Below are 144,179 nucleotides of genomic sequence, written 5' to 3' on the forward strand. Positions count from 1 at the left end.
TCTGCAGCTCACAGCAAAATACAACTACCTCTCTATAAGCTACGTTTCTCACACCCCTGTGAAACTTATATTGCAGTCATTCTCACTGAAGTCAATGGGAGTTTTGAATGTAAAATTACATTAAATATAGTCTCATTCATATCCAAATATCACTGCAGCTGATGTTTAGGGGTTTTTTTTACTATTGATATCAATAGGAGTAGAATTAATCCCCTAATGGAGCAGCATTGGATGAACTGGATGATCCAAGATGTGCATTTTATTCTTCATATTTACATACCATTAACATATGCATCTGTGTCATAGGCACCAGAATAAACTTTGAAACCTAAAGCTATGGGGAAATTAACTTTTAAAGCAGAAATTAGGTAATTATCCTACCTAATTGGACTTGTATATATTTCCATAAAATACATCTGCTATGTAAAATTTTGAGTGTGGAAGGAAGATTAGGTTTAGTCAATTAGTGTGGACAGCACAGAGGAACAGATTATATAATAAGGAACAAAGGGAGTGGATTAATGGTAAAATCTGTCAGTTGCAGAGTTTTCAGAGTTTTTTTGATTTAAGCAGATTCAAAATTATGACAACAAAGAGGTCTTTTGTGCTTTGTTTCCTTTGGGATTTTATTTGCTTTGCATCTTATGTTAAAAAAAATGCAGAAAAACAGAAGATGAAAAAATATCACATATAAGTATATGAAGTATATGAACATTAAAAACAGTTGGACCTTTGAAAGTGTTGTGGATGTTAAAGTTCACGCATCAGAAGACAAATTTTAAAATATACTAAGGGCACCTTTTAGGCTTTTACTGAGGTCATTAAAGTCACTACTTTTAGAAGCACTTGAGACATAGAAAATTCATATTTTTCAGTAATTACTTCACAGTAGAATCTCACTATTTCACATTGTTAATCCAACCCGCCCTTTATTTTGCACATACAAAGCAGAGTTCTCAAACCACATTTTCAACAAGAATGCATATACTGTGCTCACAGCTTATTAAGAATTCATTCCAATTTCCAAAACATATTTTGGAACATTTGCTGACATACTACATAATATTTTTGTTATTAAACTACCCTTTATTGAAATCTCATGCCACAGCTGTGATGGAGTGAAGAAACTTCTGTCCTCCACTGAAGAACTCTTCAGGGTTGTGGTCATCCTAGTGTGACTGGCATCCCAAGGGAGCCAACTGAGATCATTCAATTAGGGTGAATGGAAAAGGAATGGGACAAATTATCCCCAAAGATGCTGAATGTTCCAATACTTAGATTTATGAAGCTAGCACACAACAACTTCTATGATACTTTAATGGTTACCAAGAAGCCAACAATACTGTTTCCTGAAAGCAACCCAGCCTTATGGTTCCACCCAGATACCTAAGTCAAATATGATGAGGATCACTGAAAATCTTATTAATCATATAAAGAAGTTCTAGCAATCCAAAAAAATTGGACACTTTACTTCCCAGTTTAATTAATATTTCAGATTGTACCCCAAAAGATGCTTATAGCACATTCTTATTAACTAAAATTTAATTTAAAAAAAGAGAACATTGATTAGAAGGTCAATATATATATGACCACGAGTACAATTCTGAGATGGGATTTATAGTAGAGATGGTTTGTAGTTGCAAAGAGTTCTTCAAGAATTAGTTCATAGGTGATAGTCCCACTGTCCTTATTCAGGGTGAATCCAGTTTAGGACAGATCTCAGCCACGGGACTCAAACTTCCCCTGATGAAGCTTAAGCAGATTGGAGTTAAAAGGATCAGGATCCCATGGATTTTCATACAATTTTCCAGTAGCCTCTTGATCATTCAGTCCTGGGTGGACAATAAGCTTTTGATGTAACCTTCTGTTTCCCAAACATAATGGTAATTAATGGCAAGGATTAGCAGAATGTAATGTATCCATTTCTCAATTTATCACAAATTTTAAAGAGGCACATAGACAATGAAATTATTTTGCCTAAAATGAATCTAATGTTAATAGTCCCTTTTGATCTCTGTATCAACAGCTATAGTAATAGGCAGTAACTGACTATTTACATCTAAAAAGATATAAGTAAACACATACAATTAGTATCACCTCTAATTACCTACCAATATAGGTTTGAATTTCAAAGTTGTAGCCTCTGTCACCTTTTTGCCATCCTTGTCACTCCCCCTTGTTCTGAGGGCACTGCACTGACAGTAATTGCCAGAAGCAGTAACTTTAAGATGAATTATTGAAGTCAATGGGACTTCAGCATATTCTTAATGTTAACTTGGGATCTGTGGAAAACCACAATGTTCTGTTCAGCCTCCTACCACAGCTGCATATAGCTAACCTTCCGCTGTGGCTCAGGGAAAGCTTGAGATAGAGAACGCTGTAGTTTCTCATACTCTCCATACTATATCTTTCAGGGATTTCCCTACACAGGGGAATCCTCAGCTGTCCAGCAGTTACACACTGCTACATTTGTGTAACGGAGCTGTAGCAAGAAACAGATTCTGCCCTTCAGTAATTGTATGTGAAAGCTGACATTATTAGCCCCTTCCCTAAATTAGTAGAGGCTTGTGACTGTAAGGTCTGTGAATCCCAGAGCCTGGCTCTCGGGAAAGCAGGTAGATTAAGGTTTTCAAATTACAGCATCTGCCTCATTCTTAGAACTGAACAAATATCTTTTTATATAAAAATAAAAGTACCTGTGCTACTATAAATTCTTTACATTCCACTCTTGTGAAACCTTGAACCATTTTACAGTGTGCTCATGAAGAGTACCAGAAAATTCAAATAAGCACCACAGAGAAATTCATATAAGCATCTCACTCTGGGCATCTCTCCCATTCAGCAATGTATGTGCTCTGTGCACCACAAGGAGAAAAAATTGCAGTTTTTATTTTTCTATGTGTTGCAGTATAGCTATAGCTAATATTTGTAAATGATTCTGTTTAATGATTTTCACAGTAGGACAAGTGGTCTGACTAAACAGCAACAGGAGAAAAGCATTTTCAAAATGTAAATTAGTATAAGGTTATATAGGGGTGGATAAATCTGAAGAGCTTTGGTGGTGGTATTCAGTGATGATTATTTTGAACCATTAAGGTTTGCAGCTTTGAACCCTGATCCTGCAAACACTTGACATGCAGCTCAACTTTATTTGACATGCCTAGTTCCACTGCTATAAAGACTATCCATAATTCTTTGTAGGAAAGGGGCTTTGAACTAGAAACACACTGGAAAAAAAAAACCCCAAAGCAAATCTCAAGACATTTTTGGACCTAAAGATGGTTCAATTTATTTCTAGACTTTATATTGGGTGAATGCTAAGATCACTTTTTTTTCCTGAAACACTTTCATTTGCATACCAGTTTATCCCCAAATCCAGAAAAATATGGTTTTGAACAATTTTATTTAAAATATTGGAATTTGTTATAAAAAGACCAAACATGGTTTAAAAGTTTTATTGAGTAACAATGACTTAAAAGGAAATCCTTAAAAGTGTAGTGCTGTCATATAAGCCAATGGCATATTAGAAATACCTAAGATGGCTAAAGTATGTAGTTATATTGGGAAAGTTTCTTATGAATCTTCAGTTGTTAGAATGGTGCTTTGCCTATTGTAACCTATTTGTAGGATCACAAATTATTTTAGCCCTAAATACAGGAATTGTAAGATATGATCTCCAACTCTTGCAGTTATTGGGAATGCAGAAAAGTCAGACTATGTTTCACTCACTTCAAAGGAAAGAAACTGTTAGTGCAAAGATTATTGGATGGAGAAGGTTTCCTCTGCCAAGCTCTATGAAGTCAACTGGGAGGGGGGGGGGAGAGAAGGGCATAATTATGAACCAACAGGCTGCATGCCCTCCAAGATGTGAGCTGTAAGACTTGTTCAACTTGTTCCCCACCTCCCTCCCCCTGTTCTATGATAGAACTAAACCAGACTCCATAATGAATCTCTTTATTATTTTAAAATTTTGTTCCAGTGGATCCTAGAATCTTTTGTCTGGATTGTGCTGTGGGCTGAAATCAATGAGAAACTGGTCTCGGATAGCTGAAATCATTAGGTTTACCCCAAAGCCAAATCCATCACAATGCCAGCAGCAACTTGTGGGAGCAGTCAGCAGGTTGCCAGCAGGAGCAGCCACCAGAAGCAGCAGCTGGTGGGAGCAGTACATAGGTGGCATTGCCACATGTTTAATGAGGGAAGATGCCATGATGAGGTACTAATCAACTGTGTACCTGCACTGACTGGATAGAGCTGTGAGTGGGGTATTTGTACTGAGGGAAAAGAACACCATATGAATTGAGGGTTGGACGAAAAATCTTTAAGTAAAAGCCCTGTGGACTCCGGGGATGGTATCTTGCTTATGGGTTTTCATTTTTATGTTAAGGGTTTTCTTTGTTTGTGTGTGTTTCTATAGGTTGATGCTAGATTACTGTTATTAAACAGACTGTTTCTATCCCCGACTCAGTGCTTTGAGAGGGGAAAAATTGCCTCTAAAGGTGCTCAGTGGGTATGTTAGAATTTTCCAAGTATATTGGGTGGGGGCTTGAGCCAGTTTGATTACATTGTTGAAAGGACCCCCCTAGATACTGAACCTGGCCTTTCTGGCTGCCAACTGCTACTGGTAGAAGGGTTATACCAGTCATATGCACAGTAACTGCAATTAGTTGCACAAATGTGTACTTACTTTACTGAAATCTGGCCTCAAGAGTTTTGATTTGGAAACTTTTGGCATGCCTAACTTGCAGCATATGCTACATGAGATACAGTTATTTGAAAATTAAATAATTAAACCATCCAATTTAAATCAGCCAACTATAAAGTAAGTGACTCTGAGCAAAAGTAAATTAAAAAAAAATATGAGCGGGGCAAGTGGGTAAAAAAAATCTTACAGATTCTATCAGTGGAAAACAATTCTAAAAGTACACATTCAATGTTTCTTAAACACAGAAACTCCTATCAGTAAATTTTCCTGTCTCATCTGGGCTTCAGCAGTCATCAGGGCAATGGACTTTGACAGAATCCACTAGGGACAAAATTACACACTTGTTTGGTTGAATCAACTTTCAGTTGAGCTGGCAGAGGAAAAATATAAGCTAATTTTAGTTGCTAAGCCCATTTCAGTTTCACATGCTCTTTCTCGAGTTACCTAAATATTTTTCGATCTGCTAAAAGTAGCATCAATTATTTTTAGTACCCTCAAAATGGAATAAATTGCAAGATGCAAAATTTGGACCTGGATTTAGATTACTGCACGCCCTTGACTAGCTGACTGACTTTACTCCCTGCTGTGGTGCTCATCCCTTAAGTGGCCTGCCATCTAGTGGAATCTTTTGCCCTGACCTATGTGCTCAGGATCTCCAAAACATTCATGGGAGAATACAATTTTAAAAAGCATTCATGTAGCACTTTAAAGACTAATATTATTAGGTCATGAGCTTTCATGGGGCAGGACCACTTCTACTGTTTTTTTGTTTTGTTTTACCAAGATCAGACTAACATGGATACCTCTTTGTTACTATTCATGGGAGAATAAGGTGCCTAAGAAAGGGATCTTCACAAAGTATCATGCTGAGCAGGAAACCACCTAAACTACACAGCTGACTCGGTATATCTCTGTTTGTCTGGAAATGGGTGACAGAGGAGGGATCATGTGAGGATTACCTGTTGTGTTCCCTCCCTCTGGGGCATCTGATATTGGCCACTGTCAGCAGACAGGATACTGGGCTGGATGGACCTTTGTTCTGACCCAGTATGGCCATTCCCACCTATTGGCAGCTGTTATTCCTACCTATTGGCAGCCTGCATCTATCCCTCCTGCAGCACAATCTGTCAGGTATTAGGTGTGCTCAGACATGCCTACAGAATCAGTCCCTGTTGATGTAATAGGAGCAATTTCCTCTTAATCTGAGAATTTTACTTATGGGCTTCAAGACTTTGGCTTGAACTAAAACATCTACTGGTTTGTTACAGTGAGGAGTAGTGATGGCATCAAGGCTTATATAAATGCTGCCTAAAATGGAAAATGATGCACCTACAGGATTCAGTGGTGCCTGAGTGTGGTTTTGAACATGTCAGTGATACCGAATAGTGGGTTTAGGTGCCTAAAAACCAGTCCAGATTATGACAACCTGGAGCTCTACAGTGTAGGAGGCCCCATAACTTAAAAAAAATAAACAAATAATGAATTATTATATTAATGGAAAGGACATTAAATCTAAAATCACAAAAACTTTATGTTCTCACAGAAAACCAGGAGGGGATATATATATATATATATATATATATATATATATATATATATATACACACACACACACCCCATGAATGAGGAAAATTCTCTCTCTTTTCATATGAATGAAAAAAACCAAAGCTTGGTTAATTTTGTTATGGGAATACAAAGTTTATCCAGACTACATATAAAATATATTTACAAATGTTTATTCCAAATTAATTTTCTCTATAAAACAATGAATTGGTGGGATATTTCTTCTGTTATATTATAAAAATACAGGTTTCAAAGGGGTCTGTTTCAGCAAAACTATCCACTCTCCTTGTTAATTCTATAAAAAGACAGTGAAGGTTTCCGGAACTGATGTAGGGAAGCCAATACAAATTTATCCTCTTTAAGATCCACCCAACTGAAGTCCATAAGACAATCACCTGCAGTCTCAATCATGTGAAGCATGGGTAGCGCCCAGAGCAGAAAACAGCATGTGCACTAAAATACACAATTGTACATATGTACAGATCAAAAAATAGAAGAAGACACTAATGCTTAAGAAAACAAAGGAAAACAGGAGTGAAAGCATTATACAACTGAGCATGGTGGGCTATAAACAAAAGATGGAAGCCTTTGAGCCAAAGGTATACTATACGTGGCCTTCCTCCTAGGATGTGTCCCATATGAATTTGGGCTTAGCAGGATCGCTTCATGACACTGCCATCTCCAACTTCACCTTGCTCCCAATTTTATCAGCAGTGAGATTATTTAAATAAGTTATAAAGGCAAGGTTAGAGTTTTACCAGTAGCAGTTGGCCAAAAAAAATCACTGATAGCAGACTCTCTCATAGAAATGCTAATTTTACACATGCAATTATTATTTCTTTTCTTAGCCCTGGTCTTCTGTCTGTTAATAGTGAAGGGTTAAGGTAGGGTTAGGCTATTTGTATAACCAAATGTGCATATATTTGTCAAATTTGAACAGAAATGGCTGTACTTAGAATTTTCTCTTTTCCCTACTTCCTTCAATTGATATTTTTTAATAAAATTGCACTGCTTAAAAAGGCAGAATATTACTGAAATACCTTTAAAATCTGTCTTTTAATACTTGAGTTCTATTTAAGTTTAGTCCTTTGTCAAATGGTCTTGCTTTGACTTTGATTCTGCAATGCTTCCTATTTTTTTAAACTCAAAGTTCTATATTCCTGCCAGATACTCCTTTATTTTTTAATCTTGTTTTTAAGAAGTGTAACAGATGCAATGTTATCTTCCTGAATAACTACAATAAATAGCACTTCTACAGAGCACTGAATTATTTTGAAAAGGCAGACGATCTCTAGAGTTGTGTATCTTAGTTACCAAAACTGGACTAAAAATTAGTTTTATGACGTGCCAGATCTTCAGCTGGTGTAAATTATTTTATTCCTGAGTGTTCAAATATGCACTAAGGTACTTGAACTCAAAATAGGATAATATACCTAAGGTCAATGATTATAAGCCATTCACTTCTTATGAAAAATGAAGCCATTTTGTAGTTTATTACTCATTCCAACTTCAAATCCAAAATCAATGCATTAGTTTTTTGTTTAGGTAAATGTTAGATGTAGCACTAGAGACTTATTAACTTTCATGCTAGAGTGATTGATTGATTGATGGATAGCTAAGTTGAACTTTTATAACCAGGTCATAACCCTTTTACCTCAGGGGTTTGTCAAAGAATTGAGAGAGATTCTTAATCACATCAGTAATCACAGGTATGTGTTATATTACCTTCAAATACCTCATTTTCTTTAGGTTACATGAAATATGCCTGGTGATTTTGCCTGATTTGAGTTATTGTAATATAACAATATCTTAGACTCAAACTAATTAACTACTGAAGTACAGTGGGTGACATATGTGAGCAGGATACTGGGAGATAGTCTGCAGAGTGGAACATGTAACCATTGTTATTACAGACTTCATACACACTGCATTCTTTAGCAAATTGCACATCTATATTTTTCATTTGTTTTCCAATTTTGCTAAATTTATATTAATATAAAAATTATATTAATTACTTCATTATGCAGTTCTAAGGATGAGATTTTTAAAAGCCAGGACATGCATTGTTAATGGTCCTGCATCAGTCATAATTCTGCTTTTTTTGCACATTGTGATATCATCTTTCTTTACCTGATCAAGCAAAATTGGCCTATGCCATGTATTAGGTATTTTTTTCTGACCAGTAGCTACAGTTAATTAAGTGTATTCACTTTCAGTATCATATGCCAACAGATTTCCTTCTTTCCTTAAAAAAAAAAATACGTACTATATATTCTTATCAGAGGTAATGTAAAAAATGTACAAATGTACACTGTATTTGGTGTACCCAATTCAAAGCAACAAAAAAGAGAAGGTTGTCCTGGACTGTACAGCTAAGTCTGTTTGAAGGAATAATGGCACATTATTTGTTTCAATGTTTAGTGTTTCTGGCTGTGATGTCAGGTGAAGAATCTGAGACCTGTGTCCCTTAAAAGATTGTACCGCCTGCCCAAATTCCCTTTCAGTTTCATGCCAGTTTCTCAAACCATCTACAGATTATATCTGGAACCATTCACATAAGATTAGATGCTCACAGATGCAAAGAATAAGGTGTAAAGGCATCAGGAGCGCCCTTGCTCCGCTTACTGTGTAGCTGGGAAGAGAGGAGGAAAGCATGGATGAGAAGTGAGTGAAACCTTGGCTCTGTTTTTTTGCTAACTTGACCAATGCACCAGAGCCAGCACAGAGGAGGAAGAATAGTATGCCATCAAATGAATAGGCAGAAATTACTCCCCCATTAGCGCAAAAGGGAAGCTGTGACTAGATTGTGTCCCTCAATCATTTTCTGCTTCCTGTTCTGATCCAGCTGCAGAGCCATACCATTCCACTTAGTTGAAGTGGATTCTCAGCTGGTATAAATTAGACCCGGTCTGCATGTGGACTACTCACTGCTTTGCCATAATGTAGGAGAGCTTAGTTGGACCGGATCGTAAAGCTATGCTCCATCCCTTTCTTGGTTGCTCTGGCTTTCTCATTAAAATACAATTGTAAATATTTCCTCTAAGAAATAAATTAAATGTTAAAAAAAATTAATACTGTACAATCAGTTGCACATTGTGCTGCAGGATGCATAACAGAAACACTGCTACGCAACTGGTTAATGGATTATTTGCATACTGCCTACAAAGACAAAGAAAATGCAGAATATCCATGTATATTTCTGTGCTACTGCATTGAAAATAGCAGGTGGAAAGCCATAGCTATGTAGATTTTAATATCCATTTTAATTGCAAATGAACATAAAAGCCATACACCAACTTGAAGAAAATTAATACATGGTACATACTAAAGAAACAGAAGATATTTTGTAGAAGTTTGGAATTAAACCCTGCTTTTTTATCATATTGTAAAAAAGTAAAGTTTTGCTCAAAGAAGAGCACAACATTCTTATGTCAAGTATGTACCAACACATCTCCAGGATGTTCATTCTACTCCTTTCATGTCTGTGAATCAAGGGAGTCAAAGATTTCCTCCCTTCTGTGTAGCAGATGAACAACGTACACCTATGCAACACTGGGTACTCTCACCGCCTTGACGTCACATATCTCCTGGATCCCACAGGTGTTCAGTGGGAATGAAGTCTTTACAGAGAGAGGACATGGACACCCATTTACTGAGGCAGCTGATCCTGACCACTGGACATGTAATGAAAGAGATGGGAGAGCTGCCCAGAGGGCAGGGCCAATGGAGATATTTGGCCATCCAGTTTTATGTTGTCTACTTTGCAATGCCATTTTGTAGGTATTAAAATGAAGGAATGACAAAATAATGAAGTGCATCTTACTATTGGTCTTGTGACCAGGTCATTGGCAACTCCACTAACAACCTCCTTACCAAAGGAACAAAAGAGGAGAAAGTCCACAAGGTGATAGGCACAGAGACTTACTTCCCTTAGGTTTTACTGCTGAAAGGGGAGATCCAAGACAATACTTCTGTGAGCTGTTGCAAAATAGCTTTTGCACATGCCTTAGGTAAATATTAAAGAAATAAGCCACCCTAAAGGCAGTCTAAGCAACCCTCTGGAGAATTCGTCTGTGGAAATGTATCTTCTGGTGACATGCATAGAAGCTTCTCTGATAATGCCATTCCTTCAGACGGGGCTCAAGGTTAAAACTAGAGGAAAGGCAGTAAGACCAGAATGTCACTATGGACCAGCAAGTCCCAGCCTCTCAGTATCACTGACAATCAACGGAAATTAGAACAATTCTCAGACTACATTGTTATGCTAAAAGACCAGGGCCACATGCATTAGCCAAGGATCAGGAGAATGCACAAAGCTCTACTGAAAGCCATTTATCTTCACAAACATGCATACACGTACACATTCCTTGCATTGATTAGTTCTTAATTATAGTTCAGGATCTATTCTAGACCAACATGTCTGCACTTTCTGCTGAAAAAAAAAAGACATACGTAAATATAACAAGTTCACTTATTCAAGGAGAAACTAAACTAATGCTGCTGAAGTCAGAAAGAAAAAAATATCATTTCAGCACAACCTTACTTGTACATATGCAATTATACATATAAAGCCAATTTTTCTAAATAGATATTATCTATAAATCATAAATGAGTAAGCAACAAAAGAAAGACTTTTCCACTGTCTGCTAATGCAATGGCATTTTGTAGGTATTAAAATGATGGAATGACAAAATAATGAAATGCATTTCAAGTTAAAGGGGATGCTTTATGAAGAATGCATGGCATGTCAATACAGCTGTCACCATTATACATTTCCTTTTATGTTGGCTTTTCTCAGTGCATTCACATGACATTACTATACTAAACTGATCCAGTGGAAGTGATGGCAAAATAGCGTGTTCATTCTAAATCACCTTGTAGGTATGCAAAAGGTTTTATGTGCTACGTAGACAATAAATCACAATCACCCTAATAACCACAGGAACTGCTAACAGGTGCTGTCCTGTGTATAAAACAGATATTTAATTCAATACACTTTGAAATTGTTCTTTTCAAAGACTTAGGTAGATAAGGATTTATGGTGGAAGCATTATGTGGTTGAATCAGCAAGCCGAACCCTACCACAACTTAGGAGTGCAAACACAGCTAATTCTACAGAGCATACCCATCCAAATTGTGGTTGTTTATGGATACTTTTGTCCTGAATTGCAATTTATATGTGTTACTTTGCAATCAAGAAAAAATATGTTAATGTCTGAATGATCACAAGCAGCCGGTGCAGGAGAAGAAGAGTATCTTGTTGTTCAACTGTGAAACATCTACTTGATGTGCATTATTACCACTCCTTAACAAGAATCCAGTTCACTATAATGGCCTATAACACAAGGCAACAAAAATGGAGAAATGAATGCATGAAAATGGGGGGAAAAATCCTCAGTACTCTAAAGGGGTAATGAATAGCTCATTAAGTCAATTTACATTGTGAGAACTTCTCTTCTGTATTAGATAGACCACAAACTGGCAAAAACGTATGCATGTGTTTGTCACTTGACTAGTCTCACTGAATTTAATCACGAGAGTAATATTAAGTATGTGTGTGTCCACTTTGCAGGACTGAGATCAAAATCAGGACATAAGTAACTATTTATTAATTTCTTGACTTTCATACTGAAAATAATATTTTCATTTGTTTGCTCTTGTGTTCACCCAGGGCTAAATTCAACTCAGATTCTAGGAATCTGTTCATGTTATCTATAGGACGTATGCACTCTTTCTTTTCAAGCCATTATGAGATTTTAGACATCTGATAAGGAAATCCTTCAGATTGTGTTGTTACCGGGTTGTTGCTGGAATCTTTAGAATCTTGAAAAAGTTTGAGACATATTGCTTTTACCAGAGAACAGGCATGAAAATTCTAAATGCATTCTGCACTTACTAAAAACAAAGATAAAATTTTAGGCTGCATCTATACTGGCAAGATTTTGCGCAAAAGCATTTGCTTTTGCACAAAATCTTGCTGCCTGTCTACATTGGCCGCGAGTATTTGCGCAGAAACACTGATGTTCTACTGTATTAAATCAGTGCTTCTTGTGCAAATACTCTGACACTCCCGCTCAGGGATAAGTCCTCTTCAACAAGTGTTCTTGTGCAAGAGGCCAGTGTAGACAGGTAACATCAATTTCTTGCGCAAGAAAGCCCGATGGCTAAAATGGCCATCGGAGCTTTCTTGCGCAAGAGAGTGCCTACACTGGCACAGATGCTTTTGCGCAAAAGCAAATCTTTTGCGCAAAGGCACATGCCAGTATAGATGCTCTCTTGCGCAAATCTCTTCCGTTAAAAGTATTTGCACAAAATCATGCCAGTGTAGACGCAGCCTCAGAGTTTGTCCTTTTCTGTAGCAACCAGCAAGGGATCAGGGAGGTGACCCTCTATACTGAATACATGATACAGACAAACCAGGGGGTAGATAGTTGAATAAACAAATTAAGTTTGTCCAAAAGAACCCACTGATAGTTACAGTATTGTTACAATAAATTTTAGGTCAGAAAGAGCTAGCATTACAATCTGAAGGGACTGGTGGGGAGATTCAAACTGGATGCCATGTATACAAATATTGTATTATTCAGGACTCAATAAAATAAAGGACTGGTAATGAAGAAGCATTTGATTTTAAATGAGTATCTATGTTTATAAGTGACTGAAAATTGTTGCTGTTAACAGCTTTTCTGATGCTCTATGTGAAACAAGTTGTTGATCTCACTAATATCTTAATTGGGGACATTTTCCCTTCTGTGACCTAAAGTTACAAATGAAACAAAATTTCAGTATTCCCCTCTTTCCTCATAATAAATGTTCTGAAATCCAATCTCCACTCCAATTTTACATAAGAAATCATACAACTTCATTATTAGCACTAAGAACTACATTTAAATAATAGTGATATAATAATAGCATCACATCTTCCCCCCACACCATCTTTAGAAGCACCCTTTGCTCTTTATGTGTTGTGACAGACTGCTGGCTAAGCCAGAGCTCTGCCACTTCAGCCTGGCTGAAAAGGCCAAATGCAGACAGCTGAACAAGCCTAGGCCTGAAGGGCAAATGGCAGCAGCTGTGGGACTAATTAGCCAGAGGGCTAGATAAGGCAACCAGAGGGGGAGAGAAAGGGGGAAGAGCTAGGATGTAGCTGAGTATGCATCCCAAACCAGAAGGAGAGGCTGTCTGAGTTAGCTGCTAGAAAACCAAAGCTCTGTAAGTAGAAGGTAGTGGGAAATTGGCACTGACAATAAAAGGCACAGGTGACTGCACCAGAAAGAGTCTCTGGTTGGTTTGTGACCCAAGAAGGGGTTCCAAGGCTCGGTGCCTGGGTGAGAACCTTGCTACATGTGGTGTCAGGGGTGAGATCCAGTACCAGTGAATGTGGTTGGTGGCACAAAGATGGAGGAGACCCTGCAGTGGCTCATCAAGCAACAAGAGCAAGTGCAGCAGGCCCTGCAAAGCTTCCAACAGTCCCACCAGGTGGAAAGAAAGGCCTTGCTAACCTGGCAGGCAGAGCAGCAGCAAAGACTGCAGGACTCCATTAAAGAGCAGAGCAAGGTACAACAGCAACTCCTGCAACAAGTGGTGAGTACTGGGAGAAGGGATGGCACCCAACCACCAGGCCTGGGTCTCTGTAAAATGGGGCCAGCAGATGACCTGGATGCTTTTTTGGGGATGTTTGAGCAGGTAGCCATGGGTGCTCGATGGGAGAGGGCTACCTGGGCCCTGTGTCTGGCTCCCTACCTGACAGAAGAGGCTCAAGTGGCCTACATGGCCTTGGGAGAAGATCAAGCCTACAACTATGAGGCAGTGAGAGCGGCCATCTTGAACCATGTGGGTCTGTCCACAGAAAAGTACCGGCAGAAGTTTTGGTCAGCTCGATGGACAGCAGCAGTGAGGCCCCGGGCATTTGCCCAGCAAAGGGTTAATGGACTCCACGTCAGCTCACTCGCTAGCGGGGAAAGAGCTGGTGAGGCCACACTGGATGGTCCCTGGAGCACAGGTGACACTAGAGTGTGTCCATGGGGACAAAAGGTCCTACCCAGTAGCCCAAGTGCTGTTGAAAGTGAGGGGCAGATTCTGGCAGAAGCGAGCATGGGTAGCAGACCAGCTACCATACCCTGTGATGGTGGGTTGGGACTGGGACCAATCTGCCACAAAGTGAGAAAGGAGCTTTAGGGAAAGACAAGAGAGCCCCCTAATGGAGTCAGAAACGTAGCCATTCGAGCTATGGGCATAAGGAACTAGGGCTCATCATAGAGTGGTGTCCTAACCCTGTGGGGACAGACAAATAGGAAGCATGTCTTGGGGTAATGGGTAGCGCTAGCCCTCCCAAGGAGAGAGAGTGCAATTGGATCACTCCCCAAAAAAGGAGACATCAAACCTGTTGGGGAGATAAGGGAAACTGAAGCACAGATGGTACCGCATGAAGTGGGGGCAGGACCCTAGCCCCCCCCCCCCCAGTGCAGGTAGAAGCAGTATCAGAGGAAGGTCCCAAATGGGGGGGGGGGGGTGGCGTGTTTTGTGTGAGGACATGCAGGCAAAGGCTGTATTTTATGGCCCAGGCCCCTGCCAATGTAACTTTTGCTGGGAGGGAATGAAGGAGCACTTGGAAGAGGGGAAAGTAATCAGGAATAGTCAGCATGGATTCACGAAGGACAAGTCATGTCTGATCAATATGACTAGCTTCTACGATGAGGTAACTGGCTCTGTGGATATGGCAAAGTCAGAGGATATGATATACCTTGACTTTAACAAAAATTTTGATACGGTCTCCCACAATAATATTCAGGGATCGACAATCTATGTAATCTACTCACCCATGGCGAGTAGATTACAACCCGGAAGAGCCAGGTTCTGGCGATCAGCACATGTGCAGAACAATCTGCACATGCGCAGAATGCTGGACAGCGCGGCTGGCGATCAAGGCTTGCTGCGGCTCGGCGAGCCCTGATAATCTTGCTAATAAGTTAAGGGAATATGTATTGGATAAATAGACTGTAAGATGGATAGAAAGCTGGTTAGACTGTCGGGCCCAACAGGTAGTGATCAATGGCTCGTTGTCAGGTTGGCAGTCAGTTTCTAGCAGAGTGCCCCAAGGATCTGTTCTTGGACTGGTTTTGTTCAACATCTTTATTAATGACCCGGATGAGGGAATGGATTGCAAGTTCACAGATGACACTAAGCTAGTCAGAGAGGTAGCTACACTGGAGGGCAGGGATAGGGTCCAGAGTGACTTGGACAGATTAGAGGATTGGGCCACAAGAAAACTGATGGGGTTCAACAGGGACAAGTGTAGAGTCCTGCACTTGGGACGGAAGAATCCCAAGCATTGTTACAGGTGGGTGTCCAAATGGCTAAGTAGCAGTTCTGCAGAAAAGGACCTGGGGAATCACAGTGGATGAGAAGCTGGATATGATGGATTATTCCTCTTTATTCATCTTTGGTGAGGCCACATCTGGAGTATTGTGTCCAGTTCTGGGACCCCCACTATAGAAAGGATGTGGACACATTGGAGAGGGTTCAGTGGAGGGCAACCAAAATGATTAAGGGACTGGAGAGACTGAGGCATTTGGTTTTGTTTAGTCTGCAGAAGAGAAGAGTGAGGGGAGGGGATTTGATAGCAGCCTTCAACTTCCTGAAAGGAGGTTCCAAAGAGGACGGAAAAGGCTGTTCAAAGGAGTGACAGATGGCAAAATAAGGAGCAATTGTCTCAAGTTACAGTGGAAGAGGTCTAGGTTGGATATTAGGAAAAACTATTTCATTAGGAGTATGGTGAAGCACTGGAACGGATTACCTAGTGAGGTGGTGCAATCTCCATCCCTAGAGGTTTCTAAGTCTCAGATTGACAAAGCCCTGGCTCAGTTGATTTAGTTGGGACTGGTACTGCCTTGGAAGATGACCTCCTATGGACTCAGAGCTGGAAGAGACCTTAAGTAGCCTCCTGAAGAGGCTCCAAGGGAGAGCTTAGGCACAAGCGATGATTCCTCCAAGGCGATTCCCTTAGCAAGAACCAGAGTGGCCCAGGGAGGGTGGAACCCCAGAGCAGAATCCCCCAAGGATTGCTCAGCCAAGAGCAAGGGACAGCTTCCCAAGGAGTACCCCAGGAAGAAAGAGGGTGAGCCACCTCCAGGGGCAGAGAGTTTTAAGGACTGGCAAGCTGACCTACACGCTCAGCTGTGGGAGGCGCTGAGGCATCAGGATAGGGGCCCTCGAGGGGGCCAGGGCAGGCCCGAACCTGGTGGCGCATAATGGAGGAGCTTTGTGACAGACTGCTGGATAAGCCAGAGCTCTGCCCCTCTGGAATTGGCCTTTTCAGCCAGGTTGTAGAACTGGGCAAGCCCAAGCCCTAAGGGCAAATGGAAACAGCTGTGAGCCTAATTAATCAGAGGGCTCGATAAGGCAACTGGGCGAGGAGTAAAAGGGGGAGGAGCCAGGGTCCAGGGTGTGGCTGAGTGCACCCAAGCAAGAAGGAGAGGCTGGCAGAGTTAGCTGCTAGAAAACCAAAGCTCTGTAAATAGAAGGTGGTGGGAAATTGGCACTGACCATCAAAGGCACAGCTGACTGCACCAGACAGGGTCTCCAGTTGGTTTGTGACCCAAGGCGGGGGGCCTGAGCGAGAACCTTGCCACAATGTCTTCTATCCCAGATGCTGCGGTGAGAATGCGGGATGCTAATAGAAAACGAAATTTAGTGTTTGTTTGTTTCAACTTCGCGCATGGTCTTGGATTTGTGACCCTACAGAACCTCAAACCCAAAATGTTTCCATCAAATGAATTTGAGATTCAGGGCAAATATGACAGTCAAATTTGCTTTCCCTCTTCAGAAACCACTTTCCAATTACGGATTATTTCACAAGTAAAAACTTGTTCTTCTCAGCTAAAACCCTAATAGATATTTTCTCCATACACCAAAATTCTTTACAGATTTATATAACTGTAAGGCTCTCCTTGAAAAATCCAGCATTGGAAAAACCAGAGTATACAATTTAAGATTGAAATAATGTATTGTAAAGTCAGTCCCAATATAATCTTAAAAATATTTTTGCTGTGAAAAAAGTCTGGTGATAGACATCTAGTCAACATAATGATCTGATCACAATATGTTTTCAAAAAGAAATAGCCCCTCTACACACACAAGCCCATGAGGGGCATCCTTCTTTAAGTTATCAGCAAAGAGGAGGCTGTTAAAAATTGATCCTATTGATTACACAGACGCCTCTTTTGCAAATCCAGAGAGAGGTGAAGCTTTCATTTTAATTTCTTTCTTTCTTTTCTCCCAAAGAACATGGATACTGATTCACCAGAGAGAATGTCAGAGGTACAATTTTAACGATCTCCATACTAAAGTAGCTCCGAGTCAGAAGAATGCTGGAACATTCCTTTAAAATTCTGATAGACAAGCAATTATTTTGAACTCTCTACTGAATCCTCCTTTGCTCCTGCAGATAAAAAACATACTGGCTGTGTCTAGACTGGCCAGTTTTTCCGGAAAATCAGCTGCTTTTTCTGGAAAAACTTGCCAGCTGTCTACACTGGCCGCTTGAATTTCTGCAAAAGCACTGACTTCCTACTGTAAGAAATCCGTGCTTCTTGCGGAAATACTATGCTGCTCCCACTGAGGCAAAAGTCCCTTTTGCGCAAAGCTTTTGCACAAAAGGGCCAGTGTAGACAGCTCAGATTTGTTTTCTGCAAAAAAGCCCCGATCGCGAAAATGGCGATCGGGGTTTTTTTTGCGGAAAAGTGCGTCTAGATTGGCACGGACGCTTTTCCGCAAAAAGTTCTTTTGTGGAAAAGTGTCTGTGCCAATCTAGACAATCTGTTCCGAAAATGCTTTTAACTGAAAAGTTTTCCGTTAAATGCATTTCCGGAAAATCATTCCAGTCTAGATGTAGCCACTATGTCGTACTATATATGATTGCATGACTAACTGTGTTTATATCAAACTTAAAAAATAACAAATGGTCTCGTAGCACTTTATAGACTAACAAAACATGTAGATGGTATCATGCGCTTTTGTGGGCACAGCCCACTTCTTCAGATGACTGGAGTTTATATTATATTGTTTATATTAATGTGCTCTGCATTGTGCTGTAAAAAATGGTAGAGCTTAACACTTAGTCTTATGACAAGCATTAAATCCCATCAAAAAAACATTTGTGAAATGGCAGCAATCTCTCCTCTCATTAAGCCATGAAGATTTGCCTGGGATAAATATGTACATACATGAGGGGAAAATATATGGGAGAGACTCAGTGCTTCTCCAGCAATCAGAAGAATAAAATATCTAGTCATTTTGGGAGCCTTTTCTTCCTGGAGTGACAGCCTGATGTTTAATATTTGTATTACAGGGCTAGATCCAGAAGACTGAGCACTGTAGTTCCTAGCTTTTAGGCTATTCTGCTGCCTAGTGGAGTGTACAGACAAGAAATAAGGGGCAAAGGCTCCCTGTATACTACACGGTGAGAGAAAAGAATAGGACACCAACACTGTGTCTAGACTGCATCCCTCTGCCGAGAGAGAGATGAAAGTCAAGCACTTCAGAAGTGCAAATGAGCCTGGGATTTAAATATCCCGGGCTTCATTTGCATACTTACGTTCCGATGCTGTGCCGATCAGGCTCAGTGTCGAAAGGGAAAGTTAAGTGTAGCTGCGGCTCTGCCAACAGTGGGGAGCTTTTTCGGCAGCTCCTGTACTCAAAAAATGAGTGTTATGCCACTCCGGGCACATATGGCCATCCAGCTAGTTGCTCCCACAAGGCAGGGTGCAGGATGAACTGCCTCGGTGGTCAATGAGGGTATGTCTACACTACAAAGTTAGTTCGAACTAATGGACGTTAGTTCGAACTAACTTTAATAGGTGCTACACTAGCGCTCCGCTAGTTCGAATTTGAATCGAACTAGCGGAGTGCTTAGTTCGAACTAGGTAAACCTCATTTTACGAGGACTAACGCCTAGTTCGAACTAGCTAGTTCGAACTAAGGGCTGTGTAGCCCTTTAGTTCGAACTAGTGGGAGGCTAGCCCTCCCCAGGTTTCCCTGGTGGCCACTCTGGCCAACACCAGGGAAACTCTATGCCCCCCTTCCGGCCCCGGACCCCTTAAAGGGGCACGGGCTGGCTACGGTGCCCGTGCCAGGTGCAAGCCTGCCAGCACCCAGCTAGCAGACCCTGCACCTGGCACGGCACAGAGCCACCCACCCGATGCCCCCCAGCCCACCCCCTCTTGCCGGCACCAGGCTGGCGGCTCCCGGGAGCTTGCCCTGGACCGCAAGAGGCGGGCACCTTCCTGGGCTAGTGCGGACATCGTGGACCTCATCCACGATCTCTGCACTAGGCACAGGAAAGTGGTCGTCTAGGGCAGGAGAGCTGTCAGCCTGGCCACCCAGGAGCAGGTGTGCATGAAAATCAAGGGGGTCCCCCGAGACCCCCGACACTGAGCCCTGAGCTTACAATGGCCGTACTCGGTCAGACCAAAGGTCCATCTAGCCCAGTAGCCTGTCTGCTGACAGCGGCCAACCCTAAGGACCCTGGAGGGGATGGACCGAAGACAGTGACCAAGCCATTTGTCTCGTGCCATCCCTCTCCAGCCTTCCATAAACCTTGGGCAGGGACACCACTCCTACCCTCTGGCTAATAGGACTCCATGGACCCAACCTCCATGACTTGATCTCACTTCCCTTTAAACTCTGTTCTAGTTCTAGCCTTCACAGCCTCCTGCAGCAAGGAGTTCCACAGGTTAACTATTTGCTTTGTGAAGAACAACAACTTTCTCTTACTAGTTTCAAGCCTGCTACCCATTCCTTTCCTTTGGTGTCCTCTAGTCCTTCTTTATGGGAACTCAGGAAGAACTTTTCTGAATGCACCCTCTCCACCCAACCCCTGCTTTTAGAGACCTCTATCCTGTCCCCCCATCTCCTCTTTTCTAAGCTGAACAGTCCCAGTCTCTGTAGCCTTTCTTCATCTGGGACCTGTTCCCAACCCCTGATCATGTTAGTTGCCCTCCCTTCTCCCAGCCTTTCTCTTCCCCTCTCTCACCTTCTTTTCCCAGTCTCCCCCAGTTTTTTTCAATAAAGACAGAGTCAATGTTGGAAGAAACGTTATCTTTATTTTGTACATCAGAAAGGGGGGCTAGGGAAGGGTAAGTGGAAGGAGGTGAGGGAGGAATGGGGTACGAGCCCCCGATGGGGAGGACTGGGCTGGCTCTGCGGGCTTCTGGGGGTGGAAGCTCTCCTGCAGCCCCCCAATTACTCCCTCTCCCCAGATGGCAGCCTGCGGCAAGTGCAGCCGGGCTGATGGCCGAGTGGTGTGATGTGCCCAGTGTGGGCACTCAGGGCACTCCAAGCCAGAACTTCTTTGCAAGCGGGGCACCCCTTAGAACTGTGTGTCCGGGGTGGGGGTCGGGACCCTTTAAGCGCAGCCCTCGGCTAGCCTGAGACAGCATCTCCATGCTGTAAGTCCTCCTTTTATGCCCTGCCGGCACTGCTTCCGGCCATCCTTAAGCCCTGTTCAGAGTCCACTCAATGTGGACTTGCTAGTTCGAACTAGTTTTTAGTTCTAGATGCGTTAGTTTGAACTAGCTTAGTTCGAATTAACTAATTTGAACTAAGTTAGTTCGAACTAGCGCTGTAGTATAGACGTACCCTGAGAGCCTACAGGACTATTGAAAAGTACCCTTCATATAATTGGAGGCCTGGTGGTCGAGGGCCCAGATGGGGTATGGGTGCCATTAATGGCACCATGCCACATACAATTAGGGAAGCCCATGGCAGCAAAGCTGGTGATGATGGAGTTCACGTCACCTAGGATGACAACCCTGCACAGCACCATGGTGTTGATGGCCCTCACCATCTGCAGAAGGATACAAACAAGGAATATCAGAGTTCCCCAAGCCCAAATTCCTTCCTACAGCAAGATCAACCCCAACTTGTCCCATCCCCTGCAGGGCTCACTATGGAGGAACATCAAAATTAGTCAGAATTATTTCAAAATAGCACATTCACACTGATTAGAGCCTGCATCAGCTTTAGAGGCCCTGGAAGCACCAGAAGGGTAGACACTTCCTGTGGCTGATTGGTCAGGCAATCTGTGACGCGTGCCTCCCCTCTACAGCCACGTCTCACATACCACTCCTCCACTACGTCCCTCCTCACAGGACAGCAAACACAGTGTGCTTTGGTGGCCTTGCAGATGCCACAGCACTCACACCATGGAGCCAGAGCTGCTGCAAAGCAGTGCTAGGCTCATGGACCTTGTGCTGAGCCTCATGGCACAATACTCTCAAACTCCCCATGTGTTGCAATGGCAGGACAAGGACAAACCAGCCATCAGGCCCTGATCACCAAGGTCCTGGAGCTCCTGCTGCTGCACATGCCCCTCACACTTCTGGACACCATAGAACTCTGCTTCTGGTGGTGGGAGGCTACTTCAGACTGATTGGACCACGTTGTCCTGCAGCTATGGGATGACCAGCAGTGGCTGCAGAACTTCCACGTGCAGAAGGCCTCCTTCCTTGACCTTTGCGAGTGGCTCACCCCTGCACTCAGGTGACAGGTGACCTAACTGAGACCCCTTATGCATCGCCATTGCCCAATGGAAGCTTGCCATGCTGGACAGCTACTGCTCCATAAGGAACCAGTTCAGCTTGGGGAAATTCAGTCAGGTCATGCTCCTACAGGTAGCTAAGGCCATCAACCAGGTGCTGCTACAGAGGGTCGTCACTCTGGGGAACATGGACTCCATCATCAATGTCTTTCTTGCCATGGGCTTCCCTAACTGCTGGGGGACCGTAGACAACACGCACATCCTCATCCTGGCCCCTGACCACCATGCCTCAGAACATAAAGGGTAATTCTCCATCATGGTGCAGGCCCTCATGGATCACAAAGGATGCTTCACCAACATCAGTGCAGGGAAGATGCACAGAGTCCACATCTTCCAGAACTCTCACTTATTTTGAAAGCTGCACTCCGGCATTTTTTTCCACCGACCACACCATCAGGGTCAGGGAGGTGAACATGCTCATTTGTATTCAGGGTGGCAGAAGCCTACCCCTTGCTCCCCTGGCTGATGAAGCCTTATACAGGAAGCCTGGTCCCCACTAACTAACACTTCAGCACCAGTCTGAGCAGGTGGTCATGGAATGTGCATGTGGCTGTTCAAAAGGGAGGTTCATGAATCTCCTCACCCATCTGGACCTCAGTGACACATTTGTGGTGGCAGCCTTCTGTGTGCTCCACAAACTGTGCAAGAGCAAGGGGAAGACTTTTCTGCCAAAGTGGGGGGTAGAGGCTGAATGGCTGGCCAGGGCATGTGAGCAACCCAGCACCAGTGCCATTCAAGGGGCTGTGCTCATCAGGGATCCCTCAAAGGAGAGTTTGTCCAAGGCCATCAGTGAGACTCTCTCCACAAGGGGTCCCTGCATTCCCTCTGTGTGCCTTTCCTCCCCCACCCATTCCTTTCCCTGCCTCATCTTCCCACCGTTCCCTCCTCTCCTGCAGAGCAAATAATAAAGCAATCTTTTCTGAAGCAACAGGACTCTATACTGGAGGGATATACAACAGGAGAGAGACTGGGGAAAGAACCTGGAATGGCGGAGAGAGGCACAGGGGGAGAGAGGCTCAAGGATGGGACTGGGTCTGGAGCCTGCCTCTGACTGTTGAGGCAGCTTCAGCTCCCTGAAAGGTCCCATGGCCCTGTGTTCTGGGGTCTGAGTGGCCCCTGGGAGTTCCAGGAGGGGAAGCCATGATGGGGGTGGGAAGGTGTCTGGTGGATGACTCCTTTCACAAGATCATGTGTTCCATCACTGAGGTGACAGAGGAACACCTAGCCTTGTACTGGCATGCCAGCTGGTCTCAGGAAGCCTACCTCTGCTCCTGGTCAGTGGCCCGCTCCCGATGCTCCTCCTCAGACCCCAGGATGAGGGACTGCAGGCAGGACATCTGCTCCTACGTCTGGTCCTTAAGAGTTCTCTTCCTCCAGTGGATCCCATAGAGTGGGGTAGATGGATGTGCCAAGCTCACAGCTGGCCCAGCTGGGAAGAAAAGTTACAAGGACAGTCATCCCAGGGGTTACTGACTATGAAGCCTAGCTCTAATCTCTCAGTTGACACCAAAAGTCTTGAACTAGTTGTGAACTAGCATTGAAAGCTCTGTGCCCTATATAGTGTGACAAACACTTTATTTGTAAAGTATTAGAATTGTATCAAAACACCTTGTGCCTACTCACAAAACAGCATCAGCATTTTGTACATAATGGAGCATAACAAATGTCTTTTGTGGATGAACGATATCGATTCTTAGTGACAGCAACATTACATTCCCCACACATTATCCCCTCTTTACTTATACTCCTGCGAAAAAATAGAATATGTGATGAAAAGAGGATAGGAAAAATGCCAAATAGGATATATTGTCACAGGTTCCTGACAAACTCTTAAACTCTGTGCCTAAGCCTATCATATGATGCATAAGAGCTGTCAGTGTGTTAGAAGGCCAGCCAAAAAAGGACAATGGTACCGTGGGAAGCATCTGTCAAGATTAAGTTCCTCAGCTGTACTTTCTCAGTACTCTTGACATCCTAACAATCCAGCTAGACTACCTGATGTCCTGCCCTGCTTGATGGGCTAATAAAGCCAGCCAACTGGTTCTTAAAGTTAGCAGCAACAGAAGCTTGCTTGCTGCTAAATGCACCTACTCACAGACTCTCTCCTTGAACTTCTCTCTCCAAGCTCATCTTCTGCTTTTTCTCCTCATCTCCAGCCTAGATCTTGCCCTGTATCCAGTCTTGTTCCAATCCTTTTCCAACCTTGCTCTTGCCTCAGAACCAGACCTTCTCCTGCCTACCCTGAAGCTGGTAATGTGGTTCTGACTCCCACTGCGACTCAACCATTGGTGCTGACATTTGGATGCTGACTTATGTTTTGACCATTAACTCTGACTCATGACTCTGATTCTGCCTGCACCAGTGGCTCTGGCATTTGAACTTCAACTACTAGGCCTGACTCTTGTGCCACCCACTAAGCTTGACTTCCTATGACCTGATCTGCTGATACCATTTAATTGATAAAGAAGCAAAGAAAATGGAGCCAATATTCTGTTGAGGACAAGGCACAAATCTCCAAAGTTTACATCATTTTGTCTGTCTGAGTACACCAAGGACAAGTAGGGAAGACTTCCCAAACAGTGTGTGTGCCACGAGTCTTAAGTCTACTTATTGTGTGGTTGAAAGAACACTGCTTTTTAAAAAGTTCTCAGTGAACATTTCTTTAATTCCTCCCAATGCTTCTCAGGCTAATTCTTAGGACTTTGTAACCTTCAGCTTTTACTTTAACTTAAAGTAAAAGCTGGTGGAGTAAATTAAGATTAATATTTCTGGAGAGTTGGTCTAAGTCTTTCTGACATCTCACTGACTTCTCTCACTAAATGTAGACAAAATATAATTCAACCACACAATCTTTGTCTACCATGGAGAATTTCTGTTTCAGTGTAACTCTGAGAAAATATTACAGACCCTTTCTGCATGATTTCCATTTTACGGAGAGTATTTCTCTAATTCCCTTTGACGTTAGTTTACTGAAATGTCTTAGAAGAGCTGAAGAAAAAAAAGTCCAAAGGAGTCCCATTTCACTTAGTGCCCATGTAACCTCCTCTATCATTTCAACCTGCTCTGGGTAGTTATCCCTGCACTGTCTTATAATCAATATTTCATTGACAGAAAGTAAGAAAGTTTCCTAGCAGTAAAATTATTTGGGAGTATGTTCCTGCGTATTTACTTCACTGGATTACAAAAGGACTAGTGACAAAACCTGCATTGTGGTGATAATGGAAGGCAGAGTACAGTACTTATCCTTATGAAACACAATGAGCATAAAAAGAAATGAATTTTCTATTGAGTCTATAGTACAGAATTTCCAAAGATGTTTCATGCTGGAAATTGCTATAGACAATGTGTAATCTAATGGCAAAATGAATGATTGAAACAGCAGGAATTCATAAATCCCCAGCTATGCTGTCAACCATCAGCTATTCATGACAGACACAATTGAGACTAATCAACTCAATGTTGAGACAGCAGCAGGGTAGGAAGTTATTCTGCAGAAAATGTATGCTGATAAAGCGGTCAGACATGAAATCAAGACCCTTGAACTAGAAAAGAAATATCCATAGTAGGAGAGTTCTAATAACCTGCTAGAATCTTGTAACGGATCTTCATGCAGGAGTACCCATCCCTTTGCTGGCAAAAGCAGCAATTCTGTATCTAGAAAAGTATAACGAAGTTGTGGCCAAAGTGTTAAGTTCAGTGTGTAACTCCTGATTGATAGAAACAAATAGCACACTTGAAACAAAATTTAGAGAATTAGCAAATGACAGAAATTGCAATGACACAAAAAGATGAAGGAAGCCACAACTGTGCTTTGAATTTGACCATCAAAATTCTGATCCGGTGAGGGCTCTAAATGTCACTGCTAGAGCTCAGGTAAGAGTGGAGTTCTTAACAGAGGAAGGAGTGGAGGAGCGAGAGACCAAGAATGGAGAAACTAGGAAGAAAACCTAGAAAAGCAGATGTGTAAAGCAATTGATGAGTTTTAGAATTTATTCGCTAACACTGAAGAGAGAATTGCCAATTAACTTGATCCAGTTTTGTGAAAATCCATGAGCAAGGCTTTAGTGGCTGTGTAGCTGGGTGTTTGGTACTCTGTGCTTCTTGAACTACCGATATTTGTTTCCTCGTTTGGCCCTAAGGTCTTGAGTGAGAAAAGTTCCATGACTGCATGCTGTGGCTGTGACTTAGCTGGGCCAAGTGCCTCCAGCCAAGCACAATAAGGCCTTGTCTACACTGGCAAGTTTTGTCACCAAAAATGCCTTTGTTGGTTACGAAACCCAGAGAGCATTTACATTGCAACAAAACAAAAGTAGCAAAAACATTCAATTTCACTGACAAAAAACTTCCACCTCCACGAGGGACTTGTGTGTCTCCTACTCCTTTTACTGTTGACAGTCATGTAGTATGTACTACAGTAGGCTTTTTTGGTTGAGTTTATTGAACTCCAGCATGTTTTCCACAATGGCCGATTAGCCACATAAACAAGTGCTTTGAACTCCGCTTTGCTGCAGCCACATAAACAAGTAAACAGATGTGCCCCTTCTATCTGCAAGCTCCGGGAGCTTTAAAATCCATTTCCTGCTGTCTGGCCAATTGTGTTGTGGTCCTCAGAGCTTCTTCTCTGGGAAAAAGGAGTGGGTATCGTTCAAGATGCTGTCCTGCTTGGAGTTCCCCCAAGCTTTTGGATCTTATCAGTGTGTGCAATGAAGAATCAGTGCAATCACAACTGCAAGTGACCCATAGGCACTGGGACCCAAGCTGTCACATTTTTCAAGTCCTTTGTGCAAAGGCATATGATTAAGATACCCTACAATTGACTAACTCCCGCCATTTTATGAGTTTTAAATTTCAATCTTTCTAAGTGCCCTAAAATCTGAATGGCTACTCTGATTGCTTGGAAATCTGCCTCCTAGGATGCAGAGAAGTACAAGTGATCCAAATGTGGGTTCATTTCATCAAGGTATCCCTGAGTTACTGGCTGCTCCCCAACCCTGTTTCCTTCTGTTCTGTTAAACAGTGAGGTACCAGGTGTGTCTGGATGAATCACAGTAAACTTCATTGAGCCAGAAGGTTGTGAACTAACCCCAGCCTCAGTTAACATAACTAAGTACAAGTCAATCACAACCCCATCAAACAAAAGGAGGTTTGGAATAGATGCCTGAAGGATACCACAATTTGTGAGTCATGGACCATGGCATTTGGTTTGATGAGAACTTAATCAGTTTGCGGCAGGAGGGGGGTTATTAGGCATGTGAATGCTTCATGGGCAGGGACCAGTATTAGGAGGAGAGAGAAGAAATTAAGAGAGGTGTAGGAGGAGGAGAAAGGGATTATGGGAAGGTAGATAAATGAGTATGAAGAGTAGGGGAGAAAAAGATTGGGGGTTCAGGTGAGGCAGGCATAGCACCAGAAGCTCTTCCAGTGCACCCTTAACTCTCTGAGGGTACGTCTACACTACAGCGCTAATTCGAACTAACTTAGTTCGAATTAGTTAATTCGAACTAACCTAATTCGAACTAATGCATCTAGAACTAAAAACTAGTCGAATTAGCGTTTTGCTAATTCGAACTAGCATGTCCACATTAAGTGGACCCTGAAACGGGCTTAAGGATGGCCGAAAGCAGTGCCGGCAGGGCATCACAGGAGGACTTAGAGCGTGGAGATGCTGTCTCAGGCTAGCCGAGGGCTGCGCTTAAAGGGACCCGACCCCCAGCCCGGACAGACAGTTCTCAGGGGTGCCCTGCTTGCAAACCAGTCCTGGCTTGGAGTGCCCGGAGTGCCCACACTGGGCACATCACAGCACTCAGCCATCAGTCCGGCTGCCCTTGCCGCAGGCTGCCATCTGGAAAGAGGGGGCAATTGGGGGGGCTGCAGGAGAGCTTCCACCCCCAGAAGCCCGCAGAGCCAGCCCAGTCCTCCCCATCGGGGGCTCGTACCCCATTCCTCCCTCACCTCCTTCCACTTACCCTTCCCTAGCCCCTCTCCTTGATGTACAAAATAAAGGACAATTGTGTTCAAAAATGGAATCTGTCTTTATTGAACAAAATTGGGGGAGACTGGGAAAAGAAGGTGGGAGAGGGGAAGAGAGAGGGTGGGAGAGGGGAGGGCAACTACAATGATCAGGGGTTGGGAACAGGTCCCAGATGAAGAGAGGCTAAAGAGACTGGGACTTTTCAGCTTAGAAAAGAGGAGACGGAGGGGGGACAGGATAGAGGTCTCTAAAAGCAGGAGCTGGGTGGAGAGGGTGCATACAAAAAAGTTCATCATTTGTTCCCATAAAGCAGGATTAGAGGACACGAAAGGAAAGGAATGGGTAGCAGGCTTCAAACTAGTAACAGAAAGTTCTTCTTCACAAAGCAAAGAGTCAACCTGTGGAACTCCTTGCTGCAGGAGGCTGTGAAGGCTAGAACTGGAACAGAGTTTAAAGGGATGTGAGATCAAGTGATGGAGGTTGGGTCCATGGAGTGCTATTAGCCAGGGGGTAGGAGTGGTGTCCCTGGCCAAGGTTTGTGGAAGGCTGGAGAGGGATGGCACGAGACAAATGGCTTGGTCACTGTCTTCGGTCCATCCCCTCCAGGGTCCCTAGGGTTGGCCGCTGTCGGCAGACAGGCTACTGGGCTAGATGGACCTTTGGTCTGACCCAGGACGGCCATTGTAAGCTCAGGGCTCAGGGTCGGGGGTCTCAGTGGACCCCCTTGATTTTCATGCACACCTGCTCCTGGGTGGCCAGGCTGGCAGCTCTCTTGCCCTAGCCGGCCACTTTCCTGTGCCTAGTGCAGAGATCGTGGACGAGGTCCACGATGTCCCCACTAGCCCAGGCGGGTGCCTGCCTCTTGCGGTCCCAGGCAAGCTCCTGGGAGCCGCCAGCCTGGTCCTGGGAAGAGGCGGAGGGCTGGGGGGCATCAGGTGGCTGGCTCGAGCTGTGCCAGGTGCAGGGTCTGTCGGCTGGGTGCTGGCAGGTTTGCACCTGGCACGGGCACTGTAGCCAGCCCGTGACCCTTTAAGGGGTCCGGGGCCAGGAGGGGGGCAGACGAGTTTCCCTGGTGTTGGCCAGAGTGGCCACCAAGGAAAGCTGGGGAGGGCTAGCCTCCCACTAGTTCGAATTAAGGGGCTACACACCCCTTAATTCGAACTAACTAGTTCGAACTAGGCTTAATCCTCGTAAAATGAGGTTTTCTTAGTTCGAACTAAGCGCTCCGCTAGTTCGAATTAAGTTCGAACTAGCGGAGCGCTAGTGTAGCGCCTATGAAAGTTAGTTCGAACTAACGTCTGTTAGTTCGAACTAACTCTGTAGTGTAGACATACCCTGAATTTCTCATGCCTTATCTCTGCTGCTTCTCTAGCATGCCAATTTTGCACTCAAACACATCTAAACTTCCAGCTAGCATACAATGGCTAGCACTAACAGCCACAGAGACAAATGGAGAAAATATAGCCGTGAGTGCTATGAGAATTAATCCTTAAGGAAACAAGTACTGCACTTAAAGACTTTCAGTTTCTTAAATCCTTTGGCAGTGTCTTCCCAAACATAGCAATAGGATTTTGCTGATAATCCAGTCACAGTGGCTTTAGGGTAGTGAAGTTTTTTCCATATTAAAAATTATTAAGTACCACCTACAGACAACTATGTCTCTAAAGAGGCTGGGTGGTCTTGCTATTTTGTCCATTGCAAAGGAATGGCATCAAACTTGGTTTCCATGATCTGATTGCAGAGCTTATGGCAAGGAAGTCCAGGAGGTCAATTTCAGAATGCACTGACCATGATTAGAGTTTTTGTAATTACAAGAACTTCATTATTATTATAAAAAAAAGAGCAACAGTATAACATTATTATTATTATGCAGGTGTGCATTATCAATATTTAACCTGCAGGCAGTTCACTGTAATCAGATTTTACCTGAATAAAAAATGGTAAGGGGTAGACATACAGATGACTTTTCCCAGGCCCCATACACCTCCCTTCTTCCCTTCCACCTAGGGCTAGCCCTACTGGCAGGATTGATCTCCTGGTACCTGTTTCTCAGGACAAGCCATCACATCAACAGCAGAAAGGCAACCCTGGGGTCACATGTTCTTTGGGCAGGCAGCATTTTCTGGTATGTATTGGAAAATTGGAATCAACAATGCCACCATCATCACAGAAAAAATCAAATGTGGACTAGTTCTTGCCAGAAGTAAACACAAGGCTAGATTCCCAAGCGGGATTTGGACATCTAATTGCTCTTTTAAATGCCCAAGTCCAACATTTGGGTGTTCTTGTCATTCACAACTACTACTAAGCTCTATCTGTAAAGTCCAAAAGGGGTAACCGTGTTAGTCTGTATCTGCAAAAAACAAGAGGAGTTCTGCAGCACCTTAGAAACTAACAGATTTATTAGGGTAGCCTTCCTTCCACAAAATATTTTCAAAAGCCGATTACAAAGGCAGACAACTAAATTGGAGATCATTTACAATTTCAGTACAATTTAGGATTGAATAAGGATCTTTACTGGTTAACGCACTACAAAGGCAATTTCCCCTCTTTTGATATTCACTCCTCTACACCAAATGCTGTGACTGAGTCACTATCACCCTGACCTAGAGTCATTAAACCAATATATATATCCTTTCCTCTGTAACTTCCACTCCAGTTCAACTGATGAAGTGGGTTTTACCCGCAAAAGCTTAAAGCCTAATAAATCTGTTAGTCACTAAGGTGCCACAGGACTCCTCGTTGTTTTTCCTATATTCTGTAGGGGTGCATCTACACTGCACCTGGAGCTCAAAATAAGCTACGCAATTTGAGCTACACAACTTGCATAGCTTATTTTGAGTTAATTTCACAATAGCTTATTTTGAAATTTGGCGCTGTCCACATAGCACTTATTTCAGAATAAATCACTAGTCTGAAACATCCCTTACTCCTCATGGAATAAGTGCTACATTGTACTGCATTTTGCTTCAGCTACCCCAAACTAACACGGCTACATTTCTATCACTCTTCATGGAATAGAGAGCCTGTTTTGTTTCAAAATAGAGGGCATGCTCAAAAGACGTGGAATAACTATTTTTGGGTATCTCTGGTATCCTGAAATAGCACTGCAGTGTAGATGTAGCCTAGGTGCTTAAATTTACACCATAGTTCCTACATTTCTGCCTGTGGGTATACAAGAAGCTGCTTCAGTTCTTAGTTGCATGGCCCTTAACTCACACCTCAATCTCTGACATGATTTTCAAACTAGGCATTCCCCTGCTTTTCTCACTCATATCTAAATTGCTCTTGGGAATCTGTCCCATACTGCCTGCAAGCTGTAATGAAAATTATAGAGCTATAACTGTTCAGAAACTAGCTCCTTCCCCATCCCCAGAGGACATAATCCTTGTAAATTTCATAGTTTTTCTCCCCCCAATGAATAATTTACTAAACCAAATACAGAAAAAGACCAGGTAATGGATAATAAATGATGCAGTAGATTTGATACCCTTTTCTTCCCCTCAAATAATACTGAAGAAAGAAAGAAAGAAAGAAAGAAAGAAAGAAAGAAAGAAAGAAAGAAAGAAAGAAAGAAAGAAAGAAAGAAAGAAAGAAAGAAAGAAAGAAAGTTTCACTACTCAGAGTGCTCTGTTCCCGCAAGTATTTCAGGTTCCGCTGTCACAGAAGATTACATGGTGATTTTTCTCCCATTTATAATTTCTGTAAATTTCATGTGTGTAATGTATTTAGATATGCTGTGCTTTTTTATCAAGACTATAACACTATGAAGGATAAAAATAACACTAGTCAGTGTATGCTATAATCACCTACAAATGTGCATAGTCATGCACTATTGGCTAATTGGCACATGAATATATCTTGACCCTTTAACGTACAAATTTTGCTTATTATATCAAATGTTTTGAAAGTACAAAATTCACAGCTTATTTGGTATAATTACTTTCAGAAGCTTATGCAAATATTTCTAGAAATCAACAAATGAGAGGGAGTGTTTAATTGTAGTGTGGTAGTAAAATATACTTGTGAATCTAAATCTATAAAGTAGTAAAATTACATTCCTCCCAATAAACTCAGCAAGCGTCATGCAAATAAACACATTTCTAAACACAGAATCTTTTTTGTGTTTATTTCTTAGAGTGTTTTGTAAATTAATTACCTTTACATATTTAATCATTGAAAAAATAGGCAGCAATTTTTTATCTCACTGTCCTTCTTGCAAAGTCTAATTCTGATTCAGAAACAAAGGGACAGGTCTGAAATCAATTAGACTAGTTACGGAGTAAAATGCTATTCAATACTAAAAAGAATATTATAATGATTTCTTCTTTGCCTATAGAAACCCTTGGGCAGCATGTACTAAGAATTAAGCATCAAACAAATCACTAGTGACTTAAAGTTCTGTGGGAAGCCTCTTAGGAGTTTGATTGGAAAACGAACATAGTTGATTTTCCTGTACAGAGGAAGGATAATTTCTGGTTAGAGTTTTTCAAACAATAATTTCCAAATTCTGGATTACAACTGCCATGGGATTCCTATGCGTGAGATGAAAGGTTTTAGAAAGACAAGATGATTGAGGTAATATCTTTTATTGGACCAAATACTTTTCTTGAAAGAGACAAGTATACTAGTTACACAAACTCTCTCTCAAGTCTGCACCTATATGTCTTCCCCTTGAGTATTTCAGAAAATATTAAAATTTAAGTTAATTAAAGAGAACATACATTTTGCACACAACTATCAAATTGCAGGCTCAGAAGAGTAACACCCACTGTATGTTTTAGAGAGTTTATTTGATCAAGAATGTCTTCTAAACAGTAAGGCTACGTCTACACTGGCAAGAATTTGAGCAAATACTTTTAAGGGAAGAGTTTTTCCGTTAAAAGTATTTGCGCAAGAGAGCGTCTACACTGGCATATGCTTTTGCGCAAGAGATGTGCTTTTGCGCAAAAGCATCCGTGCCAGTGTAGACACTCTCTTGCGCAAGAAAGCTCTGATGGCCATTTTAGCCATCGGGCTTTCTTGCGCAAGAAATTAACGTTGCCTGTCTACACTGGCCTCTTGCGCAAGAGTACTCTCCACCTACATACTTTTCAAAAAGCCTTCTAATTTTTTATGCCAGCAGCAAATCACCACCTCCCTAGAACAAGTCGGAAGCAAGGTAAAAATCTTTGACTTGAGGGATGACGCTCTAAAATATCTCCATGGTGGTACTGGAGTACTGCAACTTGCTTGAGGTACCCATCTCTCCACTTCCTTTTCTCAGAGTTGCTCCTGAGGGCCATGGAAGTTAAACATTGCCAAGTTCAGGGACTTCAGTTCTGAGGAGACTTTCCATGAGCCATGCAAATGCTGGCAGAGGAATCCATACTTCCCCATTCCCTCAACTGCATAGTGGTTGTAGCCCTCAAGATATTAGGAAAGCCAAACATCTAAAGAATCAAGTGAAGGAGAAGAATGTTTTATCTTATGAATGCTCTGTACAGATTCTTTGTTGATGCCTTTAAGTCATTTCATATTCTCACTAATTACATTTAATTGTAATTGTGCACCTCCTGAGCAGCAGTAGGGTCATACAAACATGTGCACTGCTAAATTCTCAGTGATTTAGTGCTAGCATATCAGGAAAAAAAAAACCTTAGATGAACTAGTTTACATTTTTCCACTACATATCTTTTCTATATATACTGTTTTTTATTCTTTCAACAGGGAAGTCAAATGGTTGAATAGCTAAACATTTAAACAAATGGAGCTATGTCTCTAGAGCTCCAAGTGGTGCTCATTTCTGAACAACCTAAAAGCTTTCCATCAGCAAAACTAAAACATTTTCGTGTTCACATTAACTCACCTGCCCTTGCCTTACAAAATAAGCTTAGTAACCCTTCAGCCAATTTTGCTAGTTAATGTTAACTATGTATAACGTATGTTTAAGTTTTATGCATATCAGGGTGCTGGATACTCTATCTAGGAATATGACTAGTGTACAATTGTCCACCCCCAAATCATGAAACTGCAAACTGGTGGTGCTGGAACCATTTTTATGGTGGGGGTGCTCAGCTGCACTCCCTGCACTTACCCCTGTCTGCAGCCTTCAGTGCCTCAGGATGAGGCCAGAACTGGAATGATCATTTAGCAGACTGCAGGCCCCAGAATTTCAGCCATTCACTCCTGTAATCTATTCATAACTTCTATGAACTGAGTTACTGAAGTTCTAAAATAATGATTTGAAGACTTCAAATTACAGGGACTCCCCCCGTTTACAGTAATTTAAACCTGTGAGTGAGGAGGGTACCATGCTGAAGAGAAAGCCAATTAAAAAAAAAATCCCACAGAGTTTCTATCAATCTGATGCCAGAAAAATGCCTTTGACACTCCAAATATGGGTGATCAGTTAGAACATGAACATGGGGATACAGCCCACTAACTAAATACCTGCTAATGAATTCTCTGTAGGAACTCATAACCATTGGAGATATTTGCTGAGATCATCAACAGATCTTCTACCTGTCATTGTAGGCAGTTCCATCAAGCTATCTCTTCCATAAACTTAAACTCAGGGTACATCTAGATTACATCCAAGGAACGTGACTTCTTTCCCGAAAAAAATTTTGGAAAAGCAGACATGTTTTTTCGGCATCCCTGTAAACCTCGTTTTAAAAGGAAGAAAGGATGTTCCAAAAGAGGTTTTTTTCTGACATTTAGCCCCATATTGGAAATGCCTCTTTCAGAAGAAAAGCGAAAAAAGATATGCAAATTGAGAACCACAATTTGCATATCTTTTTTTCTGACTTTTCTTTGTAGTATATAGACAGCCTCAGTCTTGAAGACAGTTATGTTCCTTGCCACTACTGCTCCCATTGGAAAGCTATTCCAAAATTTCATCTAATTTCAAGCCTAAATTACATAAGTTTATTTCATTTGTTCGTGTGTCCATATTGGCACTTAAATAACTGCATTCCATCCCTGATATTTATCCCTCTCGTGTATTTATAGAGAGCAATCATATCTCCCCTCAGTCTTCTTTTTGTTAAGCTATTCAAACTAAACTCTTTGAGTCTCCTCTCAAAGTAGGTTTTCCATTCTTCTGATCAGTCTAGTAGCCCTTCTCTAGTTTGAATTCATCTTTCTTAAACATGGGAGACCAGAATTGCACACAGTATTCCAGATGAGGCCTCATCAGTGCCTTGTACAATGTCAATAATAGTTTCCTACCTCTACTGGAAATACCTTGCCTGATGTGTCATAAGACTGCATTAACCTTTTCTGCAGCTACATCATATGAGTTGCTCATAGTCATCCTGTGATCAACCAATACACTCTCTTCTTCTTTTCCTTTTCTGTTGCTTTCAGTTGATATAAGCAGGAAGAAAGGCGACACAGAGCACAGCTTGGTCATGGCTATCTCTTCTGCATGTCACCTAATTATATCCCCATCCTTGTGGAACACCCCAAATCATCATTGCTGGACCTGCACAGATAGGCTATTGGAGATATCTGAACCTATTCAAGTAAGGGAAGGATTTGCTCCAAATTCTTTATGTGCAATAGGAAACATAAGTGTTTATTAAAAAAGATTATTTAATATACACAATTTGTATACTCCATGCTTGAATCATTTCAATTATTTTGTGTTAGTTAAGTATATTATTTCATGATTATTATTTTGAGAATTTTCACTTTACAATGTTTATTGGTATTTCTGGGCCTTCTTTTCTGAAGGGGTGCATCTAGACTGGTAAGATTTTGCTCAAAAGCGGCCGCGTTTGCGCAAAAACTTTCCAGCTGTCTACACTGGATGCTTGATTTTGCGCAAGAGCACTGACTTTGTAATGTACAAAATCAGTGCTTCTTGTGCAAATACTTTCACAATCCCGCTCGGGAAAAAGCCCTCTTGTGCAAGAATACTTGCGCATGAGGGCTAGTGTAGACAAGGAAGAACTGTTTTGCACAAAAAAGCCCTGATGGCTAAAATGGCGATTAAAATGGCGATTAAAATGGCTAAAATCTAGATGTGCTTTTGCAGAAATACTTTTAACGGAAAAACTTTTCCGTTAAAAGTATTTCCACAAAATCATGCCAGTCTAGATGCAGCCAAGGACTATTGAACATAATTTTTCCAAATCTCTCCCTTTTCCAATGAATGGGTAAACTGTAAATCACATTATTAATAAAACTGTTTAGTTACTTGTCCATATAAATAGAATATTTGGAATACTGATAAGTCCCTATTAAACAAGCAATTAAACCAGTTAACTGAAATGTAGATTTGTGAACTAAAGAACAATGAATGAAATTGATTCCCTGTTAACACTGAAAAAACCAGTACAATCTTATTTACTCACTGTTTCCTGAAACAATTGTTAGCTCATATATTAGTTCAGTAAACTTAATGTGTTACTAATTACTTTGCAATAAAGCAAAATCTCCTTGTCATGTCACATCAGTTTTATGTTTAGGAAAGGAGTGAGGAAAATGTCTTACTAAACAACCCCTCCCAGTCATTAAGTACTGCTAAAATAGCTATGATGCTTATTGATGTGTCTTGTGACTTATTACAGCTATGTAAATACATTAAAAGAAATCAATGAAAATAAACATGAATACAGAAGTAAAACAATGAACTCTATGTATGATTTCTTGTGTTCACTTTGAAATTGTGTTTTTTCTGAATAAATTTACAAGCACAATATCTGCACATACAAATTTTCCATCATCTGGAGAAAGTAATGTTAAATTCAGAGTATATGGGTGTGTGCTGGACCCTGATTAGAAGAATTAAATTATTTTGACCAAGAAACTGAAACATATCTAATTCAAATTAAAAAGCATCTAGTCTTTATTGTCAAGTACTAAATATGAGATATAGACAAAAAAACAGGGGTATCCAATTGTATAACAAGTAATTTACTTAAATAATATAGAACCAATACATCTGAGAAGGTTGTAAGCAGATCATTGACAATTCATGACTGGAAAGAGGCCACAGGTGAAATTTTCAAGCTCCACCAGTAGACTTACACAGCTCCCATTAATTTCTGAGGTAGGTGTATGGATAGCTCTCTATTAAAAAAAATAAAACAAAAATAAAACAAAAACCTCAGGCTCTGTAATTAAGCTTTTTGAAGGGAGTTGGATTGCTCACATTGATTGACTTCCCACAAATATTTCCCAAATATTTTCTGACTTACTGGAGTGCTTGAAATACTTCGATACTTTCGAATCATAAGATATTCTAATACCTGCTAGAAAGGATGGAGGTTTCATTGGTTAGGGTCTTCAATCCAGAATCAATTCCCAACTTTATCCATAGATTTTCTGGGTCAACTTGGATTCTGTGTCTCTGTTCTCTGTCTGTTAAATGGGTATAATACTTTTTTTTTAAGTTACAGGGTTGTTGTGTGAATAAATGCATTGAAAACATAAGAAGGTCAGACAGCATAGTAGTTGGGGACAATGTTGTGCATAAACTAGGTAAGTGTCAGGTCTGATGTAATTGTCCATCCCCAGCAAAGTGCTAATGATGACCATTGCATTTTATACTTGCTAGCACTGGATTGAATATGGCTAGTTATGTCCTAATCCAAATCCCCTTTTTAGTCAATAAAAAAGGCCTTCTGATTTATGTGGAGATTGGATTAAGCTGCAAATGCAGCAGCAATCATAGTAAATCATTTGTTCTCTCCAGCATCTTTCTGTATCTAGGTGTCTCTATATTTCCAACTACAGTATACTAAACCAATAGTGGATTACTACATTTGACAGCATTTTCCCTAACTCACATCTATTACTCCACTGACTATAGAAACACTTCATCATAATCCCATGATGAATGTGATAGGCTTGAATTTAGAAGTTAAATTAAATTAGAAATTAAAATGTTATCAAAACATAGAATAAGGTATAATTTTTTCAACCCCCTTAAAAGTTACACTATAAAAAGTATCCTTAAAATTAATGATTGTTAATTTGCATCATGAGGGGGAAATGAAGGGGCAATTAACTTTCCTCTCAGAAAATATCTCAAGGTACATAAATCAATGCCTCATAAATGATAGCCAGCCTACCCACTCCATTAGTTGCAATTAAATTTCTCTGCCCCTAAGAAAGGGAGGAAGAAAAGAGGATTAGAACACATGTACCAAACTACCAAAAGAACTCCCAAATCAAAGATCAAAATTCAAAAAGATTATAGCATCTCATGGTGTGAAAGCCATGATATTAGCATCTTTCCCCCAACTATCATATATATGATTCTACTGTGCCAATTACTAAAATGTGCAAAATCCTGGGATAGAAAATAAACAGACTCTAGGAAAAATGGAGTTCCCATTGATCCTACCATTTCCATTTGAAGTAGTTCAAACAGTGGCTTTGTTACTAGTCTCTGGCAGTTTGATAGCTCTCTAAGGAAAGAGTAGCACATTTAATGAATACCTCTTAAAAGTTACAGTTCTGCCAGTGTGCTTCAAGAATGGAAACCGGTTTCTGACTAGCTATACTCATGAGGCTTTAAAGTAATGTTTGATGGGAGTGAATTGTGAAGATATCACTACTGGCAAATTCCTCCCCTAAAGGCTTTGTTCTTTACTGAGTTAAACAGTGCTTATTCGGAACTTTTAAATAAATTAATAAGGAACAAAGCACTTCATTTGTATATTGCAAAAAAGTTTGTGTTCCCCCCTCAAATATTGTATTTAATTTCAAATATCTGAGACTCACTTTGCACATGAGAATACTATAAGCAGATATGTTCTCTCTGCTCAATTAAGTGCACCAAAACTAGCAGCGTACATATTATATCATGGATGGTAGCGTGGGCTAACCAAAACAAGACAAGCCTGCCCAAGCCCCTGAATCCGTGTTCAAGTGGCTAGCCTGTGCCACCCGTACTGTTGTATTTAAGTGTACTAACTTAGCAGAGTTAGAACTCATCTGTGTGCTTAGAGTAGGAAGCACATTCCGAGCTTCAATATAGGCTTAGCCAAAGAGTGTTAACCAGCACTTTATCAGTTGCAGTTGTGGTTAATGTTGAAATGCTACTTTGTAAAATAGTACTTTGTTTAGGTGGTCTCATTTAGGTTTCTTAGGGCTGAAATTGTCAACTGTTCTCACCTGCTCAGAGGTGATTTTATGAATCTTTCAGAAGTATTTACAGGGTGTTTACATTTGATACATGCCACTATTACCCAGTCAGTGGTTTTCTGCATACATAAAATCCAGTGTGGGGTGGGGGGAGGGGGGACGTTGATAAGATTCTGGACAAATTTAGCCTATTTTATGGCAATCTAAAGTACAAATCATGATTAAAGAATATAGCTGAAGACATTTTGAAGATATGAATACTCTAATGGATTTTATGATCAAATTCTTTGCTCAGACTAACCCTTGAAACATGGACCTGCTCATGTATGGCATAGATTATTTTCCACGAGGATTCAAAAAACCACCACCACCACACAACAACTATCTGATAGAGATTTCCTCTATTTTATAAGATTCCTGCTCAAAAGCCTCTATTAATTACAGTTGTGATAATACCACATTCAGATTAAAATATTATGTGTAGAAAAAGGCAAAGCCAAAAATATTAGTGACTTATAAGTCAAAAGCCATAGCTTGAACTGCCCCTAGAAACCAATGGGCAACCAACACCGATATCAGAGTATTAGTGTCATGTGAGAAACTTGATTTAGTAAGCCACATATTCTGGCATAGAATCATAGAACACTAGAACTGGAAAAGACCTCAAGAGGTTATCGAGTCCAGTCCTCTGCCCTCATGGCAGGACCCAGCGCCATCTAGACTATCCCTGATAGATGTCTATCTAACTTGCTCTTAAATATCTCCAAAAATGTAGATTCTATAACCTCCCAAGGCAACTTATTCCAGTGTTTAACCACCCTGACCGTTAGGAAGATTTTCTTAATGGCCAACCTAAACCTTCCTTGCTGCAGTTTAAGACCATTGCTTCTTGTCCTATCATCACAGGCCAATTTTTCTCCCTCCTTCTTGTGACATCTTTTTAGATACCTGAAAACTGCTATCATGTCCCCCCTCTGTCTTCTCTTTTCTAAACTAAACAATACCAATTCTTTCAGTCTTTCCTCCTAGGTCATGTTTTCTAGGCCTTTGATTATTCTTGTTGCTTTTCTCTGAACTTTCCCCAATTTCTCCACATCTTTCTTGAAATGTACTGGACACAGTACTCCTACTGAGGCCTAAACAGTGCAGAGTAAAGCAGAAGGTGATGAGGGTGGGATACCTGTGCTGCCTTCAGCAACAAAAGAAATAGAAGTAGAAGTCAATGTAAGAAAACAAACTTTTTTTTGCTGTTCTGGAATGTGGGGGTAAGAACTGCTACATTGTGCAAACTAAAGACTAAAATCAGTGGAGCCCAGAGGCTGAAGATGATGTGATGGAGGAAGAGTGCTCTATTTTGACATAAGTGCTGTGTAGATGCTCCCTATTTTGAAATAAGCTATTTCAAAATATGGTATGCAATTGATGTAGCTCAATTTGCATAGCTTACTTCGAGTTATACCCTGCAGTTTAGATACACCCTGATAGTCCTAAAAATATCATTGTGGACAACTGATCTCTGTCTGTCATGAGGAGGAAATCATCGAGGTGAACAACCAGTGTAACTCTACTTACTCTATACCTAGACTGATAAGGGCCTAAAAAATAATTGTGGGATCTGGTAACCCAGGACTATCTTGCCGCACCCTTTGCCCTCCTCTTAACAAAAAATGGAAATTACTATACAAAAACTACACAGATCATAAGAACCAAGTAAAAGGTTTCTGAGTAATAGCATAAGGAATAATTACATTGAGGGAGTGTAAGGCTCTTGAAATTTTTTTCTGCATCTTTTATGGTACAGGGTGTGTATTTATACCAATTTAGAAACAGGATTTAATTGTGCCACAATCCCTTTGTAAATCAGGTAAATATTATCCCAATCATACTTCCAGGGAAAATGAAAGACAGAGAGATGGCAAGTTCAACTTCATGTAACCTGTCCATTGCAGCTTAAGGATGAAAACACCTCAGTCCTCTGTCTCATAATGAAGTCTTTTTACTTGTGTGTTAGTTTTTCCATCTTTAGAACAATGGACAAGTCAAATGGATGTCAAATCTGAAAATGCACCAAGTATCTTCAACTGTAAGGAGACAATTACACCATTATTTCCCAATGTACCCTAACTGGGAAATGGAACTAAAAAATTTGGTGTGGCTAGAATTCTCTGGAGTCTACAGGATTAGACAAAGTGGATTCTTCTAATTTATAACTGTAATTGTATAATTACATTTAGCTACTTCATGATAAATGGTCTGCTCCTTTGTGATGCTGAATCCCCTTTATCTCCACTGAAGTGACTAAAATGCAGATGTGTCCTTCAGTGTTCATTCATCCCTCTGTATTTGTTGTGAGCATAATGCATTTTTTTCCAGTGAGCTCTAACTAGATTGGGATATTCATTATCTTGATCTTATAGCTTAAGGAAACCTTGCTTTACAATGAAGACACTGCAGATTTTGGCATGTATAGAGAGGGAAGTGAATTGGAAAAGACCAGAGATGCAGAACTCTTGTCAAATGTTTCTGACGTGATAGAAGTTGTGAACTACAGCTGCTAATCCAATGAACCAGATGGTATCAATTGTCAAACCAGGTGCAGGAAATAGGGTTGTTAGCTCTCCTGCAAATCAATTAGATCAGCATGAAAAAAAAAATCTATGAATGAAGTTTCCATCAAATAGAACATACCAAAAAACCGTCTAAGGTGCTCATATGGTTTATGAATGATTGATTTTTTGCAAGTGGCAGCTGCTTTTAAATCTCTATTTCTGTGGTGAATAAACTCACAAATCTGTTAACATATAATTGGAAACTGCAGGATCAAATGTTTTGCTTTTTTCTCCCTCATCTTAGAACTACATTAAACTGTGGCATTTGAAAACCAAGAATGTGCTGCCAGACAGCAGCTATTCATGAGTCCTCCTTATTCCCCACAAGAAGTATGAAAGAGGGAGGAGAGGGAAAAGTGGATTTATTTTACTTTAGTATTAACTCCCCTATCCCCCAAAAATGTTTCTATAAATTACACGGTAATATTAGCTAATGAGCTTTGACTGATGCTTTGATATTGCTTTTATGGTACTATACTCTGTCATCTCCCACAGCTATTTCAATGCCTAGGAATAGTACCCATTGATTCAGTGATATTGTATGGAGGGCTGCTAGATTCTCTTCTGAGAGAATGGAACTTATGTACCAGGTCAGGTCAATGTACCATATAGTAGCCAGTTCCAGATGCTTGAAAGGAAACTCTAAGGATCTTTGTCCACAAGGGAGATTTCTTTCTGAAATGTCTCATCAACTAGAGGTGATATGTCTTGAACCATGAATGTTGATCTCCCCTTATTTAATCCTATCTCCTGTAACTTGTTCTCATTGTCCACATGAGTGCTTTTATATGCACACACACATACATACTCTCTTGCTATGTAAGGAACTGACAATAATAGAACAATTACGTTGTGCTTCAGTTGCAATCTGGATTTAAAGTACTTTTAAATGTTTTCTGGCTCAATTGCCGATTTGGGACTTAAGTGACTCATAAACCACATGAGACTGTTTTTCTCGGACACTTTATATATTCAGTAATAAGTGTAAGTCCTCTGGTACAATAAATGATTCAGCACTCTGGACAAAGCAGAAGACTCCAGTTAAAAATGACTTTCTAAATTAAAAATAACAGGAACAATTAGAAAGGTACAGGTATCAATTGCTTTCATGGAATCAGTTGCTTTCTTGGAAGACTTTCAAGAAGAGACATACACATGGGCTAGCTAGATCCACAAAGTCTAGGTATTTTTATTTTCATATGGTGGTCTAACCCAGATGTGGGCAATTAATTGGCAGAGGAGAAGAACACCACTTCCTGCAGCTCTTATTGGTTGGGAATGGTGATGTGTGGCCAATGGGAGCTAAAATTGCCAGTATATGCAGAGGCACAGGTAACTATAGCAGCAGTGGTCCTGCAGGGCTACTGATTCCCCAGGAGCTAACCCTGGGGAAATGATCTGACCTGTGGATCGGTATTTGCCAATCCCTGGTCTAGCCCATGCTGCCACTACTGCCATATACACTACCGGGCTCGTCTACACTGGCCCCTTTTCCGAAAGGGGCATGTTAATTTCACAGGTCGTAATAGGGAAATCCGCGGGGGATTTAAATATCCCCCGCGGCATTTAAATAAAAATGTCCGCCGCTTTTTTCCAGCTTTTAGAAAAGCCGGAAAAGAGCATCTACACTGGCCCCGATCCTCCGGAAAAAAGCCCTTTTCTGGAGGATCTCTTATTCCTACTTTGAAGTTCCTACTTTGAAGTAGGAATAAGAGATCCTCCAGAAAAGGGCTTTTTTCCGGAGAATCGGGGCCAGTGTAGATGCTCTTTTCCGGCTTTTCTAAAAGCCGGAAAAAAGCGGCAGACATTTTTATTTAAATGCCGCGGGGGATATTTAAATCCCCCGCGGATTTTCCTATTACGACCTGTGAAATTAACATGCCCCTTTCGGAAAAGGGGCCAGTGTAGACGTAGCCTACTGGTTTTAGAGTTTAACTTGATGAGAGCTAGCTTGAGTATGTCTACCCAGCCTGGGATTTGCATCCCTTGCTCCAAAAGTACATGTAGCTGAATGGAGACTTAGACCAAAAAGTAATAAAGCTTATAATTTGAAAACAGTTGAAGTTTTTTCCTTAGGGCTGCATCTAGACTGGCAAGTTTTTTCCGCAAAAGCGCCTGCTTTTGCGCAACAACTTACCAGCTGTCTACACTGGCCGCTTGATTTTGTGCAAAAGCACTGACGTTCTACTGTCCGAAATCAGTGCTTCTTGCGCAAATGCTTTGACGTTCCCGTTCGGGCAAAAGCCCTTTTCTGGAAATGTTTTTGTGCAAGAGGGCCAGTGTAGACAGCTAAAAACTGTTTTGTGCAAAAAAGCCCCGATGGCAAAAATGGCGATCGGGGCTTTCTTGCGCAAAAGCGCGTCTAGATTGGCACGGACGCTTTTCCGCAAAAAGTGCTTTTGTGAAAAAGCGTCTGTGCCAATCTAGACACTCTTTTCCACAAATGCTTTTAACGGAAAAACTTTTCCGTTAAAAGTATTTGCGGAAAATCATGCCAGTCTAGATGTAGCCTAGGAGTCTGAGTGAATGTGATATAAATGAAAGACATCAGTATTGTGGTATTTATTAAAATGATCCAAAAAGCTACTTTTTGGAATCCTGAGTAATGGTAGAAGTTAAGCAATAATTCTCTCCTCACAGTCGCAACAGCTTAATGAAAAATTTTATGACAACTCTGAATTGCAATATCTCCTATTTAAAGGGAAAACTCCATACAAAAACACCAGTATCTTCCTCTCACTGTCTCTGGATAATAGATTTGTTCATCAAAATAATTCTTATGATCTGGTTCACTTAACCTTTTCTTTCTGTATCAAGGTGATCTCTCCCAATTTTTCTTTAATGATATTAGGGAAGAGTTTAACATATTACATTTATGAACACTATAAAATTGCACAAAATGAGAAAGAATGTTATAAGACTTCTAGAAGGACCTGCAGTAGCTTATAAAACCATCCTGCCTTCCTAAGTACTATTCTTTTCAAACTAGGTGCCATTGCTTCCTTTGGGAATGTAACAGCAGAAACTTGAACTCTTGACCAAATTCTGCTTTCATGACTGTGAATATTTAAATGATGGAAAAAAATTAATCAATTTTTTTGTTGCTCCTAGGCATTGGTGCTAGAAGGGAGTTTTCCCAGATTAAATGAGTCTGGGAAATATGTTCATATAAAAAAAACCAGTAAGACAAGTTCCATACTGCAATCCAATCTTTTGCACAGTAGTAACCAGGGGATGAAAAGCAAGCAGACCTGCAAAACTACATATTCACTGGGTGCAGGGAAATCCCAAGCTCCGGAGATAACAGAAACAGTTTTGTCAGGAAACATGAGAGACACAGCCAGAGTATACTGCATTCAATGAATCCTCGAGCCCCAAGTTTGGAGAGCTGCAATCTGGCCCATAGATTTGAGGGGGAGTTTTAGTTCACAAGCACAAGCACATTGCCTTCTGAAAAGTCAGCACAGACTCCATTAAACAGAATGGAGGCAGGTTTGTGTATACTAGGGTGAATATTGTCAAGTTAGAGTCCCTGGGGCTGCTAGAGTGGTTCCTAGACCTTAGACTATTTGCCTCGGACAACCCTCCTGGCCTGTATCTAACCAGTAACCAGTTGTGCTCAACCTTTCTAGACCAATGTATCCCCTTGAAGAGTCTCATTTATCTTCCATACACCTATTTCTCCTTGGTTAAAAACTACTTGCTTACAAATATCATACATAAAAATACAAAAGTGTCACAGCACATGATTATTAAAGCATTACTTATTTTCTCATTTTCACCATATAATTATAAAATACATTGATTGGAACATGACTATCATACTTACATTTCAGTGTGATGCTTGGGCCTGTTTTTCACTTCTGAGTCTTGTCTGATGCCCACAACAGGGTTGAAGCTTATAAGTCAGCTTCACAAGGCCCCCTGTAGCGTGCTACCCTGGGTAATTGCCCTCCTTATAACCTCCTAGGCTATGTCTACACTGCGCTCTCTTGCGCAAGAGCATATGCAAGTGAGATATGGTGAATATCACTGTGCCTCATTTGAATACTTAATGAGCCACCATTTTGCTCAAGAAGGAGCAGTCTACACTGCTGAAAATAAGTGGCAGAACAGCTCTTGAGAAAGAGGGAGGGTTTTGCGCAAGAAGGAGCAGTGTAGACTGCTCCTTCTTGAGCAAAAGCCCCTAGTGTAAAAATGGTGGCTCAATAAGTATGCAAATGAGGCATGGTGATATTCATGATGAATATCACCATGCCTCATTTGCATATGTTCTTGTGCAAGGGAGGGCAATGTAGACGTAGCCCTAATGTTGATCCTGCACTTGCAACCCCTCAACTCACCCCATAGCCTTCTGAGGGCTGCAGCTCCCAAATTTATAGACACCATCTAGACATAGTATGCCCTGTAAGACCTCTGAGTACTCTTAGAGGTACATATACTGTGGTTGAGAATCACTGCACTAACCCACCTTGAAGGGGCATCAGTTAGCCCCAGGAATGGACACAGCTCTCAATGATGAAGCAATAACTTTATCAAAGTAGGAGCAAATCTTCAGTCAGTATCAGGGGAGATTTGAGGAGGAAACACCTAAGGGGAGTTACTTATATACTTCACCCAGCGATAATACAAACATCTCAATATAAACAGATTAATTCTCTGTGACTTGATTAGAAATCCTAACAACCCCAGCACTAGTGTATTGCTGGGTGAAAATTTCAGCTGAATTTTTTCACCAAAAAAGTACAGATTGAAGTATACTGCACTATTACATGAATCCATGACAAATAAACCAATTCTTCAGCTCACAAAATAAGTTAATTAAAAATAATATTTTGATTTGTAAATTTCAATCTCTTTGTTCAAAATTATTGTTTTAATTGTAAAAGCTCAGGAGAAAAAGCAATCAATTCAACCTCAAACTAAGGGCTTTCAAAAACCAAAACTAAATTCTATCCTTTTTTTCATTTCAGGTCAACTAGATGTTTGTTGTTTTTATGGGGTGAAAGGGGAAGATATTTTGGGGTTCAGCCAGCAAACCAAAATCATTTACTCACATAGCTCCACCTCAGTGCCTCACACCCATACAGTTACCTTGCAACCCCCTTGCTATGCCATCGGATGGTAGAGTATGATGTGATCTTTCCATGATGAGCCTTTGAGTCCTCAGCTGAGTGGGCTGATAAGTCCGCTTCCTATATTTCTGGGTTGGTCTTGGAATCTGAGCTGTTTCCTACTTCTCCTTAGAGCAGAATCTCAGTCATCCTGTTTCAGACTGTGCTGTAATTTTTCTCCCACAGCAAAAGCAAAACTGCACATAACTGCAATCAATTCCTTCCAGCTGCCTCTGTCTACACACTGATTGGCCCAGAAACAGACACTATACTGTCTCTTGTGGAATGACTTCCTTCCCTTACAGTGGGAGTCAGATCACCAATTACACATCACTGCCCAACACTCCTTAATAGGGAGCAATGAGCAACCCCATCCTTTTTGGCTGTCCCATCCCACCATGAGAGACAAGCTAGAACCAAGAATATAGCACCATCCTCACTCCAAGCCAATCTGAGCTTCTGGAGGAATCTCTACACAACTCCAAGAGACACAGCCCCTGCTTTATGGTGACCCTAAACTGTATAGTCTTTTTTCCCTCCAGGAATCATCTGAAACAGCTAAGAGAGTTAAAATTATAACTTGGCTTGTCTACATTAGGATTTTGCAGCATATTAACTACCATTCTACACAAACACAGCGCACACATGGCCAGAAAATAAGCCAACCAGATCCAGCTGCCACACAAACTAGTGCTGTTTTTTTTCCTGCCACAGCAGCATCTGTTACTATTATAACTGAGGCTGGGCTGAAGAAATGAAGCAAGTAACTACATGAGGAAAATATGTATTGGCTATTTCTGGCAAGGAAAAATAGAATGACAAATTGAAGAAATTTTGAATGATTAACATGAATCTAGTGAGAAACAGAGCATGACATCAATTACCAACACCTGTGTGCTTCAAAAGCCTATTTCATATCCCATGTCCAACAGTGTTTAATCCCAGCCTTGAGAATCTGTGCTCGAGTTTTCTATTCAACAACTACTAGATTTTCAGGTAAGTAATATCACAAAAAAAACTAAAACAACACTAATTAACACTACCTAACCAGGCCCATATTTTCTCTTTCCCCATCCTAACCGCACAGTATTTTAAATAGTATTTGCAAAATCCCATGTGGAAACCAATATGTCTGTAAAAAAAACAAAACAAAACATACATGCAGAGTTAGTAGTCCTTTTAACCAAGCTGCTTCTCTTGAGGCCCAAAGAAAAGAAATTTCTGAATAAAATGGAAGATAAAATAACAGTTCAAATACATATGAGAAACAGCAACAGTAAATATTGCTGTCAATGAACCCATCTATACTGCCTTTTACCTGCGTGACGGGAGTGAAAAAAAAAAGTTTCATTGTCATACTAGCAGTTCTTTTTTCATCTTTTATTATGGCAAACTTTTAATTGTATTCCAATGTAGATATCTTATTAGATTGTTGAGAACAAGGGAGGAAAACTTCAGCTAGCGTACATTAGTGTAGTTCCATTTTAGTCAGTAGTACTGTATTGATTTTACACTAGCTGAGGATCTGGCCCAAGGAATCAAATATTTAAAGAAATATGCTATTTATTTTGTATCACTTAATCATTCTCCCGTGGAAGGTGATATTTACAAACAAATCCAAAGTATCTAGGTAAAGGTGCCTACTAAATGTCTATTTCCTAGTGTAGGGGGCATATAAGTTCCATTAGCATTAATCAGAGATAAGTATATTCTGATATGGAAGAACAAACACCTTAATAATTGCTTGAGAAAAATTGCACATTTCTAGAAGGTCACTGGACCTACTAATTGCCAAAATAAATCTGGCTCTGACATTCAGGGTCTGAATTAATTACCCAGCAAAGGATCTTTTTTCCTCAGGATTGTCAACAGAAAAATTAATAAAGTCAAAATAAAGTGAAAATTAAAGTTCTTAGGCTATTTACTGTTATCTTAATGTCTTCTAGATAAGTAAAAGAGGCAATGATTATGAACATTAAAAAGGATAAAAATGCTAACAAGTGACACAGAGCTGATAAAGAGAAACAGTGTAGTTGAATCCCTGTTTTCATAGGGAGACTTTAATAGGCATTCCCATGAAAGAAATGATTAAAAGAAAGAAAAGGAAACTAATTATCTTGAGAATTAGTTAAAATTAATCACGTTATAAATAATCACTGTATCAAACATAATTTCTTTCATTCTGACTATCTGTATACATTAAAAAAGAACTATAATATACAATATAAAAAATACAAATCAAATGAATAAAACTGAACCTTCCCTGTAGTGTCACTTTGCGGTTCTGGTACAATCATAGATTTTTTAGAAATATTTTATGCCATCTATCTGCTGAGTTCCTCATTCCTGAGCTGATGAAGTGTGAATGAAAACAGCACTGCTCCATTGAATCATGGTGAGTTTATCCTCTATGTACTCAACAAAATCTCTCATTTGAAAATAATTACTATGCTTCTTCAAATTAGTTGAAATCAGTGACCTTGGCAATGGATTGGCGTTACAGCTGGTTGATCCAGCTTTTCCTGTTAGCTGGACATAGAAGGGAACTATATCAAATAGACAGCATTTTAATCCTAAACAGGTATTACATATTTTTTTTAAAAAAAAAATCTACACAAATATTACACCTCCCTCTAAATTTCTACTTGAGTTGGCTTCAAAAGGTTTTTGTCTAAAATATTGTATGCTTTTTGTGAATGCATTTGTTTTAATGTAACTTTTGTATTGTAAATCATGATAGATCTTATACAAATAAGTCTGATACTACACATATCCAGCAAACTTTCATTTTATGGATTAATCTTGGATTTCTTCCCTCTCCTCCCCCTCCCTTTTACTTTAACACCCTGTTTTCTATTTGTCAGATGCAGCTAAAATACATAACAAACAAAATATCAAATAATAACAGTCATAATGGGTTAGACCAATGGTCCATCTACCCCAGTATCCTGTCTCCCAACAATAGAGAATACTAAGTGCTTCAAAGGGAATAAACAGAATAGTGTAATTATCACATGATACATTCCTGTAGTCCATTCCCTGCTTCTGGCAGTCAGAGTTCGGAACACCCAGAGTAGAGGGTTGCATTCCAGAACATCTTGTCTAAACCCCAGTAATGGACCTACCTTCCATTAATGTATCTAATTATTTTTTGAAACCAGTTATAGTTATGGCATTCTGAATCATTTTTTATTTCCCCTCTCTATTTTTTTCCATTTCTAAAATATCTTTTTTGAGATGGAGTGAACAGAACTGAATGCGTAGAACCCACAAGCAAAATCAAACTTGGGATCTGTGAAACTTAGTGGATGAGCCTCTACTTCGTGAGCTAAAAGCCAGCTGTCTCTCAGGTAAGGCTGTAGAGTTGACAGATTATTCTTTTTTAAGTGGTTTCAGTGCCACTGGATGGGACAGCACACCACACTCAGTATGTATGTAGGTTACACATGCAGAATTCCAGGTACTGGCATTCCGTAGATTTATATAGTGACATTAGCTGTCCCTGTCCAATGGTTCCTCACATTGCTAGCTTTAACTGACACTATACATTGAACAGACGTTTTCAGAGAACTTTCCACAATTATTCTAATATCTTTTTTACTAAATGGCAACAGCTAATTTAGCCCCCCCCCCCCCCACTACATATCTGTAATTGGCATTGTTTTCCAGTAAAGCATTATCAATACTAAATTTTCATTTGTCATTTTTCTGCCAAATCAGCACTTTTGAAAGATCTCTTTACAACTCTTTGCAATCTGATTTGGATTTGTATATCTTGAGTAATTTTGTATCTGGTACAATCCTTTCCATCCCACTTGTTTATCCTTTTTTTTGTTTTGTTTTGTTAGATCATTGATGGGAAAGCACAGGATTCATTTATGTTATTAGAAACTACATAAATAAGTCAGTGAATAATTTACTCATTTTTCACTTCAGGATTGTCTTTAAGAGGATTATAACTTCCCAGAATGTATTCCCTAATGACATTTGATTAACTTTTGGCCATTTGTGGATTATTGTGAACATTTCACTGTGTATTTATTACTTGGTATTTAACAGTCAGGCTGTATGGGGTAATTGTGATTGGTTACAACAGTCAAATGGCATTAGTTCTGACCTCTGACTCCTTGATAAAGCTGAGATGTCAAACCTTTTCCTTTCTGGTCACACAAACTTCATGATTGCATTTTTCTTCTACATTTATGGAACAACAGAAACTTAAATTTAATTTTCTCTCTTTATATTCACACAAAATAATTCTGAATACTACTGGCTAAGTTTTATTTGCCCAAATGCAAATAAATGCATGGCAAAAATGGAAAAATGCAGAGATTTGGTGACACTGAAATGTTACATGATTCAGATAATAGCATATAGTACACGTATATGTGCTCCAGAGGATAAGATTAAAATTCAGAATGATCTTGGCAAATGGTATGATGTATACAGGATGAAATTCGATCAGAACAAATACAAAGTACTTGACTTGGGAAGGAACAAATCATTGGACACATACACAATAGGAAATGACCACACACAGGGAAAGGATTACTGTACAATGAGATTTGGGGGTTATATTGGCTTACAAAATAAATATGAGTCAAGAGTATTATGAGTATTACACTGTTGCAAAAAAAAAGGCAAACACATTTCTGGAATGTATTGGTAGGAGTGTAGTAAGCAAGAAAGTAGACATAATTCTGTTCTACTCTGTGCTGGTAAAGTCTCAGCTAGAATTTTATGTTCAATTCTGGGTGCCACATTTTAGGAAAGATATGGACAAACTGGAGAAAGGTCTGAAAAAAGCAATAAAAATGACTAAAAGTCTAGAAATCTATCCCTGAGGAAAGACTGAAAAATATGGGTTTGTTTGGCCTAGAGAACAAAAAACTGAAGGGGAACATGACACGAATTTTCAAGTACATAAACTGTTGTTAGAAGATGAAGGGGAAAAAATCCTTAATATGTAAGAGGATAGGACATGAAGGAATGGGCTTAAATTGAAGCAAGAAGGGTTTAGATTGGAAATTAGGAAAGAAAAAACTTTCTGTAATGGAGGTTAAGCACTGTAACAAAATGTCTAGGGAATTTGTAGAATTTCTATGTTTGGAAAAATTTAAGAAATAGCTAGTCAAACACCTTTTAATTGTTTACTTATTAAAACAACAGTTATTATATTGTCTAACCTGAGTGAAGAGGACTATCTTAAACGACTTCTTGACATCCTTTCTAGTCCTGTATTTCTATCAACTTCATGTTGGATTTGCTGAATTTTTTCACTTAAAGTGTTGCAATCTGACATTTCTTCAAATTAAAATTTTGATTTCATTTTGAAGCAATTATTAGTTTTAAAATTTCCTTTTTTAAAAAAAATTAAATATTTATAAATGTTCAAAATCGGACTAAACTGAGTTGTTTTTAAACCACAAGTACTTTTTTAATTTACCAAAATTCCCCCTTATTAAATTTTTCATTTGATCAGAATTTATTTTTAACTTGCTAATGAACTGAAAAATCTTATTCTCAGCTCTCTAATTTGGAGCTTCATACATGAAGTTGGTGTCTAATTTGTTATGTTACCCTGATTCTAGCTATCAGATGTGTGACTTCTGTCCTCCTACATCATTGTGCAGTGTTGTATCCTATAGAAAATGCCAAGTACATTGTGCATAATGATTTGAACTACAGGCAGTCCCCGGGTTACATGGATCCGACTTACATCGGATCCCTACTTACAAACGGGGTGAGGCAACCCCGCACTAGCTGCTTCCCCCCCCTGCAGACCAGGGAGACACGAAGCTAGCACCCCCTCTCCCCCCCAGCAGACCAGAGAGACACGGAGCGGCTTTTCTCAGCAGACACCTCATCTTGAGAATAAAGGACTGAGGGAAGTGAGGTGTGGGAGAATAAAACTGAGCTCTGGAGAAATGTTTGGCTAGAGTTTCCCCTACAGTATGTACCAGTTCCGACTTACATACAAATTCAACTTAAGAACAAACCTACAGTCCCTATCTTGTACGTAACCCGGGGACTGCCTGTACATTCACTTCTTCAATTACTGACAAAAAGTACAAAACAGTGATGGGTAACCAAGGCTAGTGAATGAGCTGCATGAGTAGCCCTTCTTCATCTCAGTGGACTGCAAGATTGATGGAACCAAAATGGTATCTCAGGACAGGGTAATTTTGCTAACTGCACTTAACTAGAATTTGTAGGGCGTGACAATAAAAGAACTTTGGAGTGTCTGGTTTTCATAGTCAATGTTATGAGCAATGAGCATGCACTTCATTTCACATATCCTTGTTTTACATGTGTGTCACTTTAATAATACCAGTAGGAAAAAATAGGTGGATGGACCCAAGCGGCATTTGGTAACCCCGTCCTTGGGCAATGGTAACCAAGGATCTGTAGACCACGCATAGAATCCCAATGGGTCACATGTGGACCATGGGCCGTAGATTGCTAACCACTGGTATAAAATGTGTGTGGAATTAGAGAAGGCTGAATAAAGATCCTTGAACAGCTTTTCTAATTGCTTCTGGGACCAGTCTTAGGAGCTCACTCTGATTGGTCACACAGAATCCCATCTGATATAAACCAGAAGACTTTCACTTGTGTGCAAGCTTATCATTTGATTTCCACAAGCCGTTATACTGGCGAAACATGTATGAATACTTATGGAAAAATAATAGAAAAGGGGATAAGTTAGGGAAGAAATAAAATCCAAATAAATTCAAGAGACTACTTATGGTCGAAATGTTTGATGTTGAGTCATCGAAATCCTGCTCATCTGACAAACCTCTGCTTCTGGTAATTACCTAATTCTCCCCTAAATTTTAGAGTCAGCATTTCTTCTTCTTATTCTGAGCTGTTATATAATGTGACAAGGGTTTTGGGGGATAGAAAGGAGAGAGAGAGAGACAGACACTTTCACTAAAACAGTTGTGTTTCCAAGATGGGTGTGGAGTCCTCACTTTGCTATTGTTGGGCAGAAGATATATTAATAATAAATACAAATTTTACAATAGTTGTAGATTATACAAGTGTCTTTATCATTACTGAGTTTGAGAACATAGTTACAATTATGTCAGACATAAGGGCTACGTCTAGACTGGCATGATTTTCCGGAAATGCTTTTAACGGAAAAGTTTTCCGTTAAAAGCATTTTCGGAAAAGCGTGTCTAGATTGGCAGGATGCTTTTCCAGAAAAGCACTTTTTGCGGAAAAGCATCCATGGCCAATCTAGATGTGCTTTTTCGCAAAAAAGCCCCGATCGCCATTTTAGCGATTGGGGCTTTTTTGCGGAAAACAGTATTGTGCTGTCTACACTAGCCCTTTTGTGCAAAAGTCTTTTGGAAAAAGACTTTTGCTCGAACAGGAGCAGCATAGTATTTCCGGAAGAGCACTGACGATCTTACATGAGATCGTCGGTGCTTTTCCGGAAATTCAAGCGGCCAGTGTAGACAGCTGGCAAGTTTTTCCAGAAAAGCGGCTGATTTTCCGGAAAAACTTGCCAGTCTAGACACAGCCAAGATGCTTGGAAGAAAATGTGGATTACACGCCAGTTTTGCCTGGTTACTTTACAAAACAAAATCATCAGATTAACTAAATAAAGCTCTGCTTTTCTTCAGTGTCAGGCAAAAAAAGTGTCAAAGACAATACCTCCTTGGCCATATACTCAAACCAATGAACTTGCAAGTCTGATTGTACTGACTCCAGCATACAGCTTGCTAACATCTATTTTACTTTAAATATCCATGTTCTGTTAGAAAGATCCAAGTATTATTGTGATTCTTTGCCATGCATGGTAGTGGTAAGAGGCTTTCATTCTGAATGGAGGGTGAAACTACTACAGATTGTGATTTTGGGAAAAAGGTAGTCAAAAGGCAAGCAGCCTACAGAACTGTCTTCCCAAAGAGCAAGGTCATTTCCTCCTTGTTAATGGATATGAATCTAGTCTTTTTCAAGGGTATTTGAAGACGAGGTGATTTGTAGCAGATGGTATTTCACAGCCACAAAAGCCAAGTTAAGAGCTCCTTTAGTATACCTTTTCTTCTCTTTCTCTTGGGGATTTCTAAAAATATTCTTCTTAAAACTGATTTATAAATACTTTACATTCTTCTTCTTTTTTTCCAGTTAAGGAAAAGTTCTACAGTTGGGAAATACTTTAGTTCCTTGTAACCTCATGTTTCCATTTGAAGGTGAAAATATTTTACATAAGATTTTAACCATGAGGTCTTTTTTTGCCGTGTTCATTTTTAAAGTTTTCTTAGCTGAAGGAAAGTTGACATAATAGCTTTCTGATATGAAACTATTGAAGTTTCTTACGTACTGCTATGGGCTCATGTTTTAAAGCACTTGAATATAAACATATATGCTACATCTACACTGGCACCCTTTTCTGGAAATGCTTAAAACGGAACAGTTTTTCCGTTATAAGTATTTCCAGAAAAGTGGGACTACATAGGCAGGATGCTTTTCTGGAAAAGCACTTTTTCCAGAAAAACGTCCGTGCCAATGTAGACACGCTTTTCCGCAAAAAGCCCTGATCGTCATTTTCACGATTGGGGCTTTTTTGCGGAAAAGACTACTGTGCTGTCTACACTGGCCCTTTTCCGGAACAGTTTTTCCGGAAAAGGACTTTTGCCCGAACGGGAGCAGCATAGTTTTTCCGGAAAAACAATGACGATTTTACATTAGATCATCATTGCTTTTCTGGAAAAGCAAGCGGCCAGTGTAGACAGCTCACAGCTTATTCCGGAAAAGTGGCTGCTTTTCCAGAATAAGTGGCCCAGTGTAGACACAGCCATACAGTATTGAGAAACTAAGTAGTAATCTGGAAATGCTTAAGAAACTTCAGGCTAGATTTTTAAACTGTAATAAACCCACCTAAAGGTGCAGATGGGCATCTAGGGGATCCTAGGCATCTCTACAGCTTTAGACAGCCAAAATACCATTTACAAAAAAGTAACCTTCCTTACCAAACTGAGACAGATGAATAAATTCGTCTCCAGGTACTGTTAAGAGGAAAAAGTCAATACCTTCTTTGATGACCATTTTAGTTTAAAGACTAAGAATCAGATAGGCTAAAAGAACTACTGTAAAAGCAGAGACAAAGTAGGAGGTAATTTATTTTTATTGGCCAACTTCTCTTGGTGGATCGCATATAGCCTTTTTAGCTGCCCACTGCTATTCTTCAGTACAAATTTTTTTCAACAAAACAGTGGAGACATACATACAACATTCCTCCCATTAATTTAATTCTCCTGCTATGCTGACAGAAAACCACCTTGACGAGCTGCATAAAGTTTTTGTGACAAAATTTAGAGCAGTGTAACGTCTGTGTAGACACTACATTTACATATTTTGCCCAAAGTGGCTCCAGGAGGTGTCCCACAATGCCCATTAGTTCTGTGCTGGTAAGCTATTTTTATTCTGCTACTCTGCAGCCAGATACACAGGCATGTGTGCTTCCCCTATGAAAGCCCCAGGAATTTTTGAAATTCCACTGCTTGTGAAGCATCCATGCTGAGCAAACATCGTCTTTTCCCATCTGACTCTCCACAGCAAATCAGTGTACTCCAAATGGGAACCTGAGTTGCTGGATCATTTGGATCTGTGAGGAAAGGAGACTGTATTTGCAGCTTCGATCCAGCAATATGAGCAGATTGCTGATGGCATAGATAAGAAGGGCCACAAATGGGATTCAGAGAATAGCCATGCTACAATAAAGAAGCTGAGGAAGGGGCAAGAGAGTCTATGTTTCGCTCTAGTGTGGTGCTGAAAATGCTTGCACCTAATTTATTGTGAGACCTACGAGGTGAGTTTTCAATGTGTTATGCAAGTATTTTAGACAGCTGATTTATACTGACGTAAAATTATATAGCTAAACCCCCTTTTAATACCTGAAAAAATGTATGTCTTACATGTACCTTTCACTGAAATATTTTTAAACTTGAAAAAGGAACCGAATGTAATTTTATTTTTGACTTATTACACAATTAAAAATTCTTCTGACTCTCCCCTGCATTAAGTAATAGCTAGATCCCAGAGAAGCATAAGGATCTTGCACAAAAAGGGGCTTTTGCGCAAAATGGACACATCCACACTACATGTCTTTGCACAAAAACCTGTCAAAAATGGATCGGAAGAGATTATGCAAAGGAAGCGTGAGAAAATGCTAATCAGTGCTTCATTTGCATTGCCTCTCCTGTCAAAATGCATAGTGTAGACATAGGCCTAGTGTTCTGATATTACTTTCTGTAGCAAACAGTTGTGTTACTAGTACTTTGTCATCCCTCTTTCTCTCTCTCTCTCTCTCTCTATGTCCACTCCTGCTGTTCTCATTTAAGTACCTGTTTTTTGTTTTTTTGTCACGTTAGGATTACAAATTTGGGGGGAATAAAGGAATGTCTTTTTTTTACAACTGTGTAAAGCACCTACTAAAATGGAGTTCTAATTCCTGATGGGGACCTCCAACTTCAGAAACAATGCCAGATGTAATTGTATGTTTTTGCAGTTTTCATGAAGCTTTGCAATGCATCTTCAAGAACCACACCTTCATTTTTTCTTTCACAGATCACAGTTTCTGGTGAGCTGAATGATAAAACATTGCAAGTGTGTTAGCAAAATTTGGCAGTGAGCCAGTCTTTGTATGTTTACTTTGAAGTTCAAGTCATTCTAAACTGCAGTCTCCAAGACTGACATTGTATCACCTCCCAGACTCCAGCCAAACCTGGCTTTTTATAGCGAGGTGGGTACCTAACATCTTCCCTCAATCACTTTTTTTTTTTTTACCCATTGACCATTCTTCCATCTTCAGGTGATCATTTTCTTCCCCAGCATTTGGATAGTGGCCTATGTGGTGAAGTAGGAATAGAGAAATCCTTCCAGTTCCAGTGACATCTCAACATACAAGCATAAAGAAAGAGTGGTTCCATACAGTAAAATATCAGAGGGGTAGCCGTGTTAGTCTGAATCTGCAAAAGTGGCAAGGAGTCCTGTGATATGCATCTGATGAAGTGGGTCTTTGCCCACAAAAGCTTATGCTCCAGCACTTCAGTTAGTCTATAAGGTGCCACAGGACTCCTCACCGCTTATACAGTAAAATAGTTATGCAATACAGGAAAAGAATACTTTGCTAGGAATTATGGAGTGTCTGTTTCCCCCCGTTTATTGGGGACTGGGGAAAAACAACTACAAGCAATCTAAAAAAGCTTTACCTCAACTGTTTGGGTTCAATAAGGATTCAGTGCAGTTCTAATTTTTTCTCAAACTACAGAGTTTAAAAATCCTTCAGAGAGCCCACTGTTCACTCCCTTGAATTTGTGGAATATCAAAATAGTGTACTCTGCACTTGCCAACTTAGCATGTCCACTACCAAGACGATTATGAACTACACAGGCCAAATTTATCACTGGTGTAACTCCTTTGTAGTCAGGTCAATGGAGAGAGATTTTATGTCCCCATTAGAAAATGAAACTCTGCAAGTGCTACAAAAATGTATCCAATTAACTGGAAAAGTTTCATGGCAAGTTGCTGCCATTGTTTATTTTTCCATAGATTGATTTATCACTTCTGATAGGACAAAAATATGCCAGCATTTATATTTATCCAGATTTCACTTTTTATGAATAGGTGTCCAAAAAACTCCTACGTAAAAGCAATGTGTATGAAAAATGAAAAAAAAATCGTAGTCATTTCACACTGTCTATTATGGCTTATCATTTCTTGCAAGATCTGCACATGCCGAACAACCATCCCTGTCATCAACTTAAACAGAGGTATTATCCCAATGATTCTTCTTTGTTTATGCCTGAATTCTTCTTTAAGCCATACAAAGTGATTATTTTTAAGATGTTCTTCTTGTTAACTTAGACAAAGCCCAGGGAAAGATAATTGAAAATGGAAAAGAAAAAGAAAAAGGCACATGGATGACTGAGTTTATTTTATTGAGTGAACTAAACTTTAGGCAGCTGATGTTCAGTGGAAACATGACTTATGTATTAAATTATCTTCTTCCTGACTAACTCCTTGTGTGTATCTATTTATTTATGCTGCTTAGTTCTGCCTAATAATAATGGATATTACTATTGATTTACAGACTCCAGCCATAGTGTTGAAATCTTTAAGATTTAGGTACGTTTTGAGGATCTGGGACTGAATTAAGGTATTAACAAATCTCACTTTCTTTTAGCTAAGCCATAAAAAGATAGGAAAATAAAAAGCAAGTAACACTCCCCACATACATACACATATTCTTTTCCTGTGTCTTTTCTGTATTGATGTTCATAATCCTAAAATCCATTGAGATTAGTCAATCTTCTCTGATTATGGAAATAACTTTTTTTTCTATCTTAAAAACCTAACACCTTAAAATAGATTGCTTTGATGTTCACCATTCAGGCCATTCCTCTCTTCCTGGTCCTTGCCACTGTAAAGTAAAGACAAGCACACTTAGCTGGTTTTTGCACTCTCTTGTTCCCTTTCCCCATTTCTTACATGCCTGAGAGTAGTCAAAGTTTTACAGCAGAATAGTACTAAGTAGTACTAAGACTACAGCCTCTTCTAAATGCCTATTTATATATTCATAGAGAACACATTGTTATCTTTATAGTATCTGCAGGACATTGTGAATCATTGCATCCCATTATTAAAGCTATTTGTATGATATTTTCCTCTGCTGTTCTTTCTAACTCCATTTAGAGCAGTTGATGAGGCTGAATGATGACTGAAATAACAGGAATGAATAGGTATTGTATGTATAGGTAGACAAGGTCATCAATGTTTAGTAAGTCACAATGGAAGGAAAGAATAAGGCATATAATTCTAAAATGAGAGTAACTTGGAAAAATACAGGAAAGTAAAGCCATCGAGACAACTGGTGGGGGGATATTGATGTATTACTGGAGATGAAGTTTTTTTGGTTAGACTGACTTCCAATGGAAAATGAGCATTACCTAGGCAGTAACAGTCCTGATAAATACTATTCCAGCTAAAACTAATGGTAATTAACATAAACAAGATTTTATAACCTTTTGGATATTTGTTATAAACAGATTGTGATTTTTATTAACTTGCTCTTATTAGAAATTGTTCATTAATTTTTTTCCTTCAGAAGTACATCAGCCTATGGATTGTTCACAGACTGTTGTGATCAATTGTTTGATTAGCAAGTATCCTCACTATGTTGTTTGAGCTTTGTGCTCGATGATCTGAGCCATATGGTATCTTTTTCTGTCTCATAACTGCGTGGTCTAACCTCTATAATAAATTTAATTTAGTCTTCACTCTGGGCTGAAATCTGTTTTCCCGCTTGTACAAACCATAGTTGTTTCATGAATATTCACAAAAGCTCCATTAAAGGGTTTCAAATATTGCTAACAATTGTTACCTAGTCAAAATTAGAAGATGCATATTGTGAAAAAGATCACTAACCTATGTTAAATAACTAAAATCTTACCAGAATTAACCCATCAGTATTTGCCAAAAAGCAGCACAATTAGTAATACAGTAGTGAACAGAGCTTAGAGTAGTAGTATATTAAGATATTGAAGTACTGTAGGTGTTAGAAATGAAAACAAAGGGCAAAAAGTATGTCTTAAAATATTATCTACCATGTATTAGAACACAAACAAAAGTAAGAAATATGACCTGTCCTAAAGCTACATGGTATAGGTATCAGGGAGAAATGATAAAGTGAAGATGACATTTTTTTATTATTGTTGAATACATCAAAAGTAAGGGTCAAAATTTGAATCATAAGCTCCAGTTCTGTAATAAAATATTCATTTTGAATACTGTCCTTGAAAACGTCAGTCTACATCAAATTGCTTTTGATTAATTATCTTGATGAGTAAGTTGGCTGCTTTCATGTATACACCTCAATATATATTGGAGATGAGCACCTATTTCTTAGCTTATTCCTTGTGTTCAACAGGTACGAGCAAGGCAACATGCTGACATCAGCAGTAATGTTTTTCTTTCCCCTTTCTGTAGCTTAGCTTAATTTTCTGCTATGCCACAAGGTCATAGTTCAGTCTTTTGAGGACATACACTAGGCCTATAGATAATTACACAGAATTAAATCTGATAGTGAAACAAAGTCTTTGAAGTATCAGAGGGGTAGCCGTGTTAGTCTGAATCTGTAAAAGCGACGAAGAGTCCTGTGGCACCTTATAGACTAACTGAAGTGTCCTGGCCTGCATATTTATTCCTGCCTCTGGAAATTTCCACTACATGCATCTGATGAAGTGGGTCTTTGCCCACGAAAGCTTATGCTCCTACACTTCAGTTAGTCTATAAGGTGCCACAGGACTCTTCGTCGCTTTTGCAAGTCTTTGAAGGAAGACATTTACAACTATACAGTCAACTATACAGGGTATTTCTAGACTACCGAGCTTTTTCAAAAAAAAGTGGCCTTTAAAAAAAAAAATTCACCTGCATCTAGACTGCTGTAGCCTTCTTTTGAAATTAAATTGAAAGACTGCAGCGTTTTTTTGACAGTGGTAAACTACTTTTACAAGGAAGAACACCTTTTTCGAAAGAGCTCTTTCAAAAAAAGGCATTCCTGACAGGGCTTTTCCAAAAGAGAGCATCCAGACTGTGTGGGTGCTCTTTCGAAAAAGAGGCTCGCTTTATCGAAACACTTGGGGCTATCTAGATGATCTCTTTCGAAAGAGGCTTTTTCAAAAGAACTCTTTTTTTTTGCCTCTGTTTTTGCCTCTGTTTTTTGTACTTGTTAGGATCACAAGTTCAAATACAACATATAATTATGCATGCACACATACATGCTCTGTCTTAGAGCTCTTTATAGGAAGGATTTGGCCTTGTTAATTTATGTGGAATGGTGTTTATACCTTTTGTAAGCCACAACACTTCCTTTAAGTTTGGGAAAGAAGTTATAGACCCACAGTGTCCTTCCGACTCCCTTTAAGTCTAAAATGTGCACAGCCTAAGGGTACGTCTAGACTACATGCCTCTGTCGCCAGAGGCATGTAGATTAGGCTACCCGACAGAGTAAAATGAAGCGGCGATTTAAATAATCGCCGCTTCATTTAAATTTACATGGCTGCCGCTTTGAGCCGACAAACAGCTGATCAGCTGTTTGTTGGCTCAGCGCGATAGTCTGGACGCTCCCCTGCCGACATCAAAGGGAGCTGTCGACAACCCAGGTATGCCTCATCCCAGGAGGCATACCTGGGTTGTCGACAGCTCCCTTTGATGTCGGCAGGGGAGCGTCCAGACTATCGCGCTGAGCCAACAAACAGCTGATTAGCTGTTTGTCGGCTCAAAGCGGCAGCCATGTAAATTTAAATGAAGCGGCGATTATTTAAATCGCCGCTTCATTTTACTCTGTCGGGTAGCCTAATCTACATGCCTCTGGCGACAGAGGCATGTAGTCTAGACGTACCCTAACTTTCCCAAAATTTTCCAAAACATCCCATTTTAGATTAGGAGTACTGTGAGCAATAATATAGAACATTGTAATAGAATATTTTTTCCAAGTTTTGAGAACTACCAAGAGAAAAATATTGATTTACATAGAAAAATAAATATAAACACATCCATTTTGTGTGTTTCCCCTGGAAGAAATTCTGTGTTGGTGCCCAGTTGCTCTAGAAGCTGGATCTAGGATACATTGGGTATGTCATGAACGTTATCCTCATGACACTCCCAAAGACTTTTGCAGACCTAGAAGTTCTGGAAAGTGAAAACAAATATTTTTTCTAGTGTTTGGCTCTATGGGAAGTTCTGAAACATCTAAAGATTGTCATATTTATAGTGTCATACCCTCTATTACTAATTTGGAAAAAAAAAGTAAAATAGTAGCCATAATGAGTACATTGAACTGTTTACTCAGTAAAAGTCCAATTACTTAATCAGGAATGACTCCACTCAACCTTTGACCAACTAGTGTCAGGAAGGGGAAGTTTATTCATTGTAGAGCCATGAAATTTTCTCATGAAACAAAGTAGAGATGACATAATTACCTAAACAAGCATTGATAATAGAATGTATTAGTTACAAATCTATTTAAAGGTGTCAGAATAGGGTCTTCCTCAGCACAGAGAGAATTAGTATAAATTACTACTGAGTCCGAGTTTAGAACCAGAGAAAAAGCTAATGTAGCCCTACTTGCCTCCTTGTCTTTCCTACTCCTATCCTGTCATCCTTTTACCTCTTCCAAACTGATTCATTTGCCATAAACTCCATTATAAAAGTAACACAAAGAGAAGCAAGACTATGAATCCACATCTCAAGGCATAGTTCAGTCAGAGACTGATTTGAAAATCTACTGGGCCCTACTTTACATACATATTGGATTTCTAACATTTTCCCTTTGTTCCAGAATTTTCTCCTAAGTCATTCTCTATCGCTCAAATGTTATTTTGATGGTTCCGTCTTGAAAAAAATGGTGCCATAATATTTTTAACATTGGCAAGTGTGTTTTCTGTGGTGACTCTGAAGATTCTACATCTCTACAGTCTCTGAAATTGGCAGAAACTCGGGTAAATTGTCAAAAACAAGCTGTTGTGTGGTAAATGATGCCACTATCCCATATGAAATGTAACAACCTTTGCCTCCATTCCACTTAAATATATTTCTCTCTCTTTTCATGTAACTTGCATATCTCTTTTGGGGGAAATATAATCATTGTGATTACAGTGGACAGTAACTAATTTTCATTTACCTTCATGATAGTATTATCAAAGCAGGTATATAGAGAAAGAGAATGCTTATACTCTGTCTGCATTGTTCCTGGACAAGATGATATTTTCCTCATCAGTTTTTTAACTTATTTATTTATTTGGAAGTAGGTTGTTGTCAGCATAAGGTTCCAGATGTTCAGACATGGAACACAGATAAGGGCAATATTCTATGTATTTCCTTTACAGTACTTGCCTCTGAATAATCATTTTACTTCTTCTGAAATTTCAGTGCATGTTATTATCATTGCACTATATACATGAAAATAAATGTACTCCTAGGAAACAACTGTGAAAGCAATCAGCTCAAAATATGCTCATTTTCACTCTGCTTTGTTGTGTGCTTACATGGAATCCCTAAAGTTTTGTGAAAAGTAAACCAGGAGATTCTAGAAAAGCTTAGATAAAGTTGTGTAAATATATATATATATATTTAAATTTGTAGGCCAAACCAAAATGTCTGAATCAGTGGAAAGCTCTTTCTGGATCAAACCAAAATTACTTTAAAAAAATTGCACCAAATTAAAAAAGTAGAAATGTTTTTTATCATGGGTCCCGAAACAAAATTTTGACTCCTTTTTTATTTACAGAATTACAAATTTCAAAACAAAAAAATCATTTCAAATAATCTGCAGTTTTTCCTGGGGAGAAAAAAAAAGTTTTGCCTGAAAAATGCTGGAGGGGGGATCCTAAGCTGTGAAGGCAGGAATCAGGCAACCTAGTGGCTGCATCTGGTCCCGTGCCTTAAGTTCTCCACCACTGCCATATGCAAATACACTATAAGCAACTTTTAATATAATATTGTATTTATATCAGTCATACCTCTCATTCCAGAATCTTAGAAGTAATTGAAAATTGATTCACATATACATAAACTGACTTGTCCAAGAGATGATAAAAAACCCTTTCATGTAAAATGACATTTACCCTACCTATTCCTTTCACATAAGCCACCAAACCATCATTAGATGAGAAATCTTGTTACTACATGGCTGGGTTCAGATCAGCTACAGGGAAATGAACATCTTTTTGTTCCTCAAACAAATTTTAGTCCAACCAGTGACCAACATTTATTGGATTGATAAATGTTAGCATACAGTTATAGAAGTGTTTCTCAAAGTGGTCCATGGATCCACTCTGAGAAATCTGCTAACTGCCATTCCCATTTGTTTATTTGCAGCTCTGCAGTTACAAAGCCTTGCAGCTCCCACTGGCTCCAGTTCACTATTTGCAGCCAATGGGAGCCATGGGAAACAGCATGGGCTGGGCCGCTGCTTCCCACATTTCCCCTTGGCTGAAAACAGTGAACTGTGGCCAATGGAAGCCACAAGGCTCTGTGGCTGCAGAGTCAATAAACAAACAAATGGGAGCATCCAATTAGCAGGTTTCTCAGAGTGGATCCATGGACCACTTTGAGAAACATAGGTTTATAGGAACATTCCATGTCCAACTGATGCTTTTAAATACATATTTGCATTAGCAATTTAATACTACAAGTCACACTGTAGCTCATATAGATGTCATGTTACAAAGTAATATATATTTAAATCCTTTTCACCTGCAGTTTTCAGGTTTTTAATATCTTAGTTACAAAAACCTGCTCAAAACTAGCTGAAGTAATGGAAAAATTAATGACCATGAGCCACAGCCTCAGGAAATGTAAATCAGCATAGCTCCATTAAAAACTGCAGCAGTGCATGGATTTACACAGATAAGAATTTAGTCCCTTAAATACTATTGTACGGAAATATATTTTAATCTTTTCATCACTGGGTCCAGTTAGGAGATTGCAGCAATGATCCTAGCACAACATTTGACTTATTTGTCACAGTTGAAAAAGTCAAAGTACATAAAAATAAGTAAATGTGTGTGTTCTCCATGACTTCCTATCTATTTTAAGAGTTTTCCATAGGGCCCATACAAATTGCATCTAAGGACTTTAAGTCATAGCTCCAAGGATATTTATTTTTGAAAACTTAAGTAATTTTTGAAGTTGAAAGAAGTTTCCAGCCAGATTTTTTTGTGTAATTATATCTGTCTTGCCAATGTGAACCTCTGTGAAATCAATAATACCTTCAACTTGTCATGCTATTAAATAATACAAAAATATTTGTGTATATTTGATGGAAAAGAAAGGAATAGAAAATCTCAGAAGTATATAGGTTTTATGAAAATGTCATTTTCCAGCCCCTTAGGATTTTATCCAGAATTTAAATACAGTTATAAAACTGTTGCAAAATAACATGCAATAAAATTAATTTCTACGTAAAACCACCAAAGGTGTAGGAAATTCAGTCTTTGCATTTTCTGTGTTAGAAGTGAGGACAGAAAAGAGAATTTATTAATACATCTTCCCAGATGACTGTCAAATCCTCAGTCATTTCTCATGCCATGTAAAATATTCTATGTAATATGTTTACCTAACAAGTAAGTTAAAATAGGAAAGGTCTTGATGGAAATAAAACATTCCACTTTTATTTAGCTGATGAAGGCAGACTTGGAGTCAGGTTACCGGGTCAAGTTGTGGGAGGGCCTTTTTGTATGTACAGCATTCAAAAGATACCCCACAACTTGTTATTCAGGATGGGATTATTCTACTCTCATGTAAAGGATTTGAGACCCCCATCACCAATCCTGTTGAATCTCCAGGCTCCAGACATCAGAGCCAGTTGTGTGGCTATGTTGTATATCTGTATCAGCACTACAATCAAGCTCCTTAAGTACCTCATTTCTAGCAATATCATCCCCCAGCATTCACCCTTTGACTGTGGCATTTCTTGTGACAACTGATGAGATATGCTAAAAAAGGAATAAAACCTGTGGCTGTAATACTTTTTCTGGGTACATTCTACTGAATTACAGAGGGATAAATAGCACCCACCTCCCTGCCCTCCTCCAGCAGCTGGTCCTACAGAGGCTCCTGCTTCCATGCTAAAGGGATGAGGTACAGCACACAGAACAGACAACCATATGCTGATCACGGAGGGCATGATTGCGTATGTATGCTACAGTGAAGTTATACCATCTTTGAAATTCTTGTCTTGAAGGTTTTCAGATTTAAACTTATCAGTTTAGTTCAACAAGGTGAGATTTGTAGCTCCTGGTATCTGAATCCCTTAGGGATCCACTAGCCCGGAAAATTACTTGAAGGGTTTCACTGAATGGGTGTATAAGACCTTTTATTTGATCAAAGTAATACAAAGACATAAATAATATGGTTGTGCTGGAGACCTCTATGACTTCTTTAAGCTAGTAAGTGGAAATTTATTTTTCATGGCAATAAAAACAGGATGCCTCTGTGTAAAAAGAAATGCTATGTTGTTTATCATGGATTGTGATGCTCTGAATTTCTGAAGAATATCTCATAGCTACTGGAAACAGTTTAACTGGTGTAGGACAACTTTTCTTGGTGCAGCTCATTAAGGAGAAAGTCCCTAATCAGCTGTTCAAGCACAGAAATACTCATGGAGAATTGCAGAATTGTTTGGTGGTAGTTATATCCAGACTATATTTCTCCAGCACTACAAGAAATTAGTCTCAAAAGTTTGTATTGAATGTCCTTTCTGCATCTAATACTAGAAGACAGTGACTGTCTTTCATTTATTTGAAGATGTGTGATATTTTCAGAATATTTACTTTCCAGGTAAGAAAGCCACATTGGTCAAAGTGAATTAGTAGTTATCAGGATAAAATTAGCCAGTTTTCTAACAGTTTTACCAATATGTTATCATCTATATAGCTTATTTATAACAACTGGTGTAACTCACAGTCATCTGGATTTTATTTTTTTGGCGGGGGGAGAGGAATAATTTTGGCTTTCTAACAGTAGTCGGGTGATTATTCATGATCAAAAGAGGGAGGAAATATTTGTAGTATTTGAAGCTCTAGACCTCACAAAAAGATTTATGGGAATTACCTCTAAAGTTGTCCAGCCCTGGAGATGTGCATGTTTGAAGGGCCCCATAGCATTTTCAAATCTCCCTGGGCATAGTTTTACAGCCAACTGCACTTTTTTTACTAGACTTTTTGCAGGACTTTAGCTACTCCAAATAAGTATGTATTTATGTTGCAATATGAGTTCATGAGGAGGGACAGAGTTTATTTTTGTTTTGTACAATTTAAACAATGTGTCTGTTTTGGGTTATTGGTTTTTATTTTTGTTACTTGAGAATTTCCCATATAATTGGCAGTACATCATGGAAGGCATATTTTCGCATCTGTATCCTGACTTTATTTCCAATTTAAAAAAAAAATCATGATATTGGAAGAGAAATGTTTGTGTCATCTCAAACTTCTTAGGAAGCATCTATCATCAACCATTGCCCGAATGGTATCAGTTTCTTTTCTACAATGAACTAAGCTGTGAAAATGCAATTTTGGTTCCTATAATATGTGAGGTCATGCCTCTAACACATCCCCTTCAATCCATGGAGAACTTTCTCATTGTCTTGTGTTTTAAAGTATTATTTTAAATGTGCCCAATCTAATCCCCATTAAATCAATGGAAAATTATATTACTGAGCATTGGATGGGTCCCTTTCTCTGTTGAGCAAATTTCTCTGAACAAATTCTTTTAAAAAAGTATATTAGAAGGCAATTCTCATCTTATTAGTTGGTCTTGGATATCCCATGTTTCTATTCAGGTACATGGTTTAAGATAATTACATTTTCTTTGAGGCTAAATTCTTTGTGATTGATTTTGTCTCAGATTTATTCTAGATGAAGAATCATGAATTTTGGAAGGGAAAATAAAACTTTACTGTTTTGATTCAGAAGATTTCAGACATCCTTTTTTTTCCTCCATGAAGATAAATGTTAAGGTTTTAGATTTAATTTTCCTTGAGAAATTGGAAACCATTTTATCTAATATGTATTTGAAAATATTAAAGGCTTCTCCAAGAACAGATGAATTATTTATATATACAAAGATTAAAGTAACCAAAAAGAGTATTTATTTGTATTAATATAGCTATTCTTTTTGAGCAATGTCAGAAAAAATAATTTTCACCCATATAACTTTACTTTAATGTAAAAACATGCTCAGATATGTTTACTGAACTAAGGTAAAATACATTTTCCCTTTCTTAAGAACAGAGAAAACTTCGTTTGAATAGTTAAAACATAAATACAAATATAGAATTTTAAAGGATGCAGAAGAGGTATGAAATTGATTTCAATTAATATTTATATCTTAGGAGTTCTGTGGACATGTTCCTTTTATAAAGTTGCTTGGTAGAGTATCCTTCATAGATAAACTGTTGGGTAATTAATCTTCCATCAACCAAATAATTAAAAGAAACATCTAAATTGATCATTGCTCTTACCAGTGATGCCTGAGATTCTCATATCTACTTTAGATTGAGTTAAAAAAAGAGGAAGAGGTAGGCTAGACAGAACCGAATAAAGGGATTATGAAAGACCCAAATCTTAATGGTTGAGAATTTCCCCAATGCAATAACAATGCAGAGTCCTGTAGAACCTTAGCTCTGATCAAAATAACTCCCCTTATTTTGAAATAATAAGTGGAGCCATCCTCATCACCAAGCCTGTTATTTCAAAATAATGGTCTGGTTATTTTGAAATCTGCACTCCTGCTTTACTTGGGGAATAAGCTTATTTTAAAATAGTTTTTTCAGGAGTTATTATTTTGAATTTAGTTATTTTAAAATAATTTCCTAATGTAGACATGCCATTAGCGAGTAACTGATTTATTAGGGCATAAGCTTTGGTGTCTAAAACCCACTTCATCAGATGAATAAGGGTATGTCTACATTACATTCCTCTTTTGAGAGAGGAATGCAAATATAGCTAAGCAAAATTGCAAATGAAGCACGAATTTGAATTTCCTGTGCTCATTTGCATAATTACGTCCCGGTGCTATTTCAAAAAACCCTATTTTGAAAAAAGAAATGCTGTCTAGACGCAGTTATTTCGAAAGAAAAACCTTTTTTCAAAATTACCCTTAAACCTCTCAATAGCTTTTCCTTCATAAACGGGATATGAATTTTATCTAGTCAAGGCTTTGAGGAGTTTTATCTTAGTAAAACATTGTTTCAACTTTCCTATTCTTGGGGGATTAAGAAATATTGAAGACTACATGAAAATGTATGTGAAAAATTGTATTTCCTTCCTTCCTTCCTTCCTTCCTTCCTTCCTTCCTTCCTCCCCCCCCCCCCCCAAAGTCTACTGCAGAAGATAAGTGAGGGCAACTTCCCTGGCACCCTTTAAAAAAAATAACACAATGTTTTATGGGTGCAATCTTATGATATGCAATAAGTATGAGGATCACAACAGAAGACCTTTTGTGCAGGAAAAGGCAGCAGAATAATTTGACTTTTCCTGTCTGCTATGGTTGGACACCGATGGTAGTACAGACTTCATGATGGCCTATGGCGCCTGATCAGTCTCTTCTTTCAAAAGATTAGCAGAAAAGTGGCAAGTAGTTACCACCTGGTTTATGGTCTATGATTTCAGTAAACTGCCAAAGAACATAGACAACAAGAGCTAAAAACTTCAAACTCCTTTCTATCTAAGTATTTTACTTTAGACTTTTGTTTAAGAGTCTGGGAGACAACCTGGCCTTCTAGAATTTTAGGGTGTGAAATGTGGGAGAGGAAGGCAAGAGTGCATGTGTAAGCACCTATCACATCCCAAGGGAAGGCACTAGCAAGACATATTCCAAAGGTTAAGTGACTACATGCTATCTCTTCAAAACATGCTAACAACAGATTTGCAAGTTTTGTGTTGCATTGGAAACCCTGAGAAACTGTAAACCTATTATATACAAATTATTGACACAAAATTTTGGCAAAATTATCTGATGCACAAGAGAAGGATGGAGAACAGTATTAGTCACCACTGAATAGGCAAAACCTTAGACTGACTCTAAGACTGATATAACATGTAACCAATTGTCTGATCAGTAAGATATTAATATGCTAACAATGATTATTTTGCAATGAGTAACAATTCTTTAGTTGGTATATTACAAAGGGATGGCTCACTCCTTAGATTTTTGTGAGAGATTTATTTACTGTATTAACTCAGTGATTTAACTAATTTAATACTAATTAAATTCCTTTGTTAATCTATTAGTTTCTTAATTTGATTTTCAACAACTGAATTGAATTAATTCCTAGTGTAGTTCAAGTTATTTTTTATTTTAGCATTTTAATAAAATTAAAAATATTGAAACTTTTTAAATCTTTATGCTAGCTGTCAGAATTTCACTCACTGTGACTGATGCTTCCTTTCACTCTGTTTTATACATGCATACCTACAGTGACTTCAACACATTTACTTCTCATTTACTCCAGCATAAGTAAAGGATAATTGGTCTCAGCTAACCGGTGTACAATATCCCAAGGAAGGCAAAAAGGACTTGATCCAAAGCCTTCTGAAGTCAAGGAAAGGAATGTATCAGACTGACGTAAGAGGACTGGATATTAAATGGTTATGACTATAGACAGAACAAAGGCATTAAACTTGTAATAGAAACAATATTATAAGCAAGGGTATGTCTACACTACCCTCCTAGTTCGCACTAGGAGGGTAATGTAGGCATACCGCACTTGCAAATGAAGCCCGGGATTTGAATTTCCCGGGCTTCATTTGCATAAGCGGGGAGCCGCCATTTTTAAAACCCCGCTTGTTCGAACCCTGTGCAGCGCGGCTACACGGGGCTCGAACTAGGTAGTTCGGACTAGGATTCCTATTCCGAATTACCGGTACACCTCATGAAGTCCTAGTCCGAACTACCTAGTTCGAGCCCCGTGTAGCCGCGCTGCACGGGGTTCGAACAAGCGGGGTTTTAAAAATGGCGGCTCCCCGCTTATGCAAATGAAGCCCAGGAAATTCAAATCCCGGGCTTCATTTGCAAGTGCGGTATGCCTACATTACCCTCCTAGTGCGAACTAGGAGGGTAGTGTAGACATACCCCAACACATTTATACTGATTTGTTACTAGAAGATTTTCCAAAATAAAATAACAATCTAGCAGAGGGAACTTTTCATGCATTATGAATTTTTTTGGGGGGTTCTGTTTAATATTAAATAAGACTAACCGTGTCAAAATATGAATTATGTAATTTGAACCTTTTAAATGGGCTGTGTTAGTCATTATTCAGCAAAAACAAAAAAAACACAACAACAAATGGTCTGGTAGCACTTTATAGACTAACGAAACATGTAGATGGTATCATGAGCTTTCGAGGGGATAGCCCACTTCTTCAGCTGACCGGAATTATGAGTTGGGATATGAAAACTCGAAATAAATAGTAGAGGGAAAGAGAAGGGGGGAAAGAAAGAAGGGAAGGGGTGGGACACAGAGCATCATTAAGTATCTGGAGAATGGGTATTTAAACCTAAACAGATAAAAATCAAAGTCAATAGATAGATTCCGAAAACAGGAAGGATACCACTCAGAGAGCTGTTAGCACCTTCAGTGGGTATTAAGTAGGTAGAGTCCACACCAGTCCATATTACGCTTGAATCCATTAGCATGTGAATTGAATTTGTGGATGAACTGGGATTCCAGGTCTTCTCTGTGTATTTGGCTTGTAGAGCTGGTTTGTGACAAGACAGCTACTTGCAGGTCTGTCAGACTGGTTAGACAAGCAGAAATGCTCACCAACAGGCTTCTGTATACTTCCTTTATGTATATCCAATTTGTGTCCATTGATTCTTTCCCACAGAGACTGTCTAGTTTGTTCAATATATATATAGCAGTGGGGCACTGCTGGCATTTGATGTCTTAGATTAAATTACTGGATGTACAGTCAAATGACCCTTTGATTTTGTGGCTTATGTTGTTTGCTCCAGTGATGAATGCGCCACTTTAGATATGTGTGCAGAGTTGGCATCTTTTTTGGTTGCAGGGCTGGGTTCCTGGAGATTTATGATGTGATTGTGTGGCATAGTTATCAGAAAGAATACATTTCAGGTTAGGCGGTTGTCTGTAAGCAAGAATAGGTTTTTCTCCTAAGGCCTCTGAGAGTGAGGGATCATGTTCCAAGATGGGTTGTAGATTGTGTACAATGCATTGGAGGGGTCTGAGTTGTGGACTGTAGGTAACAACAAGAGGAGTTCTGTTATTTTCTCTTTTGGGTCTGTCTTGAAGTACTTCATGTCTGGGTATTTTTTTGGCTCTGTCAATTTGTTTTTTCACTTCCCCAGGTGGGTATTTCAGTTTTAGGAATGTTCTGTAAAGATCCTGTAGGTGACTGTCTCTGTTTGTGTGGGGTGAGCAAATCTGATTGTATCGTAGGGCTTGGCTGAATACAATCAACTGAAAAATGTGTCTGGGATGGAACCTGGAAGCATGAAGGTAAGTGTAGTGGTCGGTAGTGTTATAGGGTGGTGGAAATTTGTCCATTATTTAACAGTACTGTAGTGTCCAGGAAGTGGATTTCCCTTGTGGACTGGTCCAGGCTTAGGTTGACAGTAGGGTGGGAGTTGTTGAAATCCTTGTGGAATTCTTCAGGTGTCTCTTTACCTCGAGTCCATAAGACGAAGATGTGATCAATGTAGTGTAAGTAAAGTAGGGGTGTTTGGGGCAAGAGCTGAGGAAACCTTGTTTAAGGAGAGCCATAAAGATGTTGGCATATTGTGGTACCATGAGATTGCCCATGGCTGTGCCACTGATTTGGAGATAGAAATTGTTTCTGAATTGGAAGTAGTTGTGGGTGAGGATGACGTCGCAGAGCTGTGTAATCAGGTGTGCAGTGTTGTTATCGGGGATGGTGTTCCTGATGGCCTGTAACCATCTTTGTGTGGAATGTTGGTGTAAAGGACTTCTACATTCATGGTGGCTAGGATGGTATTTTCAGGAAGATTACTGATGTTTTGAAGTTTCCTCAGGAAGTCAGTGGTATCGCAGAGGTAGCTAGGAGTGTTGGTAGCATAGTGTCTGAGGAGGGAGTTGATATAGCCAGATAATCCTGTGGTAAGTGTGCCAATGCTGGAGATGATGGGCCATCCGGGATTACCAGGTTTGTGTATTTTGGGTATTAGATAGAAAGTTCCTGGTCAGGGAACAGTTGCTAGACTCCTTGACTTTTAACCACACAGCTGTGTTGGTAGGGCCATGTTTCTAAAAGCTTAAAAACTGCATAGTGTAGCCAAAGCCTTAATCAAATATTAGGAACAATGACTGGGACTATCGGCCTGGGAAGAAAGAAAAGAATATTGAAAATGTTTGTTGTGAGTATCTACGAAGAAGCCATTGACATAAGGTGCATCTACACAAAAGAGCTTACCTGGAAACAAGCTACTCAAATTGAGCTACATCAAATGCGAAACAGGGAGCATCTACATAGCACATATTTCAAAATAGAGCACTCTTCCTTTGACTTCCCTTACTCCTCGTACAAGGAGGGTTACAGAAGTCAGGGTAAGAAGTCCTCCAGCTTAATAATATTTTGACATTTATTTCAGTTATTTTGCAATAATGTTGCTTTGTATATGTATCAATATGGTATTCTGTATAGCAGTGTTTCTGAAAGTGTTTCACGGAATCATTCTCAGAAACACATTAACTGGCCACCCTGGTTTGTCTATTTACCAATGTTGCAGACACGGAGCCTTGCGGATGTCATTGGCTTTGTTTCATCCTTTGCAGCCAAGGGGAGCTGCAGAAGTGGTGGCCTGGCCCTCTCCCCTTGGCTGCAAAGGATGAAACAGAGCCAAAGGCAGCTGTGAAGCTCTGTGGCTGTGGTGCAGTAAATAAACAAACTGGGGCAGCCAGTTAATGTGTTTCTGAGAGTGATTCTGCAGAGCACTTTCAGAAATACTGCTGTATAGGAACCTTAAGAGGTTCATAGTCCTGATGAGATCAGTACTATCAAAGATTATGTTGCCATAAACTTACTGGAAGAGATGTTCCCTATTAATTAACATATCTTTATAATTGCTGAAGCTACGCATATACCATATGACTAAAAGTCAAATGATTTTTTAGGCATTCATTTAGCAAATAGTGTTGTTATTCTAATTACATACACGCATTAATTAAACTCAACAACTTGTCTTTAGATTGTATTTTTAATTAATTTTTCCTGCTCATTGGTCTTTACAAACTTGAGAGATCATTTATGGTTTTTAAACAAAATATACAGACCATCAGGCTTGCTGGGAAAGATATCTAATATATCTAAATATATCCAATATCCAGTAGCTTACTTGCTGGAATGAATGCACGTCATTTTTGCTCTTAAAAGATGCTAAAGGTCTTGGAAAATGACAGTTTTCCACTGAGTATGATTTTTGCCAGACACTAAAACAGATTGCTTCTCTTTAAACTTATGTAGGCAAATAACTACAAGTTAGAATGAAGGATGCCATTTGTAGCCATACTTGGCAGCTGTCTACTTTTAAACTTAATCCCTTCTGAGAGTAGATTTGGAAACCCATACAATATAAAGCTCATTGAATTTGAATTTTCCACTCCTGCTTTGCAATAGTGTCTTATATTTTTAGGATTTTAATGATATCCTCTAGATAGATGGCTTTGATGTGAACATAGCAGCTAAGTGAAGGCTGACATACAAAGAGATTTTAAGTAGCAGACCACAAATATTATTAAAACTGAACACAGGGAAGGGCCCTACTTATCCATCACCTGTACTCTTCTATGCCAAGTATTTAATTACCTCCAGTACAGGGGTTACAGGGCTCCTACTATATAACCCTTAACTTCAGCCTACTTCCTAAAACTCAGCTCACTCTGGCTATGTCTACACTGCCACAGTGCCCCAAAATAGCTATCTCTCGTCTTCACAGCAAGCCCATTATTTTGAAATATAACAGGCTTGAAATTCCAATGTCCCTGTAAACCTCATTCCATGAGGAGTAAGGGATGTTTCAGAATAGTGGGCCATTTCAAAATTTGGTGCTGTGTAGACAGTGTCAAATTATGAAGTAAACTATTTCAAAATAAGATAGAAATAAGATACGTAATTCACATAACTCAAATTACGTATCTTATTTTGAGCTATGGTGCAGTGTAGACGTACCCTCTGAATCCTATCTTTGTCTCTCTCGTATACGTGCATGCCTACCCCCAGCCAGGGGACAGAGTGCAGAAGGATGGAACCTCTGCCTGCAAAGACTGCTAGATCTCACCCTATCCTGTGAGCCCAAGGCCCATCATCAAAATCACAGGGTCTCTGTGCACCAATGTCTAGTTTTCAACCCCATCATCCTTGTCCCTGGTACGAAAAGTCCCGCCTTACGTATTTCTTAACTGCATGTCAGTCCCCTTCCCAGACAAATTCGTGATGATTGTAACAAATACACTTATTCTGTTTTAATGAAATCCCCCCTTGTCTCCTATGTCCAGGAATAGCCTCATGACCTCCCTATTCACTTTCTTCCTAGACACGTCTGCACAAGTTGGGTTGTTAGCCCATCCCCATCTGATGAGCATTTCAGACTATACTAACTTGCAGCCATGATTGCTTAATGTGCAGTCTCAGTTTGTTCTTTCCACTGGGAAATACGAGGAGAGAAGGGATTGGATGTTCTTCCTGGTTCCTTCAGAGTAGCTCTGAGAGCAGGCACTCACAGGGGCAATGGCTGTACCTCTGGCCAAAATTTGACAAGTATTTCCTGTCTCCCAAATCAGGTAAGTGGACAGGCCACAAAGAATAGTGTGCTCTTACAGCATATCCACAGTCTCCCCTCCCATGAGCAACCAGACCTGTCACAGTTGGCCAGAGAAACAGGGCTCTTTCCGGACCCTATAGCAGCGCTGCATGACCCTTGGCTCCCTCTTCACCCCACCCACAGGGGGATGGTGAGCTGCCAAAAGGGAACCAGCATGGAATCCCTCCTTAAGGGGGCTTCTACTTGGACTTTAGAACTCTTATATGTTATGTTCTTCATACATAAGACAACTGCTATTACATTATGGCAGCTGTTTCTGGGATAGTGAGTAACTTTTTCTCTGCTGGAACAGAGCTTAAAAAAGACTCCATGTGGCTCCTGCTCCAGGTTAAATCCTAAGAACTCAGGAATGCAGACCAATCTCCTCCCCAAGAGGAGAGGAAGAGCTTCCTGGGAGAGGAAGAGCTTCCTGGTATTCCTTAGTAAATGTTTCCATCCCTTGATGGTGGGGCATTCCCCTTTCACCTACACTTGTTGAAATGGGTGGGTAGTATTTGGTGTCCATAGGGTTGACTGCTTGCCATTTGAACTGAGCTAAACATTGCTACTCATTCTTTAGTTTCTATTACATTTCCATTACAAGTCCATTTCCCTTTTCAGTTAATTGGCTGACATATTTTCTCCAGTTTTCTTCAGACCTAACACATTGGTTGAAATCCTGACCTCTCTCCAGTTATTTCAGCAGAGCCATAATTTCATTTGTTATCCATGATTATGGTCAAATTTAAAGTCATTTAAAAATGTTGGGGTTTTGCTGTTGGGATAATTAGACTTAATGACTCCAACATCTTGATTTTCTTTCTTAATATGCTCCGAGCTGCAAGTCTTGCTATCAAGCTTAATAAGGTGATCTGCCTTAGCACTCAAAAAGGATTCTGCAAAAATTTGAAAATTATTTGTCTAATCAGTGACAGAAGTTTGTGCCCAAAAAGAGCTTTTAAAGAGAGATTTAATCAAATGCTCATGGAGATGCTGCTCAACTGCATTATATGTGTGCATTGGGAGTTCCTTTCTAATGGGCAATACTGATAGATATGCAAAGGATGCTTTTCCTACTAGGGCCTGAGAACACAGTCTTTTGCCTGGTATGAAGAAACTGGAAATGGAATCAAACTCAGGTATCCCGTGTGAAAGCAGCAATAGTATGTTATGTTACTTGATACAGGTAGGCATTTCTTACTCTCCACTACATTAAAAAATACAATTTGTCATATTAAACAGTAACATGCATACAAAAATACTCAATATACTTCATTCTAAGTCTTAGGGGTCATGAAAAAAGATGCCTATTTGTACTGAGTAGTTCAGAATATACGTATACTAACCGTGACTCTCGGCAATAGCATATATGTATATTTGTATTTTAAGTAAGTGGCACAGTTTGCAATCACTTAACAGTATGCATACGTACATATACAAATTATATTTGAGATTTATTTGTGTACATATTAATATTGAAGTAATATCTGTAAAACTCTAAAAAGGATCCGGGGGAAATTGAGGGATAATAAATGGGCAAAATAAAAGCAGACAATTCACACAATGTGTAATTAAGTTGCAGGAGGTGTTTGAGGATAAATATTTAGCAAGATGCCAAAAGGGTTTTGACGTTTATATTATCATAATCATAATATATGTAATTGTTGCTAATGAGTTTTGGAAGGGATATTAAACTTCAGAGTTTCCGTCAATTTCTAACATCAAAGGTCAGAATGAGACTTAATGCTGGGAGCATTTTATCCCATATTGTCGACTGCAGGATTCTTTTCTTCTGAAGGGTTTAGTGCTGGCCACAAATGGAAATGAGATACCTGTATTAGAATCATGTGAGGTTTCACCAATGAGGCTGAAAATCATGTAATCTGTAGATTGATACCTCTTTGGTTTGCATTATCCTATGTCTTCATAAGTTCGTACTAAACTTCATGATGTCTCCTACAGGTTGGAACTCTCTAGTCTGGCACTCTTGGCCCTGCCAGACCACGGATGTTGCCAAACCAGAGAGTATTGGATTTGGGAGTTTCAACCTGTACTAAATGTTACTATGTTGTATTAATCTAAATCAAAATTTCACATACCATATGTGATACTTGTGTTGACTAATTTTCCTCTAAACTAAGATGGAAAATAAATTTAGTTGTGCTAATTTCATTTTCTGAAGTCACAGAATCAAGCCTAATATTAGAAAAATATTCAACTTTGAGTTTAAAAAATGGCTTAAAGTATTTGTTTAGTTACGTTTTGAATACAAATGTTTCCATGTTATTTAAATAATAAAACAGAAGAAAAACCAGAGCTTTCAGTTCACAAGCATATAAAACCATTCAGTAAATAGCTGGTCTGACAGTCCATCAGTAACATCACTGAAGTGGTGGAACTACATGTCTTTGTATCAGCTAAAAATTTAGCCACATGCTTTTATCTAGCATCATTAATGCTCAGTGTCACAGGGTTATTTATTTATTTATTTATTTATTTATTTATTTGCTTTTAAAAGCAAACCAGGAATCTTAGCTATAGTATTTTGGAATATATCACATAACCTACCTACCTTCACCCAGAGAGCTATTCATCATTCTATAGAACAATATGCAGGTATAACTCAGCCCAAACTGTTGATGCCATTCTTGAATATATGATTTTAATGGAGTACAGTAGGAATTTCACTCTACTTCTTTTCAGGAGGAATTACTTAGAAGTTCACTTTCTCCTCGACTAATCTACTCACAAGACACTGATGGTTCTGTTCATCAATGAACAAAATCCTGATGTTCTATTTCAGGCTTTATACAGGCACATATTAAGCAAGATATGGGAACACCTCAATAGTCTCACTGAAATCAATGGGGTTACTCACATGCTTAGAGTTAGGAAAAACATATCTTATTGCTGACTCAAGGGCCTTAATTCTTACACAGATTCCTAGATATCTACCATAGTAAGAGTACCAGGATTTGGTCCTATATTAGATGTTGGTTAACTGCAACAACAGGAGATTTAGCACATTTTTTTCCTTATAGTAAAAAATGCTCCCCTAGTTCCATCCCACATATTTTACCTCTGTCTTCTGCCCACAGCATCCTTTAATATTCATTCAAGGTATCATCAGAAGTCATTTTTTATACTGCAATCTCTAAGGAAACTCCCACAGCTTAACTAAGCTAGAGCCATCTGCTCTTAGTGATCCGTACACATAACGCATAGTGACAGACTATCAAGCCATCAGCATGGAATGGCCAATGGTAATTCAGAAAAAGAAAGGTAGAGTCAATGGTGAGAAAGATAGGAAAGCCAGTTCAGAGGGGAAATAAACAAGTGAAATAAGCTTTTGGGTTGTTTACATTTTTAATTGAAGTTCTAGAAAGTCGGAGTAACCTATTTCTCATTGTTAATTTTCCCAGGAATTTCCTGGCAAATTTGCCTTTTGATAAGGAGTGGTCCAGGCTACTTGATTTTAATCCATTTTTAGAAATCTGAATGTACTCCAAGATTGGTCTAGTGGCTATTGTTGATCAATGTTATTTCTGTCCATATCTAATTTTAATGTTCAATCATCACATAATTCTGATGGCATATTGCACTGCTAGTTACAAGTCAACCATTGATTTCCATTGATCTTTTTGGAAAGCAATTGCAATAATTGATTAGGAATAAACTAACTAAGAGAGAGGAAGGCAGAGTGAGAAGAGGTGGGAAAATGACTTTTCTGTGGCTAAGAAGCACTGGAAAAAAATTATTTGAAGTCTGGCAGAGATTTCCAGATTAAAATGGGCACATGGTGACTTTTTCCAAAGCTACGCCATATGTGTAGCTGATTTCATTAAATCTCACAGGGTGAAATTCATCCCAGGCAGAGGGACAATATTAGATCTATGTAACACAAAGAAGTCTCTTAAACACTATTTTTACAATTTACACTGGACTTAACTGGTCAATGAGCCTTGTGGAGGCCCTCTGCACAATGGTGAATTTCATGCTGAACAAATGATAAATCTGAAGGCTCCCACTCACTTCTTCCTCCTTCCAGTTTGCCTTTAAATGTCTCTAGGCAGTCCTTCTGATTACTATTAATTCCTTGAACACATGTAGCTACACTGACAGGTATGAAATTTGATTTTACAATTACCACTGAGGAAGGAAATGGAATGCCAGAAGGTTGATAGTAAAATTCCAGGTTTTACTGATGAATAATATGGGTGGTCATATAATTTATATAAATCTGCACTAATTCGTGTGACACAAATGCTGAGATTATTTCAAAAATGTCCCATGAATGTTATATTTTATCATGTAGACTATGCCTTGTCACTAAAGAGAAGCCCTAATATGTTTTAATTGGAACACATAAGTCCCTTAACTATTTTATCATGAGCAGTAAGCTACAATATAAAGAGTGGTAACTAGCCTTAAGAATTTAGCAAGTTTTTGTAAGACCATGGTAAGAATAAATGCTGTTTTCAAAGCACTAAAGTGTTGACTGAGAAATCGCTTTACTGAACATGGTAAAGTAATACTGTTAAGAGAAGTAAACTTCAGATTTTTAAGCCCTAAGGAAGATATTGTCTATAGAGAAGCTTAATTTCTGAGAGATGCAAACTACCACCGCTCAAGCTTACTTAACCTCCAAATCCTCTCTGATCACAAGAAGTATGCATGTAACACTTTAAACATTTATTTAAAAAATAAGCAAAAACAGTCATTTGTAGAATATTTAAAAAATTGTCATCTAAAGAACAAGATAGATGCACACTTTACATCAAAATATAGAAAAATGATAATACATTGCTTAAAGAGAATATTTATTTGGCTTCTGGGAATTTACACATGAACAATACAGATATATCAAACCCTGTGAGAGTATAGTTTTTAGAACTGACTTTTGGAAAAATGTACTCTGAACTAAAGACAACAGTATTAACAAAAAAAACCCACTGTAGTAAATGGAAAGATTTCTATTAGCTTTAACAGTCTTAGTAATCTTTAGAACAGGCTCTGTGGGAATACATGAATCAGAGGACCAAAAAATAAAAATAAATGGGGGGGGGGGGAACTTCTCTGAATGAATTGTATTTGTCCAGATAAACTTTCCATTCAAAACAGGCTGTAAATTCAATGCAAATTCAAATTACAAGCAATGCAAATTCAAATTACAAGCAATAAGGCTACAGGAACAGGAACATATGGAAGTCTAAAAGACACAATTTTCTCAGTGGCAATGAAATGTGTTGTTTATGCAGATGCTTTGATTGACAGCTTGGTTGAAATATGAAGCGTTTCTTAGACAGAAGGCTCTCTCTTTACAGCAGTGGCTTACCATTGTTTTGTCCCCATTTTAAATGTTGTTTTATTGTTTTTTCCCAAAAGCAGAAGATTTCTTAAAGCTATCAGAAGAATTTTGTTCTAAAAAAAGTCTTGCCTGCTGATTGATTTATGCAAAGTAAGTGATTTGTATTTTTCTTTCTAAATGTCAGATTCAAAAAAGTGTGTTTTTATACATAGAAACTTTCATCTCTCCGCAATAAATGAGATTTGTTTTAACACTTCAAGGCTTAGTGAGGTTGTTATAGAAAAGAAAACTGAGAGGAATAAAACTTTCATATATTTGTAGGTGTTATCATTTACATTTAATGGAAATATGGTAATACATGACCTTATTTTAAAATGTAAATCTGTTGTTTTAGAGACAGTCAAGTATTCAGTATGTATAGTGTTCATTTTGTTCAGTACTTTCCAAAGATTAAATATTATATTATTAATTTTTATAATATTACTTAACTTTAGTAGAGTAATTTAAGTCTATCTTGAGAATTAAGACCTCTAAGAAATCCAGTAAAGTAAATTAGACACATGGTTCAAGCAACAGAATCCAAAGATTACAATATCTGACAAGGGACACAACTTGACCTTCTAGAGAATAAAGATATTCTTTTCCATTTCCCTAAAATTTGGCATCACAAATCATTGGGTCCTCTTGTCCAAATACAACTTTAACAATTGTAGTTTTTTGGAATTTAAGGACAAGCTCTCTGAGAAGGTCATGGTGACTTACAGGACTTACTGGATGAAGGATGGTTGGTGGGAAAAACTTTTATTCAACTCATGGTGGAACTGACAGATACTGCACGTAGGGGCATGCTGTCATTGTTATGACAAGAAACTCATGGTTAAAATCTACATAGAATCTACATACAATCATAGAACACTAGAACTGGAAGGGACCTCGAGAGGTCATCAAGTCCAGTCCCCTGACCTCACGGCAGGATCAAGCACTGTCTAGATCATCCCTGATTGATAGATGTCTATCTAACCTGCTCTTAAATATCTCCAGTGATGGAAATTCCACAACCCCCTTAGGCAATTTATTCCAGTGTTTAACCATCTTGACAGTTAGGAAGATTTTCCTAATGTCCAGCCTAAACCTCCCTTGCTGCAGTTTAAGCCCATTACTTCTTGTTCTATCCTCAGAGACCAAGGAGAACAATTTTTCTCCCTCCTCCTCGCAACACCTTTTTTAGATACTTGAAACCCGCTATCATGTCCATCTCAGTCTTCCCTTTTCTAAACTAAACAAACCCAGTTCTTTCAGTCTTCCGTCAGGGTATGGCTACACTACAGCACTAATTTGAACTAACTTAATTCAAATTAGTTAATTTGAACTAAGCTAATTCGAACTAGTGCATCTAGACCTAAAAACTAGTTCGAATTAACATTTTGCTAATTCGAACTAGCATGTCCACATTGAGTGGACCCTGAACCGAGGTTAAGGATGGCCGGAAGCAGTGCCGGCAGGGCATCAGATTAGGACTTAGAGCGTGGAGCTGCTGTCTCAGGCTAGCCAAGGGCTGTGCTTAAAGGGACCCGACCCCCACCCCGGACAGACAGTTCTCAGGGGTTCCCCTCTTGCAAAACAGTCCTGTCTTGGAGTGCCCTGAGTGCCCACACTCGGCACATCACAGCACTCGGCCATCAGCCCGGCTGCACTTGCCGCAGGCTGCCATCCGGGGGGGGGGTCAATCGGGGGGCTGCAGGAGAGTTTCCACCCCAAGAAGCCAGCAGAGCCACCCCAGTCCTCTCCATTGGGGGCTCGTACCCCATTCCTCCCTCATCTCCTTCCACTTACCCCTCCCTAGCCCCCTCTTCCTGATGTACAAAATAAAGGACACGTGTGTTCAAAAATAGAAACTCTTTATTGAACAAAACTCGGGGAGACTGGGAAAAGGAGGTGGGAGAGGGGAAGAGAGGGTGGGAGAGGGGAGGGCAACTAAAATGATCAGGGGTTTGGAAAGGTCCCATACGAAGAGAGGCTAAAGACACTGGGACTTTTCAGCTTAGAAAAGAGGAGACTGAGGGTGGATATGATAGAAGTCTATAAAAGCACGAGTGGTGTGGAGAGGGTGCATAAAGAAAAGTTCTTCATTAGTTCCCATAATAGAAGGACTAGAGGACACCAGATGAAATGAATGGGTAGCGGGCTTCAAACTAATAACAGAAAGTTCTTCTTCACAAAGCAAACAGTCAACCTGTGGAACTCCTTGCTGCAGGAGGCTGTGAAGGCAACAACTAGAACAGAGTTTAAAGAGAAGTGAGATCAAGTGATGGAGGTTGGGTCCATGGAGTAGTACTAGCCAGGAGATAGGAGTGGTCTCCCTGCCCACAGTTTGTGGAAGGCTGGAGATGGATGGCATGAGACAAATGGCGTGGTCATTGTCTTCGGTCCATCCCCTCCAGGGTCCCTAGTGTTGGCCGCTGTCGGCAGACAGGCTACTGGGCTAGATGGACCTTTGGTCTGACCCAGTACGGCCATTCTAAGCTCAGGGCTCAGGGTCGGGGATCTCACTGGACCACCCTGATTTTCATGCAAACCTGCTCCTGGGTGGCCAGGCTAGAAGCTATCCTGCCCTAGATGGCCACTTTCCTGTGCCTAGTGCGGAGGTCATGGATGAGGTCCACGATCTCCGCACTAGACCAGGTGGGTGCCCGCCTCTTGTGGACCTGGGCAGGCTCCAGGGAACCACCAGCCTGGTCCCGGGAAGAGGCGGAGAGCTGGGTGGCAATGGGTGGCTGGTTCGTGCCGTGCCAGGTGCAGGGTCTGCTGGCTGGGTGCTGGCAGGCTTGCACCTGGCACGGGCATCGTAGCCAGACCATGCCCCTTTAAGGGCTCCGGGGCCAGGTGGGGGGCATAGAGTTTCCCTGGTGTTGGCCAGAGTGGCCACCAGGGCAAGCTGGGGAGGGCTAGCCTCCCACTAGTTCGAAGTAAGAGGCCACACAGCCCTTAATTCGAACTACTTAATTTGAACTAGGCATTAGTCCTCGTAGAATGAGGTTTACCTAGTTCGAATTAAGCGCTCTGCTAGTTCGAATTAAGTTCGAACTAGCGGTTTGCCTGTGTAGCGCCTATCAAAGTTAATTCGAATGACTTCTGTTGGTTCAAATTAACTTTGTAGTTTAGACATACCCTCATAGTTCATGTTTTCTAGACCTTTAATAATTAGTGTTGCTCTTCTCTGGACCTTCTCCAATTTCTCCACATTTTTCTGGAAATGTGGTACTCAGAACTGGACACAATACTACAATTGAGGCCTAATCAGTGCAGAGTAGAGTGGAAGAATGACTTCTCGTGTCTGTTAATGCACCCCAGAATCATGTTTTTTTTTTTTTTTTTTTTTTTTGCAACAGCATTACACTGTTGATGCATAGTTAGCTTGTGGTCCACTATGACTGCTGGATCTCTTTCTATAGTACTACTTCCTAGACAATCACTTCCCATTCCGTATGTGTGAAACTGATTGATTGTTCCTTCCTAAGTGGAGTACTTTGCATTTGTTCATATTAAACTTCATCCTATTTACCTCAGATCATTTCTCCAGATCATTTTGAATTATGACCCTATCCTCTAAAGCACTTAAAACCCCTTCCAGCTTGGTATCAACTGAAAATGTAATAATTGTACTCTTTATGCCATCATTTACATCATTGATGAAGAAATTGAACAGAAGTGGTCTCAAAACAGACCCCTGCAGAACTCTACTTGTGATTCCCTTCTAGCGTGATTGTGAATTGTTAATAACTACTCTCTGAGAATGGTTATCCAGCCAGTTATACACCCACCTTACAGTAGCCCCATCTAGGCTATATTTCCCATGTTTATTGATTAGAAGATCATGCAAGATCATGTCAAATGCCTTTTAAAGTCTAGCTATACTATGTCCACTGTTTCTCCCTTATCCACAAGACTCGTTATCCTATCAAAGAAAGATATCAGATTGGTTTGACATGACTTGTTCTTTACAAATACATGCTGGCTGTTACCTATCACTTTATTTTCTTCCAGATGTTTGCAGATGAATTCCTTAATTACTCACTCCTTTATTTTCCCTGGTACAGAAGTTAAACTGACTAGTTTGAGGTTTCCTGGGTTGTTCTTATTTCCATTTTTATAGATGAGCACTGTATTTGCCCTTTTCTAGTCTTCTGGAATCTCTTCCATCTTCTATATTGTTTCAAAGATGATAGCTAAAGGCTCAGATACCTCCTCTATCAGCTCTTTGAGTATTCTAGGATGCATTTCATCAGGCCCTGGTGACTTGCAGACATCTAACTTTTCTAAGTGATTTTTAACTTGTTTTTTTTTATTTTATCTTCTAAACCTACCCCATTTCTACTAGCATTCTCTATGTTAGGCATCCTGTCACCATCCGTCGTCTTGACGGAAACTGAAACAAAGAAGTCATTAAGCATCTCTTCCATTTCCAAGTTTCCTGTTATTGTTTCTCCCTCTTCACTAAGCAATGGGTCTACCCTGTTCTTGTTCTTCCTCTTGCTCCTAATATACATGTAGAACATCTTCCTGTTACCCTTTGTGCCTCTAGCTAGATTTATCTCTTGTTGTGCCTTTGCTTTTCCCATGCAGAATACCATCCACAATCTGTTATTTGATATTAACAACCTACTTCATGAGCAGACACATGAGTCTCTCTAGCCCCTTAAAGTCCCAAGGACAATGCTTTGTTAGTGATCACTTATACTTCTGCTCTCAAAAGAAAACTTGTAAGATAGGGAGATAAGTCCAACTTGTTTTACCACCAGAGTGCTCAGGAAGCACCATGCTAGAAACAAAACACTTAGAAACCCAGCCTGCAACATCCTCTTCCACATCATACTCAACTCCCAAGCAATTATTTTTGATGGGACTTTTGAGACACACAATCCTTTACAGATGCCTCTCCATTTCCTTCCTTTGATATTTGGAGGCCACATTCCCATTTTTCAAAAGCTCAAGGGCCCTAACTATAGACAAACGGGCGTGAGACTTTATTCATAGTAACTATTGGATTTAATTTATGGTGCAAAAACCATAAGAATGGACATTTTGAATCACACCAAAGGTTTATCTAGCCCAGTATCCTGTCTTCTGATGGTGCTCAATGCAGATGCCACAGAGGGAATGAACAGACCAGGGAATCGTCAAGTGATTCATCCTCTGTCACTCATTTGCAGCCCTGACAAACAGAGGCTTCCGACACCATCCTTGTTAATAGTATGTAATGTCATGGATCTGACCTCCTACCCACAGCCCCCCCACCAGTTTATTTTGAGGGACCACTCTCAAAGCAGATTCTATGACTATATGCTACTTCCTTTCTCCTCCAGGGAGGCAGAGAAAGGATTATTATTTTATGATTGCAGTAATAGCCTACATGTTTTCTAGATCTGTTAAAATACGAAATTAGGTCAGCTCCTTAAATGCTTTAAGTTAGCTTAACCCCATGACTTCTATTACAGCTAAGATTTACAAAAGCTAAGGTTGTTGTGCACAATCTCTATCCCTAACACTTACAAAACCTCTTTGTTAATAAAACACTCTTTCCTTGGTCACAATTGAAAAAGTTTGGCTAACATTTATTCTTCTCTGACTGCACTATACCAACATGTAAGGAAAGATTTTTACAGGGTGCTGAAATAATTTAGATTTTAGAACATTCTGATAGATATGCAATAGAAAGAGAATGAGACTAGTTGTGTAGATTATCCCATAAAAGCTCTTCAAAAAGTTTGTACTTTATTTCCATATAGCTTTTTCAAGAGGCTTTCAAAGAAGCTATATGGAAAAATGCACAGAAACACTACAGACTGTAGTAAAACACAACATATCCATTTTGCTACAATACAGAATGTTAGCCTTTTGCTCACTTAATATTTTTAAAGATGCAAAGTGTTGTTATATTGATCTCTTTAATATTCAAAGCACAGCAAAGATATCTACTAATACATAGTCCTAACAAGTCCCTGGTGAAATGAGATGCATCATCATCATCCTTAATTTGCATAGGAGTTAAGATGGTTATAGATTTTAATTAGAAATTGCCAAAGCTGTATGAGAAACCAATAAATGGATGGGATTAGAATTCTTTTTGCATTCCTCACTCTGTGATTAGTGTTTGGTCTAGAAACACTAGGAAATAGTCTACACTGCAGGGCTTAACTCCAAATAAGCTATGCAAATTGAACTACGTCAATTGCATAGCTTATTTCGAAATAACTTATTTCTAAATAGGGAGAGTCTACACAGCACTTATTTTGAAATGGAGCACTCTTCCTCTGACTTCCCTTATTCCTCGCACAATGAGGGTTACAGGAATTGGAGTAAGAAGTCCTCCAGCTTGACAGCATTTTGACAATATTTTGAAATAACTGCTTGCTGTGTAGATGCGGACTAAGTTATTTCGGAATAGCACTAGTTATTTTGAAATAGAGTTGCAGTGTAAACATACCCATAAAGTTTAACCCTCTTCAGCCAAATTGTCAGCAGAAGACATTGATTGGGGATGCTCACATTTTTAGATATCCAACTTGAGATATTTTGTGCCTGGTTTTATACTCTTCTAGACAGAAAGTGTATACTTTAGGCATAGCAGGAGGCAATGCCTTTCTCTGTATTTTTGAACCAAAAATATCAAATATTTTTTTATTTCAGTCCCTCCTGATAAAGACATAATTACATTTTGCTTTTTGGGGAAATATTTTAAAATGTCTTTTAAGAATTTGATTATAATTAAACTTTGTTCTCAGAACTACAGAACAAACTCCTGTTTTAATGACCAGTAAAGTTAGATTTTAATCTTTGATGAGCTAATTAAGGAAACAAACAATCCATTGTTATAACCAACCAATATTTCATGGGGCTGTAAGTTATGGACCTCCTGCTGAATTTGAACTAAAGTGCTCATGTAGTCACAGTAAAGTGCAGAGGAACAGCGGTTAGAATTATGATTTTTTTTAAAAAAGCATAAAACCGTATATTGAGTATTAACATAAAACGACATTATAATGGGACCGGAAGTCCCTTGCCATGAAAAGGTTGATTGATGAGGATTTTGACAGAGATGATACAGATAAATTACACTGTGGGATAATCTATGCCAAAAATATATGCAAGGATGGATGTGCAAGAAGACATGAGGAGCCCTCCCATTGATTGAAAGAGTGCAGGATCAGACCCTTTATGCGTCAGAATATATTTTGATCAGCCATATTAAAATATCATTGAGTTCCTTCCAACAGTATAAACCTGTGCATTATTAAGTTTTAAGAGCTGTATTTTAAGAGCTTCTTTGTTTTAAGAGCTGTGTTTCATCAGAGAACTCAGATGAGACTATTCTATTCATACTGACCAATATCACAAAAAATGTGCTAAATTAAGTTTGTTAAGAAATGTGTTATGGTCTGCATGTGTGCAGTTATCAAATAGTAATGGGAGTTATAACAGGCGGAAGAAAATGTGAAAACCCTGACCATATATATAGTTTCCTGCTCCCCTAAATGTAATTAGGCAGTCATAAGCAAAATGAAACAAATATCTTTGATTCTGAACTAATTCAAAACATTTAGTAGGCATATATACATTTTGTGATTTAGTCCCAAAAAGAACTATACATCTGCAAACTTTAAAAAAACATAAGTATTTTCTTGTATGTATTTTCAGGTAATGTTAATTGGAAAAAATAATACTTCGATCCTACTCTTATTCCCATGTAGTCAGCTGGTGTCTTTACCATTCATCTCAATGAGAAAAGTAATAGGCTTATATGAAAAAGTTCTAATTTGAATACAAACATTTCATCTTTAAAATTAAATAAAAAAATGCATGAAAAAATTCTCATAAGGTCCCAGTTCAACGGGGTTCTTAATCACATATCTAACTTTAAGCATGTTGGCTTTGCCTTCTAAGTCAATGAGGCTCTTTATATGCTTACATATTTTGCTGAATTGGGACTTTAAAAAAGTAATAGGTTTAAGGAAATTCATGAAACCTTTCTCTATCTCTCTCTCTTACAGGAGCCCCTTCTCAGAACACACACTTCAGTGGAGGTAGTACATTCTCTATGGACACATTTTGCCTTCTCCTGCCTAGGGTGGGAAGAGACTCTAGGCAACTCCCTTGCAGAGGGACAGCAATACATGCTCCCTGAATATGGGCAATGGGCAAAAAGCAGAGTCAAACTGTTCAAGTGAAACTGAAAACTCCAGTAATGCGGGAGTAGGCTCTTTTACATACTTCTACACCACCTATCATCTTATTGGAGAGAAAAGCAATTGCTGATCCATGATCCTCCAAGGATAAAATCATGCCTGCTGTTGCTGCTCCTGATCCTATCCAAGCTACATTCTAGCCCAAAGCTGGAGTTCTCTCATTTGACGTTTGAAAAGCAAAAAAAGGGGACTTTTCAAACTTTTAACTACAAGGACGCTTCCAAAGTACAGCTCAGAAAGCTGAAAGTTTAAAGATTAAAAAATAAAAGCTTTTCAGCGTGATTAAACTGCAGCGAATTTTGCTTTCATCTTAAACATAAAAGTATGTTTTGATGGCTAAAATAATAAAGCACATTGGAAATTGCTTTATAGTTTCTTACGTACGACTTTCATATTTCAAGTACTGCAAACAAGGGGCCCAAATCTTTCTCTCATTGAAGCAAATTAGTGATTACTACTAATGGAATCAGACCCTTTGTCAGTTATTCACCTCAAAATGGCTTCCAAAAAACAGTAGGCTCAGAAGTGGCATTAAAACTTTTCTTTGAAATCTGTTCCACATTGTATTCATGCTGAGAAAGATTGCTTCTCTTTTGAAGCTCTAGACAGCTGTGGTGAGCAAGAGGAATATAATTTTCATTGAAGAGATAAATATATGAATATTTCTGATTATCTGGAGAGGATCTGGGAGAGCAAATGAATAGCTCCTTAGCTGAGGTATGCAAGACTACTGAATACAGTCTGACTACATTAGGCATGATGGTATGGTTCACATCACTGGACTGCAATTTATCAGAACAAAAGTCCAATTTACACATATTCTCCAGTGGAACAGGTAAAATGAGGACCGACAGGTCTTTTAGTTGCTAAACATCTTTTAAATTGATATATTCTGTTTCCGCAGTCATTTTTCCATGCCCAATGATATGCCAGAAACAGAACTGTGCACTAAATCAAGTCTAAAGGCTTGAACACTTTCATTCCCTTCCCACCACATTGCTTTGGGAGCTTTTGTAATTTTCTTCTGCGGACTCAGTAGCTCCTCCATTGAGGTTTGTTTGCTTCACTTTTCTAGGCTTTTAACAGAAGCTCTGTGGACATCTTGAAGCAAACTGCCTGCCCCTGTGGTATTCTCAAATAACTGCTCAGCATGTTGAGCATTGTTTGTATTCCCCAACTAAACCAGAGACCATGGAACCTATTAATATGAAATAATGGAAGTGGTAGGAGAATGTCTATGTGAAGAAGAAAAGAGTGATAAATAGGAAGAGGTGATTAAGCAAGGCTAACATGAAAGGACACATTTTTCAAAAAGTTGTGCAGGGATTTAAATATGTGATTCCCATAAAAGTCAATATAATCACAGAGACACTGAAAGCAAAATAACAAAAATAAAATCATTGTCAGCATAATCACAGCAAATAAAACATTGATCTTCTATCTCAAATAGGCCTCACTTTGTGATTCTAGTGTCCTTTTCTATACTGCTATTCTTTATTTCACAGAAGTTATTCAGATTAAATGCCAGATTCTTCCAGCAAGTTCTAAAACAGTGAGTTTCTTCAAAGAAAAACAAATATTTAGAAGTAACACTTTTATGTTTTCATCCGAGATCATCGAGCTTTCTGGGGCTATGTCTACACTAAGTGTTGTGCTGGCAGAGGCAATGCAAATGAAGCACAGATTATCATTTTCTCACACTTCATTTGCATAATCTCTTCCGATCTGTTTTTGCACAAGGGGGTTTTGTGCAAAAACGAGCAGTGTGGAAGTTTCCCTTTTGCACAAAAACCCCTTTTTTGTGCAAGATCCTTATGCCTCCCCTCCATCGCCCCGCAGTTTTGTGCAAGTGGTTTTTGCTCAAAAAGAACATGTCCGCATTGCTTATTTTTGCACAAAAACCCCTTGCGCAAAAACAGATTGGAAGAGATTATACAAATGAAGTGCAAGAAAATGCTAATCTGCACTTCATTTGTATTGTTTCTTCTGGCAAAACGTGTACTGTAGATATAGCCTAATAATGTACACATATATTAGGGAAAATGACACCTAAGTAACAAGAAAACAGTTATTTTAATAGTTATGTTTATTTCTTTTGTACTGCATAATAGAGAGCAGGACAAAAATACCATATACTTTCTTTGTTTTGTTTCACAAAATGAAGATTTTATCTTCTTTTGAAAATGTTCAGTTTTTCAACACAACAAAACTAAAATTGTTGAAAAGTGCATCATTTTTCTACTAAAGGTTCATCATCATCATCATCATCAACAACCACCATGGGCTCAACCCCCGTTTGATGCCTCTCTCACTACTTCTTTCCATCTGTCCCTCTCCAGTGTGGAGTGGCTTCGTTTCTATAGACTAGCTCTGCACCAATCTACTATATCTACACATTCTGAGTATGTCTACACTACCCCTCTAGTTCGAACTAGCATAATGGATGGTCTGAATAGGGGAGGCAGATCCCACAGAGAGGGTATGTCTAAACTACCCCGCTAGTTCGAACTAGCGGGGTAATGTATGCATACCGAACGTGCAAATGAAGCCCGGGATTTGAATTTCCCAGGCTTCATTTGCATAAGCGGGGAGCCGCCATTTTTAAATCCCCGCTGGTTCGAACCCCGTGTAGCGCGGCTACACGGGGCTCGAACTAGGTAGTTCGGACTAGGTGGAACGAGGTGTACCGGTAGTTCGGAATAGGAAACCTAGTCTGAACTACCTTGTTCGAGCCCCGTGTATCCGCGCTACACGGGGTTCGAACCAGCGGGGATTTAAAAATGGCGGCTCCCCATTTATGCAAATGAAGCCCGGGAAATTCAAATCCCGGGCTTCATTTGCACGTTCGGTATGCATACATAACCCCGCTAGTTCGAACTAGCGGGGTAGTGTAGACATACCCTCTCTGTGGGATCTGCTTCCCCTATTCAGACCATCCATTATGCTGAATACCAGGGTCTTAACTTTTCACTCGTCATTCATTCTGCAAATATGCTCGAATAGCTGTAACTTCCATTGTATAGCCTTCTGCAGTAGGTTCTCTTTTGGCTGTATCTTCCAATATAATTCCTCATTGGTGACCTTCTGCATCATCCTATTCTCAGGATCTTTCTATAACAACTCTTCTCGAATGCCAATATCCTTCTCTTCAAATCTTTCGTTATCACCCATGTCTCACATCCATACAACATGCTGCTAAATACACATGTTTTCAAGATGCTCAGCTTCATTCCTAAGCTAATCACCTTACTTTTCCAGATCTCATCCATCACCTTCAAACTCACTCTTGCTTTTGCTATTCTAGTCACTATTTCTTTCTTACAGTCTAGATCATATGTCATGTTGCTCCCCAAATACGTGAACTTCTCTACATTCTCTGGTTCAAGCCCATCAACACTGATCTTCCTTTCTATTTCCTTGTCTCCAAATACCATTGTCTCTGTTTTATCAATATTCATGCTTAGACATGCCAGTTAAAACATCTCAAATAGTTTATGCAATCTTAATTGTAATTTATACTGTATGAATAAAATATGCTTGTTTACAGAAAAGTAAAATTAAATTGCTTAGTTTAAAATGTTAACTTCACCTTATAAAGCAATTGCTGAGTAAGCCATATAGAAAAACATCACATATTCTAGACATTAAGAAATGCCAGACTTTTCAAAATACTTATAGATTGCACTTTCAGCCAGACAAATGATGCTGGAAGAGTAATACAATAGACGGTTCATAATGTTCATTTCTCTGTTTGGAAGGAACATTGTTACTCAATTAGAAAGCGAACATTTTGCTTAGAAGCCCTATCCTCTTCTATGACCTGACATCAACTGCCTTCTTTTCACTTAGCAAATACTCCTGTTGTGCATTAGGCTCTGGAGTTAAAGAACATAAACAAGTCAGGGTATTTTCTGGGGTTTTATTTGTTTGTTTATTTTATAGTCTGGAATGTCAATTACTCAATCCATTTTACTACTTTACGCTGCTATAATAAAAGCAGCAATTTCTTTTGCTGCACATTTCAGGTATTTTTATACTATCCTATTTGCCTCATAATTAATGTTTTTGTATTTTCTTAGGGTGCTTGAGTATGCTTCAGATTCACAGGATTTTTTTTTTTTAAAAATCACCAGCTTAATTTATATTTCTATAAATTGTTTTCAAAGACAAAAAATCATCATATAACTGTTTCCCCCAGAAAAACTGGAAGAAAAAATAGTACAAAACTGAAAAGAAAAGGCCTTTGTGAGTTCCATCATAGCCTTGCTTGCCAATGAAAGCAGAAACAATTGTGCATAACTCTGGAATGTTTTACAAGGTGAGTTAGAAATAACAGTGCTGTGGTTTAAAGGGAGGAAAGGCAAACATGAATGCATCTATAATAGGAACAAGAACTTCCTTATACTATAAATAAGTAAACTTACCAAATTAATTGGAAGAGAGATTTATTGTTCTAGGATATCACTAAAGTATGTAAGGCACCATAACTCAAGATATGTTCATTACCGCTGGAGAGAGTTTCCTTTTTAACAAAAACACCCACTTAACAACAACCATATATATGTGATGAAAGGAAGGGACTGCTTAGGATTAGCCTTTTTTATTCAGCAAACTGTTGGGTGTGTTTTGTTAATTGTAATTTATTTACATTTAGCCAATAGAAATGTGGTATTCTTTTAATTATAATTTGTGTTACAGCAATAATACACATTTGTTGTCAGTTCATATACTTTTGAAACTGAAAAGAAATACCAGATGACCTGCTTATACAACTATATGGTGGGCCCTCAATTGTGGATCACCACCTGGCAGCAAACTGCAGACTACAATTAAAGTTTTGCCTCAGTTTCCCCAAGGGAGGAGTGCTTTTAATAAATCCAGGCAAGATTAGGTATATTGACTAGTGCTTTTTCAGGGTGTCTAGTTTGTTAGAGATGTAAGAGTTTTTCCAGTTAACCAGCTATCTGGTTAAGTGATAAGCATCAGCTTATTGGGTACAGTTAACGGTTAAACTCTGCATGATGCAGGTGCTGCTGGCATCTCCATGGGGCCAGCAGCCAGAGCCCCACCAGGCTGGGAGTGGTTAATTGTGTAACTGATAGAATTTTTAAAGGCTACACAGTTTATATTTTTATTCATTTTTACTTCCCTAGTTTATTTAAGCCAAAGGCAAGACATTGCACATATAGGCCTCTACCCCAGCATCTCAGCTGGAGGAGGAAAAGGTTGAGTCCATCAAATCTCTCTTATGTCCAAGTCTCATGTAAGTGAATAAGGGTATGTCTACACTACCCCTCTAGTTCGAACTAGCGGGGTAATGTAGGCATACCGCACTTGCAAATGAAGCCCGGGATTTGAATTTCCCGGGCTTCATTTGCATAAGCCGGGCGCCGCCATTTTTAAATCCCAGCTAGTTCGAACCCCATGCCGCGCGGCACGCGACACGGAGTAGCTAGTTTGGATTAGGCTTCCTAATACGAACTAGCTACTCCATGCCACATGTAGCCACGCAGCACGGTGTTCGAACTAGCCGGAATTTAAAAATGGCAGAGCCCGGCTTATGCAAATGAAGCCCGGGAAATTCAAATCCCGGGCTTCATTTGCAAGTGCGGTATGCCTACATTACCCCGCTAGTTCGAACTAGCGGGGTAGTGTAGACATACCCTAAGAGACATATTCTGGAGTTGCATCTTCTTGTTGTCAACTGGGGAAAGATCTCTCATCTTAGGTCAAGCTCTCTACAGTGGTCAAACCACAATAACCCTGTCTCAGGGCAACATATTCTTCTTCTGCTGTGAGAATTCTGCTATTACCTTCTGAAGTCCATCCATGGGACTACGCTTTGCTGAAGCTTAGCATTCATAGCTTTTCCCTTTCAGAGCCTCCCTGACCTGGGCTTCCTTTCCTTGCCCCGGTCTACAGTAGGGAGTTATTTTGAAATAACTACCCCTTCTTTTGAAATAATTAGTGGAGCATCCATGCCACCACGCCTGTTATTTTGAAATAACAGTGTGGTTATTTTGTAATCTATACTCCTGCTTTCCTCAAGGAATAACACTTATTCTGAAATAGTTATTTTGAAATAGCGGTAGCGTGGATGCTTTGCTTCAATTATTTTGAAATAATTTACTCTCCAGTGTAATTTGAAGTAATTACTCCCCAGTGCTTCCTGGGGCTCTAAGTTGAGGTATCACATCCACAAAAATGGAGTCTCCCTCAGACGTATTTCAAGGCTGCCCCATAGTGCGGACACACTATTTCAATTTTTTTATTTTGGGAGTTATTTTTTTATACTTAGTGATTTTGAAATAATTCCCTAGTGTAGACATGCCCGTAATGAGCTCCCCACAAGTTCTTCCTGAGAAGCCCTCTGTCACATTACCACATTGGAGGGAAGCAGCCAGATCACTGCTGCACCCCTAGGTGGGGGTGTTGGCCCCAGAAATTGGTATAAAAGGGAGCCATGTGGGGTATTGAATGGGAGCTTATTGTTTGTTGATCTTATGTACGCTATTTATGTGAGTATATAATGTCTGTGTGTAGGTAGGAATCTGTAATCTGTGTGGAAGCTGAATATTTCTCTGAATGTGGTTAAGCATTGCTATGGACAGGCTGAGTAGCGAAGCCCTGTGGAACAATGGCTCTCAATGGGCTATGGACACACCCAAAGAATGGGGTTTGTCACCTGAGAGCAACCAGCAGGAAACAGAGATTGGCCTCTGACCAGGTGACTTACTGCATACAAGAAGAGGCCAGGAAGGAGGTATAAAGAGGCCATGTGGTGGATGCCATTTTGTTCTCAGCTCAGCACTTCATCCCAGAGGCAGCACTGCAGGGATTGAAGAGCCCGGAAGACCTGTGAACCCATCCTGATCTTAGGATGTGCAATAAGAACTTTTAAACCAGCAGCTGCAACATCTCTGCTAGAGCCTGCATCGAGGACTGGGAGATTCAGTGCATGTAACGTACTGTACTTTAATAACCTTACTCTCAGGTTTTTCTTTCTTGTAATAATAAACCTTTAGATATAGATTCTAAAGGATTGGCCCAGCGTGATTTGTGGGTAAGGTCCAGAGGGTAAATTGACCAGGGATCTGTGGCTGGTTTCTTGGAACTGGACAGAACTTGTTCGGGGTAGGTGGGATTGGGTGCTAGGACCCCCCACCTGTGTATAGGCCCGGGGCCATCTGGGGCACGGATATTGCTGGGGTGTCAGAGGGGTTTTGCTCGGGAGGCTTCAGGCAGGTTGCTGAAGCACTCTGTGGGACTGGTTTGTGGCCTCTTTGGAGAGGTCACCAGTCGGGGGGGGTGTAAGGAGCCCCGGATTTGAGCAATTCGCCCTGAGCAGACGCTCTCAGCTGTGCCCAGACACGGCCCAGTCCCTCACACCCTCCTATTAGGAGCTCTCTCTTCCAGTGACAGTTTTCTTCTCCAGAAGCAGCGAGGAGTCCTCTGGCACCTTAGATTAACCGAAGTATTGGAGCATCTGACGAAGTGGGTCTTTGCTCATGAAAGCTTATGCTCTAACACTTCGGTTAGTCTATAAGGTGCCACAGGACTCCTCACCGCTTTTGCAGATTCAGACTAACGTGGCTACCCCTCTGATACTTTTCTCCTCCTGGAAGCTCCATTCTCTAAGTAGAGCCATCTCTAGGGCAATTTCCTAGTTAGTTGCCACTTGCCATATTCTTTCCCCCATGTGTTTCCTCCCTATGGGTATGTCTACACTACCACCCTAGTTCGAATTAGGGTGGTTAATGTAGTCAACCGGAGTTGCAAATGAAGCCCAGGATTTGAATTTCCTGAGCTTCATTTGCATATTGCCAGGCGCCGCCATTTTTAAATGTCTGCTAGTTCGGACTCCATGCCCGCGAGGAGTAATGGTAGTTAGGAATAGGAAGCCTAATCCGAACTACCTAGTTCGTGCTGCGTGTAGACGCGGGCACGGAGTCCGAACTAGCGGACATTTAAAAATGGCGGCGCCCGGCAATATGCAAATGAAGCCCGGGAAATTCAAATCCCAGGCTTCATTTGCAACTCTGGTTGACTACATTAACCATCCTAGTTCAAATGAGGGTGGTAGTGTAGACATACCCTTTGTTTCTTTTCTGCCGAGCCTACATATTTAAGGTCCAGGTGTCCCTTAACTAATTAATTATTTCCTAGCTGCTTAGGCAATCAGTTATCCCCAGACTGATGTTGGCTGGTTTATTCTTTTTAGCAGAGCCTGCCACAGATATGCTAAGCCCTTGACTGCCTTCAAGGTCAGTTTATCCTGTGATAACAATGAGAAGTACTCAGTTAACCAAGGGTACTTTATGCCTTTCCCCAATGTTAGAATTAAAATACTAAATACACGTGCTATTGGGTATCTCAGAGGAATCTAATAGCCAACATCCCCTTGCATTCAATAAGAGGAGAACTGGGTCATTGATTTGATTATCTAAAAGACTCAAGCGCCTGACATCCTGAGGTACTGAAAATGATATTTCATTTATTTTAATGAAAGCTGAAGGGCTCAACATGTCACATACTCAGAGCCTCACACATTCAGGGTTCGGTTAAAACAGCAATGCTACTTCAGGGCCACTATAGGGTTAATACTATTTCAGAGATAGTCCATTGTGCCATTGCCTGCCCGCCTCATCCACACTCTACCTTTTATAAAACTTAAGGAGATTTTAAAACTAAATAAATAATTTGGAAAGAGCTATAATCTTGGGATTTTATAAGCTGCTTTTTCTCAAGCATGAAGATATGATTAGCTAATAAGAGTGCTGCTAGGAAAATGGATGGAGTAGATCTAGGTCAAGTTTGGATTTATTTTTTTTTATATATTGCATTATATGTTAAAAATTGCTGCATGCTGTTTGGCATTAGCAAGTGCTTATGCTATACCAATTTCGGTTGTTTCGATTATAAGCTTCTACTTTTAGGGATTTATAAATTTCTCATAAAATTTCACTTGGAGATAACATTGTCTACAAAGTCTCAGAAAAGTTTTCCCCACACTATTGATTTAAATCATTTTTGACAAATTTTAGATTTGGTAGAGGAGAAAAAGAGAGAGTGTTGTGGTTTTAAAAGCTTTGGGAGCTCCATAACTCAAACAAGGCTTTGATTTATTAAGAAGAAATTTCAGAGCATTAGTCTATAACCCTTTGGTATTAAAAATGAGTGAAGTATGGAAGTTTTAAAAGAGGAGCTACTGTGATTTATTTTTAAAGGTTAAACATGTCAAAATAGTGCCTACTGTAAGTAGCATTTAAGAAATGAACAAGAAACTGGACTAGAAATAAGGAACTCTGGGTAACAGCAAATCTAAATCTTTGTGAAAGCTATGGGAGGACTGAAAGACACTAGGTACACATGTAAGCAACCTTCATGTAATCAATGCAATGTTATCAAAAAAGACAAGCTGAGACTTAGAGCTTATAGAAGTAGTGTGATGATAGAGATTTTCACATTTAGATGCTGGCTCAAAATCTAGACCTGCTTATATTATACCATTGCTTTCTGATGGCAGTTTGATAGTTTGTTGCAGAAATCACCTTGAAAAAGGTTTTATGAAATAATTAACACTAGACTGTTCCTTGAGGCACAGGTGCCAGGAGGAGCAATATGGCAAACATTGGAAGGGTTAATGTACTCCTGCCAGGTGTCCAGTCAGCTCCAGCATTGTCATCCAGAGGGTCTAAAGCGTTCAAAGGCAGATTAGGGTCAGACTGAAAAGAAAGTAGGGCTTCCATGTAGATACCTAAATAAGGGCCACATTTTCAAGAGTGCTCACAACCCAGCAACTCCTGTTGTAACACCAAGGTGTTGATCTTTCAAAGTAAAGCCATTATTTGAATATTTGTGTTTGAGCTCTTTTGAAATTGTGGTCCTGTAATTGTTGAACTTACGCCTCACCCCTAAAAGGTCACTCACTCACCAAGGAATCAACTGGCCCCCTGCATCTGAAGATAAGATCTTGGTATCCCTAACAGAGCCACAGGAGAAGAAAGGAAAGGTATGCTCAAGCTAGTCACAAACCATTTCTGATATGCTGAAAAAATGCACGTTCCAGTCCTGCTGAACATGCTCATGTAGGCAGTTCTAGAAATGTCATACTTCACCAGTCATATAGGACTATGCGTGTCAGTGGTGCATACTGGATCAGGCTGTGGAGCTGTGATTACACATCACTGAATGTGGATCAATCTCTTTACAGAACATGGCTTCTGCTCATTCACTGAAAAAAAATAACAGCAACAATGGGAGATACATCAGGAGAACTTACGTTTAGTCAGAAGTCTGCTATCCCTGGATCTCAGAAAACAGAAGCTTTGTAACATTCTGGTTTGTCATTTAATACACTAAACTGAAACAGTTATCCTTACTCTGGTATTGGAGCCGATTTTTCCTCTTCAGTCTGTAGAGTAACTACTCCCACTGTAAAATGTGAATAACTTTGTTATATTTGCGCCTTCTCTTCAGTATATAGGCCTATCCTTACTAATATGTAGAATATGCAGCAAAAATTCAGGGTACCACTGTGTCTTAATGTCCACCCATCTACCCTTCCTATCCCTGGTCCCTGACTCTGCTTCCTCCCAAGATGATCTAGTTAGCTTAAAAGTGAAAAAGCCTGCCAGATCTAATAGCAGAAGATGGAACCTGTGAAAGAGCCATTCAAATGGCAATGAAGCCATTTAACAAGCATTTGACAACCCCAGGTATATACTGTAATTTTGTGAAATTACTGTGTTAGTCTACATGAGCATAGTTTAAAAGAATATTTCATTGGTATGTTGCTGAAACTTATAAAATCACATCTCTAAAAAACTGTCACTCCCCTACTGGGTTGTCATCAGGGATCAAAACATCAGTTTAATAGTATCTGGCAGGGCCCTGTCACCATAATCTCCCCTTATTCCTCCTTCATAGCACCCTCCACTGCACTCCTAGATTACGTCTATACTGCAGCACTATTTTGGGATCCTGGAGGTATCCCAAAATAGCTATTCCACATCTTTTGCATGCTCCCATTATTTCAGGCTCCCAAAATATAACAGGCTTGCTATTCCAACATCCCTGTAAACTAATCTAAAATGAGCAAACCCAAAGACACTGAACTGAGAAAATATATAGAACTATGTCATTCATTAGCAAAACTACGTGGCTTTAAGTGCCACCTCTCCCCCTCCCCTGTCAGTTAGTACATTTGGGGTTTGATCCACAAAGGAGAAAACCTCAGCACTGCAGTATATGTTGTACCTCCAAAATCTGGCGCACTCTGGTCCAGCAATGGACCACGGATGCTCCTGGACCAGGGAATCTAAGGGCAGGAGGGCCAGCCAGGCAGGACATAAGGGTCGGCAACCCAGCTGGTGGTAGCACGGGACTGGGGCCAGAACCCTGCAGTAGCTTGCAGCAGCCCCTGGGGGTGCAGGGCTGAGGTTGGAGCCCCAGGGCAATGTAGAGCTGGAGTCCCTTTGGCAAACCCCAGGAAATGGGACTGGAGCCCCGCAGCTTCCCCCACTGTGCAGGGCCAGGGTCAGAGCCCTGCGGCTTTCCCCAGCTGTACAGGGATGCTCCCAGCTGCTTAGGAATGGAGCCCCGTGGAAGGAGTCGGCGCCTGTGCCACCCAGGAAGCCAGCAGTAGCTGGACAAGCATCCCAGCCAGGTTGGGGGGGAAGGGTGAGGCAGGGTTGGTTGCTGGGGCATCCTGCTAGCAGTGGGTGATGGGCTTGGGGGCCAGTGACAGGAGACCTCCCCTTGTACAGCAAATTCTCTTGTTTGGGACCCACCAGGTCCCCACAATCCCAGACCTGGGAGGTCCAACCTGTACATAACATTAGGTACCTTGCCACCTGGTGAAATCCACAGCCCTGAGTTAGTCACCCCTACTCCCTATGTAAGGATACAGTCTTCCCCTCTCCCCATACTCACAGGCCATGGTCTCTCATAGCCCAGACCCGCAATCATTCACTGCCCATTCTTCCTCTGGTCTCTGACACCAGGAACTGACTCCGCATGAGACCTGCCTAATGTATCATGCTGCCTCACCCAACATCCCACAGCTGCAAACTGGATAGAGGAATTCAGTGTTTTTTGTTTGTTTTTAACAAGAAATAATTATATAAACACAGTATTTGAAACAATGCACTTGGTACACTGCTAGATAGTACATAAGCAACTTTATGTAAATGGCTAAAAACATCGGATATGTCCTTTTTTTCTTCTTCTGTGTGTACTGTAAATAAAGAAGGTACAAAGATCACACATACACACACACATGGAGAGATGTGGACGGTACCATGTCTCAGAGCTGATTAGAAAAGGGAAGTGTTAGGGTTAATCAGTAAAGCAAGGATTGACTGATCTCAGGCCAGCTTCGTTATTTGGTCATGCTACAGAGCATTAGGGTGCATACTCCCCACCATACCTCAGTTACCCACCGACTGTCTTCATCTAGCCCATCTCAGGACAAGCTGCAGTCTGTACAGGCCACTCATCACCGGCACTGGGTGTATCTCTGCTGCCCCGCTTACCTGGGCTGCATTGCCCTCCAAACCCCAGGCCTTGCCTCAGGCCCCCAGCCAGGGAGTGCCTTAGCCAGCATTCCCCTAGCCCTGCCTAGCTGCCCCCAATACTGTTCTCCCTCCTGGGAGCCTCCTGCTTCATCTGCTACCAGCTCTTCATGGCTCTCCCCTCCAAAGCAAACTGTGCTTCTTTATATAGCCCCCAGCTGGGCTCTCATTAGCCCTAACAGCCTCAACCTGGGTCTTTGCTTTCAGCCTCTGGGCCTGAGTTTTGCCCTTAAAGGGCTAGTGCAGGGCAGATGCCCTGTCACACAGAGAAACTACCTGACAGGTGGAACCTATTCCCTGCCTAACATGTAGAATGTCATTCTGTTTCCCACAGATGACTTTGAGAAAGCCCTTTTTACTCAGGGTAAGGTTCCAGATACTACTGAGGTGAGGGATGTCTCCACAGCTGATTAAATGCACTGCTGACTATCTACTCAAAGATCTGTACTGCTGCTGAAAAGCCGTAAGGTCACCATTACAGAACCCAGCACAAAGCAGCACAACTCCTTCTGTGCCACTATGCTTATCCATAGTACCAGTCAGGTTGGTGTGGCAGTGATGTGTGAGGGCAAGATGTTAACCTGCTTTTATCCTGCAAGGATTTGGATGCAAGGAGTTTGACTTAGAAGATTAAATCAACTTAGGTTCATAAAAAAGACACTGAAAATAAAGCCTCGTAGGAAAGGAAGACAAGTAACTGCACTGCAGAATGAAAAATAGGTAGTTCTAAGGTTTCAAACTCCAGCACCAAAGATCCAAAATCATCAAATTAGCATAGCAAAGAAACATTTTACTGCTTCGGAGGTAACTGGCCCATAAGGACTCATCAGTAGAAAACTGCAAGCTCTTATCTCTTTTAAGAGGGAAATGTTCAATAATGATAAGGGGAAGTCTGTCTATATATCAACACATATTTTGCATTAGAGGTGACAGAGAATTTTTATCCGAACTAAATTCCACTAGAAATATTTACTTAGGAAAAATGATGGAATTTTCCAGAGGAAAATAATTTTAAGATAATATACACAGCATCAGAGAGAACTTGGTGCATCCAATTACAATTTGCCTATTGTATGATCATGAGTCAGTTGAATGTATCTATTACTATTTCTATTCTTACGCTGGTTTTCTGGAGCAGATGCTTAGCCTCAGAATATTTGTTGTTACCCTTCCTTGGAACATGAGACTCTGTAGTCTAATTAGCCTAGACACTGAAATCAGTGTCTCAGCTCTCCTGATTCCTTCAGGTTGACCAGATGTGCTCTTTCAGTGCTCAGTCTAGCTGTGTGGGTTCTAGTTTAACCCCTTCAGGGACAATCTGTGAGGAAAGCAAGGAGCATAGGCTTAGCAAGAGAATGTCTTAATCACAGTTGCTTTACTCTTAAAAGCTCTAATGAGGAATGAATCATTGCAAAATAAATCCTAAAATGCATTTCCCACCAGACATAAAATAAGTGATCTCACTCTTCAAGTGCTTACCTTGAAATGGAGTTTCTCTATCCAGCCAATCATGCCTTCAAGAAACATCCTCACAAAAAAATTATCTTCTGTTGCTATTTACCCAAACTGAGATTTGCAAAGCCACCAGCCATGCTGGTGTCCTCATGTAAAAAGTTCATTAGTTTAGGCAGTTGGTCTAGCAGTTAAACAATCAATGTTGATGGATCCTGATTGCTCTGTGATTGCTTCTGCATTAGGATCTTTCAATGAGTTGAGCATCTTTCCTGTAGAGTCTGACTCTCTTGAATGTAACTCAATAACCTTGTTTCTTAAAACTTAGGGTACGTCTACACTGCAAGCTTCTTTCGGAATAAGCTTTTCCGGAAGATATTTTCCAGAAGATATCTTCTGAAAGCTAATTTCAAAATTGAGCATCCACACTACAAGAAAGTCTCAACATTAATCCGAGGCAGACTTCCCTATGTGGATGCACTATCTCGACTGAGAGCCCCAGAAGGCACTGGGGAGGAATAATTTTGGAATGGCCTGGTGAGGAGCTAGTTTGACATAGCAGCAGTAGAGCAACTACACACACCCTCTCCTGAAAAAGCTTTTTTGGAAAAGGGCTTATTCCTCTTGGAATGAGGTTTCCCACTGTCAGAAAAAAACCTTCTGTTATTTCGACCTTCTCTCCAAATAACACTGTTGCAGTGTGGATGCTAGTATTGTTTTTCTGGAATAATGGCCATTATTCTGGAAAAATGGTGCCGTGTAAATGCACCCTTAGAAGTGTTCAGTCAGTAATACAAAATGGAGGTTACAAAATGTAGTCTATAATTTGATACAAATCTCTCACTTTGTCACACAAAATGTATTAGAAAAGAATCCCACGTAAGCAAACGAGCTATTTTCTCTCTTTAGTTTCATAACCAGCACTTTTAGCTTGAGTCAGAACAATGTTAATTCACCTTTTCAAAGCTGTCTTCCAATAAAACTGGTGTATCTTAAGGTAAGCATTTGATCTAGCAAAATTCATTCTGAATTATGGACAGTTATTTTTTTCAGCTACCTCACTAGAAGCACATAACTTTGTTAGTATCTGCAAACAAACGTGGACCACACTTGCTATTGCTGTGATGAAGTGACTGAAGAAGCTGGGTGAAGGAAAAGATAGATACACAGACAGGGGATTAAGGTCAAGGTATTAGGATAAGGATTATAACCTACTCATTCAGAAAAGAGCCATGTTTATTGGTTTCTACTTCGGTTGTGTCAGGACAATGGGCTATACCTGGAATGTGATTGTTTTCCATAACATGGAAAGGTAGGGGTCTGAACCAGAGGAGTTATGCTCTGCAGTGACCACTGGGGGGCCACAAGGAAGAGAGTGACCAGCAGAGGCTGCCGGGGTTTGCCATATTTCCAGGCACCAGCCCAGGTAAATGGCTGCCGTACTCCAATCCACTCCCCCTGGCCCACAGCTGCAGCACTGGCAATGCAGCCCTTTGCCCTCCTCCTTCCAGAGGAGCCACTGCCTGTTCCCTCCAGCACTTGTGGAACCAGGTACTGTGGCCCCCCAACGCTGGGCTGACCTGTGCAGCTTCCCACTCTCTACCCTCCGCCCAATCCAAGAGAGCACCATTAAGGCTGGCCTGTATGGACAAGCCAGAAGGTGGGGTATACCATGCCCCACACGGACCCAAGGACAAACCACTGGACACCCCACTCCCTCCCCTGAGCTTCCTTCCTCTCAACCCTCTATCCTGACTTCTGCACCTCTACCTCTTGCCCTCAGCTCTCCTTACCCCCTGCTTTGACTCACACAACCCCACCCCCTGCTCTGAGTCCCCTCCTTCCAAACATTCCCCTGAGTTCCCACCTCCTCTACTGAGTCCCTCTCTCAAACTCCTACTCTGACTCCTGCTTAACTTCAATACCTGAATGATATTGGACCAAATTATTGGGCAATCAGTTTCTAAACATCTAGGGTGCACCTACACAGCAACGTTATTTTGGAATATCAGACATTATAACTTTGGGAGCATCTATACAGCAATTCCATTATTTCAAAATAATATAGAAATAATGGGTGGCTTATTCTGGATTCTGTAAACCTCAACATTCCACTGCTGCTGTTTCAAAATAGCTCCTCCCTCAGGGCCATTCAAAGTTATGACTCCCCAGTGCTCTTCTGAGACTCTAACTTGAGGTAGTATGTCCAAATTAGGGAAGCCTGCCTTGGACTCTTTTCAAGGCTTCCCTGTAGTGTAGACACACTATTTTGAAATAAGCTTTTTAGGAGTATTTCTTCCGGAATCCTAATTAAGTGTGCAGTGAAGACGTAGCCCTAGAGGATAACAGCATGATACGCAAAAGCCAGCATGAACTTGTCAAGAGCAAATTATGCCAAACTTACTTTCTTTTCTTCTTTGACAAAAGTACTTGCCTAGTGCCTAGGAGAGAAAATAATAATACAACTTTTGATATTGCGCCACATGATAGTCTCACAAGCAAACTAGAAAAATGGGGTCTAGGCAAAATTATAAAAATTATTGTTTGCAGCTGGTTCAAAATTATTCCAAGTAGGAGTCAGTAGAATCCTATCAGACCTAAGGGCATATCTCATGGGGGTTTTTCTCATGGGCCCAACACTGATCAATATTTTCATTAATTGCTTAGGTAATGAAGTGGAAAGTACACTTACACAATTTGTCTGACACCAAACTGGGAGAGGTCCAAATCACTTTGGAGAACAGGATTAGAATTCAAAATGACTGATAAACTGTAGAATTGATCTGAAATCATCAAGATGAAATTCAATAATACAAATGCAAAGGACCATACATAAAAAAGAAGAAATCTAATGCACAACTACAAAATGGGGAATGGCTAGCTAGTACTATATACCAACAACATGATGCAATTGGAAAAAAATCTTAATCATTCTGGGTGTGTCTAGACTACATCCCTCTATCAACAGAGGGATGTAAATGAAGCACTTCGAAAGTGCAAATGAAGCTGGGATTTAAATATCACGTAATGGCTCTCTTTCGAAAAAGCACTATTTCGAAATTGAAACCACACTCTAGATGCGGTTCTTTCAAAAACAGGGCACTTTTTTGAAAGTTTTTTGAGGTTTACAGTATCTTTTGAAAAAGTGCCCTGTTTTCGAAAGAACCGCATCTAGACTGTGGTTTCAATTTTGAAATAGCGCTTTTTTGAAAGAGCGCCATTACGTGATTATGCAAATGAAGTGTGGAATATTTAAACCCCGGCTTCATTTGCACTTTCAAAGTGCTTCATTTACATTCCTCTGCCGACAGAGGTATGTAGTCTAGATGTAGCCTCTGAGATACATTCTACTCTGCTCAGTACTTGTGAGGCCTCTGCAGGAGTACTGTAGCTTCTAAATAAAAGATTTGGACAAATTTGAGGAAGTCTAGAAGAGAAAACAATAATTATATAAAAAGTTTTGAAAAACTGACCTATGCTGAAAAGTTTAAAAAAATTCTGGGCATGTTTAGTCTTGAGAAAACTGAATGCCGACCTCATAAGTCTTTAAATATGTTCAGGACTGTTATAAACAGGGTGATGATCTATTGCTTTCCATGTCCTCTGAGGAGAGGACAAGAATTAATCAGCTTAATGTGCAGCAGGGGTGATTTAGTTTAGATATTAAACTATAGGGTAGTTAAATACTAGAATATATTGTGAAAGGGGCTGTAGAATCCTCCTCATTGGAGATTTTTAAGCACATAGGTCAGGAAGAGTCTATAAATATTTTGGTACTACTTCCTCATGTGGGAAGAATAGATGACCTCTTGAGAAAAATTCCAGCCATACATTTCTATTATAAAACCCCATTAAAGGTACCTGCCTCTGATCAATCAGTTGTACAAATACAACTTTTTCTTTTGTGGGAATTCAACATTTTATATAAAACTTTCCATACAGCAATTGCCAAAGTTGTTTCTTTTTGACTGGCTGGAGGAAAAAAACCCACAAACTTATGTCTTATTTCATCATAACCCTTAACTGGGGAAGGACAAAAGAAACATTTATTCAACTAGATGTCAGTATACTAGGGGAAAAATCAATAAAGTCAATTTTTGAGGGAAAATAAATCTGAAAAATAACTTCATAGTCTTATTGGTGCTTTTAAAACTTGGTATCCTTTTATAAATCATGTGGAACTCAAATGAAATAACACTGATATAGTGTGCATTTCTTTTCTGATTATAATACTTCTTGTGACTCTCAAAAGGCTAATGATGAATGATCATTCACATTCCTGTGAATCTTTCACTGCAAGATCTCAACGGTAATTAAAGCAAAACATGAGTTCAGAACAAATCTCTTGACCATCCCCCAATTTGTGGTTGTTATCAATCCAAGAGCGGATCCAGACTTGGCTGCCTGATCCTACTGTCAATTAATACAGTAGCCTGGAGATTCCCCTTGTGAAATCACATAGGCACATCAAAGTCCAAATAGTTTACATACTGTTTGCTTTTTTCTGCACCATGGACTACCATGTCCTTGCTATTGTACATTTAAATAACTTTAAAACATGCCATTAAGATACAATATTCTCCTGTCATTCATGATTAGTGAATCATCGTGACTTCCATTACTGCAAAGTTGTTCATAAAACATTTTCCTCATTAAGAGCAACTGATAAAGCAAAATATCATTGTTATCTTTTCTTTTAGATTTTTCCATTAAGTGATGGGATGCTTCAACAATTGTATCTTTTTTGTGCAGAGGAAAAATTTCAGTTGAGCCATATGACTATTAATAGTAATATTGTAATTTAGCAATTATTGGAAGCTCATAAAGAAAATTAGTGTCCATTATCCTGAGGGTTTTAGACACAACTAATGCATTATTAATTCAGTTTACTACTTTGAAGTAATGTTTTTCATCGCTGAAAATTGTTTATCATTGCTCCAATTAGCATTTTTATACGAACATATAATCTATTTTTGTAGTGCTGCTAAATATTACTTATTATATTAGTTAGCAATTAAATCATTTATAGGACCATTTTTCACTTTGCTTAAAAGAGGACTTTCACAACAGCATAAATATGGCCAAACAGAACATTTATATAAAAAATAAATCTTTTTGCAACTTGAACTGTCTGTTCCTGTTCTGGCAAAATTGTCATGAACTCATCAGTATTGTTATTATGTGTTTAAGAACTAAAATATTTAGTGACGCCTAGGCATGAAATGATGGGACTCTTTTTCAAAGTAAATACACAAATTAGATATGTTTGTGAACATTAGCACATTGATCATTATATAATTGTTATGTTTGACAGTCACTTATGGGTTCCATAAGAACTTCAGGAAGCACTTTATGAGCTAACAGACATCCTTTTGTCCCAAAAAGAAGATAATCAAAACATTATTCTCTAAAGGCTTGTGTCTTTACATGGTTTGTTCCCCAGGTTTGTAACAGCTCCATAACATTGCCTTTTTTAATCACTACAGCTGGATACCAAGCCCTCCAAAGTAGGACATGCTAGAAGAAACAACTTTTTCAATACTGCTGAGTAAGCTATTCTCCAACTCTGGAGAATAATTATATTCTCTGGGCATGGGCAATGATACCAGTGCCTGAAGAAAATTATCTGAAGGACTCATGTTCAACTGTGACAAGTGACTGAAATCCAGTCATGATGGAAAGTGACCCTCCGAAGCAACAGGTGAAGAATACAAAGAATGACTGCCCTGAACCAAAAACAAAGGTCCTTTGTCCTGGTTTGCTGGGAGAAGTCAGCAATACTTTATGGTAGAAGGGGAATCAAGGTTAGAAACTGCTATGGAAAGGTGGGTGGTGATTAGCTTTGTAGTGCTGGGAGCTTTTGGGGTGTATAAGAGTTAAATAAGGGGTATGGATAATCGTTACCATGCTGCTGGGGGTACAGCAAGGGCAGGCACAGTCGCTATGGATTTATAGACATGATTTCCTCCTTGTCTTCTTGCTTGGGTTAGAGAAGCATGTACCTGTATGAAAGATGTAGCCTCTAATGAGTACTTTTAATCTATAACTGTATGTTCTCTTTCTTCCCCTCCCTCCTTCCCACCTGCTCTGAAACATATTCAGGGGCACATCTCCTTTTCTTCTACAAACAGCTGATTCAAGGAGTTTGTGATGTGAGAACTGCCTGCTTCCGCTAAAAAGCCCAACTGTAAACAGTAAACAGGAATGGGTATATAGCCAGTCCCCAAGTGACGAACGGGTTACGGACCAAACACTTGGCCATAACTCGAAATGTTCATAAGTCGGACCCCATTGAGTTACATTGCGACCACGCTGTTCGTAAGCGCGAGTCGCGTTCATAACTCAGGGATTGCCTTTACGACCGCTTAATGGGAGGTTTGGTCATAAATGCAAACGGTTGTAAATCTACTATTCATAACTCGGGGACTGGCTGTAATTATATTCATCACATGATCATTAGTATACATTGTCTGGGTGTTCACATTATTAAATTGAGTTTCAAGGGGTGATATAATAGATAAGTGTATATACATACCAAATAAGATAAAAAGGTGTAATGGTAGTTAATTTGTTGCTCACTCTAACCAGGGCTTTGGGAGTCTGAGGTGGAACAATTATCTGCAATAAAGGAGCCTTTCTACCCCATCCATTTCTGGGTCACCTGTTCTTTTCTAACAGGAACGTAAGACCAGAAAGCTTTTATGGTGCAAGCCTTGGGTGTAGAAACCCTTTTGTCCATGAAGCAGGAGAGTCATCACACAATCGTCTCCCCTCTCCTTGTGGTATGATTATAAGGAGGGGTTTATACCTATTCTGTGCATTGTGCTATTCACTCATTTTGGGGGGGGAGGGTCAGAGAAGGAATTTTTTCCAACATTTCCCAGATTGGCGAGCTTTTTCCCCCACCTTCTCTACAGCAGGTATCAGGGAAGACTTATAATGATAAGCACAAAAATTGTGGTAGGCCACATGTCGCGACTTACTGGCAAATGTGGGGCAGATGTTCAGTGCAGGTACTCCATAGGGAAGGCAACCATTGACCAGATAAACGACCTGGTGAAGGACTGATAAGGAGATGCTTGTTAAAGGAATGGAATGGGGGAGGGGGCTAGGGCTCCTGTGTGGAATGTGAGGGAGCCAGCTCCCCATTTGTATAGTCCACCTTTACCCTGCTATGAGGATGGTAAGTTCCTGGCAATGGAATTGTTGGAGGGATCAGGATTTATAAAGAGGGGGAGTCCCCTGGGGAATAAAATGGGCGTTATTGTGACTGTTATCTGTAGGTTAGGTCTAAAATTCTAATAAAGCTGTAGCCTAATTAAATCCATATCACAGGTCTCATTATTTCATTAACATGTTCTCACTTTCTGGGCATTTCTAGCCAGTTTTTTTTTCAAATATATGCCATGAGCCTATATAATTTAAATATGTGTAAAGGTTGGTACTGTGACTTTCAAAGCTCTTGCTGAGCTTTTTATGCCACTAATTTATATTTCCGAGTGAGATTAGATATAAACCTCATTCCTATATCTAGACTACTTTTTGGACTCTATTGCCTTTTAAAAACATTATGCAAAAGACTATGTTCATAATCCTATTTATCAATGTAAGAGAACAATTAATGTAGCGGAATTTTCGGGCACATCTACACGACACAGAAGATCAAATCTGCCATAGTCGGTCTTCCCCATAAATCAAAATCAGAGGACACCCCCATCAGTGCCGGTCCTCCAGCTTTTCAGGAGGACTAAGGAAAGGTGACGGTAGCATTTGCTCCCATTAGCCTCCCAGGGTATGTCTACACTACAGCGCTAATTCGAACTAACTTAGTTAATTCGAACTAAGCTAATTCGAACTAACGCATCTAGAACTAAAAACTAGTTCGAATTAGCGTTTTGCTAATTTGAACTAGTGCATCCACATTAAGTGGACCCTGAAGCGGGGTTAAGGATGGCCGGAAGCAGTGCCAGCAGGGCATCAGATGAGGACTTAGAGCGTGGAGATGTGCTTAAAGGGTCCGGACCCCCACCCCGGACACACAGTTCTCAGGGGTGCCCCGCTTGCAAAGCAGTCCTGGCTTGGAGTGCCCTGAGTGCCCACACTGGGCACATCACAGCACTCGGCCATCAGCCCGGCTGCACTTGCCGCAGGCTGCCATCTGGGGAGAGGGGGCAATTGGGGGACTGCAGGAGAGCTTCCACCCCCAGAAGCCCGCAGAGCCAGCCCAGTCCTCCCCATCGGGGGCTCGTGCCCCATTCCTCCCTCAACTCCTTCCACTTACCCTTCTCTAGCCCCTCTTCTTGATGTACAAAATAAAGATAACGTGTCTTCCAAAATGGAATCTGTCTTTATTGAACAAAACTGGGGGAGACTGGGAAAAGGAGGTGGGAGAGGGGAAGAGAGAGGCTGGGAGAGGGGAGGGTAACTAAAATGATCAGGGGTTGGGAACAGGTCCCATATGAAGAGAGGCTAAAGAGACTGGGACTTTTCAGCTTAGAAAAGAGGAGACGGAAGGGGGACAGGATAAAGGTCTCTAAAAGCAGGAGTTGGGTGGAGAGGGTGCATACAGAAAAGTTCTTCATTAGTTCCCATAAAGAAGGACTAGAGGACACCAAAGGAAAGGAATGGGTAGCAGGCTTCAAAGTAGTAACAGAAAGTTCTTCTTCACAAAACAAAGAGTCAACCTGTGGAACTCCTTGCTGCAGGAGGCTGTGAAGGCTAGAACTGGAACAGAGTTTAAAGGGAAGTGAGATCAAGTCATGGAGGTTGGGTCCATGGAGTGGTATTAGCCAGGGGGTAGGAGTGGTGACCCTGCCCAAGGTTTGTGGAAGGCTGGAGAGGGATGGCACGAGACAAATGGCTTGGTCACTGTCTTCGGTCCATCCCCTCCAGGGTCCCTAGGGTTGGCCGCTGTCGGCAGACAGGCTACTGGACTAGATGGACCTTTGGTCTTACCCAGGACGGCCATTGTAAGCTCAGGGCTCAGGGTCGGGAGTCTCAGTGGACCCCCTTGATTCTCTTGCACACCTGCTCCTGGGTGGCCAGGCTGGCAGCTATCCTGCCCAAGCCGGCCACTTTCCTGTGCCTAGTGCGGACATCGTGGACAAGGTCCACGATGTCCGCACTAGCCCAGACGGGTGCCCGCCTCTTGCGGTCCCGGGCAAGCTCCCGGGAGCCGCCAGCCTGGTCCTGGGAAGAGGGCGAGGGCTGGGGGGCATCGGGTGGGTGGCTCGATCCATGCCAGGTACAGGGTCTGCTGGCTGGGTGCTGGCAGGCTTGCACCTGGCACGGGCACCATAGCCAGCCTGTGCCCCTTTAAGGAGTCCGGGGCCGGGAGCGGGGCAGTAGAGTTTCCCTGGTGTTGGCCAGAGTGGCCACCAGGGAAAGCTGGGGAGGGCTAGCCTCCCACTAGTTCGAATTAAGGGGCTACACACCCCTTAATTCGAACTAGCTAGTTCGAACTAGGCTTAATCCTCGTGGAATGAGGATTACCTAGTTCGAACTAAGCGCTCCGTTAGTTTGAATTAAATTCGAACTAACGGAGCGCTACTGTAGCGCCTATGAAAGTTAGTTCGAACTAACGTCTGTTAGTTCAAACTAGCTTTGTAGTGTAGACATACCCCCACTATGTGAACAGTGCAGAAACATTATTTAAGAAATGTTGACTCCAGCTATGCAATTTATATAGCTGGAGTTGCGTATCTTCCTGCAAACTTCCACTGTCACATAGACCAGGCCCTAGAAACATAACTAACACCAATTTAAAATGTTACAAAGCTCCTTAAAAGGCTATGGGACAAACATTTTTCAATCTACTCCCATGTCTTCGCGGTTTTTGCTTTTTAGTATCTGATAAAATCTGTCTAGAGATAATGTAGGTTGTCAGACCATTCTGTAATAAAGCTTAAGAGATTAAAAAAATTAAAAAAAAAAAAGACTCCCCTACTCCTTACCCCTGCTTCTTATACTTTTTCCTCCATCTGAATTTGGAAGGTATAGATTTTGATCAGAACAAGCCTACAGTTGTGATGAAATATCTATTAATAAACCATACTCAAGAGGCTGGTGAACTGAAAAATAGTTTTTTAAGGAGAGGAACACCGCTTGGGAAACATCTTAAATTTAGCCAAGCCTGGAGATACCAATTTAACTGACACCTCAGTGGTTCTTGAATTGTTTGACCTAAAGTTTAACCTATAAAAACATTTTGCTAAACTGAAATGAAGGTTTGTTTGTTTCTTTCTTCATGGTAGAGATTAGACACCTTTCCCCTAACATGTCTTTCACCATGCCCTCTCCCTCCCAAAAGAAATCCACATTTCATCTTTTCCTGACTGGTGTTAGGTGTTTTATTTTTTTTTTAGAAAACTGTGTTTTTCAGATCTTTCTAGCTTGTTGATTACTTGTAGTCCATTTTGAATCTGGTATCTATTGCTGCATTCTTTGATACACAGTGAATGTATCACAGGGTATTACTGATACAATGTCATTTCAGGTGTCTCATCACACACAGTATTAGCCAGAAAAGATGTAATTTTCTGACATCAAAGATGTGAAGAAGCAGTAGTGCAGAAATATTTTAACGGATTAAAAAAATCTACTATGTTGTCAGGATTATGCCTAGACATCATACTATCTATCTTCAGAAATTCAGTGGAGAACTAGCTGTAAAAATAGTTTTGATATTCTTGAACCACATTGTAAGAGTAGGGGAGGGTTATTTTAAATTAAGTTTAGAATGCCTAACCTCTAATATACATATACTACCAAGACACCAAGAAAAGAGTTATAGAACTGTCGTACATTCACTCCAAACTTGGTTTCAGCTTAATCAGTTTGTAAGAGCTTCAGTTAGCCTGTACTAGCTTTGTGTAGAAGAGTGCATTTTTTTGTTTGTTTTATTAGGTTGTGTTATGGTCCTAAACATACCTTACATCCAAAGTGCATTGCAACATAATTGCAATGTTCAGTTTAAAGACATTTCCTTGACTTCATTCTTGGCCTAAATTATGGGAAACTTAAATAACTATTGCATACATTGCCTCTTGTGCACATTTGCTTAAAAAAAGAAAAGTCCTATTATGTTTGTTTCCTTCCACTTCAGTTTGATAAATATATTAATTGACTCTCATATTACAGGAAAGAATTGTAACATGCATTATATGGATCTAATCCCAAAGACTGTAAAATGCAATAGGAACCACAGAGTACTCAGCACTTTTGAAAAAAAAAGATGTGTATATTCAGGCAACTTAACCATGGATTTAGGAGTCATCCACTTTTGAGAGTCTTGGTAAACTATTAGAATGGTTCACGAAAAAATGTGCTCCAATTACTATACTGAATTTGTTCTCAGGAAAAAATCCAAGAAGTTATCCACTTAATACCTTGGACTATTATGGTCTCCGAGAAGTGAACATATAGTAACTTTCCATTTAATTCATTGCAAAGTTGGATCTGGTTCTAATGTAACTGCTGAGCTCCAGAAGAAACTCCCTAGTAGTAACACAAATAACCTGTTTCAAACATCTGTATGTTAAAAGAAATAGCTTGTGCTCTCTATCAACCTTGTAACTGAACACATTTTGCTATTATAAGTCAGTGCAAATCTCAGTGATAATGATAAATAATATTTATCTATTCAAGGCACATACTTATACATTAGACGCTTTGGCTTCTGATTAGAGCTACAGGTTCATACACCACTGAATGGGTGAAAAGCTAGAAGTGCATATAGTTATTTTTTCTTGATGAGGGTGGTATGCATGAGCTATACTCACTGAGATGAACCATAGCGAGTTCTAGAGAGTTTATTATATAAATACTTAAAGTCATTTCCTCCTCATCTTTCAGAAATTCATTCCTTGCCTTTCAGGTTCAGTTAAAGTAATGTCTGAGCTGCTAGAACACTCCTTCGGAACTATGATCAATTTGCCATAAGTAGCCACCAAATTTAAATCAGCAGACAAGGTAATTGACAACAGAAAATACTTCTCAGGCTTTTCAAAATATAATACACCAAGATCTCAGGCCTCCCCTCCTTTTGTCCTGTCTGAAAAAAACATTTCCTGCCCTTCACATACACTTAAGCAAATGTCAGCGATTCAGAGACATGTTCTGTTGTCAATTACCATGAACATTGATTTAAATATGGCAGCATTGATCATGTTAGCAATATAGAATCAGTGTACTTGGTAACTAAGAACAGAGCTTGTTTCTTAAAGTATGTCTGTATTGCAGATGCTGCAGCAGTGTACCTATGGAGAAGTGACAATGCCACAGTGGTTTAAATGCTTCCCATATCAACAGAAGGGATGTTTCCATCTGCCATTAACTGCCCTCTCCAAGTGGTGGCAAGTAGGTCAATGGAAAACTTTGTTAATCAGTCTAGCTAATTGAAGCCTGGGGTACGGAGGGTGTAGATTGACTTAAAGATGATGCTCAGAGACTGATATTTTTCACAATCCTAAACAACATAGCTAGGTTAATCTATTTTTTATAAATAAGTCATACCGTACATTATATTATCTTACAACTATATGAAAAGCAGGGAACAGATTTTTCAGAAAGGACAAAAGGATGAGATCTCAAAATCTTTAGATGCTTACTACACTATACTCACTGTAGAAGTAGCATGTTTTGTCCACTACCGGAATAGCAATATTTATTTGGGGTGAGCACAGCTCATTCTTACCAGCGTTAGATATAATAAAAGCAACATGCGTTCATATAGAGGCAGTGTTTATATAGAGTGCTATCTATTAGCAAGTATGTTTAGAGTACCTTGAACTGTTCATGAATCTATAAATTCAATAAAGTTTTTGTTACGTACTGCAAATATCTTCTTGTGTGCAGCTAAAACCTATTGTTCAGTTGCATTTTCACTCTCAGTAGCTGGTAATTAATTCTCAAGTTTGTGTTTTGAAAACGGCAGTCATATTATTTAATCATGGGGAAAATGATAATGGCATTCTTCCCCCTTCAATCCCAACCCCAACATTTACAAATCAAAGATGCCCAGATTTCAGGCTACAAAGTCTAAGTTTCCAACATAATGAGGGGGCTCTGTGCTCCTTGAAAGGGCGTGGTCTTGGGCAAAGGCGTCAAGGTTGGGGGCATCCACACTTCTGTATCACTTGGAGGGCAGCACATCCCCTCTAGGTTTCAGAGCCTCAGGGATTATGCAGCAGAAGCAGTGTCTGGCAACCCCAGATCTGTTTAAATAGCCAGGTCCTGGGGCAACTGCCCCTTTTATCCTGTTATTGGCAGGCCTAAGTGTGGGGTTCAGGAAAAAACGTGTTTAAAAATAAATGAAATATATACGTTACACATACATCACCCACTTTTCTCATAAGCTTTTGGGATTGTTTTATCTCTAATCCATAGCACAGACTTTCATTAAGATAAAAACCCCAAGCCTCTTTTTTTTCTTAAAAAAATCTCTGGAGCGGTGAAAATAGATGTAAATTATAGGAATATATATTTTGCAGACTGAAAATAGTTAAAGGTTTTGTTAAAAACATTCAAAATGGTCACAAAGTGTTGAAATACATACATGATGTCAACCCCAGGGTATATAATGTAAATACTTTCTCAGTCTGCTACCACTCTAATGCTGAAATATGAATACATTTTCAGTTTTTTAAATTATACTGTTTTTCTTTAATGTCTGTACATAGACATTAAAAAGGTAGTTTTTGGAATATGATTTCATACAAAACAAGTTTTTCCCAGTTAAAAAATGCATGACATACATTGTTTTTCTTCCTTTGATACAGTTACTGGTGGCATGCAGTTTCTTGACAACATCGATAGCAATTTGTTTAATACCAACTCTATTGTTTGAGGTTCCATAGTGCAATGCGCCTAAGTCTTGAAGTTTTAGTGTGGAAAAAAATACAAAATTAACTCTTTGAACACAGCAATTTCATGCACATCAACTTTCTTGAAGGAAAGCAACAATAAAGGAGCACAATACATAGCCTTTTACACTCTATAGTACATCTGCAAATCATAGACTATTGACATGTAAATGACTAAAATATGAATTTGGAAACATGTCAGGTATAGGTGAGTAACTTTGGAACCAAGTGTTAGGGGGCTATTTATGTCAATTGATTGCTTCTCCAAGCTTTGTCCCATATTGCATACTCAGAAAGAGATGTTGGAGTCATTATGGATAAAAACCAATTCCATGTACAGAAGTGGTCAAAATGAAAAGCAGGAGTTTGAGAACTATTAGCAAAAGGTTAGAAAATATAATAATGCTCCTCTGTAAAACCATGGTGCACCCACACCTAGGATATTGGGAACAGTTCTGGTTGATCTATCTCAAAAGGTATATAATGGAATTGGAAAAGCTAAAGATGATCAGAAGTACAAAACTGCTTTCATTAGAGGAGATATGAAAAATACTAGGGTGGTCCAGTAACAAAAAGAGGGAGGGGGGATAGAGAGAGTAAGATTGAGGTATATAGAATAATTAATGTTGTAGGGGAAAGTATTATTTACTCTTTTTCCAGAATACAAAAATCAGAGCTCACCTAACAAAATTAATAGGGAATGGATTTAATACAAAACTGGGGAGTTGCATTTTCACATAACTCTCAATTAACTTGTGGAGTTTGTTGTCACGGGCTGTTGTGAAAGTTAAAAAAAAAACCTAAATACGTTCATGGAGACTAGGTTAATAGAATCCTAGAATTGGACGGGACCTTGAGAGGTCATTGAGTCCAATCAAGCACCATCTCGATCATCACTGGCAGGTATCTGTCTAACTGCTCTTAAATATCTCCAATGACAGAGACTCCATAACCTACTTAGGCAATGTATTCCCTTGTTTAACTGTCCTGACAATTAGGCTGTGTCCAGACTCAGGGTTTTTTTCGAAAAAAGTAGCCTTTTTTCGAAAATACTTCCCCTGCGTCCAGACTCAAGCCGCGTTCTTTCGAAAATAATTTGAAAGAACGCGGCTTTTCTTTTGATGGCGGTAAACCTCAATTTACGAGGAAGAACGCCTTCTTTCGAAAGTTCCTCTTTCGAAAGAAGGCATTCTTCAATGTAAATAGGGCGTCTTCGAAAGAGAGCATCCAGACTCACTGGATGCTTTCTTTCGAAAAAGCAAGCCGCTTTTTCGAAATTTCTCCGTGCAGTCTAGACACTTTCTTTCGAAAGAGGCTCTTTTGAAAGATGCTTTCGAAAGAGCCTCTTTCGAAAGAAGCCTGCAGTCTAGACATAGCCTTAGGAAGCTTTTCCTAATGTCCAACTTAAACTTTCCTTGCTGCAGTTTAAGCCCATTGCTTCATGTCCTATCCTTAGAGGTCAAGGAGAACAATTTTTCTCCCTCCTCCTTGCAACACCCTTTTCAATACTTGAAAACTGCTATCAAGTCCCCTTTCAGTCTTCTATTTTCTAAAGTAAACAAGTCCAGTTCTTTCAGTCTCCCCTCATAGCTCATGTTATCTAGACCATTAATCATTTTTGTTGCTCTTCCGTGGACCTTCCCAATTACTCCACATCTTTCTTGAAATGTGGTGCCCAGAACTGATCCCAGTAATACAATTGAGACCTTAATCAATGCAGAGTGGAGCAAAAGAATGACTTCTCATGTCTATCTCGCAGCACTTCTGTTAATACATCCCAGAATCACGTTTGCTTTTTGTGCAAAAGTGTTACACTGTTGACTCATACTTAGCTTGTGGTCTACTATGACTGCAAGATCCCTTTCTGCAGTACTACTTCCTAGACAATCACTTCCCATTCTGTATGTGTGAAACTCATTGTTACTTCCTAAGTGGAATACTTTGCATTTGACCTAAATAAACTTCATCCTGTTTACCTCAGACAATTTCTCTAGTTTGTCCATGTCATTTTGAATTTGGACCCTATCCTCTAAAACACTTGCAGTCCCTCCCAGCTTGGTATCATCTGCAAACTTAACAATCATACTCTCTATGCCATCATCTAAATAATTGATGAAGATATTGAACAGAAGTGGTCTCGAAACAGACCCCTGTAGTATCCCACTTGGTATGCCCTTCCTGCATGACTGTGAACCATTAATAACTAATAATAAGAATGGTTATCCAGCCAGTTATGCACCCACTTTATAGTAGCTTCATCTAGGGTGCATTACCCTAGTTTATTGATAAGAAGGTCATGTGAGACCATATCAAATGCCTTATTAAAGTCTAGGTATACCACATCCACTGCTTCACCCTTATCCACAGGGCTTGATATCTTATCAAAGAAAGCTATCAGATTGGTTTGACACTTTTTGTTCTCTACAAATCCATGTTGTTACCTATTATCTTATTTTCTTCCAGATGTTTGCAGATGGATTCCTTAATTACTTGCTCCATTATCTTCCTCAACACAGAAGTTAAACTGACTGGTTTGTAGTTTCCTAGGTTGTTCTTATTTCTCTCTTTATAGATGGGCACTGTATTTGCCCTTTTATATTCTTCTTGAATCTCTCCCGACTTCCATGATTTTTCAGAAATTATAGCACAAGGATTACATAGATCCTCTATCAGCTCTTTGAGTATTCTAGGATGTGTTTCATCAGGGCCTAGTGACTTGCACAGATATAACTTTTCTAAGTAATTTTTAACTCATTCTTCAGTTTTATCTTCTAAACCTACCCCATTTCCTCTACCATACAATAGTTATTGGTCAAAATGGCTAGAATACAAACCCATGTTCTGAGGCAACTGTAAACCTCTGACTGCCAGAAGCTAGTGTGATAAAAACAAGGGCAGATCACTCCAAATGCCCTGCTCTTTACACTTCCCATGAAGCTCTGGTACAAGCTTCTGTTTGAGATAGGATAGTAGGCTTAATGGACCATTGGTCTGATCCATTTTTATATATCCTGAATGGCTAGAGTTTCTCTTTTAAACCAGTCATGATAAAACATGACCTGTAGGATGTGTCAAGTTGTTATGTGAGAAGCAATAAATTGGTTTGAATCATCAGTGTGTTCTCATTAGGGATATATTCTACCACCTCTATTCTTTCTAGCAGCTGTGATTTTAAAATTCAGAACTGCAGCAACACATGTAAGGATTCTAAAATCACTTGGAATGGAGAATAATTATTAACAGATGTTGACTCTGCTGTTTAAATTGTCTAGTCACTTGTTACCTATGCAAAGTGCAGAAAATCATGGATCACAAATGTACCTGCATCTCTCAGTCTCAGAGGAAGCCCAAAGAAGTAGGTGCTGATTCGACTTAGTGAATAATGTAAGGTGAGAATAGCAATTGGAAAACTGGAAATGCTGATCGCTTTTTTTTTCTTACAAATAATTCCTACTACTAAGTTAAGATCATACACATTTGCATTAAATATAGCCTGCCAAAAATGCTTTCGGGGATTACATGTGTGCAAGTTGAGACTTTCCATGTAAAATGAGTATTCAATATAACCTCAGTAGAGAACAATCAAATGACATCCTAAATATATAAAGTAAGTATAGGCTTCATCGTCTTTTATATATGTAAATCCTCTACATTACTTCCAGGCATATGCTTAACAATGTACCTTTGAAAAGTTCTCAGTTGCACAAAATAGCGAAAGAATTTTTTTGCCAATGTAAGTTCTAGATTGGTGGAATAAATCTAGAGCTGTGATGGATAGGAGGAGTGCTGTCCAGTACCTGGTGACTGAGGGTAGGTCTACACTACAAAGTTAGTTCGAACTAACGGAGGTTAGTTCGAACTAACTTTAATAGGCGCTACACTAGTGCTCCGCTACTTCGAATTTGAATCGAACTAGCGGAGCGCTTAGTTCGAACTAGGTAAACCTCATTTTACGAGGATTAAGCCTAGTTCGAACTAGCTAGTTCGAATTAAGGGGTGTGTAGCCCCTTAATTCGAACTAGTGGGAGGCTAGCCCTCCCCAGGTTTCCCTGGTGGCCACTCTGGCCAACACCAGGGAAACTCTATGCCCCCCTCCCGGCCCCAGACCCCTTAAAGGGGCACGGGCTGGCTACGGTGCCCGTGCCAGGTGCAAGCCTGCCAGCACCCAGCCAGCAGACCCTGCACCTGGCACGGCACAGAGCCACCCACCCAATGTCCCCCAGCCCACCCCCTCTTCCCGGGACCAGGCTGGCGGCTCCCGGGAGCTTGCCCTGGACCGCAAGAGGCGGGCACCTTCCTGGGCTAGTGCGGACATCATGGACCTTGTCCATGATCTCCGCACTAGGCACAGGAAAGTGGCCGGCTAGGGCAGGAGAGCTGCCAGCCTGGCCACCCAGGAGCAGGTGTGCATGAAAATCAAGATGCTCCACTGAGACCCCCGACCCTGAGCCCTGAGCTTACAATGGCCGTCCTGGGTCAGACCAAAGGTCCATCTAGCCCAGTAGCCTGTCTGCTGACAGCGGCCAACCCTAGGGACCCTGGAGGGGATGGACCGAAGACAGTGACCAAGCCATTTGTCTCGTGCCATCCCTCTCCAGCCTTCCACAAACTTTGGGCAGGGACACCACTCCTACCCCCTGGCTAAGACCACTCCATGGACCCAACCTCCATGACTTGATCTCACTTCCCTTTAAACTCTGTTCCAGTTCTAGCCTTCACAGCCTCCTGCAGCAAGGAGTTCCGCAGGTTAACTATTTGCTTTGTCAAGAAGAACAACTTTCTCTTACTAGTTTGAAGCCAGCTACCCATTCCTTTCCTTTGGTGTCCTCTAGTCCTTCTTTATGGGAACTCAGGAAGAACTTTTCTGAATGCACCCTCTCCACCCAACCCCTGCTTTTAGAGACCTCTATCCTGTCCCCCCTCCGTCTCCTCTTTTCTAAGCTGAACAGTCCCAGTCTCTGTAGCCTTTCTTCATCTGGGACCTGTTCCCAACCCCTGATCATGTTAGTTGCCCTCCCTTCTCCCAGCCTTTCTCTTCCCCTCTCCCACCTCCTTTTCCCAGTCTCCCCCAGTTTTGTTCAATAAAGACAGAGTCAATGTTGGAAGAAACGTTATCTTTATTTTGTACATCAATAAGAAGGGGGGCTAGGGAAGGGTAAGTGGAAGGAGGTGAGGGAGGAATGGGGTACGAGCCCCCGATGGGGAGGACTGGGCTGGCTCTGCGGGCTTCTGGGGGTGGAAGCTGTCCTGCAGCCCCCCAATTACCTCCTCTCCCCAGATGGCAGCCTGCGGCAAGTGCAGCCGGGCTGATGGCTGAGTGGTGTGATGTGCCCAGTGTGGGTACTCCGGGCACTCCAAGCCAGAACTTCTTTGCAAGCGGGGCACCCCTTAGAACTGTGTGTCTGGGGTGGGGGTCGGGACCCTTTAAGCGCAGCCCTCGGCTAGCCTGAGACAGCATCTCCATGCTCTAAGTCCTCCTCTTATGCCCTGCCGGCACTGCTTCCAGCCATCCTTAAGCCCTGTTCAGAGTCCACTCAATGTGGACTTGCTAGTTCGAATTAGCAAAACGCTAATCCGAACTAGTTTTTAGTTCTAGACGCGTTAGTTCGAATTAGCTTAGTTCGAATTAACTAATTCGAACTAAGTTAGTTCGAACTAGCGCTGTAGTGTAGATGTACCCTCAGGGATAAACTCAGGTAGCTAGCAAGGATCTTGGCAGGGGGCCAGAAGAACCAATGGGGATACAGTGCTGAAATTTGTATTGGAAATAGCTACTTGGTCTGCTCTTCCTTTGTGGGGATTTTTAAGAAAAGGGCTGGAGAGAGCAGATGCAGGGTTCAGAACTACCATAAGAAATATTGGATATTGGAGTGAATGGGACCTTGAAGTACAGATCAACATGTATTGTGAGTAGAGGGAAAAGTGTATCTAGTCACGATCAGGGTATTTTTCTTAATTTTGGTTGTTTGGATCAAACCTCTCTCTGTGAATCCATGTCTTGCCTCACCTGTTCACTGTCTTAAGAGTTGTTCCCAAAGATTTTCTCTGTGTTTTAATTTGTTTTACTTAGCTGCATGTACACCTAGTAACCAAATATGCTTTTTTAAGTATATCTTTTTGTTAATAAAAATCACTTTTTAAGGTGATGATTTGATTCTTGTGTCCTGGAAAGTAACAAGGGGTCTCTCTGTGTGTGCCTGCCTAAGACTGGGTGGTCAGCTACCAGAGATTGCAGCTTGTTTCTCTCTTTTCCTTTTTGGAACAAAAGAGCTTGGGGTACCCTCATAGTTTAGAGTGAAATCACTTGATGGTGGCAGCTTTGTGTGTCTCCCCACCCCTCTCAAAGGCAGTGTTTCTTTGAATCTGGGGAGTTTTTTATAAGCAGAGCATATAGAGGCAAGGTGTTTAAGGTCCCTACCTTCTGCACTCAGAGTGCCAAAGTGGGGAATGACCCTGACAGGAGCACACAAAGATTTAAGTAAATTGTCCATCTCCTTGGAGAAGACAAATTAAAGTTAGAAATATAATCTGAGTTTACTGAACAGGATTTTCTGATTTCTACTTAGCCAAAATATATGCAAAAGATTCATTTTCCTACTTGTCCTCCTGCTGTCAAGAGGAAAATGAGGAGCATGACACTGGAAATATCCATGTCTGTTACAATGATGCAAAGGAATGGGAGACTGACTTTAGAGGAATAAAAAGCTGAAAAAGTAAAATGTGGACAATAATGCTCAAAAGGGATTAAAGGTGCACATAAACACAAAGACAAGGATTCCAAGAAATTCTGCAAGCAATTAAAAGCTATTGAAAATTAATACCAGCAGTTCCTAGATATTAAACTGCAACAGAAAAAAAGCCACCCTGTCTGATATTTTATTTGACTAAGGGTAGTTAAAGTGAAGAGAAGAATAAGGGATGTCTGAGAATGAGAATGTTCAGAGTGGGAAGACTGTATCCACAGTATGCCACAAATTCAGTTCCACAAATTCTCATCTGACATTCACTCACCTTCCTTAGACCAATCTCACAAGAGCCCTTGAATTTTCCTTTCAAATTTTTACTGGGACATGAAGCAATTCTGACCCACTTCTATCAGCCTGAACACGTCTATCTCTAAACATGCTTTCCTTTATCTTGAAAGGATCCTAAAATCCCACCCTCTCTTCTTTACCAGAAATATACATGGGGTCAGAAGACGACAGTTCATGACTGATACTGTTGGGATCCTTATGTCAGAAGTATTCCAGAAAGCACTGCTTTCTCCTTTGGCCTTGGACAAGTACTGTAATTTAATTAGACTGAAAGATATCACCAGGCAAAATGGAAATGGCCAGATGTACTAATATTTCAGAAAGTATTTCAGCAGATATGAAAGGACTATAGGTGTGTGATGAGGTGTGATCACAGACGACCCGTCAGGGGTGCCTCCCAGGGTGCTGACATGGCCACTGCCACTCACCTTCCCGCTCTCTGGGGCTCCTCACTGCCCGGTCCTGCTGAGACAGCTCCACTGCTCTCCCCCAGCCAAGGCCCTGCGTTAAGGTCCCTGCCCCCACCGAGAAGCAGTACAGACACCGAACCACTTCAGGTCCAAGGAGAGTGCAGTTTAGGGCCCAGCCTCCTGAGAGAGCACTCCCCAGATGGAATCAAATCCCAAAGAATTAGGTAAGCCACCTTTAACAATGAAAGGGGGAATGTGCACACTAGTTTCCCCTCCTTCCCCCCCCCCCCCCCCGTAACAGTTATTTACACTGGGCTTGATAGAAAATAAAAATGGTTTTATTAAGTAGAAGCAGTAGGATTTAAGTAGTAATAAGTGGGAACAGGCAGAGCAAAGGAAGTTACAAATAAAAAAGAACAAAAACGCTTTGTTAATAATTCTACACTGAAACCTTAGTACAAACAATTTAAACTCACCCACAAACCGCTTTTCCAGCTGCCACTCTAAACCAGGGCTCTCTTCCCCACCCTGGGGTCTTCAGCTTCTTTCCTTCCCTGTGCAGCCCACCCAAAAGACCCAGGCCTCTGATTTCCTATTCTTTTTGTTAAAGAATTAAGGCCACTCCCTATCAACCACAGCTCAGATTTAAGGACAAAAGATTGTTTAACAGTGGCTCATCAAGAAATTGTGGGTAACACCCTGCATGTCTCCCATTCACACATTTTAAACTCACAAAGTATTCCCCACTCCATATGTCTAATTTTACACCCAAAAATGATACCTACATCAAAGTGAGATAAACAGAACCAGCAGAGCATGACATGAAGATCGGTGGTTTACACAAAATAATTCACTCAAAGCACTTTTGAGTTATGTATATTCATGACCATGAGTCCATTTCAGAAATCATGGGGTGTGTGTGGGAGGGGGGTCTGTGATAAGGGGTATGTGGAGCAGGCAGGAAGAAAAAAAAGGAAAGATGAAGGACTGTGTGTCTGAATTTCTTCACTCCGCTGTCTAGGTTTTGTGGTTATTCCTTTCTTTTTCAGAACTAATATAGTCATCCCTAGAAAGCATATGGATGTCTTAGGGAGCTCCCTCCTGTGCTGAAGGCATTCACGCAGTATATAACGAAATCAGAACACCGTCTTTTTAAAAGATAGAGCAGTCAGAATTAGCCATCAGAGCAGTAACAAAAATACTTACTTGTACTTGTCATTTCTTATTGTTCACTGTGCTATCCAATGTGTTTCTCTCTCTCTCTCTCTCTCTCTCTCTCACACACACACACACACACACACACACACAAACACACACACACACAAATAATGTTTGTTCCTTTCTCCCAACATCTGCACCAAACAGATCTACACTAGTTTATTGATTTCAGCTACAAAGATGACACTACTTAATATCCAATAAGGACAAATTTACTGTCATTGCAAAAGTGTGTTATTCTTGTGTTTCCAGATACAATGATCAATGGCTCGATGTCAGGATGACGGTCGGTTTCTAGTGGAGTGCCCCAAAGTTCGGTTCTAGGACTGGTTTTGTTCAATATCTTTATTAATGATCTGGATGAGGGGATGGATTGCACCCTCAGCAAGTTTCCGGATGACACTAAGCTGGGGGGATTGGTAGGTACGCTTAAGGGCAGAGATAGGGTCCTGAATGACTTAGACAAATTGGAGGATTGGGCCACAAGAAATCTGATGAGGTTCAACAAGGACAAGTGTAGAGTCATGCACTTGGGACGGAAGAATCCCAAGCATTGTTACAAGCTGGGAACCAACCGGTTAAGTAGTAGTTCTGCAGAAAAGGACCTGGGGGTTACAGCGGATGAGAAGCTGGATATGAGTCAACAGTTTGCCCTTTTAGCCAAGAAGGCTAATGGCATATTAGGTTGCATTAAGAGGAGCATTGCCAGCAGATCCAGAGATGTCATTATTCCCCTTTATTCGGCTTTAGTGAGACCATATCTGGAGTATTGTGTCCAGTTCTGGGCCCCCCACTACAAAAAGGATGTGGACGCATTGGAGAGGGTCCAGCGGAGGGCAACCAAAATGATTAGGGGGCTGGAGCATATGACTTATGAGGAGAAGCTGAGGGACTTGGGTCTGTTTAGTCTGCAGAAGAGAAGAGTGAGGGGGGATTTGATAGCAACCTTCAACTTCCTGAAGGGAGGTTCCAAAGAGGATGGAGAAAGGCTGTTCTCAGTAGTGACAGATGGTAGAACAAAGAGCAATGGTCTCAAGTTGTGGTGGGAGAGGTCCAGGTTGGATATTAGGAAAAACTATTTCACTAAGAGGGTGGTGAAGCACTGGAATGGGTTACCTAGGGAAGTAGTGGAGTCTCCATCCCTAGAGGTGTTTAAGTCTCAGCTTGACAAAGCCCTTGCCGGGTTGATTTAGTTGGAATTGGTCCTGCCTAGAGCAGGGGGCTGGACTTGATGACCTTCTGAGGTCTCTTCCAGTTCTATGATTCTATGATAAAATTACAGTACCAATGTGGGACAAGCATGTCCTGTTGCAGACCTCCATACTTTTAGTACACACGACTGTGTGTTAAAGAAGAAATAGGTGACATAGGAGCGGATGGGGTAAATGGAACTGCTTTATTGCCCACACGTTTACCTCAGACATTCAACACAACATCCAAGCGGCAACAAATTTGTATTAGTCAGACCCTTTTATCTATTTTAGTATGTTAATTCACACATCTATCATTACTTTTCCTAAAACTTTAGTTAGTAATATTAATGCCCATAAAATGAATATTAATAAGCAAACAATGAATACAATTATACCCACCCCTAATTACTATTTATATAATTTCTAATTGAATCAACAGTTAGAAAACTACAAATGCTCTAAATTAATAGATTACAGATATTACGAGGAAACGGAACACAGTCTGAAGATGTGTTATGCAGAGCCAATGAGGATAAGCAAGAGACATAATAAAATAGAGCAACTCCATACTTATCTAGTTTCCTAGGCTACAAGAACGAAGAGAGAGAATATGTTTATACATCAGAAAAGATAATACTTTTGTTCAGACTCTTAATCAATCTTCCCAAACTACAAAAACAAAAGGAAAAAGCATGTTTAAAGGGTAATGCTGTGGCTGATCCCTGAACCACTAATGTAGAGCCATTTCAGCCCTAATAATTTTTGCATATCCCAACACTCCACCACTTTCTTTCAAAGAAGGGCTCAAGTGCCCCTCTTTTCCACACACTGGACGGCTGGTTATCCAGGCTAGAGTCCCTGCCTCTAATTGCTCAGTACTTTGTTCCACGGGTCATGGTATGGGGAGATATGAAAGCAGGTCACACACAGGGTTACTGGCCTACAGGTACGGTTTCCGGGGAGCAGCCAGGGCAGTGCACAGCCTTAAACTTGCCATCAGTAGAATTTACAATTCAATCAGTAGGAGCTCAGTAGAATTAACAATACAATTAGTAGGAATAAAATCCCAACACTATGGACAATTTAACTGAGGAGTGAATGAGTGTCTGTTAGGCCTATCTGAAGGCACAGGCTATTTCAGTCCAAGCTCAATCTGCAGGCAGTTCAGTTTCCCAATTGGAATACATTAGTCCCATGGATGGCCTGAGCTTCCAGGATTCACACTTGGTATTTTTTAGCCTGGAGCTGCTTTAACAGGTGTGTCAAAGTGTCCCAATTTATCCAGGTAGGTGCAAGTACAGCTTTAGTCCAGTTAGTTGGCACCATCAGGTGTCTGGTCAGGTTAAGCTGTTTCACAGCTGGTATATAAATCCAATAGGTGGAGTTTCCAAATTGCAGTGAGAAATTACCCAAATCAGATCCCACTCTCCAAAGCTTGATCATTGAACATTGCTGAACCCCCCCAAAAAAATCTATTTCCCTGTTCCACCCAGTGTGGAGAAGATACCATCTCTGCACTCTGTAGGAGCGGTGGTTCTTGTGGCCACCCTCCCAGGTTCTTCCCATATTAACCCCATGTGCAGATAGTCTAACCCTACTAAAAAAATAAACATTGTTTTCCCAACCTGAACCTGCCATAAAGATTCTTGGGACCATTTCCATCTGCATCTGACCCCAAACCCAGAATCAAAGGACTGCTGATATACCCTGGGAAGGGGAATGAGAGATAACTTTAGTGAGCGCTGCTGGAGGATGGTGCCCTGAAGAGGACACCATGGTCCGAGAGTGATGCAGGTACAAAGTCCAGCTGTGGACAAAGCAGAGTAATAGGGGAGACAGCAGCCAGCAGGAGGCAACCTGCTGACAAGAGCTAATTCCAATGCTACTGATAGGAGTGGTGATGTATAAGGGATTCGGCAATGTTTCCTAGAATTAAAATGCCAGTCCAATAAATGATCAATGGAGTCAGGGCTGATCCCTGCAACAGACCCCCATATCCAATAGCCAACAGACCCCAATATCCAATAGCCCTAAAGCATGTTCCAGTCACTGGATTCAAGTAGAGGAACAAGATTCTTGAAGGGAGTTCCATCCTTCTCATGCATAGTTGGCAAAGATCTCGCTGCATCTGGGTACTTCTATCACCCGAAGCTTTCATGGCCCCCAACAGCATCTTTTCACCTGCTTTTGAAAACTAGAAACAATTAGCAAATGTGTTATTAAGACACCAAACAGAGAGGAACAGGATGATGCATTAAAGACCACAGACCTTTGAGTGAGGGTGGACCACCATGGAGATTGGTGTGTAACTATCAGTTTTGCGTTAGGTGGATGGGGAGAGAGAGAAAGAGGTTTAATTAAAATCCATTTCCCTTTATTCCAAAAGGGAGTGGCATGACATGCCCAAGAAAAAGGGGGGCACCACTCCTGTAGAATTCAGGGAAATCCAGAAGGTGGGTGAAATTCCCACCCTATGCCCCTTCTGCAATATTGGTTCCTGTAAATATAGTTAAAATGCTTATTAATCCTTTTCTGCCTAATGCGGTATTTCCCTTTTCCAAACACAATACACCACAATGCTAGCAATGAGACAGACACAACAAGACAAACAAGACATAAAACCACAGTACATTCATGTTATCCCAGTTGCTCTTCTGCTGGTACCAGCTTTTTTTGGTGTTTTGAAAGAGAAAAAGAATTGTTTTCTACCCCCATGGGGATGACATTGTATCTTAAAATGCTCTATTCTTTAACAGATATTCTTGCTGATTTCTTTGTTTGCCTGCAGTTACCCCTATACTTTTGTCTTCTAAGCAGGCCAGGTTTCAGTGGCTTCTTCCCGTTCCAAAGAAAATCATGCACATTATACATTGTTACAGAGTTACTTATGAACATTAATCTGTCCCAGGATTAATCAGTAACACCAGCACCAAATCCTCCACACGTGGATGCCCACCAGGCCCTTCACCAGACAATTCATCCCCGAGGCTAATGTGCCTAATACTTTTCTGAAATCCCTGAATAGTCCCCAATCCATCATGGGGTGCTGAACCAAAAATCAGGAGTACCATGCACAACAATAGGCCCCTTTTTCAGATTTGACTCCATCTGCTAACCTTTCCCTCTGGAGGGTTACAGTATGAGCCAGGTATATTAACCATCCTCAGCCCCTTTATACTGTCACTTAAGGGAGGGATAGAACTGCACATCATAGCTGGGCAGTTTGCATTGACACAAACATTCAAATTCAAATCTATCAGCAATCCAGAGACTCAGCCTTAAAAGGGACACAGTGAACTTCCAGAGTTCTGATTACTTTTCACTTTCAAGTCATGCTCCCACAAAACTAAGTAATTTGAAAAAGAAAACATTGTGGCTCTTGTCAGAGCCCTAATAAGATGTTAAGTAACAGGTTTGTTTCATTTACCCTGCTGCAATATACATTGCATATGTCACAGGAAAAATGCACCCCAAAATTAAATGCCAAATACCAGAAGCCAAGCAATACTAGTTACCTGTGTATGGCAAAAGTGTCTTGCTAATTTTACAATTTGAAATGAAATGGCATTATTAAGAATTCATTTCAAGACCACAAAACTTTACAAATCATGATTGTTGATTAGATTCTAAAACACTTAGATATTTATACACACATGTGCACATACACACACACACATACACACACAGATCAGATTGTCTCTTTGCCTAGACTATTCACAGACATTTCTTCAGAAAAGGGCCCATTTTCTATAAGAATGGATGCAAAGAAACCAAGGCTACGTCTAGACTACAGAGCTTTTCTGGGATATCAGAGGTATCCCAGAAAAGCTCTGCTGCATCCAAGGAATGCATCCACTTTTCCAAAAAAATTGTCGGAAAAGCAGATGTGTTTTTTCAGCATTCCTGTAAGCCTCGTTTCATGAGGCAGAAGGGATATGCTGAAAAAGATTTTTTTTCCTGAAATTTGGCCCCATTTACACAAGGCCAAATTTCAGAAAAGCCTCTTTTGGAAGTAAATCAGAAAAAGATATGCAATTTGAGTCCCACAAATTACATTTCTTTTTCCAATTTATCTTTGTAATGTAGACATAGCCCAAGAAGTCTTTTCCTATAACAATGTCCCTCTATAGCATTTACACAGCTCAATGTTCAATTCCCCAAGACTCTGCAGAGTTAATTCTCACTTACTCTTTTTCCTTAAATCATTTTCTTAATTTCCCAAAATGACACTTCCAAAAAAATCACAGGCATCTGAATTCCCTATTACTCCTCTCACCATGCCCTCCCCCAGCTAGTTTTACAGTTCATCTGTCACGTACCAGCTTGTCTGGGCCTGACCCTTGTTTCCTCTGTTGTAGTCCTCTTTCAACTGTTGCCAGCTAACCGAGTTAACTCCTTTACCCTGCATATTAGAAATCTGTTCTGTGGTAATGAGGTGTAGCCAGACATGAACCCCCACTTTAACATCCATCTTTGTCTGCTTGAAAGCATGCAGGGCACACAGAGCAATAAAACATCATGGTCTTTGAAAACCTTGGAACAGGAGGTTTAGATATGCTGGCTCATCCAGTGACCATGGACAACTGTAAGCAGAGATAAGAGGGTGGGCAAACTAATCACTAACCAGGAGGCTGCAGGGGAGTGCCCTTGACTTAACCCATATTGATATGATCACACACTCGTCCGGGGGGGAGGAATCTCCCGCCCAGCAAAGAATATCCGGCACTCCTAATTTAGCTATCTTCCTCTTACAAGTGTAAATTATTTGAAACTCCCTTGTAAGAACTGGCACCACAAAACGAACCAGTACAATTTGGCATCTTAAGATAAGAAAGAGAATATGGGTCCCCGGGAGTATAAAGATGAGTCCAGCAGCACATTTACTCTGAGCATCAATCTACCATCTATCTGCTGGTTGGGTTCGGTGTTTGACCTCCCGAGGTTCCATAGGGGACGCCCACCTCGTATTCATCTTTCTGAGGAATTGAGGGACCGACCCTGGCCTGACCCGCTGGAGTCGAGAGGCACAGAAGGGGGTAAAAATTGTACCTGGATGTGGTCCTTTGTTTAAGTATATATATACATAGTGTTAGAGCCCTTTAAAGATTAAGCTGTCACTTGGTACCATTATTTTCTATCTTTACTTTCTTTTGTAACCATTTTTAAGATCTATATATATTTGCTAGCAGTAAGATATAGAGCAATAGCCATTGTAACCATATGATTTATAAGCTTCTTTAATAAACCTGTAACTGTTTAAGCTTTAACCTGACTCCTTCAGTTGCTGTAACAGAACCAACCACAATTTAAAAGAACTTCAGCCGGTCATAAGGGACAGGTATAGGAAGAACTTGGGCGTTTGGATAGTGCCACTCCCAGGTGACAGATCCGTTGGGGCATCTCTCAGTCTTCCCTAGACTGCCCGCTGCGAAGGGATCTTGTTTCCTAGCAGCTAAAATCTAAGATGTAATAAGCTCTTCCTATAAATACAGGGGTGTCTGTCAACCTGCTGGCTGCCCTCTGCGATGGGACCCCGGTCCTAGCAGTAAAGGCATGGACGTTAAACTTTTGGGCGGTACCTTGTGTCTTAGCAGTTAAAGACTTGGGTGTCACACACACACACACTGCCCTGACCATCGGCTGACATGAGGGTCACTGGATTCAAATTCTGGATTTTTGAAATGGTAACGAGAGAGAGAGAGAGAGAGAGAGAGAGAGAGAGAGAGAGAAACAGAGAGAGAGTAGCCAATACAATGAAGTCTGCAGACTATCATTAAACTAAAGGACCCTATTCATTGAGGCTGCAGTTATTTTTTACTGGTGTTGCCTTTACCAGGAATGTCAAACTTCCTTGAATAAAGGAGTGCTGAATCAGACTCAGATTGATTTATATTTTTCAGATTTTCACCTCCAAATATATATTATAACAGTAGAAACAAGCTATTGACAGGAACTATTCATTTTTAGTTGTTTGAACAAAGACCTCTTGCGCCTTATTTATTTGCTGAGATCTTTCAGTGGTATCCTCTGAGTCAATAGTTACTTTACAAGGAGAATGTCAGAATGGAATATTTTAGATCATTATCATAAACTCTAGTACTTAACTCAATTTGAAAATTAAACTATGAAATACATAGAATTATTTCAACTTTAAAGCTGTACATATTTGTGGGTATTAAAATTACTAGACTTTCTAATCCAAAAAGCCTTGAGGAAATAGATGCACAAACTGTAATGCCAGTTTATATCCATCCAGCTCCATCAGTTTCCCATCTCTTCTTCCTCCCCACAATTTATCTGTACTGGTGTAGCAGACCTGTCCTTGGTCCCTTGTCTATTCTGTTTGCAATCTCTCAGTACTGTTAGCTACAGCTACTGATTAGTATGGCCTCGCATGCAACCACTCGCTGATCTTTGAATCCTTAACTCTGTAAATTTATTAATCTATTAACATTTGGAAACTATTAGTGAATCAGGTCCATTTCTTTGGAATAAAACTTAAAAAAATTTTAACTGTAAAGTTAATAAATAACAATAAATAAAGTTTTGTGTTGAAATGGTTTGAACTGCTGTACTTATGTCAGACATGACACATGCCCACAAAATCATGGATTTGAAATGCTAAGCCACCTATCATTCATAACCTCTATTCCTCCACCCATAAGCACACACCTTACCATTACCACAACTACTATGACTCTTGTCCCTTTAATTTACAACTAGAAGTCTGCTCACACAAACAATGGTGTACATTTTTAGTTATGTCTAAGAAGGCTTGAAATTCAATTTTCATAAACTGCACAGTGAATCAGAGTTACTGACAATATGACTCTGTAACAGTTTTTTTAAGTTATCCTCCAGTGGTCCATCAATCTGAATGTAAAGGAGGAATTTAAACATAGCCTAAATTCAGAAAAGAAAAGAAAACAAAACAACAACAACAACAACAAACAAACAAAAAAACTGAACATTGCCAAAATCAAAGAGCATTAAATATTTCCTATATAAGAAATATCACATTGTTTGGCCACCAGTAGTACAAACTAAGTATTGTACAGCATGGCTTTATTGGTTGAAATCGATCAAGGACCTTATCTTTTTTTCTTCTTTTGGGTTATGTCTATGCCATGTACACTGTTGTGTCAACACAGCCTGTTGCTAAAAGATGGTATGTGCTTGTATTCATGAAAAATTTGCAAACTGTAAAAATGAGTCATCCACATTAAATCAGCCAGTTAGGTAACGGTAATATGTGATTAAGTCATATAACATAGACAGGAAACATGAAATACTAAACCACTTCCCAAGAAAACATATAAGCAGACTCTTAGTTTTGTATGAGCAAATTTTTAGTGTAAAACCAATTTATATTCCATTTTAAAATCCAAAAACAGTATCACAGTATACTTTTTGACAATGAAAAGATATTGTGGCCAATCAAGAAATCAATGGAAAATTTTACATATATTGATAGGTATGTCTTTTGTGATAAATCATTATTTCCAATTTTATATAACAATAACCATCAAACAAATTGAATGAAAGCTTTAAAATTAGTCCAAATAAAGAACAGAAATTTCATTAGAATCAGGTTTTGTACTTGCAAATACGTACGCACACGCTGAACTATATGCGCATGAGAACTCCTGTTGTCTACAATGGGACTAATCAGAGGAATATTAAAATACGTATTTATGAGATCTGGCCTTTATTTTGTTGAGGTGTCTCCCTTCTTTCCCCTTATTTCTGTTCTTTTCTATCCTTATTTTAAATTATTAAGAGAATATTCACACCCCTGTACAATGAAGTACCATTTTGTGGGTATGCTGTGTTATTAATAAAATGTGTTTGCTGCTTTATTTTTGTAAACAACATGCTAAAACCACTGACCAAGAAAACTGTTACACTGCGGCTAAGAAACACATACCAAAAAGCAACCTATGGGTAAAACTCCATTCTTTAATTAATCTTCTAGTTAAACAGTCTCAATCCAGTATATTATCAAGTGCCAAATCTTGATTGTGCATTAATTGAACTAACTGAAAGTGATACAGAGAACATTGTTACTCAAGGCATTTTCCCTCAGACAGATACCACTGGTAAAATCCTGTCCTAATGTGTCCATGACAATTTTGTTATTTCAGTGGGGTCTGGATTTCTCTACACTTCTTTTGAAAGCCTTTTCAAGCATTAACTATCATGCTAATTGAAAGCATCAAATATGCACTACTCTGCCACACCTATGAACAACTATTGGCTAACAGAAGGAAAGGAAAGCAAGGTTCACTTCTATTAACCTGTGCTGTTCACCTCAAAGGAGTCTAATTTCAAAGTCATTACACCTCTCCTGAATGCAGGGATTGTATCTGCACCCAGCAGAACTGCTCAATAATTAAAAATATTGAACACATTTTGAAATTAGGGAAATGAAAAATATAAAATATTTCAATTATTTTTTTTCCAAAAATGTTGTCCTATTGTCACCAGCTATACAACTGACTGGATGTTTCTTTAAATTTCAATTTAAAAAAAGAATAAAAGTGTGTGTGTGGGGGGGGGGTGTGGACTTTTGCAATTTCCCCTACTTCATTTTTAACCAGGTCTTGTTCCAAATTGTTATTAAAGAGGGACAAATGGGAGACCCCTCGTACCACATCCTCCCATTGCACCCATTGTAAAATTAATATGATTCTGCCCTCAGTGTTTGTACAGTATTTTTGAAAGCGTGAAGGTGCCATGAAATTTCCTAGGATACAGCTGAAAGATAAGCTATGCAGTGCATTGCCTAGGGGGTAGTGATACAAATCATTGGTACTGTGGAATGGTAGCTTTATTTTTAAGGGCAAGATTGTGAGTGCGAGAAACCTCCCATAATGCTCTGTATTACCTGTCATGGTAATGTTTCTTGTGCTTTCTGTACTCTAGGAATGCTGGTACATGTCCCACTCTTGGGAAGGGGACATCTGAAAGGGGTTTAGAATCCTAAAACCATTGAGTTAGAATAGACCACAAACGTCACCTAGTCTAACTCTTGCCAGATTACAGGTTTCGTTTGTGGTGCTGGATAAGAGTGAGGAGCATAGCCCTACACCTGTCTGTGTTGGCCCACAACATGGAGACAATGCACTGGAAGGAGAAATATTCCTATTTCCATTGATGCTCACACCCTGCATGCAGGAATCAGGCTTGGGAGTAGTGCGAGACCCAGGACTCCAGTAGTGTGCCGCTAGGGCGCCTACTGGGGTAGCACATGGTCTGCATTTTCCTTCCCCTCCTGTGGGATAATGATTCTACTCTAGTTATACATTCCCTTTTTTATTTGCCATTTAATCACAATCCCCACTTCCCAGTGCTAATTATCTTAGCATTAGTCATTTGTGTGTTAATTTGGCTTTATTTTAGAGGCTTTTGTTGTTTTTTTCAATCTAGACCTTCATGCTTTGTCAGTGTTTCAAACAACATCTCCAATAGGAAGCAGAGGATATATTGGAAGCAAAGCAAAAGCTCATCCATCCATTATGTTAGTTCCACCATTAAGGATCACTGGCTAATGGATTTCTGATGTAGATGGAAGTTTTTGTGCCACTGAGATATCACTGTGACAGATGAGGTCACAATAGCTTTAACTGATAGTTTTTCAAGCCTGAAGAGTTTGCTTTCATGGCTCCTGCTGAAGCATTTCCAGTGCAATGAATGATATTTAGAGTAGTCAAGTGCTCTATTGCAAAGCATGTTGCTTTTATTTTGTTTCAATTACCGAGGCCTTAAGCTTGCTTGAATGATAAAAGTATAAATCATGTTAATTAGAAAAAATAAAGGAGGACTCGTCAAAGACAAAATAAAGGCCCAAAAGGTCTAGATAATGAAAAGTTATCTTTGAAGTAAACTGTTCAATTAATTTGAAATTAACTTTAAAACATGTAAGCAAACAAACAACCTCAAAACAATACCCAAGCCATCATTCACTAGCTCTCTAAATTCCCACTGGGAATGTTTACAGGAGCAATGTGATTTTTTTGTAGTAGATGTATAAAAAAAAAGCAGATAAAAAAATATTAAACCATGCAGTGACTTTCATATGCACCCCATTTTGTTCATTTTAGTAGTATGTAGCAGAAGGTATATTCAGCTATTAAAAGACAGTTGTTTTTACTAAAGAAAATGAATATACGAATTGGGTAAAAACGAAACCAGAGATTCTCTTATAATAAACATGCAAAGTTAAAGAAGTCATTCTAAGATTTGCATAGACCTGGCCCAATGCTCACTGGAGTATATTGAAAGACTTCTATTGACTTCAAAGGGGTTGGGTAATGAAGACCTTTTTGATCATTAATATATTTCTGTTCCCTTCCATCAAGCTTACCTGCCATTTTTAATATATGTATTAACATACATGTTTTCAATTTATATTTTACTAAAAGATTTAATTCATTTTCTGTTTTTCTTCATTGAAATCATGGTTTTGAGATGGGGCTGGGAATGAAGGGTTCAGTAAGCAGGCTGCCCTGAGGAGAGAGGACAACCCCAGCCCTCTCTCACTGCAGCACTTTGGGACCCGGTGAGAAGTTCCTCTCCATGGCCGCTGCAGCTCCACCATGCACAGCAAGTGTAGGGGTGAGTGTCCCCCTGCTGGGTCAGGTCCCAGGTCCCCGCACTCGTCATTGAGAGTGAGAAATGAAGCAAACTGTGCACTTTCCCTGCCAAAGTAGAACATCCAGCAGTATTCCCAGACGAATCGGGGGAGCTTCAATCTTTCCTGCACTCCCTAGAGGATGCGAAGAGGAGAGACTAAGGACTGAGGCAGTCCCTGAAAGGGGGGCAGGGCATCTCCAGCCGGCCCCTTTCACCTGCCTCATGATTCTGTCTCTTTTCTGTATGGTTTTATGAGACGCAATCTCATTCCAGACACATCCAATTTTCTAGGCACAACCAAACCTTTACCTTGCTTTAACGGTATGTCTGTACTGCCACCCTAGTTTGAACTAGGGTGGTTAATGTCGGCATTCGAACTTGCAAATGAAGCCCAGGATTTAAATATCCTGGGCTTCATTTGCATGTTCCCGGGTGCCGCCATTTTTAAATGCCCCGTAGTTCAAATACCTGCCCGTGGCTACATACGGCATGGACTAGGTAGTTCAAATTAAAGCTCCTAATTCGAACTACCATTAGACCTCCTTGTAGGAGGAATAATGGTAGTTCGAATTAGGAGCTTTAATTCGAACTACCTAGTCCGTGCCACGTGTAGCCGCGGGCAGGTAGTTCGAACTATGGGGGCATTTTAAAATGGCAGCGTCCGGGAATATACAAATGAAGCCCAGGATATTTAAATCCCAGGCTTCATTTGCAAGTTCAAATGCCTACATTAGCCACCCTGGTTCGAACTAAGGTGGTAGTGCAGACGTACCCTAAGTTATAAGAAGAAGCTGTATACTAAATTCGGCTGTCCTAACTCTTACCATTTAGGAGGATTTATTGGATGCACAGACAGACTCTCTCAAATATATAGTAAATATTCATTATATCGTGAATACAGTATAACACTTGAGATCAAAAGGGACAAAGATGTTTCTCTTTAAATTATGAACATTATTCAGTGCTACATATCTATGATTCTATAAAGGCCACTTGCACCCACCCTGCCACTCAAAGGCCATTTACAATCTTCTGGCTCTATATTTTCCCCTTATACTCTATTCTTAGACACTCTGTGATGCATAGAATTGTGTGCAAATACATAGGATTATGTATCTGCTTGACTGGCTTTTTAAATTTCAATTAAAAAAACGTGGTAAGGGGAGGGAGGAATCCTTGTGGTATGTTGAAATAGTATTAGTGAATTTTGAAAAGATATGTGCGAGAGGGAGGGGAGGGAAGTTTTGTTATCCTTCACTGTATTGACAAAGACCAAAACTCTTTTAATCTGAAAGGACTGGATCCTTGAACTGAGGAAGGGGTGGAGTTTGACAACTTTGGGAACTACATAAGTCAAAAACCGATTTACAAAAAGATTAAAAATGGTTGAAGCTAGGTTTTAGTCAGTAGAAAAGTGTATTTTGTTTGGTTTTGTTTTACTTGTAACTGTTTTGGGTGTCTTCTATTCTTATTATCACTTAAATACCTATTCTTTATTAACAAGCTTGTTCTTGTTTTGTTACCAAACCATGTCAGTTCTGTGTGTTTAAACTGAAAGGTGAAATCCTCAGCTAAAGTAAGGGTGCATCTACACTGCACCTGGAGCTCAAAATAAACTACACAAATTGCATAGATTATTTTGAGTGTGTTTCAATATAGTTTATTTCAAAATTGGCACTGTCTACACAGCACCAAATTTTGAAATAGAGTGCTATTCCAAAACATCCCTTATGCCACATGGAAGGAGGTTTACAGGGATGGCAGAACAGTGAGTCTGTTATATTTCAAAATAACAGGCTTGCTCAAAAGATATGGAACAGCTATTTCCTGGAAGTATCCTGAAATAACTCCACAGTGTAGACATTGCCTAATAGTCAGTGTATGAACTGTCTTCCTAGTGAAAGCAAACTTGATAAGTTCCATGATGGTAAGAGTGGCTTTTTCCAGTTTAGCCTAAATGAATTTGAACAGGTTTAAATTAAACTGAAATGAGACTTGACTAAGATGAAATAAGTGTTCTCAAAGACATTTGGGCCAGAGTAACTCCACTGTTTTAAAAACAAATTTTGGATAATCCAGTGGAACTTTCTTTTGCAGACAAAGGCTGTAGTGTCTTTGCCTCTGTACCTTGGTGGTAAGAATGCTTGCACACTTCACAGGAGAGTTGTCAAGATAAATCCATCAAAGACTCTGAATTGCTCAAATAGTATAGAAATGGGAACCATATGAATGCCACAATCTAAGTCTATATTACCCTTCATTTTGGACGATGGATATGTGAATAGCAGTATGCACCAAAGTGCTGTGCTGTGACTCCCGTGTCTGAGGATGAGAGCTAAAACTTTCATACCATTAACATTTAGAGGACTACATTAACATAAACTAGGAACCATGTTGTTCATGCCCACAGTGTCCATATAGGATAATTGTAGCTCAGTATTTCGGTACACTTTGCTATTCACACCCCTATAGTCAGAACGTTAGGACAGTGTGGACAAGCCTTTAAATAAAAGAATAGAACAAGGTTCGTGGTTGGGTCATCTTAGGCACTTGGTTATGTATAATGCATAGCTGCTGACTTTCTTCTAGCCAGGCTCCCCTCCCCTGCACCAGGCCCTGTCTCAATTCCACCCCTTCCCAAAAGACCCTGACACTGCCCTATCTCTTCCCACCTCTGCTCCGCCCTCACCCAGTCCCATTCCATCCCTTCTCTCCAGCCCCATCCCTGCCCTGACTCCTCTAAGTCCCTACTCCTCTGCCACCCTCCAGGGGCTTGCTGAATGCTACAAATCAGCTGTTTCTGGTGCTCCAGAAGCACTTGGCGTGCAAGAGAGGAGTAGATCAACAGGGTCACCAGCTGGTGAGGCATGCAGGGACTGGGGCAGAGTGTGGGAGCTTGGCTGCTAGTGGATGCTCCACACCCACTAATTGTCCCCATGCGTGCTCCAGGACTGTAGCATGAAGAGTCTTGTGCTTGTAGTATGGGATGTATTTCTGTTTGAGAGGCAAGCACCTTGAAATCTGTGGAAGTCCACTTTTCATCTGCAAAATATGTTTGTGGATTGCTTGGAGATACAAATTTTATATCCACGCGGGGTTCTATTGCTAGGCTCTCTATTATCAGCACACAGAACTAGGTGCTGGATTTTTTTCCAGGGAAATAACTACCTTTCTAAATAGGCATAATTAATAAATATCCCCCTCCGTTAGCAGTTTCTCTCATGCGTTCAAGTTTAATAGACATTATACTCTCTTTGTCTTTCTTGATTCAATGCAGATGCCATTAATAATTTCTTAGATTTTTTTATATAACTATTGCCATGAATGATTCTGTTTAATTGAGAGCATAGATTATTTGATTCCCTTTTGACCCAGTAAGCCAAATAAAGTTTATCTTTATTTATTTCAAATGCACCTTTGAGACAAAAGTTGTGGCTAACATTTCTTGCCAGCTCATATTTAATGAAATATGACTTCCATTTATTTTATTTCTCATCATTCATGTTTATAGGCTATGCATACTTGACTTTGACTTTTTTTTAATTTGTTATAGAATAGCATATCCACCACTTGTCTTCATATCATTTAATTCTGAAAACATACATTACTTATTTCCTTTGGTTGAATTATTGTTGTCCCTTCTCCATTATCCTTTAAAACATCTCAGGTACATTATCTGCAGTTTATTATTATTTACGACCATGAAACATCTATTATCTATTCCTGAGCCACAGTTTATGGGGATTATAGGTTAGCCTGTGACATCAACCTTGTATGACAAATCTCATCAAAGCTTCCACTCAATATTGTCATTTTCTAAATTTACAAGATGGCTCCAAAATGTTACTCATGTAAATAGTTAACTATTAGAGTTAGTGCACAATTAACTAAATTAAACACCATTTCCCTAATTCTGCCTCTAATTTTATGATTGGCATGATCATATGTCTTTTTCGGGCAAGTAATTTGGATCAGAGATATTTGATCATGATTTTCAGAGTAATTTAGGAACTGTTTAAACTGCCATTAGTTTACAAATGTGAAAAAAAAAAGAAATCTTGTAAGTATTGGATAGGACTTTCCCACAATCTAGTAACTAGTGGGAGCTATTGTGGTATCTTCCCATAGACTACAATCATAGAACCATAGAGCTGGAAGAGACCTCAGAAGGTCATCAAGTCCAGCCCCCTGCTCTAGGCAGGACCAATCCCAACTAAATCAACCCGGCCAAGGCTTTGTCAAGCTGAGACTTAAACACCTCTAGGGATGGAGACTCCACTACTTCCCTGGGTAACCCATTCCAATGCTTCACTACCCTCCTAGTGAAATAGTTTTTCCTAATATCCAACCTGGACCTCTCCCACCTCAACTTGAGACAATTGCTCCTTGTTCTGCCATCTGTCACTACTGAAAACTGCCTTTCTCCATCCTCTTTGGAACCTCCCTTCAGTTAGTTGAAGGCTGCTATCAAATTCCCCCTCACTCTTCTCTTCTGCAGACTAAACAGACCCAACTCCCTCAGCCTCTCCTCATAGGTCATATGCTCCAGCCCCCTAATCATTTTGGTTGCCCTCCGCTAGACCCTCTCCAATGCGTCCACATCCTTTTTGTAGTGTGGGGCCTAGAACTGGACACAATACTCTAGATGTGGCCTCACCAGAGCCGAATAAAGGCGAATAATGACATCTCTGGATCTGCTCCTCTTAATACAACCTAATATGCCATTAGCCTTCTTGGCTACAAGGGCACACTGTTGACTTATATCCAGCTTCTCATCCACTGTAACCCCCAGGTCCTTTTCTGCAGAACTACTACTTAGCTGGTTGGTCCATAATTTCCTAGTTTATTCACTGTTTTATTACCTGGCCTACTCCGAAGTTTGATTAAACTATGTGTGTGAAATACATGATCAATTGATTCCATAATGCCCAAATAGGATAACAGGATTTTATTTTTTTTTATTTACATTTTAAATACATTATTTTATTTTATTTTATTTTCAAAAAAAGTGTGGACTCTGATTTTATTGCCATAATATTCTGCCATTGTGATGCAATCAACTATGTTTATTTACATTATGAGACAGAAGCTCAGTCACCAAGGGAAATTTGGAGTAAAAATCTGGATAGTCTTTAGAATACTAACCATATAAATGCATAGTCATTGTAGAAGGGATTTTCAATTAGTATGCTAACCCCCAAGAAGGACACCACTATCTCATCTTTAATGTGGGTTACATATGCTCAGATAGGTGGAATAATGCCTACTTTTTTGAATCCTAATCATGTTAATATGGCATGTTGCTAGATGGTATCAAAATATATGCATGCCCAGCAGTAGAAATGGAAGTTGCTGGAAGACTTTACCGGCAAAAAGATTGGTGCCTATAAATGAGTGGTACTTTTGTGAATACCAGTAGGGACTAAAGTGGCAGCTGGATGGGCACCAAAGTTCTCCTTGTGAAGCTAGTCCTGTGTGCAAAGTTCTGGTTGTATTGAAGTCAATTGGAGGGTTTTTTTTACATGGATTTCCCTGGAGCTAAGTGTTTACCAAGAGTGTTAGATCAATTGAGCTGTGCTAGGTACAGTATATAAAGTCAAAGGCGGGAGTGAGAAGTATTTGCCTACTCAGCAGAAGCCTCCAGCTGTTGTAAAGAGAAAAGTGGGCTGTATTCACTATACACATTGGAGTTGTCTCACATGCATGCTTGGAAAATTCTCCAGCAGCAGGAGAAGCTTGTTGGACAGCAATCAGCAACTTGTAGTGGGGAGAATTTGACAGTACACAGCTCTGAGGGCACAACCAGTGCTATGGAAATGCTCAGTATCCTTCTGACATAAAGCCACCAATTAATTCTAGAACATATTTAACTAAGCATTGTACAATATCCTGGCAAAGCCAGGATAACGACATCACAGTATCTGATTTATCTTTGTCTTTCTTTGGGTTATTATACTGACAAGAAACAAATGTACTCAAATTAAGAGCTTCCACCATCCTCGCAGTATTACCTTTAATTAAGTCTCATTCAATCATTAAATCTGTTTTGTTTTTGTTGTGAAACATACAGCATTTATCAAACACATTCATTCAGCCATTTAATGGAGCTGGATCAACCTAAGGCGAGTGCATGGACCCTAAAACATTTTGTGTTTCTCTTTCCAATATTCACTATCTCTTTATCCCGATGAGCTGCCAAAGTGAGGCACGAGGGATAGCTCCGATCAATAGGTTGCAACACTCCCAAGATATTGCA

General features: G+C 40.0%; 2 long non-coding RNA genes across 3 annotated transcripts; one reads left to right on the top strand and one right to left on the bottom strand.

The window, feature by feature from the left end:
- Nucleotides 1-6,416: 6,416 nt before the first annotated feature.
- Nucleotides 6,417-45,555, bottom strand: LOC142826938 (uncharacterized). 2 transcript variants are annotated; one of them, XR_012901224.1, is made up of 3 exons: nucleotides 45,358-45,555; nucleotides 23,130-23,295; nucleotides 6,417-6,721 (listed from the first exon to the last, which is right to left on the bottom strand). It is a non-coding gene; the product is annotated as an uncharacterized LOC142826938 (long non-coding RNA). The 2 variants fall into 2 exon arrangements; XR_012901222.1 differs by lacking the exon at nucleotides 6,417-6,721 and adding an exon at nucleotides 16,814-16,940.
- A 10,737-nt stretch (nucleotides 45,556-56,292) lies between these two features.
- On the top strand, nucleotides 56,293-89,877 carry LOC106732409 (uncharacterized). The gene is made up of 4 exons (XR_001368672.3): nucleotides 56,293-56,462; nucleotides 57,221-57,395; nucleotides 81,382-81,451; nucleotides 89,350-89,877. It is a non-coding gene; the product is annotated as an uncharacterized LOC106732409 (long non-coding RNA).
- The last annotated feature ends 54,302 nt before the right edge of the window (nucleotides 89,878-144,179 follow it).

The sequence above is a fragment of the Pelodiscus sinensis genome, chromosome 1 (assembly GCF_049634645.1).
Source record: "Pelodiscus sinensis isolate JC-2024 chromosome 1, ASM4963464v1, whole genome shotgun sequence".
Taxonomy (NCBI): Eukaryota; Metazoa; Chordata; order Testudines; family Trionychidae; genus Pelodiscus; species Pelodiscus sinensis.